The sequence below is a fragment of the Chionomys nivalis genome, chromosome 8 (assembly GCF_950005125.1).
Source record: "Chionomys nivalis chromosome 8, mChiNiv1.1, whole genome shotgun sequence".
Classification (NCBI taxonomy): domain Eukaryota; kingdom Metazoa; phylum Chordata; class Mammalia; order Rodentia; family Cricetidae; genus Chionomys; species Chionomys nivalis.
The window spans coordinates 23,811,625-23,955,803 of NC_080093.1; the positions used below are offsets into that span (position 1 = coordinate 23,811,625).

The following is a 144,179-nucleotide window of genomic DNA, read 5'->3' on the forward strand; positions in this document are numbered from 1 at the left end:
GACGAAGTTCAGGAGCTTGAACAGCACTGCACACAGAATCAGGGCTTTTATGGCCCATAGTCTTTAAGGGCTTTAAGGGATATTTACATAGCAGGGGCTCTCTGGCGTATGCTCTGTCTGTCTGCCACATATAGTTCTAAATATGACTTCATGCTTCCCCTGTTTCATTAGCCTCTTAAGTCTCCACCAAGTGGTGTACAATTTTGGTATTATACTGAGTCATATGTCACCTTCAGATACTCTGGGATGCCAGTGTTTACAAAGTCTATCCAAAAGTATCAGAACTATGAATATTTTCACTATGCTAGCATAGGCTAACACTACTGTGGTACCAATGCCAGAAAATTCCCCATAATAAAGAATGCTAAAGTGCAATATCTCCTTTGAATGTGGATGCGAAAATACTCAAGGAACGCCATAAACTTAAATGCTGCAGCATTTTAAAAGCATCATACAACCACGGTCAAGTGAGATTTACCTCAGGGATGAAAGGCTGGTTCAGCAGTGAAAATCCACAAATGTGGTATTCCACACCAGCAGAAATAACCAAAAAGATCATACAATCATCTCAATGCCAAAAAGCAAAATCTTAATTTTTTTCAGGGTATCCCTTCTAACTTTTTTAAAAAATAGGGGGCTGGAGAGATGGCTCAGAGGTTAAGAGAACTGGCTTCACTTCCAAAGGTCCTGAGTTCAATTCCCAGCAACCACATGGTGGCTCACAACCATCTGTAGTGAAATGTGCTGCCCTCTTCTGGCCTGCAGGGACATATGCAGGCAAAGTACTGTATACTTAATAAATAAATAAATCTTTAAAAAAACAAAGAAAAAAATAATATTTTCACTGTTTGGAGAATTTTTATCAAAACAAGAATTTTCTAACCCAATTACATTTCCTTGACCAGTATCGATTCTGTTACTCAGAACTGACATCGATCGCAAGCTGTTCCACAGTAAAGAAAGTTAAAGACAGAAACCCTCTGCCTAAGCCAGGCGGTGGTGGCACACGCCTTTAATCCCAGCACTCGGGAGGCAGAGGCAGGCGGATCTCTGGGAATTCGAGGCCAGCCTGGTCTACAAGAGCTAGTTCCGGGACAGGCACCAAAGCTACAGAGAAACCCTGTCTCGAAAAAGCAAAAAAATAAAAAAATAAAAAAAAAGAAAGAAAAAAAAGAAAAAAAGAAACCCTCTGCTTTTTGTTATCTGTTGAAAGCTCTTTTCCAAACTCTGTAAAACATTACTTTGTTTTTGTATTTTACTTGTGTGTATGTGTGTGTGTTCGCTGTTTTAAAATCAAGTAGTCTAGGATTGGAAAGATGACTCAGTGGTTGAGAGCACTGGCTGCTCTGAGTTCAATTACCAGCAACCACATGGTGGCTCACAACCATCCATAATGAGATCTGCTGGCCTCTTCTGGCCTGCAGGCATACATGCAGTCAGAACACTGCATACATAATAAATACTTTTTTTTTTTTTTAAAGAAAAATCAAGTAGTCTAGTACTAACATTGTTTGCTAGACCTGGCATTTGCTCCATAAGGTTTAGTTTTCTTCCTTAAATTGGGTTACAAAACATTGGGTTTGTATGTGGCTTTTTCATATACCCTTTGCTATGCTTAGCCCCTAACCTCACCCTGCATAAACCTTCCCATTTCATAAATCAATAATTTTTAGTGATAAAAATCATCTCACAAAGGCCGGGCGGTGGTGGCGCACGCCTTTAATCCCAGCACTCGGGAGGCAGAGGCAGGTGGATCTCTGTGAGTTCGAGACCAGCCTGGTCTACAAGAGCTAGTTTCCAGGACAAGGCTCCAAAACCACAGAGAAACCCTGTCTCGAAAAACCAAAAAAAAAAAAAAAAAAAAAAAAAAAAAAAAAAAAAATCCTCTCACAAAAATAAGAATAAAAAGGACATTATTGATCTGTGTCTTAGTTAGGATTACTATTGCTGGGATGAAAGACCATGAACTTGGGAAGGAAAGTGTTTATTTCACTCACAGTTCCATGTAACACTTCATTATCAAAAACAGTGAGGATAGGAACTCAAGCACGGAAGGAACTCAGAGGTAGGAGCTGATTCAGAGATCATGGTGGGTGCTGCTTACTGGTTTGTTCCTCATGGCTTGCTCATCCTGCTTTCTTATAGAACCTAGGACCACCAACCCAGGTGTGGCAGCACCCACAATGAGCTGAGTCCTCCCTCATTGATCACTAATTAAGAAAGTTCCTTAAAGCTGGATTTTATGGAGTCCCCCCCACCAAGGCTTCCTCCTCTCTGATGGCTCTAGCTTGTGTCAAGTTTCACAGAATTAACCAGTACAACCTGATAAAGGTCATCTATGAGAAACCAACAACTGGCATCATACTCAAATACAAACCACTGAAATATTACTCCTTGTTCTTCTCCCAGAATAAGTAACAAAATAAGGATGCAAATTTTTCCACTGCTATTTGATATTTCTCTGTAATATAAGACAAGAAAAAGGAATTAAAGCCATCTAGATTCTCAGATGATTTTTTAAATCCGATTTGTATGTAAAATGCTTATGAAATCACTCATAAAAGTTTCTTGCATTAGTAAGTGAGCAAAGCTCTGGTATATGAGATCAATATAAAAATTAGTTTTATTTCTATATACCTGCAACAGGAATCCAGAAATGAAAATAAGAAAAACAGCAAACATTAGTATCAAAAAAGTAAAATAATTAGGAATAAATTTAACCAAGGTATGCCAGGCTTTAATATTTAAAATTAGGGCAGTATTAGAACACAGTAAGTAAGATCTAAATAAATGGAAAGATATCTGTGAAATAGAGGGCTCGGTATCATTAAGATGTCTGTATTATCCAAATTTGTCTATATTTTTGTTATGGTTTGAATAGGAAGTGCTACCCAAAGACTCATGTTTTAACACATATTCCATGTCTGATAGTTCTGTTTCTAGCGGTTGTGGAACCGTTAAGAGATGAGACCTGGCTAGAAGAACTCAGTTTTGCGGAGTGGGTCATAGAAAGTAATAGCCTAGCCCTTAATTCTGACACAGCTTTCTATTTCTAGTACAAAGTCATGCTAATGAGACTCTCTCATGCACTCCTTCAACCATGCTTCTCGTGCTATGACGAACAAAGAAATCGCTCGAAAACCGTAAAGTGACCTAGTTAGATGACAGATTCTTTGACTGCTCATCTTTCTCTCCTCAAAATTGAACCCCCTTCCCAAACTTTCAATATGTCTCTTTTAAATAACAACTCACAGATCTCAGTGAGACAATCCCAGTATCTCCCACTTGCAAGAGCAAGATACCTTTGGGTCCCTACCCTCTCCCTTATCTTGGCACATAGACTAGATTAGACTACACAAAATCACACTGTTGGTAGATTTTACTGTCCTGCCTGTCAGCTCCCAAATAACCACACGGAGAGTTCTTACTAATTATGAAAACTTGGCCAATAGCTTGGGCTTGTTTTTTAGCTAGCTTTTATGACTTAAATTAACCCATTTCTGTTAATCTATGTGCTACCCTGAGGCTCATTTACCTCATCTACGTACTGCACATCATGCTTCCGTGCTTCCTCTGTGTCTCCTCACATTTCTGTCCTTTCCCACAGCGTCCTCTGTGCCTGGAAATCCTCCTAGCTGTTGGCCATTCACCTTTTTATTAAACCAACCAGAGTGACACTTCTTCACAGTGTACCAAAAGATTATTCCACAACATCCTACCATTCTTGAAAATTTATTAAAAAAAGAGAAAATTCCTTTGTTCATTTTTTTCTTTTAATCTTTAGGTCCTCTGTCATGCAATAAATACCTGGCAACCTTCTCTCCTAATGCAGCTCCCCTCTAGACCTGAATGCAGGTTCCCCAACACCTGGGCCTTATTTCACATAACTTAGCTTCTTTCTGAGTTTGGGAGGGAAGACTTTCTCTTTCTCTCAAAGACCCTGCCATTCTGTATCTAGTCTAATGCGCCTGTACTTCAAGGGCCACTCATGCCCTTCCTCCATGTTCACAAAGAATTCTCTCTCTCTCTCTCTCTCTCTCTCTCTCTCTCTCTCTCTCTCTCTCTCTCTCCATCCCTCTCTCCTTCCCCCTCTCTTGATAATGATCATTCTGAAAGGCAATTTCACGTAAGCTCCTTTTCAAAACCAACTAACTTTCTGTCCTTCTGTTACTAAAAAATTTGGGAGTCCCACGTGGGATGTCATATGTTACCCAGGAAATTGGGTCCTCTCTTGAAGTTTTTGTCTCATTAATAAAATAATTTAATTACAAACTCAGAAGTAAGCTTGGAGAGAGTTTTATTAGACATTAAAAGGAAAACCACAGGGTAGGCAAGCTGTCAATTTTGGTAATCGCCCAGAAGGAGACAGAGAAAAAGAAGAGAGAGCCATGCAATTTGTAAATAGGCACATGGCAGGGAGGAGAGCTTCAGAGAAACAGTGAAAGCATACTTAGGCTCTGGTCAGCACCCAGAAGCAAGACATTAAAAACAGAAATGAAAAGCCGTTCAGAAAAGTGGTCAGGGTTAAGTCAGCTGCATGGCTTTGGTTGCATAGTGACTGTGCTAGGGGCGGGCTTTCCAGTGTCTAAATATAACCTCTCAAGTATGGCTATCCATGGTCAATACTACCCAAGATTATCATAACAAGTTTTATATAGTTCATGCATTTGATTTTAAAGGACAGGAGATTAATGCTACTAGTTCCATAAATCTACCATTCTGTGAGATGAGGATTACGAATAAGGACTCTGACTCAGTGCACTGGCAGCAATGTAAGAGTGAGAAGCCTCAAGAGCTAATTAATATCTCCCAATGAGATGTCATTGACTGGAGTCTTCTTGGCTCCCCTCAAGGAAAATATTCTCACTCAGAGTTAAGATAGAAACAGTATAGTTTGAATGGAACTGTAGAAATCAGCGCTTCTGCTAACGAACCTATCGAATGGCATGGAGTTGGAATGCCAAGTCCCATCGTACAATTTGGCATTTTAATTCAAACTAACTTGTGGAAAATGGCAAGTGCCTTCTACCATCTTAAGGCTTGGGAAGGAAAGCTAAACATTAAGGATAGTAAGTTCACTCTGTCTTTTAGATTCAATCAAAGCTATTCTTTCATGGAGTGTGTACCACTGCCTGACTAACTACTGAAAAGACCTGTACAATGACACTCTAATAACTATAGCATCGCTAGTGAACACTGTACCATCCATACTGTGTTAATTCTAGTGTGTTTCTAAACCTGACCTTTGAAAGTTTATATATTCTTAGAGCAAGGGCAGCAATCTGGATACCAGTGAAGGTGTCAAGGCCATGGCAAGACTCTCTTGTGATGATTCTGATGAGCAGGTTGCTGGAAGAACAGTAAAAAGAACATGTCAGATGGTTGGATTGGTTATTGCAGTTATTATGGGAATCATTGCATTGAGGGCTATGGCGGCAACAGCTGGAGTGGGGCTTCATAAAGGAGTTCAAATGGCTGAGATCGTCAGAGACTGGCATAAACTTTTAAGAGAACTTCGGACTGGACAAAATAGCATTGATAATGAGATAGTGAACGCGTTAGCTGAGTTGAGGCAAGCTGTTATATTGTTAGGGGATCAGTTAGACATATTGAAGAGCAGATAAAATTAAAATGTGATTGGAATGCTTTTTCTTATTGGATTCTGTGTTACACCTTTAATGTTTAATGGAAGCAAGTATGATTGGGATAAGGCTAAGATGCATTTGATGGTGAAAGACCCGCCCAGAGTGGGGAGACTCTCACTCAAGTCTCAGGATAACATGACCCCCCCAGGAACTCACGAGAGACCGTCCTTGCTGCAATCACAAGAGGTTTATTGACAGGAGCCAGCCCTCTGGGGCCCGAGACACATATCCCATGCAGGGGAGGAGTTCAACCCCGAGTAGCTGGGAGAGGGAGTATTTAGGGGAAGAGACCACAACCCAAAGGGGGTAGAGAGGGTGTCATTGGAAAGTTCCGAAAATACCAGTGATCATTGAAAAATTCTGAAAATACCAGTGATAATCACGAGGGGGAAACTCCCCATTTCTCAAGATTATTCTCAAGATTATAATCTCACTTTATGGTCAGCTAGTTCCTGGAACAGAGTCACTGAACCGGCTAACCTAGATTTTTGATTCTTCTCCCCCTGCTTAGATTTTTGGCTCTATTTTTTCTGCTAGAGGGGTCTGGATTTATCCGGGTCTTTCAATGGGTCACCCTAATTCCTCTCAAATGGCTTATGATTTACAGAAACCATTAAGGAAACTTTTGCAAAGAACTTGTGTGATATGATAGGAATGGATATTATGGAAGGTCTTACAGATGGCACCGCATGATTCAAACCAATGAATCACTTTAATAGGTTTCTTATTCTAGCAGGTGTTGCTCTTGTTCTAGCCATAGTAACTTTATTGGCTTTAAAATGTGCTTTGATCTACTTACATAAGATTGTAAAACAGAAGGCTAGGGAAAGACTGTATGTACTGTGAGGTTACGTTATTAATTTCTGTGTAAAGGAAAGGGGGATCTGCGGGAGCATTTCCACTGGGCTATATTTGGTCTGGGCTCCAGAGTGCTAGCACCTAGCCCTAATCCATATTTTGTTTAACAGATCCCTTTTGTTTCTCTTGGTGCCCTATGTAAATCTTGTCTGAGAGTTTCCCAAAGATACAAAGCCTATGCAAAACTTAGAAAACAACCCAGAAAACTGTGGTATTTTCTTATCCAGAATTTGCACTTGGCATTGTTCCTTTGGAAGCTTGGTCAGGTTGTTTTGAAGACAAGGAAATCATCTTGCTAAAGTGTAAATGGGAGAACAATAAAAGAAGCCCTGACTGAAGGGAAGCAGTTCAGTCCTTAGGACAAGCAAGGATAAATCCATTCTTAAGGTGCCCCTGAGTTTTCTTCCAAGGACCCACATGAACGCTGTCAAGCTTGGAGGCCAGTATTTTTATATCCCTATGGTCCCTTGAAACAGATTTTAAAAAAATGATTTTAATTTAATTTTGTTTTTTGAGACAGGGTAGCTCTGGCTGTCCTGGAACTCACTCCACAGACCAGACTGGCCTTGAACTCACGGAGGTCACCTGTCTCTGCCTCCCAAGTGTTGGGATTAAAGGAGGGCACCGCTTTGCCCCACACTCTTGAAAGTTTTAAATGCAATCTCTATCCACACTGCCTTCTTGTTTTTGAAGAACGAGGCAAGTCAAGCTTAAAAATCATATTGCACTGCAAATAGAAAACCTTGAGGAAGCAGGAGGACACGTACTTTGAAGGACACGTACTTACTAAAAACAAAGCAGCGTGCCAACTGCGGAATGAAGAGTACAGGCGTCCAGCCACATATTCCTGGCCAGTGAGTTTTCACCCGGGTGCCAAAGCTATTTCCTAGGGAAAGAACCATCTTCTCAACCAGTGATGCTGACACACTGAGTTGCTCAGACAAACAAGAATGAGTTTCATTCTTTTTTTTTTTATATTTATTTATTTATTATGTATACAATATTCTGTCTGTGTGTATGCCTGAAGGCCAGAAGAGGGCGCCAGACCTCTTTACAGATGGTTGTGAGCCACCATGTGGTTGCTGGGAATTGAACTCAGGACCTTTGGAAGAGCAGGCAATGCTCTTAACCACTGAGCCATCTCTCCAGCCCGAGTTTCATTCTTATTATATATAAAAAGTAACTTGAAATGGATCAAACACCCAAACATAAAGTTATTAGAAAGAAACACTGGTGCAACTGTTCATAGAGTTGGGTTAGAAACTATTTAATTAAAAAAAAAAGATTATTAGTTTATTTTATGGGTATGAGTGTTTTACCTGCATGTATGTATGCTTACCACATGTGTTTCTGGTGTCTGAGGATAGAAGAAGGCATTGGACCCTCTGGAACTGGAGTGATAGATGGTTGTGGGACACCACATAGAAGCTTAGAACTGAGTATGTTCCTCATCAAGAACTACACATATTCTCTCTCATTTTTTCTTAATTTTTATTTCTTTTTAAAGGGCTCCTATTTATTATCTTTTGTGGGTGCCAACCATGATAAGCTAAGTATGGGCAGGTCACTCAAAGGAAGTTCTTTATATACAACCACTATCACCTGTCAGAGTAGGACTTGGCCATCAATAAATTTAAATGGAGGTCTGAGTCTCAGTAGTTTACCCTGAAGCAATACCTGGCTACAGGAAGAACCACAAACTGAGATTACCCAACCACCACCCCAAAACAGACCATCCAAAGGAAATGCCCAACATTCTAACCACTGTAGATAGGACCACCTGCCAGAACACACTCACCATGACACCCCTAGACAAATGTCAGCCACAGGGGTCCTAAAGCTCAGAAACCCCTCACCCCCACCTTTACTACTATAAAAACCCAATTCTAACTGAGTTCGGGGCTCTCTGCTTATTCCAATATGTTGGATATGCGGAGAGACTGAGTTTGCAGACTTGATTAAAATAAACGCTCTTTGCTTTTACATATGGGACTCCGTCTTCTTGTTGGCTTTTTGCGGGGACTTCACAGATTTGGGTATAACATTTTTATTTTGTTTTATTTTTAATAATATAGTTTAGTTACAACATTTCTCCTTTCTCTTCTCTCCCCCGAAATTCTTTCACTTACCCCTCCTTGCTCTTCTCCAAATTCATGGCCACGTTTTTCACTAATTGTCATTGCATACATATATGTATATGCATATATTTTACTAAATATAGCTAGTTAAGTCTGTATAATGTTACTCGTATGTATGTTTTCAAGGCTGACCATTTTGCAGTGGACAACAAATTGCTGTGCTCTTCCCCGGGGAAGGAAACTTCTCTTGCATCCAGCTTTCCTCAGTAAGAAGAACAAGTACTCAACGAATGAGCTGTCTTTCCCGGTACTGTACTTAAATTGGACATTGTAATCCTAAGGGGAAAAGGAAAAAAGTGACAGATTGATCCTGGTCAAAACTGCAGATTTTCTGGGATTAACAGGGTCTGTGTATCTTGGGATAGCCTGGAGTTCCTGACTTCTTCCCCAGCCTGCCAAGTGCCGGGATTAAAGCTGTGTATCATGATGCCAGGCTAGAAGCAGAAACTTTGTATTTTAAAGCACACTATTGGAAAAGTAAAAGTATTGCTCAAAGAATTGGAAAAACCATTTGGAAATCATATATCTGAGATGGGTCTTACATCCAGAATGTGTAAAGAGCTCTTACAGGTCAGCATCAAGACATTAACAACCTAGTTTTAAAAGCGTCAACGGACTTAACCTTAGAACTTTCTCCAAGTAGATGAGCAGTGGACCATACGTGCTGGAGAGGACACTTAACTACCACTGATCATTAAAGAACTTTCCATGAAGACAACAATGAGATGCTAATTCATACTTACTGGGATGTCTATAAGTAAACAAATCAAAGTCAAGAAATTAGCAAGAACTGGTGACGATACAACGCGCTGGACGCTTCATAGTTCCTTGTGAGAATGTAATTGGTTTAACTATGTTGGAAACATTTCAAAACATCTTAAACCTTCACACAAAGAGGTATCACATAATCCAACAGTTCTGCTCACAAGTTTGTGCGATAGCTAGAAAGACAAGTTCATTAAAAATATTACATAAAAGTTTTCACTATAGCATTTTCCTTAACGGTCAAGATATGGAACCAGTTTACATGTTCAATAACTGATGCACAGCGAAGCTGATTTAGGTTTCTTATTCATTGGGAAATGACTTAGGCACAGAACTATTATAAGACTCAACATGGGAATACATTGGAAACATTTTTCAGTGAGAAAGAAACTGGACACCAACGGGCGCACACTGCATCGTTCCGTTTATATGAAATGCCTCCAACAGAAAAATTCATAGAGACAGAAAGTGGATCAGTAACAAACTGCTAGGCACTTCAGCAAAGGAACAGGAGAGGGACCACTTAAACAGGCATGGGGATGAGGGTTACGTTAGCATGTTGAAGACTACACCTGATGATGGCATTTCTGATTGGTGACAGTTGCACAGCTTGATGAATGTACTGAAAATGACGAAATTGCACATTGTCAAGTAGATGATATCAGATTATGGGAATTTCGTGTTAAGGAAAAAATCATATGCTTACAGACTGTTAGGAGCATTTGGCAGGACCTGTGTGAAAGGGCCTTTCCAAAGATGAAATATTTAAAATCTCATTACAGGGCGTCATTAAGAAATGAACATGTCTAATTGCTTTGATGGTAGGGGATCACTAGTTTTGAACACCAATTAAGCAAAATGTTACCCCTCAGAATGAATGACACTCTTCTCAGTAGTAAATTTATATTACAAACAATTACCCTGTACTATTATACTTTGAATTTCAGTTAAAATTTGTGGAAACGTTTTCCCTCTAGCCGTTGAAATGCCAAACAGGTGTGATTTCTCATTTTGATCTGGAGAGTCTAAAATATTAGCTGTTTGGCTAGTAGTATGTACGAATATATCTGTAAAGGTATGTTTGCATCTATGTGTGTATATGTGTATATGGTATATATATGATTATAAAACTTGTTATATAAAAGACCTACTCACTTTGGAAGTATTTATATTTCCCCACAATTCTTTTTGGGTAAGAATATGAATCAAACTGAATATTACTTCCAGTTAGAGGATTCAATGCAGAATTCTATACTATACATAATAATACTAATTAATGATAACAAAATGAGAACACCTGTATGCTTCATTTCGTACTATGATTAAATAGTATGTTTTCCACTCTAAATCAAAGAAATACTGAACTACCTTTATAACTTAGCTAATATCTTATTTCTCACACTGTGCATTTTCAGTTTTAATGTAATCTATAGCACAGTTTTTTAACTTTTACATAAAAGACATCTGGGGCCAGTTAATCCTATTATAGCATTTGTCTTGAGTTTTTTCGCTGTTCTGTAGCTCCTCTCTCGGACGGATAGAATCAGATGCTCATAGCATCCCTCCAGTCCTGGCAATGGAAGATGTTTCTAGACACTGCTGAAAGTGTACCAGAGGACAGAATCCTTGACTAGTAACCAAACACTTGAGTGAAGCAACGATGGGCCAGTGTACTGGTGATTCTAAAGATACAGAGTTATTTCAGAAAGCCAGATGGGAAAGAAAAAGAATTATACCTCACTACAGGAAATGCAAGGTTAAAAAATAAAAAAGGCTTTCAGGAAAGTATGCAAACTTATAGGAAAGAAAGATGTTTTGTGCACCTAAGAAGACAGGGCCTTCACCTCCGGTATCCAGTCTAGACAAGACTTACACATTTCTGAAGTATAAAGGAACTGTTGTTTTGTGGGGCTACATGGTCCTAGACAATAATGTAGAACAAGTAGCTCTCTGGAATATTCTTTGAGCATAAGACTCTAGGTCCATTATGCAACCTGATGTCAGGGTAGACAGAGAGTACACTAGAGTCTAGAGTAGTTGGGATAATGTCAGTTAAGTAGGATGCTTAACAGGGTTACGATGGGACTCTCCTTACACAGAGTAAAACTCAAATTTACTTTGCATCTAAAGCAAGTTTCTCTATGATCTATCCGTTATAGTTCTCTATGGTCCACTCTTATAATTCCCAGTTCATTTCAATATACACAGATACGATGGATGTTTCATATGTTCACGGATGTTGTTGGCACCGCTTTCTCCTCTTCTCCAGTCCTTACATGGACAGTCTCCGAACCTTCTTTTTTGAGACAGAATGTTAGCTCAATGGACTCTTTCGTCTCTCCAAGGCAGTATTAATGCTACTTTCCTCTGAGCACATGTTTCTTTGGTTTGCACCAATATTAGTATACTTTTTATACTGGACCGTAATTATTTAGCTTGTCTTTCTATGAGACTAAATGTCTGCAAGCCAAGAACTTGCCCTATTTGTCTGGATACAGGCAAGGCTTCCTCCTTCTCTTCTTTCTCCTCCTTTTTCTCCTTCTCCCCCTCCTTTTTTCTCCCTCTCCCTTTTCCCTATTATTATGTGCTGAGGATAAAATCTACTACCTTGTACGTTGGAACTACATCCCATTGTGAATTAAAATCCCCTAAAAGAAGCTGTGTCTGACTGTGAATGTAAAATTCATGGAAGGAGTCTATGTCTGCAGAGACTGCAGGAGGAATCTCAGTACTGTGAAGAGACTGGAATTTTGCAGTGAGGCAAATTATCTTGTCTTGGGATAGCTTTAGCCTTCTATAATAGCAATTTCTTGTCCTATGCTGTATTGGAACTAAAATCTTTTGACAATAGATAAAAATCTTTTATTACCTATTGACTTAGCAGCATACTAGCTTCTGTAAATCAAAAAACAAAAAATGTCATCAAACAGCATTTTAGGGCTATATAATAACCCCCCCCCCCACTCACTGTACCTGCCTCTCTGGTATACCCACCAATGTATTTTAAATTTGTCTTGATTTATGACTTTTTTGTTTTGTGAGACTCTAAAAACCTCATAAAACTGCTTCTATGTTGGAACATAGAACTCGAGGTAACCTAAATCTGTGTTCCCAGGCCACGGGTCACTCAAAATGTCTCCAGAATAAACTCTTTTTTTTTCTTGAGATATGATTTCTCTGTGCAGCTTGGAGCCTGTCCTGGAACTCACTCTATAGACCAAGCTGGCCTCAAACTCACAGAGATCCACCTTCTTCTGTCTCTCAAGTACTGGAATTAAAGGCGTGCGCCATCACCACCTGGCCCAGAATAAACTCTTATTCCCTTTAAGATGAGAGCTGTGGCATTTGTATCAGCACCAGCTTGGCAATTTTCATTTCAGATATAATTTTTGAAGAATACGAGAGTCCCAACATGTTTAAAAAGCTTTGGAAAATATAGTTAGATGTATGCTATACCCCAATTCTTCAGTGAAAGCCCCTCTTTTTTATTTTCCTTTACCACACATTCCTGTAGCTTCTGCCTGAAGTGCAGAAGCAACCCCCACCCCCATTGCCACCTGCTACTGCTGCTTTTCCTGTTCCTCCGGCTCCACCGAGATTTCTTGAGTTTTCCTTCTTTGTGGTGGTTTGAGTGAGAATGACTCCCACAGGTTCACACATTTGAATACTTGGTGGAGTTGTTTGAGACAGGTTAGGAGGTGTCACCTCTTGAAGGAACTAGTTTTGTCACTAGGGGCGGACTTGAAGTTCCAAAGCACTCATATCATTCCCAGTCTCTCTCTCTCTCTCTCTCTCTCTCTCTCTCTCTCTCTCTCTCTCTCTCTCTCTCTCTCTCTCCCTCTTCTCTCTTCTCTTTTTCCTTTTCCACACACCTCTCTCTGACTCATGGTTGTAGATCAAGATATGAGCTCTCAGCTGTTTCTTGCTCTGCCACCATGGACTCCAATCTCTTGAAACTGTAAGCAAAGTTGAATGTTTTCTTTTATAAATTGCATTGGTCAGAGTGTTTTCTCATAGCAATAGAAAAGTAACTAAGACATTCTTCTTCGAAGCATAGTCTTTCTCGGGCTATCTCTGGACTATGTCTGTGTCCAGTCTTTGCTGGTCCTCCCTATATACTCCCCTGCTTCTCTCTACTCCTCTTATGATATTTTCCCTTGAACTTTTACCCGCTTACTTGACACCTGCCCTTGAATATCCAAGGTAATCTCAAGTTAAATTTGCCCTTTGCTACTCTCATTTATTGTTTTTAATTTCTCTTTTTGTTAGATGTGTCCTATGGAACCCGGTAAAACTCTTTGTCCGTGTTTTTCTTCCTTGGCTTTGTAGAATTTCCATTGTTGAATAGAATTCCCACTAGAGGGCGCACAAGTATCACTTTTATGTAAGGAACAATTAAAGTGCTTTTGAATATATCTGTTCTCCGACTTCCCTCCCTCCCTCCCTCCCTCCCTCCCTCCCTCCCTCCCTCCCTCCCTCCCTCCCTCCCTTCCCCCCTCCCTCCTTCCCTCCCTCTCTCCCTCCCTCTGTAGTCCCACATGGCCTGAAACTGACTGTGTAGGCCAGACTGCCCTAACATCCACTCGGCTCTGCATCTGAAGTGTTAATGTGTCGCCATGCTCACTTGTTTCTTGATTTTCCAGTCATCTTGATTGGAAGAGTTTATTTTTTATTTTAGGCAGGGACTAATGCAGCGCTGACTGGCCTGTAACTCAATATGTAGAGCAAGCTGGATTGGAACTCAAAGGGATATCAGAGGTATGTCTGTCTCTGCCTCCTCAGGGCTGGGATTAAAGGCCTGTACCATCATGTCCGTTAGAAGAAAAAAATTAAAGATTACAAATGTAAATTTTATTTGCATAGAGCATGATCAGTTAGTTCCTCAATGGAAGTAAGTATATTGTTTAGTATATTAAGATTTAAAGCAAATAAAAGTAACATGATTACATGCCTATGTCTTGTCTGGACTAAAATTCCGGTGACCTCTGTGGGTGCCAGGCATGCATGTGGTACATAAACATGCGTTGGAGTAAAGCACTCATACACATAAAAATAGAAGTAAATGGAAAGGTAAGATATAATGCAACAGAAAGTCCTATAACAAAGGCACAGGAAAAGTTCCCCAAGAGCCCAGGGAGGAGACAGGGATTGTCACAGGAGACATTTGTGTATTCTGGACTAACTGGCTTTCATCATAGAAAAGGCCGAGAATGTCTCTGGTGACAGCTTTGTGTCCTATTTCTAGAATGAATGTTCTGTTATCTGTTACTGCTGTAGAGTCTTTTTAGCGGCCTCAGGGCAGGCTTTAGATATTTACATACAGAAATCCTGGGGCAGGTTTAGCACTTCTAATACGGAAATCGGAAAACCAAAATGTTCCAAAATCTGAAAATTTCTGAGTGCCTGTATGGTAGGGAAACTCCACAGTTAAAAAGCAGCTACATAAAAATATTATACAGAATTACCACTAGGCTCTGGAGTTAGTGCAAAATATGAGGGAGTTTTATGTATCGGCTTGAGACCCATCCCCAAGATATCTGTATATGCCTAGAGAGATAATCAAAATCTGGAGGAATCTGAAAGGAACACTCCACCCTCTAGCATTTAGCACAGTGGCTACAAATAGGGAACAGGTACATAGTTATGGGAGGATTCAAAAGGTTTGTTGGGAATGGATTCTTACTATATATATATAGTGTCCTTTGGCCCCAAAAATAGATGAGAAAAGATTAAATGGACATAGTAGTATAAGTTGAGTATCTTTTATCTGAAATGGCTGAGACCCAAAACTTCCCATTTCCGATGTTTTTCTAGATTTTGCATTTTTGGGGCCAAAGGACACCCACCTTATTAGTTCATTTGAGTTAGGTAAGGGGCATTAAAGAGAAAGACCAAAAAATTTGGACAAGCAAAAGACTAGCCTTGCACCAAAGAAGTCTGCTGCCTTGGGCCTGGGACCCAATCATTGGAACACCAGCAGGCATTCTTGAATGAGCGGTGAGTTTCCTTGAGCCCTTTGGCATAGACGGCTTTAGTCTCTGTTTGCTGCTTGAGAAAGGATGGCTAGGTTGTCGGAATGTTCTGATTTATGGGAAAACAACTGTCCCAAGTGTATGTCCTGTGTACAGCCATGTGTGGGTCTGCATAGCTATGATGAAGGATGTGCATTTGGACAAGCCAGATGAATACCTAGAGGAAGGAAGGGCACATAGCAAAGATGAGCATTCATGCTTCACAGTGATGCTCTTCTGCACTCCCCCAGAGCAGTTTCCAGAGCAGGAGATGGCCGGCTGGAAACCCCAGAAAGCTGCATTCTCGGGCTCTCCCACATTGATGATTTCACAAGGATGACTTCACAGGCAATGAGACTGGTTGAAGATTGGTATGCTCTAAAGCTGTGGTTTTTCTTAATGAAAGAAATAAAGGGGATAAAAACTGAAGACATGATTTGATTTAGATGCCAACATTTCAGTTTTCTCCAGGATAAGTGACAGAGGGAGGAGGCAGGAGGCGTTGGGAAGGAAGCAACACTTTGATACACATGTTAAATAGGCAGGAGGCGAATGGGATGGACAGCGAAGTCACATGAGTGCCTCTGTATTTTGGAAATATTTTGCGGATCTATACCTTTAATTTTCCTTTGTAAGAAGAGCGTCGAGAAGCAGACACAAGATTTTAGCATTTTTATTAGGACACAATTATTGGTTCATGAAGGGCTGGAGGGGAACTGCAAGAATTCCAGATTGTTCTGTCAGAATTTCAGAATAATACAATGATAGACGAAACATAAAGTCAACACAAACAAGGTGATGCTGTGGAAGCCAAGAATCTCAATAACCACGTTTATGCATTGTGACAGCTTATAAATTAAAAATCTAGCAGATCCTCGGAAACAAACCCAGCCGCCACTAGGACTAATATAATAGAGGTGACTCCTCTATAAAAGGGGGAGTTTGGGCCATGTGCTATATTGACAATGAAAAGGAAAGACATTTTGAAAATCGTATTTCATGATTACTCGGAGTGTCCATATGTCACATAATTTAGAAGTTGTTACGGACGGGACAGATTGTTTTCTTATTAAATTCAATGTTGAAATCCTGCTGCCCGGTGTAGTGGCCTTAGAGGGATCCTCTGGGAGGCAATCAGGTCACATTATAAATTTCTATGTAAACTACCAACCTTCAAATCTTTGTATAAGTCCCCATTGTGAAATATTATTTAAAAGCACCAAGGCAGAATGCATAAGCTTAATAAATTGGGGGTGGTGGTGCACAAGAAGAAAGTGAAGTAGAAATGAGTTCAAATTCAAAGAAACAAAAGTGTCTTGAGTGATGATCCCCTTTAAGGGTTTTCAGAAGTCCGAGGACAGGTCTAAACCTCAAAAGTGAGTGCTGCGGCATTTTGATGTAGCCTCACAAACCTGGAGAAACAAACTTCCCAGTCTCTGTTTCGTCCTCTGTACATGGGTGGAGTGGAAGGTTGCAGAGTTGCCTTCCAGGCACAAATTATTATTTTTCGTTTGAGAGCAATACAGCAATAAGTGAAGATGAAGAAAAATCTTCTCCCATTGTCTTCAATGCTAGATAATCGTGTTTTGTGGCCTAGGCGTTATCCCATGCCACTTCTACCTCTCACTCGGTTGCATTGCTGTTTTCAGCAGAGGACAGTCCTAGACTGTAGATTCCAGCAAAGGTGCTCTGAACATCGCGCCACCGTTCAGGCCATCAATTTTTCTCTTTTATTTCTTTCAGTGTACAGGGGAAGATTATAGACCTGGTAATTAGCCAAGCCTGAGTTTGAAATACAGTAATTACTAAACCAGTGGACTGCAATAGTAACTCTTTCCTTATCTGCCAAAATAGGGCTATTTCCTTGAAAAATGAGAGTATTATCCAGCATCCAGATCAATATATTTGAGTTTTTTTCCTTCTTCTTTCTATTTTATAAGCCATTGGGGCCTAACTAGAAAAGAAAATATATTTGAATATTTTTGGAGCCCAAAGCTATAGAAATGGCTGTGACTTCCCATAAAACTTTCAAACAAATGGGATGAAGTGAAGTCTCATATCAATAGTAAAACGCAGCCACCCTGCCAGCGTGTGAATTCTGGAGGGGCTTTAAGGCAAGAGATAGTAAACCAACATTCACCTCCAGAATTACCTCTGCAGAACATTATAGCCTGTCGTTCTCTGCCTGTGTGTGCAAGGCTTCCTGAACGTTAAGGGAAATTCAAGCCGTTTCTCGGTGCTGTGTATTTGGAAGCCTTAATATGAAGGCGGCCAGGGTCTCTTTTCAAGCCAAGAGGCCTGTCTCTAGCCCTCAAGAAGGTTAGTCAGTGTTGAAGCCCCCAGAAGCCGGTGCCCAGTGCCAGCCTAGCTCCCCCCCCCCTTTTTTCTTTTTTCCTTTTTATCGGAGCTCCTGCACACACTCCATCTGTCTGCTTCTTCTTTTCCATCTTCGCTTTCTCTCATAAGTGGTCAAAATGAGAAACAGAAGTATCTATTTGTTGCTTGGTGCTCAAAAAGGCTTTTTTTTTTTTAAAAAAATTTATTTGCTTATTTATTTTTTATTAAAGGGTTTAAAAACAAAAATCTCCAACAAGGTTCTTCACCGGCTCATGCGCTGACCCCCCAAATCTTCTTGAAAAGCAAACCTCCCCCACTGGCTTGTCATTTGCTACGGTGCTGGGGGAGGAGGAGGGTCTGCGGCAGGGCGAGCCGGGGCTGGGAATTGGCATCGTGTGGCGCGGCGGGGCTGCCTAGCAGGGGAAGCCCGTCCCAGAGCGCGCGGGGAGCTGGCGGCGGCCGGAGGCGGCGGCTGGGACGCGGCGCGGCTGCCGCAGGGGAACGGCGGCGGCGGGCGCGAGGGGCGGGGCGCACTCCGCAACTTCGGCCGCGGTCGCCGGGCGGGCGCTCTCGGCCCCGGCGCGCGCCGCTGCGGGGCTGCGGTGCGGTCAGCCTGGCCCGGGCCGGTTCACCAACCCCGCGCCTCCTGCGCGCCCGTCGGGGACCGCTGGCGCCTCCCGCGGGGAGTCCTCGCCCACGCGTCACCCGCAGCGGCTGGGGGACCCTGGGACGTGCGGGGTCGCCAGGCCGAGCCGGGCGCCCCCCAGTGGCCAGCGCCGGCCCCCATGGCTGGGCCGCGCAGAGCCGAGCGGGCAAGGTGAATCAAGCCCCGGGGCCGGCAGCCGGAGCGCTTGGCTGGGGTGCCGGCTCCATGGGCAGCGGCGCTCGGCACGATGATGGACGTTAACAGCAGCGGCCGCCCCGACCTCTACGGCCACCTCCGCTCGCTTATCCTGCCGGAGGTGGGGCGCAGGCTGCAGGACCTCAGCCCCGACGGTGGCGCCCACTCAGTGGTGAGCTCCTGGATGCCGCACCTGCTGAGCGGCATCCCGGAGGTGACAGCTAGCCCCGTGCCCACCTGGGACGCGCCCCCGGACAATGTCTCCGGCTGCGGGGAGCAGATCAACTACGGCAGAGTCGAGAAAGTTGTGATCGGCTCCATCCTGACGCTCATCACGCTGCTAACGATCGCGGGCAACTGCCTGGTGGTGATCTCGGTGTGCTTTGTCAAGAAGCTCCGCCAGCCCTCCAACTACCTGATTGTGTCTCTGGCGCTGGCTGACCTCTCGGTGGCCGTGGCGGTCATGCCTTTCGTTAGCGTCACCGACCTCATCGGGGGCAAGTGGATCTTTGGCCACTTCTTCTGCAACGTCTTCATCGCCATGGACGTCATGTGCTGCACGGCCTCGATCATGACCCTGTGCGTGATCAGCATCGACAGGTAAGGGTCAGGCGGCCCGGTCCCAGGCTCCGCTGGGGATGTACTGGGCGCTGAGCCCGCGCCAGCCTTTCCTGGGAGGATCAAGCCAGACTTCACCGTGGGATGAAGGGCTGAGCTTAAAATACAACCCCACACCCATTCCCTTACACCAACCAGGCAACTTCAAGCACAGACTAAGCACACCTTTAAAAGAGACCTTGAACTGTTTCTGGTTTAAGTGTAGTGATGATTCTAAGACCAGAGTTTTTAAAGCACCAACAATTCCACCAGGGGGTCCCTTTGCTTTTTTTATTTTTTTAAATTTTTATTTATTTATTTTAAAAGAATTTGTTTTGATGCTCTCTAGCTTGACAAACCATTGCTGTGACCCACAAAATAATTTCTCTCTTTAAGAAATCAGTTAAGAGGGAAAAGGTACCATGCTTCCCAGACTCTGGAGGATGAAGAAAGGCCTTTGAACGGCTTTAGCATTGGGTTCTTAAACCCTGCGCTCTTACGAATGCTAATTCTGAATTTTGTTCTCGTGAAAGTCTGATTTCTGTCAGTTTCCTGCAAGCTTACCGACTGGAGCCTTACTCCTGTCTTAAAGGTTGGTTCTAGTCTTTCGTCATATTCCTTGGGAATCTAGGACTCTGATCTCGAGAACTCCCCCAGTGGAGCAATGAAGCAGAGGTTGACCATCTTTCCGGGATGATGGGGAAAGAAAAAAAACAAAAAACAAAAACGCTGCGTTGGGGGTGGAGTAGGACCATCCTTGGAGTTTCTTTAGACTCTGAGAATGTAGGATTTTGAGATGGAGCTGCTCTTTTGGCCTTAGACATATGCAAATGACAACCTGGAGTAAGTTTCAATACTCTCTGGCTACAGAACAATTCGGTTTCATTTGTAAGTGAAAAATATGAAACCTCAATACCCACAGTTGAATTCTGCTGGTGACTTCAACCCAGCACAGGACTATACCCTGTTGTGTTTAATGAAACAGAGAAATAGCTGCCTCTTTTCTTAGTGGACCCGCGGAACCTTCAAATGTGCAGCTCTTTCAGCCTGCAGAGAATAATTGGTCCTCTGCATCTGAGATGACAGTGCCTCGGAGGATGCACAGGCGTGTAGCTGAGGTTTCTTCCCCATTTTCTCCTTGAAAACACTGCTGTGCGTGGTTTGTTGTGTTTGAAATGTCTTTTACTTTGCTGCTTGACCAGCGTTTATTATTACTAAAATAAAGGTAACGATAGGAAAGGGAATGTTTGTCAAGAAAAACATCGTAGTTGTATTTAGGTAGTGATTTAGATTAAAAAAAAAAGATCCTGATATTTTTTGTCATGACAGGGGCTTCTGACAGCAAACAAGGAATTATTTTAAGTCTGGAGCATGAACTGCCGATGTGAGAATATTGTCACCAAACTTGGCAGCTGAAGTTCTGAATTACTGTAGTTAAAAATGACAAAAACATATGCATTTACAGTCTGGCTGTGGCAACAGGAGCTCAGAGTGTGCACTCGATATACATAATCAGTACATCCATGAGTGACATGCACAGACACTGACTGCTCAGCCAACCAGAAACAATTCTCCCATGACTGGAGTCCTTGTAAGTGGACCTTAGTGCCATAAAACAAATACCAATTCATGCTGCGAGTGATGGCGTTATAAGCCTTTCTTCATCTTCTAATTGGAAAATGATAAACAGCGCCTTGTGCTCACTTGTCCGCTGGTGCTTCTGTGGCTGTGGGCACATTCAGGTTCGGCTGAGCTCACCCTGTGATTCCTATACTTGGGCTAAAGGCATCCTTCACTCCGTATGCATATGCAATTTGGTACTATCAGGATATCCCGAAGACAACATACAGGTTAATTCTTCTTGGCAAGATCTCAGCTTGTCATTAACTATATCCTTGTGACTGTTACAAGTTATGGCAATGTAGGCTTTATTTTATCTTTTGTTCCTCCAAGAATTGACTCATTGGTGAATTCCCACCTAAATAGGATTTTAGATCTGCATATTATTTTTTTTTAGATAAAATGAAGAATTGATAAAATTGGCAGAAATACTGATTTTTTTTCTCCCAAGAATTTCCAACGCTAAATGTTAGAAGAATTAAAAATACATTTATAATGAAGGTGAATTATTTCAGAAAGAAGTAGTTCCTTCCGCTCTGCTGTGGGACATGCCAGATGACACAGAATGTACCTTCAAAACAATTTACTCTTCATCCATTCCCCGAGTAACTAAATGGTGGCATTGTACTTCACACGGGCAACCAAGGACGAGCAACACTATTCTTTTTAGCTCACACTATGCTATTATATAATTTTGGATATCTGTTGGAGGTATAACTGGCCAAAGTGAAACCTGAAAGTTTCCTTTACCTTGTCCTACCGTGTTGGACTAATTGCCCAGCGTAGGCAGAGACTACTCATTTGTTTCCCTGGCTGCTCAGACCCAAATAATCACACAGAAACTATATTAATTACAACATTGCTTGGTCAATAACTTAGGTTTCTTATTAACTAACTCTTACATCTTAAACTAACCCATTTCTATTAATTGTGTACTGCCACAAGGCTGTGGCTTACCCGGTAATGTTCCATTCTGGTGTCTTTCTCCTTCAACAGGTACATGGCATCTCCCTGACTCTGCCTACTCTCTGTCTTAACTCTGTTCGGGTTTCCCCACCTGGTTTTGCTCTGCTAAGCCATTGGCCAAAACAGCTTTATTTATTAACTAATGGTAATAAAACATATTCACAGCATACAGAGGGGAATCCCACATCTGCCCAGCTCTTTCTAATGTAAAACTATGTTATTCTCCATAGGCCTGGAAATTCCCATCCCGCAGCTCTTTCAGAGAATGACTCGTGTTCATTAAAAAAAGTAGTAACCATTAGATTAGAAAACTCTCTTTGCATCCTATCCCTTTGTAGTGTGAATTCTAATTGGTCTTAATAATAAAGACTCAGAGTCAGATATCGGGGTAAATGATGAAAGATAAGAGAGACAAAGGAGCAAGCCATAGGCACTTCTAACCTTGCCAGCTCCTCAGCCTGAAAAGGGGGTGAGACCCTGTCTTCTCCCCACTTATATTCCTCTCCCTGCCCAGCCATATCACTTCCTGTTTCCTCCTCTCAAGTACTGGGATCAAGGGCATGATATCCCAAGTGAAGGGATTAAAAGTGTGTGCATGGTGGGGCTGATCTAATGGGAGCTCACAAAGGCCAGCTGGACTGGGACTGAAAAAGCACGGGATCAAACTGGACTCTCTGAACGTGGCAGACAATGAGGGCTGACTGAGAAGCCAAGGACAATGGCACTGGGTTTTGATTCTACTGCATGGACTGGCTTTGTGGGAGCCTAGTCTGTTTGGATGCTCACCTTCCTAGACCTGAATGGAGGGGGGGGGGGAGGACCGTGGACTTCCCACAGGGAAGGGAACCCTGACTGCTCTTTGGACTGGAGAGGGAGGGGGAGGGGAGTGGGGGGGAGGGGGAGGGAAAATGGGAGACGGGGAGGAGGCGGACATTTTTAATAATAATAAAAAGTGTGTGCCACTACTGCCTGGCCTCTATGGTTAACTAGCGGCTAGCTCCACCCTCCGATCTTCAGGCAGGCTTTATTTGTCAGAGCACAAACAAAATATCACCATGTCCCTTCTCAAAGACGTAGCTTTTTATTAATGCTTATACTCTGGTCTGTTTTTGTCTTTTCTTCTCTACGAGGTCAACTTCAGTCTTAAATTCAACTTTCAGATGAATTTAAGAATTCATCATTTTTGTACTTACTTCCTTCTCTGATTTTTATGCCACTTCATGGTTAAGCTCAAAGAACTGTCAACAACTGTATTTCCTTCTTCGCTGTTCAGTGTGTGAGTTCAGTATTACCAGATCTGCTGCAATGTTTGAACTTGTCTCTCTAGTTTCATTTGCCCACCCCCATCCATTTCCTAAGAAAAATCTAGAATGATCTGTTATTATTATCATCATCATCAGGATGAACATAGATTTATTAATGAAAAGCACTAAAGAACTCCTGAGAGTGAGAGAGACTGCAGGGAAGGAACAAAAAAAAAATCATAGTTAAGATAAAGTTAGGTACAATAAAATATGCAAATTTTTCATTTTTTCTTTTGAAACAAAGGCTTATACATAGCTCAGGCTGAATTTGAATTCATAATCCTCTTGCCTCAGCTTTCCAAATGTTGGATTACAGCTATGAAATGGCAACTGGCTAATACATAAATCCTAAATGTCTACTACAACCCATGCGATCAACAGCCTAGAAAAGATACAGTTTCATCATCCTACAAAGCTCCCTTGTGCTTTTCTTAGCAAGTTTCTTTTATAAAGTCATATAGACAAGGGTGACCTCAAACTTGCTGTGGAATTCCAGAGTGGCCTTGGACTCTTCATCCCCCCTTGTTTCTGTTTCTAAGTGCTTGGATTGTAGATATGTGCCACCATACCTAGTTTCAAATTACCAAATATATAGAGTTTTAAAACACATGAAATAAACTTTGTTGTTTTTTGGAACTTCTATAAGAAATAGAAGCATAAACTAGTGCAGAGGCTTGATGGACATTCAGTTCAGGAGAGAGATTATCTCGGGTGGGTGCCATCGGGAATCAGCACACATCAACTGTATCAGGATTTTTTTTAATGTCTCATGTAGATGCAATCTTATTATTATTTGTATAGCTTCTCACACACCTGAAATGTTTGTTTATTTATTTATTTATTGGTTTTTTTGAGACAGGGTTTCTCTGTATCTTTGGAGCCTGTTCTGGAACTAGCTCTTGTAGACCAGGTTGGCCTCGAACTCACAGAGATCCGCTTGCCTCTGCCTCCCAAGTACTGTGATTAAAGGCATGTGCCACCATCGCCCGGCCTGAAATGTATTTTAAAACTTATATTTTGAAATACATACAGAACAGTGTACATTCTAAAGTGCAGAGCCTGCTAACTAACAGAATCTTATCTTTATAGTCAACAGTATTAAAAAACTAAATGTAACAGTGTCAACCGCACAGAGGTCTTGCCCTTCCCTTGTTCTTCACAATGTGCAATGCAACCTCTATTAGATGATCAAGAGAGAACGAATGAAGAGTAAATTGTTTTGTAATTTTCATAAGGAAGCCAATGTCCTGAATTTTAGCATTATAACATAGTTTTCCTTGACTTAGAACTTGTGAAAAGGTAGCACTGGAACTCTATAATATATGTTCTCTTCTGTTTGTGACAGGTATAATTATGTAGTCTGGCTGGCACAGTCCTCCTGCCTCAGCTTCTCTAGTGCTGGGATTGTAGGCATATGATACTATGTCTGTCATTAACACTCACTCCTTTGAATCCTCCTTCTTAGGCTCATCATAATGTCCATAAGATTCATCGATAGTTTTAACCTATTAATGATTCATTTATTTTTATTTATGAGTTGTATCTCATTGTACAATGATGTAATCATTTGTTTTGTGTATAATTTAAATTTCTAGTTTCTGCTATTATCTATAAAGCTGCTCTGAATGTTGATTGTTAATCAAGTCACTTAGTGAATCTTGTATTAGTGACTTTTCTATTGCTGTGGTAAAACACCATGACCAAGGGAACTTTAAGAAGGAAGACTTTATTTGGGCTTGTGGTTCCAGAGGGATTAGAAACCATTACCATCATGGCAAGGAAATATGGCAGTAGTCAGGCATGGTGGCTAGAACAGCAAACTGAGGTCTCATATCCTGAACCACAACAGGAAACAGAAACAGCAAACCTGGAGTGATGAGAGTCTTTAAATTCTCAAAGCCCACCTCCAGTGACACACTTCCTCCAGCAAAGCCACACCTCCTCCTAAGCCTCCCCAAACAGTGCCATCAGATGGGAATCAAACATTCAACTGCCTGAGACTACAGGGAGCATCTCATTGAAACAGATGCAAGGCAGACATATCGAGGAGGTGATTATTTTAATTCAGCTAAGGGATGAGCTCTGAATTATTTTTCTTATTATTGTGACAAAATATCCGATAAGCAACTTAAGGTAGAATAAGTTTGTTTTGGCTTATAGTTGGAGGGTGTGGTTCATCATAGTGGGAAAGGCATGGTGGACAGGACATAAAGCAACAGTTCACATGGGTTTCACAGTCAGGAAGAAGAGAAAGATGGATAATGGCCTTATTACTTTCTCCTTGTAATTCAGTCTAGGTCACTAGTTCATGATATAGTGTTGCCCAGATTAATGGCGGGTCTTCCCTTTTCAGTTAAAACTTTCCAAAAACATTCTTACAGATATGTCCAGAGGTGATACTAAATTCAATCAATTTGACAGTGAAGATAACCATCAAATTCATCTTTCTAATTCCAAATCCAAATATATCACTTAAATCATAATATTCCACTCCTGGCTCCTAAAGTCTAATTTTTATCTTAATGCAAAGTACATTTAATTAATTTGTAAATGTCTACATAGACTTAACAGTTTCAACACTGCTCAGGAGTCCAAAGTCTATTCTGAAACTCAGAGGAATGTCTTAACTACGATTGCCCAACAACAACAACAACAGCAACAACAAACACTGCCTATACCTTGAATATACAATGGAAGAGAGTAAACATTCACATGCCAAAATGGAGAACTAAGAGGATAGTAAGGAATAGTCAGTCAGATCAGAACAAGACTGAAACCATTAAGGGCAAACACTAAACCCTTTAGCTCCATATCTGCCATCTGGGACTCATGATGGAATCACCTGGGCTCCAACAGCCTTTGCTACAGATGTCACATACAGACTCTTTTATTGGTTAGGGGAGAGGCGATCAGTTCCACTCTGTGATTTTAGATTTTAGCTTTCCCTGCTGGATGTCCCATGTTCCTGGCATCTCTAAAATACTGGAGTCTCCACTTCAATTTAAGCTTCACCTTTCTAGTTTTATGAAATGGTCTCTTAGGCCTTCTTGGAGGAAATTCAACTTTGCTACACATTTCCTGGCCTCTTTTGCTTTCTGGAACCTCAGTGAAAGCCCTTGTGACCCATTCCCTCTTGTATCTTTTCATGCCCGAAAAACTGATACCCTGAACAGCCTCTTGAGATGTAGCCTTGGACCCTTGGACTGTAACTGTAGCAGCTCCTGCATGCCTTTGAGGTTGACCCTGGGAAAACACTTTCCTGGATGATCATTTTGGAACAGAAAGTTCCTTCACCAGCATTCTCTCTCCAATCACTGACCTTTTAAATGTATTTGTATTATTGTAGTCTGGAGCCTTCAATGGACGGGGTCTTACCCAGAGCACCTTCCTATTAGAGTAGTGTAGGGTAAGAGGTTTCCCTTTATGGCACCAATCACTTCAACAATTACAGCTTATTTCTTGGCACCCTCCTTCTTCACAGTTTTTGGCTCTTTCATGCTCCTTTCTTCACCAACTTGCATCTTTCATGTCTTTCTGCTTAACCTTTTTTTTCTCACTGTAGATCTGATAAGAGCAGTAACTGATAGCCATGCTTCAGTCTGTTTGTTGCTTTTTCTTTCTTGAAATTTTGTCTACCATACAAATTCATTGATTATTTTAAAATTCATCCTCATTCAATTTCTCAGGACAGGCAGAATGATGCCAGATTCTTTGCAGGCATATAACATGAATGGCCTCTATTCTAGGTCCTGATAGAATTCTTTTTTATTTTTATTTATTTATTTATTTATTTATTTATTTATTTATTTATTTATTTTTTTTCGAGACAGGGTTTCTCTGTGGTTTTGGAGCCTGTCCTGGAACTCCCTTTGTAGACTAGGCTGGTCTCGAACTCACAGAGATCCGCCTGCCTCTGCCTCCCGAGTGCTGGGATTAAAGGTGTGCGCCACCACCGCCCGGCCCTGATAGAATTCTTGTTTCACTCTGAAACCTCATGAACCAAAGTGTCAACTTTCCACAGTTCTCTTTGCATTCTGGTCCTCCAGCCTCTTCCTGGACTGACCCACTGAGATCTATTTACAGCTAGGGCTTCTTTAACTTGAAGTTTCAGGAGCTTCCATTCTCCCCTGCAGATTCGTTCTGAATACCTAGGAACTATGTTGTCAGATTTATTGCAACAATTGCGCTCCTGCTACCAACTTTCTTGATTAATTGTATTTCTTGTTGCTGTGGCCAAATACCTGAAGAAATGCAATTTAAAGGAGAGTTGTTTTATTTTGAGACAAGGTTTCTCATTAAACTTGGAGCTCACTAACTGCCTAGGCTGACTGGCCAGGCTTAGGGATTCAATGATCTCTGCTTCCTGAGCCATACCTGGCTTTTCTTTAACCTGGGTGCTAGGGGTCGAATTCAGCTCCTTGCACTGACAAACACTTTTCTGGCTGAGCCATTTCCCATGCCCCGAGAATGGGTTTAGTTTGAGGGGGCATAGTTTACTCTAGTGTGAAAACCATGCTCACAGCATCATGATACAGCTGGTCCCATTATGTTCTCAGTTAGGAAACAGAGAGATGAATCCTGGTCCTCAGCCTACCTGCTCCTTTTCTATTAAATCCAGTGTCCTAGACCATGAAATGTTGCTGACTCTATACAGGGGATCTTTCCTTTTCAGTTAAACTTTTCTTGAGACCCCCCCCCCCTTTTTTTGATGCAACCGGAAAATATTTCCATGGTGATTTAAAATCGAATGAAGTTGACAATAAAGGTGCACATGGCAAGCTGTCCCCCTAACTTGTGCTTTACTGGTGAAATGCTACCGCAGGCAGATACCCCTTTCTAGGATGTAGCCTTCCTTGAATTTCAGCTCAGAGACTTGGGTGTTCCTAGTCACTTATCCCTCTGACTTACTTATATTTTAGTCTCTTGAGAACTGTGAGACTGTCAAAACTCCCACTGGAAACTTTTGGTATGGAAGCTCTATCCTTCTTAGCCTCCTGCTCGCCTCTGTTCCAGAATTCAGCAAATGTCTTGAGTGGAAAGCCAGATTAGTGCCTGCATGGTTTTTTGTTCTCCTTTCTCACTGGGTTCTTGGCCTCTCAATTCTCTAATTTTTGTCTCTCTTGTTCCAGAAGATTGCCAAAAGCTCTTCTGGTGTTTTTGACTCTTAAAAGCAGTTCCTTGCACACTCCTGCATTGCTGGTGGGAGTGCAAGCTGGTACAGTCTCTTTGCATATCAGTGTGGCAATTTCTCAGAAAGTTAGGGAACAACCTTCCTCAAGACCCAGCAATACCACTTTTGGGTATATACCCAAAGGATGCTTAACCGTGCCACAAGGACATGTGCTCAACTATGTTCATAGCAGCATTGTTTGTCATAGCCAGAACCTGGAAACAACCTAAATGCCCCTTGACCAAAGAATGGATAAGGAAAATGGAGAATTATACAGTATTTACACAATGGAGTACTACACAGCAGAAAAAAATAACGATATCTTAAAATTTGCAGACAAATGGATGGAGTTAGAAAACATCATTTTGAGTGAGGAACCCAGACCCAGAAAAACAATTATCATATATACTTACTCATAAGTGGTTTTTAAGCATAAAGCAAGGAAAACCAGCTCACAAATCACAATCCCAGAGAACCTAGACAACAGTGAGGACCCTAAGAGAGACTTACATGGATATAATGTACATGGGAAGTAGAAAAAGACAAAATTTCCTGAGTAAATTGGGAGCATGGGGACCTTGGGACAGGGTTGAAGGGGAGGGGAGAGAATGGGAGGGGAGCAGAGAAAAATGTAGAGCTCAATAATAAAAAAAAAAAAGCAGTTCCCTGTTTAGGCTCTTCCCTGAATCCTCGGCCCTTTAAGCCTGACCCAGTTTTGGGTAATGACTCAAGGGAATTTTAGCCTACCTTCCTGTCTTCTACAGTGCTTTTAGTCTTGAAGTCTTACCGTTTCACAGCTCTGTGATACTTACAAGAAGGTGTGTGAGCACTTTGTGTTGTATCAGATTTTTTGCAGTTTTTTAAGTGGAAACATTGGTCTGAAACATCTGAAAACCTCATTACAGCTAAAAGTAAATGTGCTTGAAATAGTTTAAACATACAAATATAGAAACAGCATCATGTAAATTTCTTGTTTAAAACCCATCATTGGCTTTTCGTTTCACTCAGGATGAAATTAAAACACTCTAAGCATATCTACAAGGACCGTGATTTGTCTCCGCCTTGCTCCTCCACATCTTGTAGAATATTATGTTTTGCTCTCTACATTCTTGATTGTATATTGTTATATTGATTTTTTGTTATGTTTTGTTATTTTTCCAAGTTACTAAATGCTTTCTTGTATCAGCCCTATTCCAAGAAAAACCATTAAATAATATCCAGTCATATTCTGCATAAAAGCATGTAAAGTTGTTATGTTATGTGAATGGGTGTTCTGCCTACATGTGTGACTGTACACCATGTGTGTGTTGAATCACCTGGGACTGGAGTTACAGACAGTTGTGAACTGCCATATGGGTGTTTGGAATTGAACTTAGGTCTTCAGGAAGAGCAGCCAATGCCCTTAACCCTTGAGCCATCTCTCCAGCCCCTGTCACAACATTTCAATCAGTGATGCGCTGCATGTATAATTTTAGTCTCATAAAATTATATCACCTTGGGATGTTATAGCCTGTCTTAGAGTTTTCTTGCTGTGAAGAGACACCATGACCATGACAACTCTTATAAAGGAAAAACATTTAATTGGGGTGACTTACATTTGCAGAGGTTCAGTCCATCATCATCATGGTGGGGCATGGCAGGATGCAGACTGACATAGTGCTAGCTACCTCTTGATATGCAGGCAACAGGAAGTGGTCTGAGTAACTGAGTGGTATCTTGAGCATACATGAGACCTCAAAGCCTGCCTCTCCAGTGACATATTTCATCCAACAAGGCCACACCTCCTGATAGTGCCATTCTCTCTGGGGGTTATTTTCTTTCAAAGCACCACATTTCATTCTCTGGTCCTCCAAGGCTTGTAGCGTATCATAATGAAAAAATGAATTCAGTCCAACTTCAAAAGTCCCCATAGTCAATAAGTCTCTAGCTCATTTAAAAATTTAAAGTTCCAAGTTTCTTCTGAGATTTAAGCAATCTCTTTAACTGCAATCCCCTATAAAATCAAAATCAAAACCAGATCATAAAAGCACAGAATATACATTACTGTCCCACATGTCTGATGTCAAGACTCTTCAGATCTCCAGCTCCTTTCAGCTTTGTTGACTACAACACTCTTCTTTCTCTTGGGCTGGTTCTACTGCCTGTTAGCATTCTCTTCAGCAGGTATCCATTGCTCTGGCATCTCTAACATCTTGGGGTCCCAAGATGTCCAGGTTTCAACTTCACAGCTTCATGCAATGGCCTCTCTAGGCCTCCATTCAAAGACACCTCTAACACATGCCTGGCCTCAGCAGCTTTCCTTAGTCACAGAGAAATGTTCTATAACTCCTTTCTTCTATTCTTGCCTCTACAGCCAGTGGCTGAAGCTGCTAAGTTCTGCTGCTGGCTTGGGGAACATGACTGCCTTGTTCAACTATATCTTTCCTAGCTTTCTGTCTTTCATTGACCAAGTTTGGCTGTCCTGAAATTTGTTATGTAGACCAGGCAGGCCTCAAATTCAGAGATCCACCATCCTCTGCCTTCCAAGTATTGGTATTAAAGGAGTACAACACTATATCCTGCTGTAAGTTTTTCTTTAATTCCTTTTCACAAATTGGAAACTTAGGTGGTAGGATCTTGCCCTGAGGTCACAATTACCTTTATTTCATTTTGTAATCTGTTTATCTTCCTTAAAACAGAATTTAGCCCCATTCCACTCCCTGGTACTCATTTTCTCCTCAAATATTTTTCTTTGCTCAGCTTGCTTCTTTTTATTATATATTTTTATTGGAGTTAATGCTAGTAATCACAAAACAGAGTCTATACTAGGCTGTTTGGAGATTTCCTTTGCCAAGGGAATTAATTCAAAACCCTTCACGTTAGCATCAAGGAAACTTTTTGGACAAGGGCAAAAAAATCAGACACAATATTCATCAAATATCACAAGAATAATTTTTAGGCAATATAATAAAATTCTTATCTGAAACCTCTTGAACCAGTTCCTGGAAGTTCAAATTATTATCAGCACCTTTGTCTTCCAAGCTCCTACTAGTATTACCCATTAAGCAGTGCTTAAAGCAATCCTCTGCTCTCTTAACCCAAAGTACCAAAGTCCAAATTCCTCCAAACAAAAAGTATGGTCAGGCCTATCACTCCAATACCCTAGCCACTGGTACCAACTTCTATCTTAGTTAGGGTTTCTTTTGCTTTGAAGAGACACTATGACCTTGGTAACTCTTATAAAGAAAAGCATTCAATTCTGGTGGTTCATTTACATTTTCAGAGGTTCATTCCATTATCATCATGGTGGAATGATGTGGGATTTCCCTCTGTATGCTCTCAAAGGACTTGTAAAGGAATTCTAGACACAAAAACAGAGTTTAACACAGCTTCTTGCTGTTTGCTGGTGGCATGCTGCAGCTCCTTTAAAAAAGGTCTCCCTGATTCAGCAATAGCAGAAAAAAGCCATGCTGTTTTAAAAATGCCAGCTTTCTAAGCTGTGCTGTCAGTGTGACCTCTGGCTCTTTCAGGAGAGCATTTGAATGGGGTTTGTGAGCAATATGATACAGCTTGCTTGGTGGTAATATGGACGGGCTGTGTGCCTAGAGATGGAGTACTGTGCATGGCTCTCAGAGGTTGCGAACAGTTCTTCCATGTTGGACTGGGCAGGGCAAGCAGGCATTGCTCTATATACCCTAGTAATGCTGCAGATTAAGTTTTTAAGAAGTGCTTAGCATTTTAAGGAGTGCTTCTGGTCAGAAAAATAATTGCAGATATGCAATAAAGACAAATCCAGATGGAAAAGACCTCTGAATGGGTCACAATGTTAGATAAATGTACATAGGCTTGGTAGAGAGAAGAAAAAGAGTATAGAGAGTTGGAAAAGAAGTAAATGGTTAAAAAAAGGTAAAGTCTTTAAAGAGACAGTTCAGACAGTCATAGATCAAAGGAGTAAAAAAATAATAAGTCACATAAAGATAGAGAATACACAGAGTCTGGATTATGTATATTATTGTATTTTCTTTGATTTTTTTGACTGCAGAGAGACATTTGATTCTGGGGAATCCTAAGCTAAACTAATATATATATATATTATATATATATATATATATAATATATATATATTAAAGGTATCTTGAATTCAAAATATGGGTATAAGGATATGTTGCTTTGGAAAAGAGGTTCTTTTGTTTCCACAGATGATGAAAACCCATGGAATTCTTCCAGACTTACATGGTTTGATGGATCAAGATCTCCTAAAAGATTGCCTTGAGCACCCCTCCAAAAATTATTTTGCTCAATAACAGCAGGAAGCAGTTTGGAGAAGAACTATACCCAAATTCCGAAATAATGTTTATAAATGTTTGTTTACATTTAAAGGGGAATATGCTATAGGGATTTGCATTGGTATGAATCTTGTTCTATTGATACAAATTTAAGATCAATTTTGTTTTATATATATATATATATATATATATTTCTGCTTTTGATTAAGGTATTGTGTTTGTGTAGCTCACTTAAAAATGTAATATATAATTAAGAAATATAGGTTAATAGATAATCAACTATAATAGTCAAACTTGTAGTCATGTAAGGTTTTCTAGATATATAGACATATATTTCAGTTAGATAGGCATTCTTCAAACCTTTCAAAGACTACAGAATATGGCATTTAAAATGTTTAAGAACTTAGGACTTTTCATGACACATCTGCTCCTGGCAGCACCAATTACTTGAAGAGGAAGATGGGCATCAAAGAGGCTCCTTATAAAGTTGGTTACCATTGGGGCAAAAAGCTGCTCTTGCCTGGATTGCTTGATGAACTTGACATGTAGGACTCACAGAAAAATGACTGCTGAACTTGCCTTCAGGGTTCTTGCTACATGAAATAGTCAGCCAAACATTCTGCAGAACACAGAAGAAAGTGACTGACAAATTGCCAATATAGGTGGAAGTGTCTTTGAAATTTCCTGCTTTGTGGAAAAGTCTGCTGGATACTATGGGCCTGTAGGCTGAAGATGGATGTCTCAATGGTACAGAAGAACTTTGGGTGACTGTCTAGGCAGCGGGATTTCTCTGTCAATTCTAGAGTTTCAGGAGTTGCTTATAATGCACTTCCTGTTTACTTAGGTAATATTATATCCTTCTGGAGTCTTTGATGGAGTTGAAGTTATAGTTATAGTTTTAGTTATGGTTATAGTTTTTATAGTTATAGTTTTTCTTGGTTATGATAAAAGATAAAGTGGATATAAATATTCTAACTGTAGTTCTTGTTTGATACCTGTTTTATTATATGTAATTTTACTATGTTAAAATTAAAGCCTTCCTTTTTATTTAAACAGAAAAGGGAAGGTGATGTGGGATTCCCCTTTGTATGCTGTGAACACAATTGGTTAATAAAGAAACTGTCTTGGGCCTGAGCAGAGAATAGAGGTAGGCAGAGAAAACTACATGGCATGCTAGGAGAAAGGAGGTGGAGTCAGGGAGAAGCCATGTAACCCCGCCAAACACAAATGCTGGAACTTTACCCGGTAAGCCACTGCCATGTGGTGATACACAGATTAATAGAAGTGGGTTAAATAAGAAGCTAGAGCTAATAGGCCAAGAAGTTATTTCTCTGTGATTATTTTGGGGCTGAGCAGCCGGGAACCAACAAGTGGCCTCCCTACTACAGTGGGCATGGCTGTGTGCAGATAGACATGGTTCTGGTGCAGAAGCTGAGAGTCCTACATTTTGAGCAGGCTATACAAAGTGGTCTGAGTCACTGGGTAATATCTTGTACATATATGAGACCCCAAATCTCGCCTTCACAATGACACACTTCCTCCAAGAAGGCCACATCTACTTTAGTAAGAGCACACCACTTAATAGTGCCTCTTCATTTGGGGAGCATTTTCTTTGAAACTACTATATGATCATTTTAATTTGGGTAAATAATGTGTTTCCATAATGATGAAACTGACTGACAATGTACTCCTTGGAATGTATCTCTGGCCTCTGCTGCTAAGCAATGTTTGACTGTATTTGTGAAGCTGAGTTCATATTTGAAGTTCTGTTCATTAATGGGTGGGTTTTTTTTTTTTTTTGCTCTACTTATTTGTTTTTGAGACAGGATCTTGTAACACAGTCTAGTCTGCCACTGAACTGGCAATTTACATGCCTCAGCCTCCCAAGTGCTGAGATTACAGGCATGTACTACTATGTTACACAGCAGTTGACTTTGATCTTAAGTTAGAAAGCTTAAAAATGTCCACCCCTCCAGATGATTAATAAATGAAATGTCTGAAAAAATACTAAATGTTGGCAAAAATGAAGAATAAAGAGAGCTGTCCTTGTAGCAGTGGAACTGTAAGCTGATGAACGATTTAACATTTTTTACTGTTGTCATTTGTTACTGAGGGCACATATACAGTATAACGTTATTAATCTACTACAAGTATATATAAGAGAGACTTCTGTCTATTAACAGCATTCTATAAAAATGTTCATAGTACTCACCAATTTAAAATTCCTGAGCTTTAGATGAATAATACACATATGTATCAATGATAGAATTAGTAAATAAATTGTGGTATCTATAGATAGTTGAATAAATTGACTGTGAATCAGACCCACTTTGAGAACATACAAAACATTCAGCACTGATTAAATCAAATTTTACATGTCATATCATTTTAACAATGAATATTGCAGAGTCATATACATAATGTTGATCACAGGAACAAAGTACAAAAGAGTAAATGTATGTGATTCCATGCACAAGAAAAGTAATAACAATGCCATGTAGGGATGTGTGTTATTGGTGACTTAAATAAGGAGGTATGTAGCTAAGGAAGACAAGAATAATTGTCATTTCTACATGGGAAGAGATTGTAATCCAACTGACATGCTTCTGGGATACTGCAGTGTTTGCTTTCTGAACTGGAGTTGGAATTTGAGCTTAAAATTATTGTTAAAGCATTCATATACACTTAGGCATTTCTTAGCACAAACAGGTCATTTCGTAGCAAAAGAAGCAAAAGTCTTTATTTGATGACAACTTGTGACGTGCATTTGGCTGTCTTTGAGATGTGTGATTAATCTGAGCAGATGTAGTTATTGTCTAAGTACTGTCAGCAGCCCCTGGTGTTTAGCTCCCAGTATAGGGACAGGGGTCATCTTTAGGTTGTTCACAGTTACAGGAAGTCATCTGGTGCTTTTCCAAGAGCCACAGTGTTTAGTTCTGACTGGTGTCTGGCTGACGTCTTGCTTTCCTGCCAGGTTCTATGAGTCATTGCCTTCGATGATCTGAGTTTGGCTATTGGCGTTAGTTCTGCTGTGATCAGCAGTGCAGGGGTAGTCTGGCATCTCCAGATTGTCTTTCTCTTCGAAGGAAGTCATTCTTTTTCAACTCTATATTAATTTTCAGCTTGTACATACATTTTAAGAATTGTTGGAATCTTCTAGCTTTGCTAAGGAAAGATGAGAGAGAAGAATCAGAATCCCTTGTTCTTTTGGGAGGTAACACTTCCCACAAGCTACTTGAATTTCTTATGTTAACTAACAGGATTGCTTTTTCTGTTCATAGACTGCTTCCACACACCAAATCTCCTCTAATCCTCCTTGCAGCATTATGAAATGATTGTTCTTATCTCCATGTGCTGTTGGAGGAACCAAAGGTTCAGAGGGCACAGATGACTTGTCTAAAGATATATAGTTTATAGAGATGGAAATACATTCAAACCAATTTAATCATTATATATGCATATGTAACACTTATGTTTTATATGAATATAAATGTTTTATAAATTTATAAATAATTCTAAATATATATAAAACAGAAATAATATTTGCAGAAAATAACAGGAAAGGTATATTTGTGAAATATAATAGAAATTGAGATATGGTCCAATGGTAGGGGTAAATCTTTTCTTATATCACAATAGAAATGTGGCATTAGTTTGGTGAAAATACCAGAAAGTATCCCAGACAAATGGAAAGTGTATGAGTGAGTTCAGAGAAGAGCAGGGAGGCCTTCCAAGTGAGGGGATGTCAAGGAAGGAACCCAAGTCAATAAGCCTTTAACTCTTGTTGCTGATTCTGCAGTTGCTCGCCCTGGTCTCTATCCTCTCCTTCCTCTTTAGTTATGGAAATACTTCCCGACTCAGGCTAATGCTTCTTAGTATAAAGACTATTTCCTAGCTTCTCTTGCATCTAAGTGTGGTCATGTTATCCTATTTTGGTTCAAGAATTGTTAATGGAGCTTTTAATGTTTTAGATTTCTGATAGCATCCCACAAGACAGTTAGCATGAACCCCTCCTTTTTATTTTGTTCTTTCTCCCTTTTTGTTGCCCGGAATAGGAAGCTGGTGACTAGAGGTCTGGCCACTTTGGATGAGGACCATACTTCAGAAGAAGGAGGAATATGAAGGGTTATTTGGCTTCCAGATTAAGGCCTACTGGAGTCCTTAACTTCTTACTGATTAGCAGTTACTACTATGCTATCTTTTCTGTGGTTCAACTCAATCTGATCCATGAAATGATACTACCAATTTCTTCCCAACTTGATTTTCCTTCTTACAAATATTTTTACATTTCCTTGAAACTCAGTGTAGATGTGTCATTATAATATAAATATTGTAAATATTTTAGATATAATCTACCATTTGATGAGTGTTTCTTATGTTACTTAAGTTATAGACATATAACAGTAGCCTATTATATCTCATTGAATCTTCCTAGCATCCTTGCAAGTATGTTTATTGAGTATCTGACATTGAGTATCGCTTCTTATCAAAAGTGAACATGACATGTTCTTAAGACTATTCTGTAGGTGAGGATGCCGAGGAAACCTATGCACATTGCAAATAGCAAGAACTGTCTGAATCCATAGTTTATTTGGTTCTTTTACATCACTGTAGGCATTGCCTACTATGTGATGTGTTAAGAAGCATTCCTGGAATCCCCACACTTAAATAGTCTCAGATCACTCTGCACTTTTCCCTTCTTGCAGTTACTTCAATTTGTAATTAAAGCTGTGAGAAATTGACTGTAATAAATTCATAATTCATGGGCTCATCTGTACAGTCTACATGGCAGGAGCTGGGCTTGTCTAGCTAGAAATTGCCTTTCTAGTTCCCAGCAGAATATTTGGAAAGTAGTAAGTGTTCAGTTGTCTTTGTGGGTTGACTGGGGGAAAAAAGGGGACATTGGGAGGGAAGAAGGAAGGAATGATGTCTCAGATTCCCGAATCCACATTTCTGGGCCTAACTTCTTACTCTCCAATTTCTATAGAACATTCCTCTTGGTGAAAGGTGGAGTTTACTTGGGAAACCAAATTAAGATGAAAGAGATTGCATGGTGAGAACAGAAGCAAGGAGTAGGCAGCGATAATGCCAAGGAATGGTCCCCCCCAGGGCACTGTAAGCTGGTGAGTCACTTATGGCTCTCCTTACTTGTGGAACACAGACATTAGCAAGTCGCCATTATTGTGAAAGCCTTAGCGACTAAAAGCCGGGGATGGATTTTTACCATCGTTGTTGCTATAGTCCAGGATAAAATGCAAAAAAAATTAAATGAAAATTCCAAAACTTTTTCTTTCAGTGAATCAACAGATTTTCAATTAAGCTCATGAATCTCACAAAGAAAGTCATAGGTATTAAGTATGAAGGCAGTGCTTGCGTAGCACAGCTGGGCGTAGAAATACCACTTATTGAGTGTGTACTGTATACCAGGCCCAATGACAGATTTACATGATTCATTTTACTTAATTCCTTTAATGACTTTGATTAGTTTCAAACCCATCTAAGACGAGGAAGAAAAGTAAATTATTTAACCATGGTTGCTAAATATTTGTTTTCTAGGGATACACGGAAAGCAAGAAGCAGTTGCAAGGGGATGTATGTGTATGTGCTTTGACATTAGGTCTCTTGACCCTTCCTCAGGTCCTTTGTAATTGGCACTGTGACATGATCTGTTAACCCTGTCAACCAACAGAACATTTTCTCTTCCATTTCAGAGAAGAGTATGAGGATATTAATAACAACTGTAATTGTAATGTTAGCATAATTCCTTAATGTTATAGCTGAAATCCTTTGTGCTGGCTGGATGTATTTCAGAGTCCTGGGTTCTTGGAGTTTAGAAACGCAGCTCAGTGAATGTACATTATAAGGTCTCCGCGACAGTTAAATTGTGTATCATCTTAGTTATATTATGAGTCACCCATGTAAATGCTAAAACATTTTTTTTTCTGGGCACGTTTGCATTTCTTGGAGAAAACTAAAGACAAAAAATTAGCAATGTCAGTTGACATCATGTTTTACTGCCACATAAGCTTTTACTGCCAGCTTAGTAGGGAAAAATTGGCTTTTCTATGTACACCTGCGTCCAAATTCCTGGAACCTGAAAATGTAAGACCTGCATGGTAAAAGGGTTGGGGAGGTGAAGGTAGCAGGTGGAATCAAGGTTTCCAGACAGTTGACTTTAAGGTTGAGAACCTCTCCTGAATTGTCTGGTTGTCCCCAGTATAATCATAAGGTCTTCAAATGTCGTAGTGGAGGGCAAGAGAGTTAAAAATATAACGCCGTGGTGTGGCTGTTCTCAGGGAGGGGGACTCAAGCCACCACTGTTAAGCTTTGAAAGTGGAATGAAGATGCCAAGGGATGGGAGTAGCTTCTGGAAGTCAGAAAAGAGGAGGAGGAAATAGATTCTTCTTGATTCTGGAAAGGACTACAGGCTTCTAACATCAATATTAGCTAAGGAAGATGCATATCACATGTATGACCCAAATAACTATTAATTAATACATTCATGTTGTTGTTAGGGGCTAAGTTTGTGGCCATAGGAAATCTGATGGAACCAGTTTAAGGGGAAGATCTGATTTCAGAACTTTTTGGCTGCCAGGTTTATAAATGAGAATTGTGGGGTTGAAATTAGTTTTAACACGCAGTAGGCACTGCTGAATTGGCTTAATCCTTTCTAGAGCCCTACGCGAAGATGCCTTTATTGATTCCTTCTTAAGGTAGAGGAATCAAACTCAGGAGGTTATCAAACATTCCTAAGGTCACACAACTAACAGAGTGAATCCTGGGACTTGAAGCTATTGGTGTTTTGGTGGGTGGGTGGCGTCAATGCTAGGGATTTAATCTAGGTTTTTGTACTTGCTAGTCTGAACTATACCCCTGCCCTTCTGTGAGATACAAGATACTTATCTATAAAATTGGTGGTACCAAAACTTCACTTTGCAGATTTTGATAGACAGGATGGCAGGTGGATAGTTGCTTACCACAGGCCTGCTTCGTCCTGAGTGCTGATATGTTAACCATTGCGATTGTTAGTGTTATTGTGTTAAAGTATGCATTTCTGTTTAACAGGGAGTCTATTGCTGGGCACAGAAGAATTGGATCTCTAAGAAAATATTGAACAGTCCTAGTAAGTTGAAACTTGTAGGATAAAAATAAGGTAACCTGTGCCTCTGTCATCAAGACTCCTTTTTCTGGATGGCTTATACAGTGCTGGGTGCTCAGGATACTTGCATGTCAAAGTTTCTGCATACAAGCTGGAGAAAGTAGTGAGCCCCATTTATTCCAACAAGCTGAGAATCCTTCACTCGATTACCATGACAAGCTTCTGGGGCACGGTTAAGATGAAATCACTATGGGATACCAGACCCACTCCTTCACAGGTTTAAGGTACAATGTAAGTGAGGAGTTTTAGTAGGGATTGTGTGTGTGCATGTGTGTGTGTGTGTGTGTGAGAGAGAGAGAGAGAGAGAGAGAGACAGACAGACAGAGAGAGAGAGAGAGAGAGAGAGGAGACAGAGAGAGAGAGACAGAGATACAAGATATTTATCTATAAAACTGCCCTCTTGCATAGAGGGCAGGAAAGGAGAGTTAAAAGATCAAATGAGTAAGCTTGAAATTTATTTAATAAGCAATTTTTTCTTTTTTGCTTGCTATACATTTAAGTATTAAAGATGCAAAACTGAATAAAGACACAGTCAGACCCATCTTCCAGAGCTATCTAGCAGAGAGTATCAGGATTATTTTATTCACATATTAGACTTTGGAGCTTGAAAAAGTTCAGTTAAAGATATTGCATGACCATTAATTTCTGTGTGGTATGACCTTTCCTGAAGGAGCTATGAGTCATTTATCTTCTAGTTGCAAACAATTGGAATGTTTTTAGCTCTTCTATCAATAAAAACCAGGTACTCTGATTTGTTTTCAAACAGGCTTTCTGTGGCTGAAGAATTCTTAAGGACAACCATAAAATGATTGTCCTCTAGGCCAGACATGTGATAAGGGTCACTCTTCTGACTGTGGTGAAGCTAAGGATGCCAGTCTTAAGATGAGAAGCTGTGGACCTCTGGGGACATCTGTGGTGCTTCTCTTGGGGGGGGGGGGCATTCTTATTGTCCATCCATCCATTTGTATTTTAGTTTTCATCATGGCCTCTATTCCAACTCAAATTCTGGAGTGTTCTGTGTGCTGAACACTCTGATACTTTCCATTTTACAACAGAGAGCTGTCTTCTTTCCGAATGTTTCTCTCATCTGGAATATCATATCACAGAATCATATATTAAAGGAAGCCATCAATATTTAGTAAAAAATGGGAGATTTGCAGGGCATGCCCTAATCCAGCCGTGGTCAATATGGTCCAGATGTCTTTGTACTGCGGAATTTTATTTTGAGAAATGCATCTTTATATGTTTGGATTTAAAATGTCTCTGCTGTTCTCAGAAAAAGTCCTTAAAATTCTTTCTTGCTCATGAATGAATTTCTTGTGATTTCATTTTTGATAGTTTTCTAGGTGCTACAGGCTACTACAATGCTACTGGTTTCCAAAGGTTAAATAAAGTCTTTAAAAATATCTATTGAAACATTAAGACACCTATTTATTATAGGAGTTTGGGGAACTTATTTATTTACTTCTTCAAGATTTATTGATTTCCTAATCTGTGCCATTTACTCTTCCATATTTTAAGTAAGACAGGCACATTATACTCTAGGATCTTACATTTTAATAAAATGAAATGGGCAAGGAACAGTTTATACATAGAGAGACAAATACTTACGACTAAGTATGACATAGAAAGTTAAAATAGAGAAGCATGTTAGAGTGGGTGACCATGGAAGGTCTTTCTAAGGAGGTAATGTAACCAGAGATGGAAGGGTGGTGAAATGATTCAGCGGTTAAGGACACATTATCCCAAGCCTGGTGACGTGAATTCAGTCTCTTGAATCTACATAGTGGAAGGAGAAAACACCCTCCCACAAGCTGTCTTCTAACCTCTACATATGGAATCCCCCAGCGCGCGCGCGCACACACACACACACACACACACACTCATGCACGCATGTGTGAAAATCAAAACAAAAATCCACTGCTATATAAATGACATGAAGGGTCTGTGCATATAGTAAGAAGAATGTTCTAGTCAAAGCGAGACTTGTGAAGGAAGGCCCTGGGTCAGTGTGATTGGAGTGGAGAACCCAAAGTAAAACCTGGGAGGAGATGAGAGTATCAAAGTAGTCATATATTCTGTTAGGGATTCAGGGCAGGTAAAGAGTTTGAATTTTATTTTAAGTGTGGTAGAGCCATTGGAGCATGGGTTAGCAGGTTTGATTTCCATCCTAATAGTTCGTTGTGGCTGCATTTTGGGTAATAACAGAAGAACAAGACTGAAGACTGGGAGGTCCACTGAAAGACTTTGCAGTGGTTCAGGAAAGAGATGGTTGTAGTTCGAAATGGCTTTAGGATAGTGATAATGGGGACAAGAGGAGGTATACCAGATGTATCTTTGAGATGCGGTGTTAGGTCTTGCTTATGGACTGGATATGAGAGCTCATCGCTCTTGTGTTTTTGGCTCAAGAAATCCAAGAGACAGTGATGCTATTGACTGCCATGTGAGAGTAGTAGAGTTGGTGGTCAAAGGAAAGAGTTGTATTTTAAATGATAAATTTGGTATCAGCAGACATTTGGATATGAGAACCTAGAATTCCAGAAAGAAGTCAAGGCTAGAGATACAAATTTGGGTGTATGCTGGCTAGTTTTAAAATACCCCGCCATGGCCGGGCGGTGGTGGCGCATGCCTTTAATCCCAGCACTAGGGAGGCAGAGGCAGGTGGATCTCTGTGAGTTCGAGGCCAGCCTGATCTACAAAGGGGAGTTCCAGAACAGCCAGAGCTATAGAGAAACCCTGTCTCAAAAAACCAAAAAAAAAAAAAAAAAAAAAAAAATACCCTGCCAGACTGACTTGTGAGAAAACCTGTGGTTCAGTTTTTTGATTGATAACAGATGTTGGAGGGCCCAATTCACTGTGAATGATGCCATATATGGTGGTTTGAAAGGAAATGACACCCAAAGGGAGTAGCACTATTAGGAAGTAAGGCTTTGTTGGAGTATGTAAGGCCTTGTTGGAGGAAGTGTGTCACTGTAGGGGTGGGATTTGAGGTTTCATATATGTTCAAGTCACTCCCAGTGACTCAGATCACTTCCTGTTGCTGGTGGGATCAAGATGTAGCTCCTTCTCTACTCTCAGCTTCTTCTTCAGCACCATGTCTGCCTGCATGTCATTAAGTCCTTTCAAGATGATAATGGACTAAACCTCTGAAACTGTAAGCCACTCAATTAAATGTTTTCCTTTATAAGAGTTGCTATGGTCATGGTGTCTCTTCACAGCAATAGAAATCCTAAGAGACCACATATAGGCTGATCATTCTGGGTGCTATAAGAAGGCAGGTTGAGCAAGCCATGCATAGCAATTCAGCGAGCATCCCTCATCCATGGCCTTTGTACCAGTTCCTGTTCCTAGGTTCCTGCCTTGAGTTCCTGTCCTGACTTATCTGAATGATAGACTACAAGCTGTAAGATGAATTAAATCCTTTCCTCAAGTTGCTTGTGGTCATGGTGTTTTATCATAGAAATAGAAACCTAACTAAGACAAGTTTCTCTGTAATGATATAAAAAATAGTGGGAGAGAGAAGACAAGAAAATACTGGTGGTCATAATATCAAACCTTTGGGAGATAATGTGATTCAAAGTTAGGAGAAGAAAATGAGCCAGCAAAGTTTAGGAAGGAGTGGTCAGTGAGTTATCAGAAATGCTTGGGTTGTACTGTGGAAACTAAGGGGAGAGTGTTTGGTAAAGATGGAATTTAATCAATTTGTTGACCTGTTGGTCACTAGTGATTGTGACAAGGGTAGTCCCAGGGAGATGTTGGGAGGTGACTTTAAGTGGAGGAAGGAAGCAGAGCAACAATGGTGCTGGGGCATTTTAAGAAGCAGTAGAACTTCCAAGAAGTTTAGCTGTCAGGCATTCACCAGAGAATTCAAATTCCAGCCCTACATTTGCAGCAAATTGCTATGCACATGTTGTGAATTCCATTAGGATGGGCAAGAACTTTAAGTTCATTATTTGCTTCTACATCCCAAGCCTTACAGAGTTCTGGGCACACAGTAGGTATGTAGTCATTTTAGTTGAATGAACGGATGAGTGACTTTAGGAATACCCTAATGTAATAGAAGCATTTAGTCTTGAGACCATGTCTCATATCTTGAGTCTCACATATGCCAGCTGAGATGCAAATGTATTTCTGAATGAATAAATGAGTCTGATGAGTGTGGTTATAGACAGGGAAGTTTCAGGTAGAGGTTCCTGGAGCAATGGGTATGACTCAAGCCTGGTGTCTTAGGCCAAAGAGCTCTGTTAAGACAGAAAGGAGAGGGTAGGTTGCAGGTTCCTCTAAATGTGACTGATTTCACAACTGTAACTTTACATGTCACCCCTTAATTCCAAACCTCATTATGTGTAATTATAGATCTATCTCCATAAAAGTAGTGTGATGATTTAATGAGACTATATCAATAATAATGTTAGTCAAAGGTCTGGCTCTTATGAAGAAGCATCCACGAATGCTCAACATTGCCCTGGGACTTACGTTTTCCAGTCAGTCAGGATATCTGGGATTAGAGAGTTGTTTGGATGGGAGGACTCACTGATGCCCTTGACTCTCTTTCCATTCTAAAGGGGATGTGCAAATCAGATTAACTTTATGGAAAGCCTACATGTGTTTTTGATGAGGCTTCAACAAATTCCATCCTGTCCCTCAGCTATACAAGCTGCTTACTAATATTAGATATGGGGACCAAAATCTGTTCCATGGACAAGGTCAGATGTGCCTTGAGTCAAATCAGGAACTGATTTTGTTCCTGGAGAAGGAAGGTTTCATGGCGGATCATCATATTTTAGTTGACTCTTGCCTATTCTCTGTATACTTCCTGGGGGTGACCATGCCTTCCCTTACTTCCATGCCTCAGTACAAACTGTTTCCTCTTCCTGGAATGCCCTCCCAGTGGCTGCTGATTTCTGAAACATCCTTTGAGATTTGGTGGCTATTGGGACACTGTCCCTGGTTGCGTGTTCCTTCAAAGCTCTACTGTAGTTTGTACAGCAAGCATTATTTTCTACCGTCACCATACGATGCTTTATATTTATGTGCTCTTCCCTCTCTGTTAAGACTCTTAGTGGTTTTTTTTTTTCATGTCTGTTTTCTCCTAGTTCTTATTGACACTTAGAAGGTATTTGATACACATTTTTTGGATGGATAAATGAATTAATAAGTAAACCAATCAAAGAAATAGATAACGGCCATTTACTTTGATCTTGAACGTAAATCATGTAGCTCAGGCTGAATGAAAAGAGACATGGAAGCCACACTATTGACAACACAGTTTGGACTTGTCGGGCCTGTTTCTTTCCCTTCTCATAGGTTCCAGCAGCATTTGTCTGTGACTTTGAAAGCACAGTTCTGCTTCATATGATTTATGAAGTCACTGCTGATTTTATTCCCAGGATGCTGTCAGTAAGGCTTTCCTGCAAGGGCGGTCATTGTAATGGGGTTTCACCTGCGTGGCTCATTACATGAACATCCCAGAAGCCTTACTGGGTTAGTTTCTAAGCCTCAGAATCACAGCTTGACAGTGGGAATAATATGGTGGGAGCCACTATAGCACAGATATTTCCAATATACCTGCACAACATGGGAAATCAGAGGGTGAACTCTGATTCTATCTTCAGAACTTTCCTAAAAACATTGCTCACTGTTTATTGCCACACCTTGGCTGAACTTCAGACATTTTTATCTGTGTGCACTAGCTCCTGTCTTGATTCTTCTGTCAGAGAACAGCTTCTGCTTGACAGATTTCTTGGAGACTAGAATAATCTTCTCAGGTGTCTCACTTGTATATTGGCTGTATATAGCCTGTGAGAGTGGTCCTAAGTTCTTTCCATTCTGGTACATACAGCCATTCCTAGGAATCCACAAGGATGATCTCAGATAAGACCCTAAGCAATAGTGGAGAGGGTGCCTGAACTGGGCTTCCCCTGTAATGAGGTTGATGACTATCTTAATTGTTATCACGGAACCTTCATCCAGCAACAGATGGAAGGTGGTGCAGAGATCCACAGTGAAGCACTGGGCTAAGTTTCCAGAGTCCGTTTGAAGAGAGGGAGGAGCAATAATATGAGCAAAAGGTTCAAGACCATGATGGAGATACCCACTGAACAAATTACTTGAGCTAATGGGAACTACTGACTCCGGACTGACAGCTGGGGAACCTGCATAGGACCAAACTAGGTCCTCTGAATGTGGGTGACAGATGTGTGGCTGGGGAAGACTGTGGGGCCACTGGCAGTGGGACCAGGATTTATCCCTACTTCTTTTCTTTTTTCTTTTTAGTTTTTCAAGACAGGGTTTCTCTGTAGCTTTGGAGCCTGTCCTGGAACTAGCTCTTGTAGACCAGGCTGGCCTCGAACTCACAAAGATCCGCCTGCCTCTGCCTCCCGAGTGCTGGGATTAAAGGCGTGTGCCACCACCGCCCAGTTTTAGGCTTGTTTCTAACTAGTTCTTATAACTTAGTTTAGCATTCCCCCTTTTTAAGCCAATTCTCTCTGGAGGGACACCTTGCTTAGTTTAGATATAGTGGGGAGGGCCTTGGTTCTGACTCAAAGTGATGTGCTAGACTTTGTTGACTCTCCATGCAAAGCTTTACCTTCTCCGAGGAGTGGATAATGGATGGGGTGGAAAGAAAGTTGGAGGGAGCTGGAGGAGGGGAGAGAGTGGAACTGGGATTGGTATGTAAAATAAGAAAGATTTTTTTAAAAAATAAATTAAGTAATAAAAAAAGTACAGACTTTCTTGCCCTTCCGCATGGGCTCTAGGTTTGGCCCTATAAATTGCTTTGGGTAATAGGATTTTGACAAACATGATATGACTTGAAAAAGATGCCCATGTCTCCAGTTGCTGGTCTGGGGACCCTGTGATGCTAGCTACCTTGGGAAGAAGGCCAGGTTGGATAGGAGATGTATATCTTGTTTCCTTGGCTGCCTGTTGCCCATTACATGAATGAGGTTATCATAAATTATTCAGATAGTGGGAGATCTATCACTTGACCAAAGGCATGTAATAAAACCCAGATGAGATGAATCAGACCTGCTTGGACCAAAATGGTGAGTTGAATAAATAGCTGTTGTCGAAGCCACAGATTTTAGAATGGTTTGTTTCTCTGCAAGGGCTAATTAATGAATTTACTCTCTGTCTCCTGAATTCATGTTCCCATATTGATTTGTTCGTATTATGGCACAACGCCCATCACATTCTCCAATGGGTAAGTTTATGTATGAGTCTCCCTAGGAGAACTTGGATGCTCCAATGACAGGATCAGTGCCCTTAGAAGTGAAAAGATTCATCTATATAAGTCCAAGTCCAATGCCAGGCACAAACGGCCACTCTGGAAATGTGAATAAATATATGCAGATAAAACATGATAAATAGAAGCAGATCAATTAAGTATCCTTTAATCTTGGGTTCTTCATTGCCAGCAGCTCCTTTCTATATGTCCTCCCCACTCCCCATTTGATATTTAACTTATTATCATTGTTTTGTATTTTCACATTCTCTTTTGCAATTATGGTACCTTTTGGCCATCCTCATAACATCTCAGTGTACCCACAGATCAAAGAAAAGTCCCCCAAGTTTTAAAAAAATGGGATTATATAGCCATAAAAGACATGAGCCAAAAATAAAGCTCTTTGATAAAAGCCAAAGTTTCTTTCCTCTAAATTACATTTCTCACATAACATTATGTGATGATTGATATTTTATTTAGATATTTTCTTTTCAATGCAAAAGACTTGTACTTGCAAAATGAACAATTTCTCTCACTGAAAGCTATTAATTTCATCTTGTCTGAGGTGATAAATCTTCAAACAAATTCATTTAATGTGTTGCTTCAGTATAAATTGTGGATCGGTGTGTAACATTCTGGATAACCCCAGAAGTGAAGCGAAAAAGGCTTCTTCCAAAGTCAGAATGAAGGCAAAGGAAGGCAGCTCGGGTCAAAGTTATTAACAGACTTCCAAGAACTGTTAAATAAATGCCCAATGTGGGATTAATAATAAACATTAGCATTTACTAGCCAAATCCTGTGCTGCACGATGAACATCTTATTTAATCTTTGTAACAGCCCCTCACAGTAGGTTCTAATGTTCCCATTTTAGATGAGGAAAGGCTTAGGGAGTCCAATCTGGTACCCAGGATAACATGGGCACTGGAACCAAGTACTGTTGTGTCTTATTTAGAAAATTAGTGTCTATTTTAGACCTGATATATTAATTAATCCTTGGGTTTCATAGAGAGGGTAATGAAAAAAGTATCTACTCATGATGAATCATGTATCTTAACATTGCAAATAAAATTACTAATCTAGCCATGGAGACTTACTTAAAAGCATGAAGTCCTTGGCTGGCAGAAACATTTTATATGTCTCCTTTTGAATCATTTTGATGTTGAGAGGGTAGGAGGTGACCTTGGTGTATATGAAGGCCCGCAGCTATTCCTAATTGCCTACAAGTTCTAGGTTTGCCTACATTAGGTCAAGGTGACCCCATGAACTCTCAACTATTAGAGCATGTAAAACGGGAAAGGCTGCTCTAATTCGTATCTCCACATCTAGCATCTAGTCGCCACTCTTCTCCAGCCATTTTTCTTCTGAAAACTCACCCATAGTCTAGCTTCTGGTAGATGCTGCAACAGAGGTCCTAGCGAGAACTTTCCAGAGGTGAAGGGAGGGTGTCTCTATAGGGCCAACTTGTACATGCTGTGTTTCTTCTTGAAATGTTTTTATTTTGTATTTCTTATTTTCCCTCATTTTTATTAGCTCTTTGAGAATTTTGTTCAATTCATTTTGATCATATTCGCCCCTCCTCCATCCCTCCCAGGTTCATCCTACTTCCCTTACACATCCAACTGCATATTCCCTTTCTCTCTCTTTGTTGTCTTGTTTCTTAAATATATTAGGTACAGTTTATACTGCTCATATACTCTTGGATGTGTGGCCTTCAGTGGAGGGTGGTCTGTGCACTAGGATTTTCACTCTTAAAGAAAACGGATTCCCCTTCCGCTAGCAGCTGTCAGTTTCCAGCAGTTCCTTAGGTAGGGCTTCACGCCCAGCTTCCCTCCCCCATGCTGTAATTTTGTTTGGCCCGAGCCTGTGCTGATCTTGTGCATACCATTACAGCTGTTCACATGTGCAACTGCCCTGCTGCCTTTGGAAAACAGTGCATCATAGTCTTCATGTACCACCTGTGACTCTAGATGCTCCACCCCTTCTTCTACCATGATCCCTGACCCTCAGGTAGAGGGGATGAAATATAGATGTCCCATTTAAGACTGAACATTCTAAAGTCTCTTATTCTCTACACCTGTAACTGTTGTGGGTCTCTGTGTTGATCTTTATCTACTTCAAAGAGAAGCTTTTCTGATGATTATCAAGAGCTGCCCTAATCTACGGGTGTAACAGTAAGTGCTTAGGAGTTTGTTTAACACTATGTCCATCTAGCAGAGTATTTTATTTTAATAGGTCCTCCCCTAAGGCCTGTGACCCGCCTAGCTTATAGGATTTTGCCCCAATAATGGTGCTAGATATGGGTTTCAACTTTTAGAGTGGGCGTTAAATTCCATCAGAAAGTTACTGGGTACTCTCATGATATTCTTGCCACTATTGTACCAGTGGGCATGTCTCACCAGCTCATTTGCTATTGTAGTTCACAGTTGGGTAAGAATGATGATTTTTTTTTTCCTCTGATATCATGCACAATTCTCTCTAGCACCGTGAAAACTAGCCAGTAGGGATAAGCCTTCCCAATGAACACCACCTTAATTTCTTCATGTTCTATGACTCAAGAATGCAGTGTCTTTCTTAATAGGGTCCTAACCATCAGGTTCTGGAGTATAATCAAGAATATTGGCAATATCTTGTAATGTTTTGGTTTCTGTGAATCCTCATTTGCTATCAATGCTAAAAGCAGTAACCTATTCCTGACATTGTGCCTTTAATTGGTTAGTCTGTGGTGTTTACTAGGGTCATTGTTGAACATTATAGAAATGTTTCTCAGCCATTCATGTTTCCCCCTTTGAGAATTCTGTTTAGTTTTATGTTCCATTTTAAATAAAGTCATTTGTTTTCTTGATGTTTAATCTTTTGAGTTGTTTGTATATTCTAGATACTAACCCTCTGACAGATATATATCTGGTAAATATTTTCTCATTCTGTAGGCATTTTCACTCAAATGTTGGTATCTTTTGCTGTAGGGAAGCTTTTTGTTTCATGAGATTCCATTTATTAGTTATTGATCTTAATCCTTGCCCTAAATTTGTCCTGTTCTGAAGTACTTTCCTGCCAATAAGTTCAAGACTACCCCCTACTTTTTCTTCAACCACATTCAAACTACCAGTTCTTACATTGAAATCTTTGATTCGTTTGGAGTTGAATTTTGTCAGAATAAGTAATAAGGATCGAGTTTCATTCTTCTATACATAGCTATCTAGTTTTATCAGAACAATTCGTAGAAGATTTTCTCCTATGTGTATTGCTGGCCTCATGGTTAAAAATCAGTACATATAGACTTGAATCTCCTGATACAGCTGCTCCTGGATGTCTGTCCTGGATCAGATCTTGAACAGTGACACTGGTGATAATCACTAAGTGTCTTTCCTCTGACTTCACTCAGATGGTCCCTTTCCAGCCCTCACAGACATCTGCTACCTTCTGGGTGAGAGCAAATTCCACCTCCTGAGAACACTGAGAACTTGAGGACAACCGGGTTCACAGCAGAGTTTCTGTGTCAAAAAAGATGTATAAGAAATGGGAGGATGGGAGGAGGTGGAAATTTTTAATAAATAAATAAATTAAAAAAAGAAAAAAAATCAGTAGGCTCGAAGAGCGTGAACTTAGTTATGGGTTCTCAGCTCTTCTCCACTGACCAGTTTCTCTGTTTTATGATGTTTTTATTATGTAATTTTATTACTATGTTATAAAGCTTATTTTAAAATCTGGGTTTGTAATATATCCAACCATTCTTTATTGTTCAGGGTTGTTTTTGTTATCCAGTATTTTCATATTAAATTCAATAATTTTTCAATTTCTCTGAAGATATGCATTTGGATTTTAGGAGGACTATATTGAATCTGTAAATTGCTTCTGATGGAATGGCAATTTTACAATGTTAAACCTAGAGCATGGGAGATATTTCTATCTTCTGGTACCTTCTACAATTTCCTTTTCAGACTTAAGTTTTCACTGTTCAAGTCTTTCACTTCCTTTGTTAGAGTTATTCAAAGATTTTTTTTTTTTTTTTTGAGGCTATGGACTTGCTTGCCTGGTGTCTTTCCCAGTGTACTTGTCATTTGTATATAGGAAGGCTACTGATTTGTGTGTGTTAATTTTCTAGCCTGTTATTTCATTGAATGTGTTTATCAGCTGCAGGGGATGTCTAGTGAAGTCATTAGGATCTTTTATGTATAGAATTGTATTATCTGCAAATAAGGGTACTTGAACTTCATTCTTTCCTATTTGTATTCCCTTTATTTCCTTCATTTATCTTATAGTCTCAGAAATACAGAGATGGTTCAGCATATGTAAGTCAATAAACATAATCTACCATATAAATAGACTCAAGGAAACAAAACAAACGGTCATCTCATTAGATGAAGAAAGAGTTTGACAAAAGCTAATGTCCCTTCATGATGAAAGTCCTAAAAGCAATCTAGGACTACAGGGAATCCATCTCAGCATAATAAACATCTTTCTAAGCAAAGAAAAGTCAAAGTCCACTACAATCAGAAACAAGACAAGGATGTCCACTCCCCACCCCCACCCCACCTTGCATTCAATTCAGCACTGGAAGTCTCACTGTACTTCTAGACTGATCATCCTCTCCAGCCTGCCTTGCTAACTAACCACTACCCCCTGGTACCCCCAGCCTTGTTCCCCTTCCTTCCTCCAGGTGAGCCCAGGATAGCGATTGTTCTCCTGCTGTCACCCTCTCTTCTGTGGTTTCCTGTCCAAGCCCACAGCCCTGAAACATTCTCCTGGAATTACCCTGCGTGTGCACTCTCTTTCTCGCTGGGACCCTGACTGAGAAGAGAGTTTCAGAGGTTGTACACTCCCCACTTCACATTCCACGAAAATGAAAAAAAAAAAAACAAAAAACAAAGCGCAGAGAAGTTAGCATGTGCTGTGCCAACTGTTGAGGGGTACAGCCAAGTGTGGAAGGCTCATAGACCTGCTTTCTTTGTTCAGTGATATTCTGCATAAGGAGAAACCAGTGAGGGTAGACACCCTCTTTATGTCCTTGTAGGCGAGCCCAAACTCTTGACATTGTGGTGCCACATTGTCGTCTACAAAGGTGATGCTTGAGAACCACACAGACATTTTATTTTAAAGAAACAAATCATAGACATTTTAAGTTTGTTTGCAGTTTTGTTTGGGCTGCATTCATAGCCGTCCTGGGGTGCACACATTCTTGTGCTGCAGCCTTCCCATGATGACTTTTAAGCCAGATCATAGTTCATCGGAATTCGGATAGTTTCTCTTGCAGCCTTTGCCTTATCCTCTATATTCTGGAATGAAAAAAATGCCACAAAGGGACTTCTATGTGTATCTGGTAACAGATTTAAAAGTCATGTAGGCAGATGATTTGTGTGTATAGTTCATACCCTGCAGAGTAATCTGCTTTTGTTCTTTAGGAAATGTAAAGTGTTTATCCATTTCATAACACCCACAAACCAAAATGGCCACAAGTCAAAATCTTTTCATGGGGGAGATTTTCATCACAGTTAAATTGAGTCTGTTTAAGCTTGGGTTACTGATATCAGGCTGCTGCAAGGTACCGACACAATCTAAATTGTCAATAAATATTGTTGTATGGGTGACTAAATGTTTATGCTATCGAGGGTCTTTGGTAGTTTAAAGTTAGTGGCGGTGTGCCAGCTGCAGGAAACTGTTTCACGTCTCTGACTTCCGAGGTGTTGTCTCTGGCTGACAAAGTCTCATGAAGTTAACTAGAATGTTGCTGATGTCTTCATTATGTTTTAGTCTGTTTTTTGCCCCTGTATAAAGCAAAAGCAATACCATGGAGCCTGAGAGCCTTGAGCTTAGATATTCCCATGAGGCTTCCTTGTTTGATGTGATGGTGACCCATACTGTAGAACTGGATTGATAGCACTTTAAAATAAAATGTGTGCGCAGGAGTGTGTTTTGTAAGCTGTCAAGAGGTAATTGCTTTACTCTAGTGTTTAAGTCTCACAATTAGCCATTGAACTGGAGACCAAGTGGGACTGTCCTGCGGGAATTAGGTTGAAGTGTACTAGTTCAGCTGCTTGGGATCTTGTAATGTCCCCAAAGCTCATTCTTGTGGTTGTCTGAAGGTAGGCAATAAAAGAATGGCATCAGAGACCATCTTTTCTTATAGCAGCTATCTCTTCCTGGTAGCCAGGATGTCTGCCAACCTCCAGACCTGGGTACCAAGCAGCAGTGGTGGTCTGGACTCACGTTTAGCAACTCTACCAATCAAAATTTTACTCCCGCAAAATCTCTCTGTAGATTTGGGTCTTTCTTTTCCTTCTTTCCTCCCCTCCTTCCTTTCTCCCTTTCTTCCTCTCTCCCTCCTTCACTTCCCCTCCCTCCCTTCCTTCCCAGCAATAATGAAAAAATGTAGAAACCAAACAAAGACTCACTACTCTCTTAAACTTCTAGGGAACAACTTAAAAGATCTTTTATTACAATATTTCCTTATGTGGAATTTCTTCAGCCTGGAAACTCACCCCCTTGTTATCATACTAACCCAGAACCTTCTACTTCAAAGTCAAGGGACTGTGTCATTCCAAACAAATGAAGGATTTACTTTGAAGCAAATCCTGCATTTTTTTTTAGAATACTGAAGTATCTTTCAAATATTTCTTCCTGCTTTGAATAGCAGATTTTTGTATTTGATAAATGCCAACATAGTTATGATGAATAAAATGCCAATTTACAGAACATTTAAGCTATCATAGTAGGGTTTTGTTATTCTGTGCTTTTTCAATCAACTAATATTAAAGTATAATTACTACTTTGTGTGGGTTTGAAAATGTTTAAAATTTTTCAATGTTTTGAGAAGAGTGGAAATTTTTCCTGAGATACTGCCTTAACTCCACCCACCTCAGAGCTAACAGGAAGCTAAATTGTGTCAGTTTGAATGGAGTTCTTGGTCTGGGTTCTGGACTAATATTTGGGGTTTTTGTGTCTGCGTTATGTTTTGAGGAAGGACTGAACTAAAACCAGAGACAGGGTAAAAATGAGCAAAAGGAACCAAGAGATATAGGAGTGGTTGGTGCCAAAAGAGGGAATGGATTCTTAAAGGGAGGCGAGTTGGGCTTCTAACACTACTCACAAATCCGTAAATATTTAGGAGAATTTAAGAGAGAATGGTGTGCTCATCCAAAGTAAAGGTCCAATCTCAGCAGATTCCTGTAGACTTGAGTTGCAGCTAAAGAGGCAAGAGAAGTGATAGAATAAGGAATGGGAATGAAAACAATATTTCTACAGTTTTCATCTTTTTTTGTTGCTTAACAGCTTTAGTAAGATATAATCTGTATGGCACAAATTTACTCATTGTAAGTACGCTGAAAGCATATAGATTCCTGCTGTTTTTGAGTGAGAGTGTTGTGTGTCCATCTATACAATGTTTGATATTTCCAGAATTCCTCAAGGTTTCCACTATATACCTACACCTACTCTTGCTCTCTGGTCTCAACCATGCATCTGATTTCTGTTTCGTAGATTTGCCTTTTCTGGAAATTTCATGTAAATAGAACAATACAACATATAATGTGTATGTTTGCCCTCTTTCACTTGGCATTACATTTCTTAGGTTCATCAATATTGCAGTTTGTATCAATAGTCCTCTTTCTACTGAACAGAATCTATTATATTAGCATACCCTTTGGGGGTTATTCAGTCAATGGCTGGAAGACATTTGAAGACATTCTACTTTTAGCTGTTGTAAATATAGGTAAATTGTCTTAATCCAAAAATCAAAGTCCAGAATACTCCCCAATCCAACCATTCTTTGAGCTATCATATATTGATAGGCAAGCAAGTCCATATGCTATCTTATATGACAGTTAAACACTGCAGTAAATACACCTTATAAAATTACCTTTTATGTAAAATATATCAGATATAAACACATTTTCTGTTTAGGGTTGGAGCCATTCTCTAACATATATCATTATGTGTAACTAAATATGTTAAATATGAGAAAACTATCTGAAATCTAAGTGTTCATCTGGTTCCACAGATAAGAACAACTTAGTCTATCATTCTTTCATGAAGATTCATGCAGAGGTCTTTGAGGGGACGGTGGCTTTATTTCTCTTAGGCTGAGCCCTATGAGTAGAATTACTATTATAAACGTTTAGTTTTTCCCAAGAGAGTTGTGTATTTCCACCACCAGTCTTTTATATTTTTAGCCTTTCATATTCGCACCGTGATGGATAATAGGATAATAGCAGAATCTAGAGTCACCTAAGAGACAAATGTCTGGGCAAGAGTTTCTAGACTAGGTTTATGGATGCTGGAAGACAAAACCTAACTCTGGTTGGCATGATTCCATGGTTTGCAGGATGGCTCAACAGGTAAAAACACTTGGTGGCTTGCCACACCAGCCTGAGGATCCGAGTTTAATCCCCAGAATTCATATACACTAGCTAGCACTAGTTAGCTTATTTTTTGTTTTGTCAACTTTACACAAGCTAGGGTCATCTTGAAAGAGGAAATCTCAATGGGGACAATTTCCCCATCAGATAAGCTGAAGGTAGTAAGCCTGTGGAAGGACCCTCCCTGGACAAGTGCCCTTGAATGTATAACGGAGGAGGCCAAGCAAGCCACAGAGAGTAATTCATTAAGGAGTATTCCTCCATGGCCTGCGCTTCAGTTCCTGCCTCCAGGAATTCCTGCCCTGCCTTCCCTTCACGATGGACTGTGACTGGGATGTGTAAAATGAAACAAACTCTTTCCTCCTCATGTTGTTTTCAGCTGCTGTGTTTATCACAACAGTAGAGAACCTAGCTAAGACACTTAAAGGTGAAAGGAGAGAATGAGCTGCACAGAGTTGTCTTCTGACCACGCATGAAGGCTGTGGCACATGTGACCCCGTCAGGGATGAGTTGAGCATCGACATCCATCTTCCTGCCTTCTTACTGTGAATGCAGTGAGACTAATTGTCTCCATCTCTTAACACTGTGACTTCCCTGGGATGAAGAACGTACCTGTCAAACTGTGAAACAAAATAAATCCTTTAATTTGCTTTCAGGAGGTATTTTGTCAAAATAACAAGAAATGACAGTAACTAATAAAAGTTGGTATGAAAAGTAGATCCATGACTGTGATAAACTTGGCCGTTTGGAATTATTGGGTCTTGGATCTTTGAAACTGTTTAGGGGAAGAGTTTGAAACTTGCAGCTAGAAGACCCTAGAATTCTGTAAGCACATCTTAATGGGACATGGTTAGCCTAGAGGGTACACAGAGGCTGATGCAACCGTGGTCCAAGGGGGCAGGGAATATATCAGGTTAATAAGAGAACTTGGAAATGTAGTATGTGTCAAACTAGTCTCCCAGGCATGATGGATGTATGACTGAGAGAGTAATAGAGGCTTGTCCCAAGGTCCCAGAAGGCCACTGAAACCAAGCCATGTGTGACGGGGTTAGATTCCCTGCAAGGAAGCTCTGAGAATTCAGTGTGTGAAGCTGTAAAGATGAAGGCCAAGTTTCTATGGAGACCCTGGGATGTTAGAGATGCCAGGATCACAGGATGTCTGCCCAAGAAAGCTGCACATACAGAGTGGAAGGATGCAAAGGGAGGTGTGTGTGTGTGTGTGTGTGTGTGAGGGCTGGAGTAGAATGGGACTGGATGATCTGGAGCAAGATTACTCTGTTATGAGCCTCCGATGCTGGACATGAAGCTGCAGGGTTTGTGTTTGCCCTTGTGGGTGTCAGTCTTGTTTTGTCCCTATCTTTACTTTCTATGCCACAAATCTTTTTATTTTCTGGAATAGGAGTGTCTGCACTGTGCCATTTTATGTTGGAAGTATCTAGCTTTTTAACAATGTTATTAAGGCTCACAGTTAAGAGATTGCCTCAGTTTCATAGAGACTCTGCATTTAACCTTTTGAACACCATGGAAACTGTGAAGACCAAGGGGACATTTGAAGTTAGACTGAACACATTTTGTGTCTTGAGATGGACAAGGAATAGGAAGTTATGGCTTAAGAGGGATTATGTTTGGGTATGAAGTTGATACCACTGTCAACAGGATCTATATTCAAGCAGGAGAAAAAAAAATCTTAGGGCAACTCCATAAGAAATTGTCTAGGTGGGGTTAATTGGTGGTGGGAAGACCAAAGCCTAACTGCGGGGGGGGGGGCACCATTTCATAGAGTCCAGGACTGAGTGAAAAGGTGTAAGTGAATTGTTCATCAGCATTCAGATTTCTCCTTTCTGATTATGGGTTCTAGCTCCTGGACCACGAATTTGCCACCACTATGCTTGACTTTGCTCTTGAACTTTTAGCCAAAGTAAACCCTCACGCAATAGATTTTGTCATAGCAGTGAGAAAAGTAACCAACGCAGTCACCAACCCTTGCCCTTGCAGCACTGTTTGATACTAGCCACTACTGGCAGGGCATTAAAGCCTTTTGATTAGGCAGGTTAGTGAAAGTGAAGTAAAACGTCATTGTTTAAGGTTCTCCCTACTTGGTAATATTAAGAATCCTAGTCAATTGGGTACCTACATTTGTGAAATGAACATTTGAAATTTATCACCACCTTTCATTGGATTATGTAAGCCCTTTACCAGATAATTCTTTGTATGGTTTTTCAGAAGTTCTAAGCTATTTTCACCCTTTAAATGTAGGTGCTGTAGGGGTAAAGTCTCTAATCACGAGGCTAGGAATAACATGAAAAATATTCAACTACTCTGAATGACCAATTTGAGTCATAAAGGGTCTTGATAGGACCCCTCATAGAGCTTAACTAACAGCTTTTTTTTTTTCTGGCAAATATGGGAATATTATCACATTTTCCACAACTAGTACCACTATTCTAGTATGTGAATTTGGTACAAGAGTTCCATTAGGCACTGCCAAATACTTCGAGAGAATCAGGAAGTGAGGAAGGAGGAGTCCCAAAGATGTCAGTGTGGAAACAAAAGAAAACAGCCTGGAGTTTCCCCAATGGACAGTGGGGGCTTCTAGGTGTTGTACGCATTTATATATATGTGTATCTGTGTGCAGGTGTGCTTAACCATGTGGGCTTGTGTGATGGCCAGAGGTTGAAGTCAGGATGTCTTTTTAAATTGCTTCTCCTCTGCCTTTGTGTGTGTATGTGTGTGTGTGTGTTTCCTACTTAGCCTCTGAAGCCAGCCCTTTTGGTTGGAATGACTGGTCAAGTGTGACCCTGTGATCGACCTTGTCTTTGTTCCCCAGTTCTGGGGTTATTGTCAGGCACTGCCATGCCCTGATTTGTCTATGTGAGTTTTGGGGATCTGATCTAAGATCTTCATAACTGTGCAATAAGCATTTGACCCACTGAGCCATCTCTCCGGTTTCTGTTAGGAGTTTGAATCTATGCAGACAGATATGGAGGATCACTTTGGATTTGAGGATTTCTCTGAGACATTGCAGGGTGAGCCTTCCCCAACAGGAAGACTGGAAAAGATCCTTCTAAGTCAGCACAGTGTATGGACCCAGAGAACATTGAAACGCTTACTCCCAATTCTTCAGATAGTTCCTCACTGAGATACAGTTACTTTTGGTATGATCTTGGTTGCTTATCTGGCTTCTCGGTTGTCAGGTTAGAAAGAAAAGAGAGACAAGCGGCTCACAGCAGGCATATTACTACATTAAACCACCAGAGTTAGAGCCTTCTTATCTCTGTGGAGAAAGGGACATGGCTTCCTCCTCTGAAAAGCTAGTGGGCTGAGCCAGTTAATCTCCACACGGTCCCTTACAGCTCTAAAATTCATGTGTTCAAGAGAAAAGCTATAAAAAGCTGGAGAAAACCATTCAAGAATGAAAAACCAAGAAATCCGGCCTGGTTTGGGGGAAATGTTCCTAGCCTCACTCTTGAGGGTGGGGTTGAGGCGCACACAGTGTGGTACCTGACTATTGTGTGCATGATGCTGCATCGTTAGCTGGGTTTGTTTTATGGATGCCTTTTCAGAAGGTAAGAAAACACACAAGTTACTTTAGAAAGATTACGCTTAAAAATACTCACCAAAATTTTGCAGTTTAAACATCCACTGCTTGTAAAAAAAAAAAAAATCCTTTGAAGGACCAGTTCCCTGATACAATTTTATTTTTTCTTCCTTTACTCTTCAACAAGTCTTTGTATTGCTTTATGTTAACTCAAAGCTCAGATTGCACTTTTTACTTTTGGTAAGATTTCTGGTCCTTCTTACTGTGTGTCCTGTTGAACTTGAACCCAGACTTTTAAAATAGTCTTCCTACATGGTTTTATGGTCACAGATAAGAGATTTCTGGTTCCTTGGGGACAAGGACTGAGTTGCCTTTTGCTTGATTTCCATTAAACGTTCCTAAATAAATGGATCTTAGATAAATACTTGAGTTAAGGAATCAGTGAATGAATTAACTGCAAAAAATAAGTAATTATAAAAAGAGATCTCCTTTGCCATGTTCTAAGCCCTGAAGATTTGTCTCTTTCATATCAGTACTTGTGACTTCTTCTCCATTCCCATCACCTTAAACCTGTCTCTAACCCCTAGACTTAAGCATGCTTTTCTAATATTAAACTGCCTTCATCTTCCTTGGATTAACCTCCTTCAGGGTTGTTACTAACTATTCCTTTAGTTTATTTTAAAATTCTATAAGTTTCGTCACAGATTTTTCACATTTCAACTTAGTTGACTTTCTTTGACCTTAGCATGATACCCGAGACAGTCAGTTTAGAAAGAGTAAGGTTTTTTTTTTTTTTTTTTTTGTAACTGTTCTGGGGGTTTCCGTTGATAGTTGGTTAAATGCATTGTCTTTGGTTTCCTGCATCTTTGGGAGAAGGAGATCAGAGAAAGCCCTCACCCTGCAGGTGCAAGCTAAAGAGAGAGGAAGGGGAGGAACCCACATATAGCTTTTAAGAGCACACCCTCAATAACTTAAGATGTCCCACTAGACTCTACCTCCAGAAGGTTCTGCCTTCCTATAACAACACCATATGCTGGGAACCAACCATTTAAGACATGTGTCTTTTGGGTTCAAAATTACAAGCATAATAGTACCTATTATAACTACGTTTTAAATGGTTAAAATATAAATCCCATGATGACAGAGCATATAATCTTTTTTTTTCTGTGTTAGCATAGTGCTTGGATAACAGTATGCTCTGTGTAAACATCAGTGGAAATGAGAGATTATGGACGTGACCTGTAGGTAATTTTGATGACTGGGCCCTGTCTAGAGCTTGATATTAGGGTATAATAACATAAAATGATTGTATAGCTTTTTATCTACTTGTTTAATCTATGCTTTGAGAAAGAAACCTTTAACTTCATTTTTAATTGTGGTAAAAACACGCGGTGTAAAATTTACCATTTTGAATCTTTTAAGCATCTAATTTATCAGTGTTGGTTGCATTTAAATTGCAGAGTGGATCTTTAGAACTTTTCCAACTTAAGAACCTGGAGCTCTGCACTTATAAGTGGCATGTCACTTCACCTTTCCCTTTCCAGGCTCCTGGCAGCCTCTTCCTTGATTTGGATTGCTTGAGGTACTTCATAAATATAAACACATACATTATTTGTCTTTTTGTTTGTTGGAGGATTACATCACTTAATGTATTATACTCAAAGGCCATCTATGCCACAACATTTGGCAGGACCTAGTTCCTTCAGGACGTAAATGAGTGTTACATTGTAGATATGCTTACACTTTCTTTAACCATTTGTAAGCATTTCTCAGTGGAGGAACATTGGGATAACTCTCACCTCTTGGCTGTTGTAAGTAATGCTGAAATTAAAACATGTCAATTAGTTTGCTCAAATATATATATATATATATATATATATATATATATATATATATATATAAAGTTACAAGAGTTCTTTATGTATTTTGGGTATTAGGTACTTATCAAGTGGATAAGTAATCACAAATTCGTTTTATTTATTCCTTCTATTCCATCAATGGCCATTTCATCCTCTTGATTGTTTTATTTGAGGCATAGTCATAAAGTGATATGTTGCCCCATTTCTCCATCTTACTTCTGTTGCCTGTGCTTTTGGTGTCATAAATTGTGATATTTTGTTTGTGCTCTAACAAATAAAGCTTGCCTGAAGATCAGAGGGCAGCAGTAGCCACTAGTTAACCACAGAGGTTTGGCGGTCTGTATAGAAAGACAGTAAGTGGTATGGCTGGGTGAATAGAGGGATATAAGGTGGGAGGAGACAGGAGCATGCTCCTTTTCTCAGCTAAGGAGTTAGCAAGGTAAGAATTGGCTTTGTGTCTCTGATCTTTGAACATTTACCCCGATGTCTGGATATGTTTTTTTTTTTTTTTTTTTTTTTTAATCAAGACCAAATAGAACTCGCACAACAATAAATGAAAACATTGCCAAACCCACTGTGATGAAGCTTTCCTCCCATGTTTTTCTAAGACTTTTACAGTCTTAGGTTTTGAGACCGTTTTGAATTGATTTTTGCACATGATATAACAAAAGGATCCATCCGTCTTTGTTATATTGCATATAGATATTCAGTTTTTTTAGTGTTGGTTGTTGACAAGACTATCCTTTTGCTGGCAGTTGCGAAAAAAATCATTTGGCTGCTCGTTAGTACACAGAGCTTGTTTATAGACTCTGCAGTTGCTTCTTTTGGTCTGTAAGCCTGTCTTTCTGCCAGTGATATATTATTTTGACTATAGCATCTTTGTAGCTATTTTTGAAACAAGGAAATATGGAAGCATCATGCTTTGTTCCTTTTCAATATTAATTTGTGTATTTGATATGCACACTAAGACTTGACATGAATGCATTTTTCTGTATCCGCAAAGTGCATCAATGAGATTTTGACAGATGTTGCATATAACATGATTATTGCCTTTACAGTATAATTTTAGCAAGATTAGCTTTTCCGGTACATGTATATATGGGATGTTCTTTTTTATTTATTTATGTCATTTTTAATTTGTTTCAGTAGTGTTTTGTGATCTGAAGTGTACAAGCCTTTTGGCTCCTTGACTAGATTTATTTCAGATTATTTCATTAGTTTTTATTGTCAGTGTAAACAGAGCAGGTTTTGAAAGGTACTCCCAGATTGTTCATAAATAGTATATAAAAATGGAAATGATTTTTACATGTTGATTTTGTATTCTGAGACTCTTTTGAATTTATTATCTGTAATAGGATTTTATTAAGAAGCAAACTTTCAAGAGCTTCTGGATATAAGATTATGTTGTCTCTGAACAGAAAGAGTTAGACTTTCTTTTCCAACTTGCAATGCTATTTATTTGTTTAGTCTAATTTCTCTGTACAGGACAAATGGAACATCCTGTGTTGAGTAGAAGTGGCCAGACAAGGTATTCTTTCCTTGTTTCTAATCATAGGGAGAAAATAACTCGCAGTCTTTCAATATTAACCATCGTTATGATGTGACTGTAAATGTCCTTATAGACTCCTGTGTTGAAGATGTTGGCCCAGATGTTTATTCCATTGAGAGGTGATTGGATCTTGAGGGTGCTAATTTTATCACTGGATTAATCCCTTGATAAATCATAGCAAAATGGGTTATTAGGAGGTAGGGCCTAGCTGGAGGAAGTTACTGGGGTGTATATGTGCTTTTAAAGGTCTTGTCCCTGGACTCTCTCTTTCGAAATCAGTCAATCAGCCAACCTCTCTTTCTTTCCACCTCTCTCTCCTTCCTCACCCACAATCTCTTTTTTATGGCTTCCATGATGTCAGCAACTTGTTCTTGTATGCTCTTCCCCCATGATGCTCTGTCTCATCGTGACTCAGAAACAAGAGATGGCTCTTGATGGACTGAAACTATTAACTCAAATAAATCTTTATTTCATTTTATTGTCTTGGACATTTTATTTTAGCAGCAGACAATTGTCTGAAATATAGTAATGTTTGTGACCTCTTCATATACGACTGAAGACATAAGTCACAAAACAATCCCACACCAGTTTGGAATTATGATTAATAAAAGGGTTATTTATTTAAGGGGAAAAAACTTACAGATCACTGTCCCAGACAACATCCCTCTGCATGATCAGGAACGAAGTCTAACAGCAGGAAGCCGGAAGCAAGAGAGAGAGGGTGTGGGCTACCACTGCTTTTTAAAGCAAAAGAGACCACGCCCAAGTGGGCTGATATCTTAAAGGCTATTGGCTGAAGGATTGGAAGGAGCTCCCGGCAGCATATGACCTTTATTATATTGTGAGGGTGTTTTTCTACTTCTACTTTTGAGTGTGTGTGTTTATGTGTGTGTTTTTGTATGTGTATGATCATAAAAAGTTGTTGGATCTATTAAAAAGCCTTTTCTGCACTAAGTAAGAAGATTTGTGGTGGCTTGGGCCTTTCATGTTATTAATGTGCTGTGTTACACTGATTGATTTTCATAACTTGAACCATCCTTGCTTTCCAGGAATGAATATTACAGTGCTATTACTATGTTAATTGAATCTAGTTTGTTAGTAATTTGTTGAGATCATCCCATCATTATTCATGAAGGACATAGCTTAAGTATTTTTTCACTTAGTATGTTTTGACAATATGTAAAGATATATCAATGAAACGATCTTGTTCCTGAACTTTGAAAAATATTTTCAGTTTATTTCCGTTTTACTCATCTACCTACACAGTATACTGATTTGGGGAAATTAATATTTATACATTGCAATTCGGCTGAATTTTACATTCTCCATCACCTGACATAAATATGGTGACTATCAGTGTTTGCCCAGTGAGTGTTCTTTGACTTTTTAATGGGATGTGTTTTACTTTAGATACCTATGAGCAACACACAAGAAAACAACTTCAAGTAGGGAAGCTATCCTCCCAGTTTCAGAGAATTCAGTCCATGGCGATTTGGGCACTGGTACTTGGGCAGAACATCATGTCAGTGGGAATATGGTTGGAAGGTTCTTCACTTTATGCTGTACTGGAGACAGAGAGCAAGGAGAGGGGTAGATTAGGGGCCAGGTATAACCTTCAAAGTTATGTCCCCAGGAACCTACTTCCTCCAAGGAGGCCCCACCTACTAAAGTTTCCAGAACTTCCCATAGGCTGGGGACTCCTTGCTCAGCACAGGAGACTGTGGTTGACACTTTGCCTTCAAAGCACAGCGGGAAAGATGCGTGCTAAGATTTGAATTCGAGGTTTAGAGGATGCCGAGCAAGCACCTATCAACCCTTTAATTTCATACCCCTGGCACAGTCTTTAACTTTTTATGATTTTATATTTGTGTTTATTTCAGTTTGCGCCACTGAATATTTAAGAAGACACCCTGAGAGTATTTGTTGGTGGTAGGCTGTTTACTTATGTGATGCTATCAGTGCTCCAGGTTTAATCTTCTCTGTTGTGGAGAGCGCTACTGGAAGGTTAGCTAGGTGCCATGTTGTGACATTTTCTCACATTGAACTTAACCTTTTTGTTTGAATTATTTTTCTTAAATTTAGTTGACCTTTTCCATCTCTTGATTTTCCCCCAGATGTTGCTTTGATCAATGGTTTCTCCACTGAAAGTTCTTTACTGTCCCTCTTTCTCTCAGAATAAACTTTAGTGGCTTTTGGAGTTTTCTACCTCTATCTATGCACTCTGTTGTTTCTCATGAAACCCTGACACAAATTAAATATTCAAGTGGAATTATTTTCTTACACTCCTTGTCTATTTCCAAACATTCTTTGTGGCATGTATTTATTTTGAAACAAATTTCTAATGCTTTGGCCCATGCTGTTCTTGAACTCCCCCGGGGGCCTAACTGATATTGAACTGATAGCTTCCTATCTTAACTTTCTCATTTCTGGGATTATATCGTGATAGAACATGCCTATAATCCAGACTCTCTTGCTTTTTATCTTTTTGTGTTTGAAATTTGTTTAAATTTTTATTTACATAAAACTATTATTTTCCATATAACAAAATTATACCAATTATCCTTGGCTCAAATTGACCAACTCTTTGGGTCATTCCTTTTTTGTTGTTGTTGTGAATTCGATGATTTTCAACTCTTGTGTTACAAAAGATTTATTTACTTTTATGTTATGGTAGTTAGAATGTAATTGGCCCCAATAAACTCATAGGGAATATTATTAGGAGGTGTGGCTTTGTTGAAGTAGGTGTGGTCCTGTTGTACAAAGTGTGTCACTGCAGAGGTGGGCTTTGAGGGTTCATATATGCTCAAGCCATGCCCAGTGACTCAGACCACTTCCTGTTGCCTTCTGATCAAGATGTAACCAACACCATGGCTTGCCTACATGCTGTCATGCTCCCTGACATGATAATAATGTACTGAACCTCTGAAACTGTAAGCCACCACAATTAAATGTTTTCCTTTATAAAAGTTGCCGTGGTCATGGTGTCTCTTCACAGCAATAGAAACCCTAAGACAATTTATTTTTATTATGTGTATGAGTGTTTTGGCTGCATGTCCATGTACATATGTGCACTGTGTACATACTTAGTATCCAAAGAAGGCCAGAAGAGGGAGTTGATTCTCTGGAAACTAGAGTTACAGATAGTTGTCAGCTGTCATCTGTGTGCTGGGAACTGAACCTGGACCTTCTGAAAGGACCAGTACCTGCTCTTAACCAAGGAGCCATCTTTCCATCCCTGACTCATACCTTATAATTGCAAGAGGTAGTTTTTCTCCTGTGTGAGAGAAGGGCAGGGAGAGGCTGATGCACCAGGGCAAACACAGCTGTAGTTTTGTTTTAGGGACGACTGATTGATTCATGGCGTTTGTTTCAGTATTTTGAAATATAAAGTAAGTAAAAATGTATAAGTAAAATATGGACCTGTGCTGGCAGTGTTTTAAATCAAGAATTCTAATCAGTTCATTCTTGTGCTATTGCAGAGAAACCAAGTCACAAAAGCCCCCATATAAAACAACAAACGAACTCCCAAACAAAACCAGCAACCTGTTTCCATCTTCTCAGGTAGACATCAATGTCTCCAGAGCCAGAGGCTTGATGTTGTCTTATTTTTATTTCTCCACCATTCCTTGTATTGTACTAGAAGCCAAGAAATTTGAGATTTTGAAGAATGGAATTATGATTATGTTCCAGTCAGTTATGGGATGAATCTGTGCTGTACTGGCTGGTTTTGTGTGTCAACCTGACACAAGCTAGAGTCACCAGAGAGGAAGGAGCTTAGTTGAGGAAATGCCTCCATGAGATTCAGCTGTAAGGCATTTTCTCAATTAGCAATCAATGTGGGAGGGCCCAGCCCCAGCCCATTGTGGGTGGTTCAATCTCTGGTTCTATAAGAAGGCTGAATGAGCAATCTATGAGTAGCAAGTCAGTAAGCAGCCGCCACACCGTGGCCTCTGCATCAGCCCCTGCCTCCAGGTCCCTGCTTGAGTTCCTATGCTGACTTCCTTCAGTGAACAGCAATGTGGAAGTGTGAGCTGAATAACCCTTTCTTCCCCAACTTGCCTCATGGTCGTGGTGTTTCGTCACAGCCATCGAAACCCCGACTAAGACGCATGCAGACAGAATTTTGTTTCTTCTCTTTAATTTCATCCTTTTAACAGTTACCTGATTTTTTCTGAGAGACGGAGACTTCTGAAAATGAGAAGTTTGAGCTGCACGACTTCTCTTTTCAAAGTCCTTTCGTGTCATATGTCTTTATATGTTATGCTGAAAACAGTCTTAGATTTCCCAGGTAAGCACTAAATAACTACAGGGAACAGCTGCGACAGGATAATTCAGAGCCCAGGACTCGAAACTCCTAATAATGGAATAAGTTTCATGTTTATTAGATACTGCTGAGAGATCAGAAATTGCAGTATTTTCTTGAAGGAATGAAATAAAATTAAAAGGGTCCAGGCATGGTGGTACAAACTTTTAATTCCAGCACTTGGGAGGCAGAGGGAGGTGAATCTGCAGAGGAAGTTCCAGGACAGCCAGGGCTACACAGAGAAACCCAAAATAAGAAGGAAAGAAAGTTGAAAGGGAGAACCAAGTCAATTAGAAGAAAATGTTAGTCCTTGGGCTCATAGGCTGATGGGATCAAAACATCATGTGCAGTTTTAAGTTAAGGTCTGATGCACACACACATACACACACACATGCACACACACACGCATGCACACACACACGCATGCACATACACACTCACACGCATGCACACACACGCTCGCACATTTATGTTAGCCTTACATCTTCTTGTACTTCTGTCTTAATTTAGGATCTTTAAGATAGGGAGCACTCATCCTAATAACCCTTGAAGTTATTAGGAGAGACATAAGATGAAAATACTTTCTTACTTACAGGCCAGCAAGAACATATGATATATGATATGGACACCTGCAGGACGCACGTGGTGGCCAGGGAGTAGCGAGAGAGGGATGTGGGACGTGTGGGCTAATACATTTAATGGATCCAAAGAGACTGTTTTTATAGAGGTTCTGTGATGGGAACCCTTTTCTGCAGTGGATTTATAAAGGTTCCGCTATGCAAGCTGTAACTGTTACGTAGGGAAGTGGCTACTGGGAAGCAGTTATATGAGGCAGATATCTGGATTGGTCGCCTTGAGGAACTGGGAATGGTGTAGTCAAGGGCCCCTGGCTTCTGTTACGAGAAAGTCCAGCGTGTTTGGAGTGGTTGACAGGGCAATAGAAAGTTATAAGAATTTTCTACAAGGTTCTTCTCCTTTCGGTACACATGAGCAAAAGCATTCCGACACATCCAGACCTCTCATCTGTCTTGAGCACCCTCTGAGTCATCTCTGGATCATTCTTTGGTGTTTTTCACTTCTCCCTGAGTTTTATTAAATGTTCAGTGTGCTGCTTAAACAATAAACTGTCCACATAACCTTCCTTTAACATCTAGGTTAGAATCTGTCATTCTCAAATCCATATCCTCTTCATCCCTTTAGTCATTGTGTGTGTGTATGTGTTATGTGTGTGTGCGTACATATATTATAGATGCTCATGAAAGAGAAGGAGTTGACATAAACCCTTCTGAGGCTCTGTTTGAAGTGCTGTATCAGACAGGAAAGATAAAGTGCAAATGCATGGAATGATTAGGGGGCTTATTCCATCAGTGCAGACTTGTGCGAAAATTTGTGTTGTTTTATTTGTATAGTAATCAAGAGAAGGAGCCAAAGCTGGTTTAAGAAACTTCAGAGGCAATCTGTGTGTAAGACATTTGCAGCCACATCCAGCTCTGTCCAGCTTGATCTTCTCTTTCCATCACTACGCCAGTTCCTCAGCGGCATCTATCCCCCTCTTTGCCTGGCATCAAGAAAGCTACACAGACGAATAGTTGAAAATGGCAGCCTTTTAAAACGTGCTTACTTAATTTAGCTGTTACAGTATGTTTTAATAGCTTGTCCCCTAACTGATACAGTAGCTCAGAGAGTAGGAAATGTTTGCTTAAAATTAAAATCATGGCAAGTAAGAGTGCATGCGGTTACTGTTAAGCACTCAGCTGAAAGAGTCACTTAATGGGCTCCTCAGTCAGTTTAATTTGTCACCATTTGGCAGAAGATACCACACAAATGTATCTTGCCACTTAATTGAGCGGAACACACAAATGTCACAGGATTGGATTTGGTTGCACAATTTTATTCAAATAGACATGTGCAGGCGTGAGTTTTTTGAAAGTGGAAGAAAAAAATAAAGCAAGACCTGCATTTTTTCTAATCAGTGTCATCTTCCAGGAAGTTCTAATATGTTTCCAGTAAAACATGTTGAAAGGTCCCAGAGAAAAAGCACAGTTAATAGACCCTGCAGACGAGTCACTTGGGACCTCTGTGTCGAGATGAGGGCGGAGGACAGTGAGTGTGATGCTCTTTTAAGTCAGTTAGAAAAGGAGTCATGCAATTTAACAATGCAATTGGGATCTAATGATTGCAGAAGCCTGGCAGTAGTTTAAATACCACCTGACCGGCATGGCAGAGGCTGGCCTGGGAAAGGGGTCCACGGTGTCTTACTCTTTCCTTTTTCCAGGTGTGAAATTGTATGTGTAAGTCTCTAGCATGATATCCATGTGTACTGCTAAGTCCTTATTATTGAAGAAATTAATGGATGAACAAGTTAGAAAGGAAGATAACAACTGCAAATCTTCCCTGAATGACTGCTTCCGATGTACTAAAGACAAAGGTGCTCAGAACAAAACCAGGATTTGAATATTGTTCTTCCTATATGATGGAGAAGACAATGGAGCCTTTGGGAGATTATGTTCAAGGTTGCTCAGCATACAAGTACATCAGAACCTGGATTTGAATGTGCATGTGCGTGTGTGGAAATGTTTGAAGACAACCTTGAGTGTCCTTTCTCAGATGCCACCCGCATTTCTTTTGTATTTAAAAGTTTTTATAAAATATTTTTTGATTTTGTCTTTCCCCGACAACAACACCCAAATTCTACCCAACTTCCTACCCTCCTAACTTAATGGTTCTCTCTCCTTTCAAAACAGAAACAAAACAAAACAAAAACCAAAAATAAAGACATACAGGCAAAAAAAAAAAAAAAAAAGAGAGAGAGAGAGAGAGAAAAGGCAAAACAAAACAAAAAGCCCACAATGAAACAAAGTAAGACAAGATACAGAGTTCCTTTTGCGTTGGCTAACTATTCTTGGACATCGGGCCAGCCCCGGAGTAAGGCTGATATATACACAGTTACACTATTGGAAAAAAACAGATTTTCCCCTTCACCAGCAGGTGTCACTTGCAAATAGCTTCTTGGTTAGGGGCGAGACCTCGTGTCCACTAACCCTTCTCTGTCCGGGGATTTTGTCAAGTTTGAATCTTTACTAGTTCTATGCTGTGCCGTCACAGCCTCTGTGCGGTCACATGTGTGCAGTCCTGTTGTGTCTGGAAGATGCTGCTGTCTTGGAGTCACCCACCACCTCTGGCTCTTACCGTCTTTCTGCCTCCTCTTCTGCAGAGGTTTCTGTGAGTTGATGGGAGGATGTGATGAAGACATCCCATTTAGGTCTGAGTGCTTGCTGCAAAATCTCTCACCCTTTGCATCTTGTGTTAGTCTCTATGCTAATTATCATCCATCTTTAACGAGAAGTTTCTGTGATGTGGGCTGAACAAGGCACAGATGTGAGGGCCAGCCTAGTGTGGTCACCAGGGGTTCCTGGTAGAGAGTGGTTCTCCCAGGTCAGATGGGCTAGAAAGAAAGACTGAAAGGGGCGGAGGGAAAAATTCACTTTGCTATTTTTTGAAGCAGGATGTCTCCTTGGCCTAGAGTTCATCAACTGGTTGTCCATTAATCCAACTATCTTTACTTTCCTTGTGCTGGGATTACAAGTCTATACCTCCGTGCCTGGCTGTCACAAGAAATTCTAATTGTTCTTAATAAGAAAAACCTGGCGTCAGATATAGAGATTAATGCTGAAAGATTAGAGAAGCAGTGCAGACAGCTACTAGAGAGACCTTTAACTTCTATAGAATCCTCAGATGGAAGGGGAGATCCTGTCTCTACGAGTCCTCAGACTGCATGCTCAGACTGAATCCTCAGACTTCATGGGAGCTCCTGTCTCTCCCGCCTTATAATCCTCTCTCTGCCCAGCTCCATCACTCCTGTCTCCACTTCTCTAGTGCTGGGATTAAAGGTGTGGGTTCCCAAGTGCTGGGATCACCTTGTGTGAGCTCTGTTTCTCTTTTAGACAGATTCAATCTTGTGTGGCCAGTGTGGCCTTGGACTCACAGAGATCCTTCTGCCTCTGTCTCCCAAGTGCTGGGATTAAAGGTGTGTGATACCACTGCCTGGCTTCTGTGGCTAACTAGTGGCTTAGCTCTGCACTCTGATCTTCAGGCAAGCTTTATTTGTTAGATCTTAAACAAAATATCAATACACCTGGTTTTTAACTTTTTCTTTATGTGGTTTCTGGGGAGTGAATTCTGGTCCTCATGCTTCTATAAAAGCATTTTACCAAGTCCAGTACCATTTCTGGCTCTTTATCCTCCCCAGATCCAAATTCTGAACCTCTAGAGTATACCAACAAAATGCATTTAGCAAGACAGTGTCTTCTCTGCTGATTTATTTATTTATTTTTTTGTTTAGCAGTGGCTGATTTTAGGCAATCATGTCAAGCTGATCTTTCTGTTTCGATTCTCATTTCCATGGAAATGTGATGATTCTTAATCGTCTCTTAACCTTCAGCACTACATTTGCCATCGGGAACTGAAGAACCAGACCCTGGCTCGGGGCTTGGATTGATGTAGAATCTGATCTTGCCAGTGAGCATCCCACAGTCCTTGCCTTTCAGGCAGATGTGTTGATGTGCATGTAGCCTCCCTCCTGACAGTTTTATCTCTGGCAAAAGAGAAGAGAATAGCATTCAAAACCAAAGCCCCGGCTATTTTTCTTTCTGCTTTACATTTCAATGACTGTTGATTTTGTGGCTTGGGCAGACTGTGTTTAAAGAGGATACAGGAGAAAAAAATCATGAAAGAAGAGCGAACGCACAGGCCGGGAGGATTGCTGGGTCTCTGTGCCGCCTTCCAGATTTTTCTACATTTTGTTGTAGAACAATGCAAAGCATAGTTTAGGAAAGAGGAATTGGTATTTGTTTCAGAGATCCTTATTTACCTCTGGTCTCAGTAATCACTTAGCAGACAGATGTGCTGGGAAATTCGAGAGAGGAGAGGGACGAGTCAGCCCACACACTGGCACTGTCGGGCTATTTGGTGATACTGTAGAGAGCTACGTCCTGGGAGGACCTGGCAGGAGGTGGGGGTGCAGGTTGGAAGAACTGCACACTGGAGGGGACTCTTGAGCAAGGTCTTGAAGGTCGAGTCAGAGTTTTCCAGATGATACAAGAGCAGCAGACTCTGTGATGACCCCCCCCCCCACGCCTTTGCTTTTGTGTTTCTTGTATTTTCATGTGTCTTCTCTTTTCTTTCTTTTTTCCTTTTATATAAAAGAGAAAAGACATCAGAAGATTAAAGCTTCAATAAAATGTCCCCTTATCATTGCGATTTTTTTATTCTCTGCTCTTTGAAAATTCCATATAGGAATACAGTATATCTTGGTTGGATAGACTCCCATGGTCTTCTTCCAGCTCCCACAAAGTCTTAACAGTGCAAATGCAACCGTGTTTTGTTTTGTTTTACTCTGAGTGGAGCACAGACATAGCTTTGTTTAATTTTACAACAGCGTGTTAGTATCACAACCTGTAAATATTTAGTAAAAAAGAGTTTTGTTCCTCGCAGGAAAGAGATGAAGTTTTTGGTTTTTCTTCAGGTTTTGTATCTGGATGCCATCTGAATCCTGGTCTTTAAATTATTTGCTTAATTTGCTTTTCAAGTTAAGTGTCACCGCATAATGCTGTGGGATATTAGTTTAAAATGTCTTACATTCGTTTATGCATGAAATATTTGTTTAATGATGCAAAGATTTATCGTATTCTTTTATGTTTTATTTGTTTAACTCTGTAAAGCTGTGTTACTTTGCCTGCTTAAAACACCTGATTGGTCTAATAAAGAGCTGAAGGGTCAATAGCAAGTCAGGAGAAGGGGCCAGAGAGAGAGAGAATAAATAGTAGAAGAGATGGGGAGAAGTGAGGAAGAGGAGGAGAGGATGGCAGGGGCCAGCCACCTAGCAATACAGCCAGACATGGAGTAAGAAGTAAAGAACGATAATAAAGGAAGGTATGTTGTAATATGAGCGGCGGGGCTGCATCCCCGGCACCCAGCCGCCCGCATGGCTAGCTTATGCCCCGAAATAATTACACGGAAACTGTATTCTTTTAATCACTGCCTGGCCCATTAGCTCTAGCCTCTTATTGGCTAGCTCTTACATATTGATCTAACCCATTTCTAATATTCTGTGTAGTACCATGAGCTGGCTTACCAGGAAAGATCTTAACCTGCGTCTGTGTCTGGTGGGCGAATCATGGCGACTCCTGACTCGGCTTCTTTCTCCCAGCCTTCTCTTCTGTTTACTCCACCCACCTAAGGTTTGGCCTATCAAATGGGCTAAGGCAGTTTTCTTTATTAGTTAACCAATGAAAGCAACAGATAAAATACAAGAACCACCTCCATCAAAGGTAAAAGTCCAGAAGCAAAAGGTAGATGTGATAATTTAAGAAAAGCTGATTAGAAACAAGCCAAGCTAAGACCAGGCATTCAATAAGTAAGAATAAGTCTCCGTGTATTTATATGGGAGCTGGGTGCTGGGTTCCTTAAGATCACAGAGTAAAAAAACCAACCACAGCGTACAGCATCACACCTGGCTGTCTTTCCTGTGAGACCCTTACGGGTTTCCTCACAGAGCTCCATTATAAACTCTCTGCTTTGCTAGTGATTTAAAACTCTCAGCGCGTGATCTGTTTGGGGTTTGAGATATTGTTTATACATAAGGAACCAGGTGTTAACCTCTACAGAGTCTCTGAAATTGAGCCTACCCAGGAATGTCAGCCTTTGATTTTGGCTGGTGAGATGGCTCAGCAGGTACATGTATTTGCCATGCAACTCTAACAACCTGAGTTTGGTTCCCAGAACCCACACAAAGGTGGAAAGAGAAATGACTCCTGAGAGTGGTTCTGTCCCCTGACTTCCAGACGTGTGCCTGGCACACTTATACCGCCCCCCACCCAGTAATATACATTTTAAAAAGAATGCAACTTCGGGTATGAGTGAAGGAGTTGTGAAAGTGACTGCCAGAGGTCTCTACAGCGGTGGCAGAGATCCCTGTGACACCTCGGCTGTGATGTTACCCTCTCGAGGGTCTTTTTGCCTGTGTCAGGTGCTGTCCACTAGATGGGGCTAATTCTTGCCCTTGTAGCTCCAGCCCCAGGTAAACCGATTTCGATAGAAAACAATTTGTGGAGCCACTGGCAGTGAGGCCAGGATTTATCCCTACTGCTTGAACTGTTTTATCTATCTATCTATCTATCTATCTATCTATCTATCTATCTATCTATCTATCTATCTATCATCTATCTATCTATTATCTATCTATCTATCTATCTATCTATCTATCTATCTATCTATCATCTATCTATCTATCTATTTATTTTTATCTATTTATTTTTTGAGCCCATTCTCTTTGGAGGGACACCTTGATCAGCCTAGATATAGTGAGGAGGGCCTTTGTGGTCCTGCCTAAAGTGATGTGGTAGACTTTGTTGACTCTCCCATGGGAAGCCTTACCTTCTCTGAGGAGCAGATGGGGGGTGGGGGAAGGTAAAGGGGAGCGGGAGGAGGGGAGGGAGTGGGGACTGGATTGCTATGTAAAATGAAAAAAGATTTTTTTTTAAAAGAACAAAATATACAAACAACCCCCCCCCCAAAAAAAACTCAGCTAATCAAATGTTTAGAGACCACCCATGGACCACACCTCATGGGAATAAGCCAGGAGGGAGCCTTTGGTGAGCAAGGGAGGGCAGAGAACCTCTCTGTGCATCTGAGCCTGTGACATGTGGAAGCTTGGCCTTAATGGTCACCCAGAAACTTTCTAGCGTACTCAGTCTTCTAGACTTCTAAACGTCCTTGTCATTCCAAAGAGATATCTTTGTCATTAAACAATACCCCTTTTGTGAGAAGTCTTCTTGAGAAAATTCAGTAATGCAGGGGACAGCTTCTCTATGGATCCTGTTAGCTGGGCAGGTGTCCAGTAAGGCCTTTCACAGGGATGTCTTCCCTGGGCTGGCTCTTGGGTTGCTGTCTCCGCTTTTCTTGTGTGTCTCCCTCTGGTGCTTTTTATGTACATCGAACAAACATCTTGAAGGCAAATGTCAAGACTAGGAATAAGAAAGGCTCAATTTGTCACATGGAGTACAGCTGTGTGTGGCATTGCAATTTGCATTTTAATGTCCCGCTTATTCCAGAAAAGTGGCGTTTTATAGATTTCCTGTATTATTCATGAATTTCAGTGCTTTGTAGTTTAAAAATAAAGGTTCAGGTAATCACCAAGCAGAAGGGAAGTTAAACTCTGACAAGTTTGCTCATTCCTTCCAGTTCTTCTCACCCCTTCGTCTGTTGAGGTCTTGCATAACCCATCCCTGTGTTCTGTTTTCAGATGTCAGGAAACACATACTTACAGAGAAGTTAAGTGATGCACCACATCTGCTTCCCCATTGACTTCAAATTTACAAGAAATTCTACTTGGTTAAAAAAAGTTACTGAACTGCATAGAGAAATATGGGCAGATCTGCTGCAACAGGGAAGTGCTGGTTAGAAAAGTGGACATAGCCTCCTGGATAGAGGCCTGCCTGAGGCCTACTGGGGTCTACAGTGTGTTAAAGGCTTCTGCCCGTTATTCTGATTGTTAGGGTGTGTTAAATTGATCAAGCTGAGTGAAGACCAGGTATTAATCTGCCTCTATTCCAATTTATGTGAATATAGAATGGAGAAGCCTGGGTCTATGTGTTGAGGAGGTTCCCTCTGCAGAAATGTCTGGGATGAGCAGTGTTTAAGATGGGAGCCATGCGATGTGAAGGATCTTACAGAAAGGCCACCTCCCTATCCTCACATGAATTTCAGGGCCAAGTGTGCCCTGCCCAGGGCTGCTTGGCAGGTAGCTCAGTGCTTTCTTTCTAGTTGAACTTGCTTTGAGATACAGTCTGGGCTCAGTTTCTAGTAGATGTATGATGTAGTCTGAGGAGTAGTAAGAAAAGGAAAAATCAAGATCGTTTCAAGGACCATGTTAAAAAAAAATGAACCATGGAATACTGAAAACTGATTACAAAATGGCAATAAAGACGAATTATGGAGATACTGAAAATTGATCACAAAACGGAGGTTGGAGGAGGTCCTCATGAGTCTTCTGCTGTTCTTAGACTGGAATGCTTTCACATGGCTCATCGTGGAAGTGCAGGGTGCCATTCATACAACATTTGTTTAGTGCTAGGTACTGAGTCTTGTCTTGTATGGAGGTCTTGTGTGTGTGTATGTGTATGTGTGTGTGTGCACGTGTGTGTGTTGGATGGGGGTGGGACCAACAGACTGACAGATTGGGGGTTTAAAAGTAACAACTGAAGTTATATCTAGGATTTTCAAAGTTCCAAAACTCCGTTGACTTTTTCCTGAGAAGACAGAGTTCAAATTGTCATCTTTTTTCTTTTTCAAACAAGGTCTCTCTATGCATGTGGATTTGGCTGAGATGTCCCCCATAGGCTCAGGTGCTTGAATACTTGGTGTCCAGTTGGTGGCGCTGTTTGTCAAAGTTTTGGCAGCACACCCATGCTGGAGAACTATTTTACTGGGGGCTGATTCTGAGGTTTCAAAAGCTACATACCATTCCCTATTTATTTGCTCTGTTTCTTGCTTGGGTTGGAGATGTGAGTGCTGCTCCGGTCCAGTCACCTTGTCTGCTACCTGCTGTCACATTTTCCTGTCATGATGCTCTCTTCTCCTCTGTAAGCCCATATAAGCTTCTCCTTCTGTAAGAGTGCCCTGGTCATGATGTTTAATTAGAGCAGCACAACAGGAACTAATACACTATGTGTATCTCTTGGCTGGCCTGGAACTCCTTAAGTAGACCAGGAAGGTCTCAGATCTGCTATGATCCCCCTGATCCTTGCTTTCCAGTGCTCAGATCACAGGTGCACTAGGCCCCTCTGTCACTATTTTGATTATGTAAATTCAATATTTGCATCTGTTGGAGTGATCAAACATATTTTGTTTTTGATTGCCTCCAAGGGATGTTTATGGGTCAAAGAAGTCTTTGCTATAATTCTGTGTATTTAATTAAATAGGTAATTAATTAATTAATTAATAGATGTAACTAGTATTCATTTAATTCCTCTGTCATGCCAGCCATTGTAGTAGGATGTGGATTTTGTGCTGAGCAAGGGAAAGCATGGTTTCCATTTTAATGCATCTTACCTTACTCTAGATCCAGATAAATATGTAAGTTCCGGTAACACAGTACACTCAATGAGAAGATGTCCTTGGAGTGCAGAAAGGTCAGTCATGGAGAGTAGAGTGTCTTTTTGGAGAGAGCCAGAATCCAAGGTGAGATCCTGAAAGGGTAGATCTTAGTCAGAAGAGTACCATGCAATGCTCCAGGCAGAGGAACTGTCTGTGCAGTGGTGGGAGCCAGCATCTTTTCCAGACTGGTTGGCAGAGTGCATGCTGATGAATGGACTGGGAAATGATGTGGTGTTGGTGCTGTAATGTCAAGTCATGCGTGCAGCTGCCACATGGTGTTCTAGATCAAGGCGAAGACTCAGTGGCCTTGTTTATGACCGAGTCTCTCAAGAAAAGAAAATGGCCAAGATTAACACTCATTAATCTTTGTTCCTAACACCTATTGGCTTCCTGATCCTCCAGTTATTGTGACTTAGTTGTAGATCATTTACTAAGTACACAGGATACCCTTTGTAGTGAGGTTGGGTGCATGCTTTTAAAAATTTGGTATCAGCTGGGCGTTGGTGGCGCACACCTTTAATTCCAGCACTTGGGAGGCAGAGGCAGGTGGATCTCTGTGAGTTTGAGGCCAGCCTGGTCTACAAGAGCTAGTTCCAGGACAGGCTCCAAGGCCACAGAGAAACCCTGTCTTGAAAAACAAAAACAAACAAACAACAAAAACAAAAACAAAATTTGGTATCAATATAATTCTTTATTATAGTTGCCACTCATTGTGTATAAACTCCATACCAAGCTCTGTACCAAGCTTTTTAAAAACACTATTATTTAAGTTCTGACGTAGTCCCATAAGGAAGGCTCTAATACTCTGATTGTGTAGGTGAAGACTAGAGGCTCTGAGATATGAAGAAATCTGCTTTTGGCTTTCAGTAGTGTTGGGATTCATGGCCAGGCTATTTGTTCCAGAAGCAGGTCATCGACTTCAAAAAGTCTGAGGTTCAAAGAAAAAATAACATATAGGTATTGACCATGCAATAAAAGAATTATTCATGAGGTATTTCAGATTAATTTTATTATTAATTTTAATATAATAAAGATAGATAAATGTTGTCTATTGGATTGGCTGGCATCATGATCAGATAGTGATGCATATATTTAAAATGTTTTAGATTTATTTTTATGTATATGAGTGTTTCAGCTACAACACTCATATATGTGTTATGTGGTACTCATGGAGGTCAGAAGAGAGGATTGGAGTTAGAGATGGTTATGAATCTTATGCATGCTGGGAACCTAACCTGGGTCCTCTGTAAGAGCAACAAGTGCTTTTGACTACAGAGCCATTTCTTCAGGATGCATATATGGTGTATTTTATGATAAAGATAACTTATAAAATGGAATACATGTATTTCACAACATCTAGTCAATATGACTTGTTTTTAGAAAGAATATAATTAATCCTACTCTTTCCTTGTATAATTTTACCTGTCAAGGATTAAATTTTCTAGAACATTTGCTTGAAGCCACTAAGTACAAATAGTAATTATATAGTAACCTTTCTCCTAGGGGCAGACCAGACTAGAATAAATCACAGTAAATAAGTGTATTATAATAGAGTAGAAAAGTCCTGTATAGGAGATTATTTTGGGTGATGGCTTTAAAGTGTGGCACCACAGTAACTGAAGCAGATGACAAGGAGAGGCAATAGTAAGCCACTCTAGTAACCAAATACATGAAATACTGGCTGCATTTTACTGTTAAGATCTCATGACCAGGATGTGAAAGAGAAAGAGGAAGAGGTTACAGTCCCACATCTTCTTTGAGGGCTTGCTATAAGTGACTGAAAACTTCCCAGCAGGTTCCACCTTTTACCATCACCTTCCAAGAGCATGAAGGGCTGAGGCCCAAACCTTTGATACATGGGTCCTTGGGGCAACATTATAAATTCAAACTATAGCAGCAATTATTCCCCTTTATACCTTTTAAACATATACTGTGTTCCATGAGCACATAATAAGGAGTTGCTTTATTGTATAACTGTGTTATATAAGTTCCATTATTAACCCATGCTAAAATGAGGCAATGAAGGCTTACAGAAATTAAATGGCTCTCAATAGCTTAGGAATTAAAGTCAGGTCTGAACTCTGACTTGACTTCTAAACTCATAATCCTGTGCTTTATTGCTTCTGGAAACTTCTCAGTGCCCTTTTTGAGAAGCAGAGCCAACCGTGTGGTATCCAGAGGATGGCAGGACAAACCAAAGGGGTGTCTGCATACCTATGTTTACTGTATCACTATTCACAATAGTGGAGACAGAGAATCAACTTAGATGCCCCCAATGGATGAAGGGATAAAGAAAATGGATACACTCACAAGGAATATTTTTCAACACTAATAAATAATTAAACCTTGCAGGCATTATTTTGAGTGAGATAACCCAAACACAGAAAAATGAAGGATACATGTTTTCTCTGCTTTGTGGAATTTAAAAACAGTAAAAGTTGACTTGAAAGTAGAATAAAGACTGCTAAAGGTCTGGAATAGGATTTGATTTGCTTGGTGCGTGCCATCATATCACACAGAAGCCATTAGTATGTATAACTAATACAGGATAATTTAGAATGAGAAAATGATCTGAATTACCTTTTAATTTTCAAAATAGTTCTACAAATACTATGTATTTTTCTGCCTCCTTTGGTCAATCAAGGCTGTAGAGGATGGGTTATCCAACAGCATGTGAGGGGAAATGAGAGGCTATCTTTTGGGAAGATGCTTCACTGTGGGTGGAGCCTCTAAAGCACTCTTTCCCTCACACAGAGACACATGGGCTCTCCCAGTCCTGGGCTCAGAGGAGAGGAGGCAAGTGTTAAAATTATGCAATGATTTGGTAATTGTACATACTGCACCAATAGAGTATTTGGGAAATAAAATGTAGGTAGAGGCAAGTCGTGTCTTGCAGTAAGGTGGGAGCAAACACAGGGACCAGACCAGGGTGGGCCTTGTCTGTTGCTGTTTCCTCTATAAAACGAAAGATTGAATATTCCTCATTACAGATGGGCTGAGTTTGAAGGACAGAGTTTCATTTTGTCATTCCTGATGTTAGTCCCTTATCTTCTGTTTATCCCAACTCCCTTCTTCATTGTTTTATCCTCCAAAGGAAGAAAAAGTTGAAAATTCTTTTGAAAGACCAGGAAGTGATAGCTGTTTCCCCAGGAAGTGCTTCTGGGATTGCATAGGAAAACAGAACCATGTAGCATGAGGTCCCACATCCTTCCTCTCTCTGGGTACCTCCCCAGTATTCCCAGCGAGTCAAGGCAGCCGTTCTCTCTCTTCAGTGTTGTTGACTCCTCCATTCTAGTACACACTGTAGAAATTAAGGGTGCCTGGTCTTCCCTGTTCTTAGTGGAGATTAAACACAAGCTCAGAGATCACAGGGAACAAGGCAAAAGTCAGGGTGATTGTGATTCTTTAAATGATAAATGTCCAGCCGGGCGGTGGTGGCACACGCCTTTAATCCCAGCACTTGGGAGGCAGAGGCAGGCGGATCTCTGGGAGTTCGAGGCCAGCCTGGTCTACAAGAGCTAGTTCCGGGAGAGGCACCAAAACTACAGAGAACCCTGTCTCAAAAAACCAAAAAAAAAAAAAAGAAAAAAAAAGAAAAAAAATGATAAATGTCCTTCATAGTCTCAGACATCTGAATATTCGGTCCACAGTTGGTGGCACAGTGGGAGGTTGGGGGTGTGTGACCTTGTTGAAGTAAGTATGACCCCATAATTGAGCTCTGAGGGTTTGAAGACTAGAACCATTTCCAGCTCAGTCTCCCTGAGGTTCAAGATGTGAGCCCTCAGCATGCTGTCCCAGCTACCATGCCTGCGTGCTGACATACTTTCCTTGTATGACAAAATAATATCCTTTTGGAACTGTAAGCCAAATAAACCTTTCATTCTATAAGTTGCCTTGGTCATGTTGTTTTGCAAAAGAAAAATAATTAATATAATGCTCAAGGCTGGATGGAGAATGTTTTAAAGTTGTGTCTGGAGGGGTGTAGAATCAAAGTTGAAGGATGAATTCGAGGCTACATTGGGAGAAGCAGGTGGAAGAGAGCTGCATGAGAAAAGTATCTGGTTATGTGGAGATGGTGTATGAGGCAGGAAAGCCTGGTGTGAGAAACAGTAAGCATAAGTGAGAGGAAGGTTGGATTCACTGCAGAGGCAGAGGATGAGTGCCCAGTGCGTGTTTCTAAGGAAACACTAGTTTGTTAAAGGAGCTACATTTGAGCAGTCAAAGCAAAAGGGGCGGGGGGGGGGAGGAGTTCCTTCAGTTCATTATAGGGTCTACATTGTAAAGTAACCAAGAGTTTGTATGTAAGGGTCTCTTCTGCTAGACTGCAACGGCCGAGGTGAAGAGGTTCCCATCATCCCTCTGTTTCTTGGGAGTGAGAGATCAGCTGATAGAAACCAACTTTGTGGGGAATGGAAGAGGAAGAACGGCTGGAAATTTGTCTTTACAAATGTGCAAGAGGAATTTTTCAACACTGGATGAGGAGGAAGAAATAAAAGGCACGTATGAGTCGGAAGCTGAGTGGGGAGTGACACTGTGATTGCTTGAAATAAATTGTGTTCTCTTACTGGCTCCACATGTTTCTAGCTTCCCACCATCTTTCACAAGACACAGGAACCCAGGATTGTTTCCGTCAGCTGAGCAGTCACTGTCTTGGTATTCAATTCCTGGACACCTTTTCTAAGTTCCCCCTCTCCATCAGCCGCCCCCCCCTAGTTTTTAGTAAAATCCTAGTTTTGTTCAGGATGGCAATGTTTTTCAGTTTAAATATTTCATAGGACTGGCTATTGGAAACGTCCTTAAAATTAGACTTGGTTGTCTTTTTTTCTTGCTTTGGCCTAACTTCTTGACTGGAACACAGATGCTGTGGACACTTTCTGCAGAAGCTGTGTTAAGGCTACAAAATATGTCTGATTAAGATGAGTCTTGGGACTTTTTAAGACTAAGAAGGGTCTTGGGTTCCCAATGGTCTTGTAGATTCACAGAACCTGTCTCCGCCAGCTGTTTCCAGCTTGAAGCATCCTGTATGTTTATTGTTATGCCCCCAAGAACTCTGTAGAAGACCTGCTTTAATATTCCATGGCAGCACAAATTTTTAACTGACCTCAGCTAAGTAAGACTTTTAATTAATTAGATTTGCTTTCCTTTATTCCTCTGCTCATGGATGGTTATTAGAGATTAGTGCTGCTGAGATTGTGTAACTCCTGAAATCATCAAAGCAATTCTACGAGAGTCAGGAGGATTTTCCTATTTACGTAGGAACATGCATAATACAGCTTAGAAAGATTCTTAGAACATGGACCAAAACTATAGCCTCAGAATTCAGTTAATAAGACTAATGTCCCCAAGTGTTCTGGTTAGTCAGTGGTTTCGCATCTGCTACTGTGAGTAAATATTTATTTTGTAAGATAAGCTCTCACTATGCAGCACAGGCTAGGCCTGAACTCCAAACCATCCTATTTCTGCCTCTAGAAGGCTGTGCTACTACACTCAGCCTAGTTCTATATATTTCTCACTTTTTTTTTTTTTTTTTTTTTTTTTTTGACACAGGGTCTCTCCATGTAGCCGTGGCTGTCCTGGAACTTTCTATGTAGACCAAGCTGACTTCCAACTTGAAGAGATCCCCATGCCTCTGCCTCCTGAGTGCTGGATTAAAGGGATACCTTTAAAGTACCTCCATACTTGACTCCACATTGTGTTTTTATGTTTTAACTTTTTATTCTTTGTGGATTTTGCATCATGCATTCTGATCCCACTCATCTCCCTGTCCCTTTGCTTCTGTCCTCCGCCCCTTGCAACCTTCCAACCCCCCCAAATTTAAAAGTAAAACCCCCAAACCAGAAACCAAACTGAAACAGAAAACTAAACAAACAAACAAATAAAAATCTCGGCATGGAAACTGTAGTGTGGCCCAGTGAGTCACACAGTATACCTTTAGTCCAAACAGCTTTATTCGTAAGTGTTCAAACCAGTGAGTCACTGGTTTGTTTTGAGGCCTCTGGTTTCTGGTGTACCCTTAATACCGGGCACCCACTGGGACTCCTCTTGGACATCCTAGTGTCAGAGAAATCCTGTAACTTGATCTGCGAGTCTGTTTGCTTCACATCTTTACATGCCCCAGTCGTTCATAGGTTCGGTGGACGTTGGGGTGGCTATCTTATAGCACTGGTTTTGGGCGTGGGTGGGTGGGTTTGTCAGCCTGTCAGTTTTCCCTCATTGCCCCCACCCAGGTTAACTCTGCAGCAACACACCCCCCCTCCCAGCTCTCAAATGTAGCAGACAGCAAGGAGTGGGGCCCTTTCTTCTGTTCTCAGGCCCTCACGTCCAGCTCACCCATACTAACACCACCAGAACCATCTCTGCTGTTCTGCTCAGGTGATGTGCTGGACCTGCTCTCCAGATTGCTGCCCTTTGGTGAGAGGCAGGCCCAGCCCTCCTGTTCTCATGCCCCTGAGGTCATCTCTCCCATCTGTCACAGGTGGCAAGGGGTGGGGGACATATTGCCCTTACCCTTGTCATCCTATGGCATGTAAGGGAGGGGTAGGGACCGCTCTCCTGCTCTCATGTCCACAAGCCTGGCTCGCCTGCATCCCTACTCTAGCGTGCTGTCCGGGCCAAGTGCCATGCCTGCTCTCCTGTGTGTTGCAGCTGGTGAGGGCCAGGGTAGCTCTCTTGCTCTTGTGGACCCGGGGGCCAGTTCTTTTACCTGCCGCAGTTGGTAAGGGGTGAGGGGACGTAGGGCATTTTCTTCCTCACCCATGCCAACACTTGGCAGATTAGGAAATATGGGGTCAGTCCTCCTGCTCTTATGCCCCCTCTCCCAATAGGGTCAGCTCTATTGTGCTGCCCAGAAGAGGTGGAAGGCCTGCTCTCCCCAGCACTGGCTGCTGACTGTGTGGACAGTGCCAGTTCTCCCTCTCTCATGACCCCAGGGCGAGCTCTCCTATCTGCCGCAGGTGGTGAAGAGTGGGGGAGGGAGAGGTCATCTCTCCTTGCCCATCTCACCATATGGCACAAGAAGGGTGAGGCCAGATAAACCATAAGCATTTGCTGCACAGGATCACCTGAGTCTCAACCAACAGGGTCAGCTCTACTATGCTGCCCTGGCTAGGTACAGGACTCACTCTCCTGAGCGCTGCTGCTGAAGAGGGGTAGGATCAGCTCTCCCACTCTTGTGACCCCAGGACAAGCTTTTCTTGCCTGCAGTAGGTGGTGAGGGGTGAGGGAGGAGGACAAGCATTGTATCTCTCTTTCACCCACGCCACTGTGTGACAGACCATGGGGCTAGATCTCCTACTCATATCTTCAGGTTGGTTTATCTGATCCCCACCCCTTACTCTGCCATCACCCAACAGGGACATCTCTACTGTCTGGCCCTGTGGAGGTGTAGAGCCAGCTCCCAGAGTGGTGCAGTTGGTGAGGGGTGGGACCAGTTCTTCCTAGTGCTGCAGCCAGTGAGGGCAGGTCCAACTCTACACAGCCCATCTTCACTGCTTTTGGTGTTAACAAGAGCCACGGACATCAACAGACTGCGGCTACTATGGCAGGGCTACGAGTCCAGATATGGCCCCTGGCAGCAGCCCAGGCTCAAACAACACCAAGGCCCTGGGTGTCAGCACGGTCTACTCAGATCTGCATGGTCTCAGTAGCGGCTCAACCCTCGAACTCTAACCTGGCCCTAGGTGGTGACAGAATGATAGAGACAGTCTTCACCCGAGAGATCTGAGCTCTGCTGGGCATTGGAATAGCCATCCCTTTGACAATTAAAATAGTTAATTAAGTGAAGCAGCAAGTACCACAGTCATGAAATAGCACCAAGAATGCGTTAGAAAGAACAAGAAAATTGCCTTCTCAAACAGCACGTCCAATATAGTAATCAAGAGCTGTCCATGGTGCAAACGGAGTTTGTGAGAATTAGGGTAAGCTGTCAAAATGCAAGCGGCGTTTCAAAGACTTCATGCAGAGAACATGCCCCACTCACTTTTATATTGATTATATGTACAAGTTATATTTAGGATATACTGAGTTGAATAAAGTGCTACTAAAACAAGCGTGTGTATGTGTGTGTGTGAATGTGTAGGTGCACGTGTGTGAGCATGCACTTAGAAGTGTAAGTACAGCCAAGGATGTAGTTCCTCAGTATCCACCCACCTTGCCTCTAGAGGTCTTCTTCATTTCTTAAAGCTCAGTAACTTTACCAGGGTAGATATCATAGGTAATTATTCTGTATACTTTTTGCTGGTTGTGCTATTCATTCTTTGATCTTACAATTTATTGTGTTTTTCATTGGTAAACACATCTGTCCACGCGACTTCTGTTTACCTGCATACTTTTTGCTGCATTTTCTTGGGTCCATTCTTTCGTCAGTTATTATTATCTGCGATTATCGTCCTCTTGTTGTCCTTGTGCTCTCTCCTTAGCTGCCGTCTTTGCTCTGATTGTTTGAATAAATTCTCCGCTCGTGTCCATGATTGCCTCAAGCCTTTACTTCACACAAATGGTCTGCTTTTAGCACTGTCTGTTCTATCGTGGCTCCTTCTAACTCACCATTAGATCTACACTTGTGGTGTTTTGGCCTCAATTTATTTCCCAGACTCAATAACTTCTTTTCCCATCTCATTCTGCTCTTTCAGAATCTTTATGCCTCTGCTCCAGTGATTGCAGGTACTTGCTAATGTTCCTTACAGTGGAAAAAATTTCTGTTCCAAAGTGTGTTTTATTTTCGAGTCCATCCTTCTGGAGCCTTACACATACTCTTTACCGGTTCCTTTTCTTGTTGTAATTATTGTACCAGGTTGTACTGTGACTCGCACAGAAGCCTTTGCTGTAAGAATTCTTTTGGATATTTTGCTCATTCCTTAGCTATTATTTTTACTTACTGTTTGTTCCCACACAGAGTGATTGAATGCTTCCAGATACTCTTCCTTGTTTAATATCATTTATTTCTGTTTGTTGCATTCAGTACTTATTGTATGTGCTTTCTGAAGCCTGAGTAGGGTTGGGAGAAGGGAGGGGAATTCACTGCAAGTGAGCTTTTATTCTGTACTTTTATTAACTGTCCTGGCCCAGCACATATTCCACTAGGCAGAAGATGTGTCTGTTTCCTGGAACTTGGCATATCTTTCTGTGCAGTCCTGAGAGATGACAAATGCTAGTGGCTGTCCTCAATTCTGCTGAGATATATTAGGACTTCTGTTTTTCAATGGTTGTCATTTACTTTCTATTTGCTGACTTCTTGTGCCTCAGTCTGATTCTCTGTAGACACTCTTTAAACACTTTAACAAATTTTAGACACACATATGGAAAGAGAGAGGAGAGGGGAGGGAGGGAGAGAGAATATGAGATTGTCACAGTGTGAGTGGAGGCCAGAGGAAAACTTTGCAGAGTGGGTGTCCTCCAGCTTTCATGTGGGTCTGGAGGTTAATTCCAGGTCACTAGGCTTGTGTAGTAAGTACCTTTATCTACTGAGCCACCTTGCCACCTTGCTGTCCCTATTAACCAAATTTTAAAGAATCTATTCTCTTACCTTCTTTTAACAGTACTGTCTCTATGGATAAGGTGGGGTTAGGAGCCATACTATCATAACCCAGAATTGTTTTCTTCTTCCCTAACATTTTTCCTAAAACATTTAAGCAAAGTTCCTGACACTCATCTGTTTTGTTATTTGTTGTAAATGTTTTGACTTTCCAATTATGTTTTCTCTGAGGAATAAAAGGCCACATTTTGGAGGTGGGAAAATTCAGTTTAATGTAAGTAATAACCCAATTAAAATGATTAACATAATACAGGGGTGGCTGTTAATCTTCTATACTACTCTTCATTCTCATGACTTTCTTCAGTGGCCTAAAATTCTTTTGAAAGCTTTCATATACATAAATAGAAATATAAAATTGAATAAAAAGTACAGCAAAAGTAACTTTCTCACATAAAGTACAGTAAAAATACCTGTCTCTTATTGAGTAGGTGGCAAGTAGCTTTTGGTTTAAGTCTGTCAATAGAAAACCGTGTCCTTAGCTTCCACTATTGTACAGGATAGAAGTTCAAGCTGGCTTCAATTTTCTCCTTCTACAGCCCACATTCTTGGTCCAGTTCCTTCTCCTTGAATGTTTGTGGACATGATCTACCCAGATGAGCTCCATTTCCAGGGAGATCTGAAGGTCAAGGAGATTCAGAGTTCTCATGTAGCCTTGGAGATGTGTATTCCATGAGTTCTACAAGCTGCAAGGAGGTGAACTGTCAGCAATTATAGGTACTTGGTGGAGGACGCTGAACCTTGTGGTCCTGGTCAGCATGTTTGAGCCTGATGAGACCTGGGATAAAGCTCAGCTCACCTGTGCCCAGAGCCTTTCAGGACTGTCGGATGCTCTGGCAGTGTTTAAGTCACCAAACAGTAGTAATGTGTTATATAGCAACAATAAACTAATGCCATATATAAATCTAAAAGTGTTTGTGGAATTAAGTGATTTGGTTTGTTTTAACTTGGCCTGAGTATCTCCATAAGGAGAAGCTCTTATTTTTTATTCTATAATAGTTTATTTTCTCAGACAGGAGGGTTTTGCTATTCTATTTCCACACTTGGTTGTTGAAGGAGTGGCGGGCCTGCTTTTCGTCTCGCCCGACTCCCGCACGGCTAGCTTTATACCCAAAATAACAACACACAAACTGTATTCATTTAAACACTGCCTGGCCCATTAGCCCTAGTCTCTTACTGGCTAACTCTCATATCTTGCTTTAACCCATATCTAATAATCTGTGTAGCACCACGAGGTGGTGTCTTACCAGGAAGATTCTAGTGTACGTTCATCTTGGGCTGGAGCTTCATCGCGTCTGGCTCAGAGAGGAGAGGCATGGCAATTGCCTCACTTCCTCTCAGCATTCTGTTCTGTTTACTCTGCCTTCCTAATTTTCTGACCTATCAGACCAAGCAGTTTTCTTTATTGATTAACCAATGAAACAACATATTGACAAATGACCTTCCCACATCACTTGGTTGGATTTTTCACTTTTTTTTTTCTTTTCTTCTGCCTGCTTCTCTTCTTCAATATTGGTGCTTGAGGAAGAAATTTAGAATGTTTGCTGCTCTAAATCATAATCCCAACTTGGAAATGGGGTAGAATGGCATTACAGAATAGTGGGATACCATTCCATAATGGTTTTATAGAACAGATCTCCATGTAGGTTAAAGTCAAATGGTAGGGTTAATGTATTTTTAAAAATCATTTTAAATATAAGATTATTTTCATGCATTGAGAGTATTGCACACATCACAGCTGAATAGCCTGTTTAATTTTTAAAAAGTGAACAGATGTATTTGCTAGTCCTAGATAAAGGGATATGACTTTCCAGACTGCTGTTTTTTTTTTTTATCTAATTCTTCCCCATTCATAAATCCCTTTACCCCAGCTAGTCTCTATTATGTTTATGTCTCCTTAGACTAGCTTTGTCTGGTCTTAAAGTGTGGGTTTTCTTTTGTTTTGGGCTGCTATAGCTCAGCACTGTTTGTGGGAAGCAGACATTGATGGCCAGGCTGTAGATGGTTCACCCTCATCGTTTCATAGACTCCCACCCTGTCAGCATGATGCATCTGTAGCTCCACTGTATTCATGGGACCGTGCTCATTTCAATTGTATAGAATATGATGTTTTCATTTGAGGCCATAACCAATGTGTTTCTGTGAACAGTCTTGTACCTGTGTTTGTTAATTTGGATTAGTGTCATTCCTTATCCAGAAGAATTGCTGGATCATAGAATGTATATTATTAACTTTTGTAGGTGGCATAATCAGAAAAAGTCCTTCAACAGTTTTGCAAAGGTACTGTATTTTGGCCTCCTACCAGTGGTTTATGGAAACTGTAGCTGCTTCATAACAGAACATTATGAATTTTAATCATCATAGTCATTATCTTTAATTCTTTTTATGTGTATTTCCATCCTGATGTGTGATGGTGAACATCTTTCCATATATTTATCGAACACTATTACTTTTTCAAATTTTTGCCCTTTCAATATTGGCTTATGAGATCAATATTGGCCATTAAGATCAGCATTTGAGAGCTGAGGATATAGCTCAGTGGTGGAGCACTTGCTCTCATGTGCAAGACTCTTGATTGATCCCAATCATTGCAAATAGAAGGAAAAGAATCAGCATTTAAAATGCCCTAAACAGGGGTTGAGGAATGTTGTAGTTGGTAAAGACTGGTGTGTAGACACGAGGACTGATCTCCAGCATCCAGGTAACAAAGTCAGGCAAGATTGCAAGTGCTGAGGAGGCCCAGAGAGGCAGATTCCTGGAGTTTTACTGGCAGCTCATCTAGCCATTTGGTGAATGCTGGGTCCAGTGAGAGAGCCTGCCTCAAAAAGATAAGGTGGAGAACTGAAGTCAGCCTGTGGCTTCCACATGTGCATGAGCACACGTGCACACAGACACACCACACAGACACACACAGACATACACCACACAGAGACTCAGACACACCCACAGACACAGACACATACCTACAAACAGACACCCCCTTTCACAGTCAAATCGACTTAGAGATACACACTCACATACACACACACATACACTCACATAGACACACAGATACACACCCTTACACAGAGACTCACACCCACACACAGACTCAGACACACACCACACACAAAGACTCAGACACACCCACATACAGACACACACATACACTCATATAGACACACAGATACACACCTCTACAGTCACACCCACACAGAGACTAACACACATAGAGACTCACACACACAAACAGCCACACACTAAAAAGTCTGAAACAGAATAAAATGAAACAGAAGCTAGAAGAGAGTAATTATAATAGAAGATATTTTTTGGAGGATTTTATTTTGATTTCGCATGTGCATATAAGCATAATAATTTTAATTTATATGCATAAATGTGTTGACTGATGTTTCTGTCCCACCAGGTCCCACAGCTGTTTAGTCCCAAATAAACACACAGAGGTCTACATTAATTATAAACTGATTGGCCTAGTATCTCAGGCTTCTTATTAACTCTTATAACTTATATTAACCCATAATTCTTGTCTGTGTTAGACACATGGCTTGGCACCTTTTTCGGCGAGGCAGTCACATCTTGCTTGCTCTGTGTCTGACTTCCTCCCCGTCTGGGTGATGACTGCAGACTGACTTTTTCTCTTCCCAGAATTCTCTTGTTCTCCTTACTCTGCCTCTGCTTCCTGCCTGGTAGCCCAGGCTATACTTCCTGCCTGGCTACTGGCCAATCAGTGTTTATTTAAAACCCAAGTGACAGGGTACAGACGATTGTCCCACAGCATGTATCTGTTTTATCTCTTGATGTGAATGGTGGCAGGATGGTTTCTAAAACCTTGTTGGGTATTACATACTCAAAACCTCTCTAATTTGAGTAAGACATAAAATCTAAGACTATCTCAGTTAGCTCAGTCCTCGGACAGAGCTAAAACATGAGACAAGAAACGTGTTTCATTGTGGCTTCCTCAGGCCACACTGGCAGCTAAGACAGAACATAGGAAATAGAGGTAAAAACTGACAGATGGAGACACCAGGCAGTGTCTGCAGTGAAGACACCATGTAGTCAACCTCGTGTACACAGACGTTCCTGGGCCCCCAAACCTTCTGCGAAGAGAAAGGCAGTTTTAGAATCCCATGTTTCAGAAGCTGCTTTTGCTGCTGACCATTTTGGGGGACCTCTCCCGTGGCTGGAGTTTTCTTCCCATAAGGGAGCAAGTCTGTGGAAGAGGCTTTCTGAGTGTGTGAAAGTCCTTCTTTCAGCTGTGCGTGCTTAAGAATCACTGTCCTTGAGAATAGTTCCACCCATTTCTTTTACCCTTGGTATGATTCCTCAGCAGTGAAATGCGGGAAAAACCATTTAATTAAGGGCCATTATCTACATTTCTATACAGCTAGAACAGGAGGCCTGCAGCAGAGTTCGCTTGTTTCCAATCCCTCTCTAGGTGGATTATAGCTCCTTAATCCTCTTTCCTTCAATCTCCTACTTCAGTCAGACCCCTATCGTGAGCTTACATTCCTCAATTATGTATTACTTTGGCATCTTTGTCTCTGAGATGTACTGTATTTTAACATTTGTATGTATTTTAAAGTTCATTTCTAAAGACTTCATGAGGACCTTGATTTCTAATTAAATGTTAGTGTGATAAATATTAACTGTACAGAATTGAGGAATATTCAAAATTAATCTATGATTTTCCCCCCCTTTTTTTTCATTCTCCACGTTGAAGGTAAATTTTATCCTATACAAGGTTTGGGGAGAATGAATGTATAATTTGAATAAATACTTCCCTGAATAGCAATATTACTTTATATAGTTAATTATAGGACTTTAAATACTCTTGAGTTCCATTGTGCAAATCTGTGAATGTAATAAAACACTTTTGACATGCTAATCAAATAAAACAATATAAGATTTAATTATCCACTTTTAAAGGATTTTATGTGCTATATTGTCTCTGTTAGAATACTTCAGGCAATTTAGGAATGTTAGAATGCTCTTAAATATCCTATTTTGTTCTTAAAGTGAAAAACAACATTTTCATATGATCACTTTAAAAAAATCTTCAAGGGTGAACACTGTAAATAAAAATTTAAAACCACTGAAGTCTGTACATCTCAGATAAAATTTCTATTGACATTTTGCTGTGCAATTCTGTGAACATATCATTATAAATGCATGTAAATAAACATATACCTAAATATACATGAAAAGCTAAGGTGTAATATAATAATCCATTGCTTTTCTCTGAGGGCTGGATGCTATTTTCTATCCACTCTTCTTTTGTGTTTCTATGTCATTCAATACAGGTGAGCACAATGCCTTTGGACCACTGAGGACATCACATCCTAGAGTATGTGATTTGTCTATCTCTTGTCAAAGTGTTAAATGGCAGCTTTCCCCCTCTGTCTTTGTTAACAGCTTTATAAATTGATCATTTTGATTTTGCACAACTTTCTCAAGACACATTCTCCAAGTCTGATTTCTGAGCCAAAATGATGCATGTCAATTGGCAAACTGTCCTCCACCCTTCCATCTCTGTCCCTTCTTGTAGCAGAGTAATGGAGTTCCTGCTTCCCTGCTTTCTCAGATGGATTTTGTCTTACACCTTGTGAATGGTCAGAGTATATGCAGTATGTCTATTTGATTTGTATATTGGGCCACTAGTGTTTTCTTCTTTGGTCAGTTACTTCAATGATTTCATTGGGACGATTGTCTTTTTGTTCTAAGAATATTTCCATTTGAATCTCACTTTTATTTGACTGTTATTATTTTTAAAACGGTTTTTATTTCTGTGAGAATTTCACACTGTGTTGAATTTATTCACCCTCAGCTCCTCCCCTTAACTCCTCCCATATTGATCCTTGTGGTAGTTTGAAAGTAATTGACCTCCAATAATCTCACAGGGGGAGTGCTACCAGGAGGTGTGGCATTGTTGGAGCGGATATGGCCTTGTTGGAGGAAATGTGTCACTGTGGGGGTGGGCTTTGTGGTTTCCTATGCAACTGAGTGTCTCTGTTGACTTCTTGTTGCCTACAAAATGTAGGACTCTCAGATGTCTGTCCAGTACTGTGTTCCCTGTGTTCCCCCATGCTCCCTGCCACGATGATAATGGGATGAACCTCTGAAACTGTAAACGAGCCACCTCAATGAAATGTTTTCTTTTAAGAGTTGCCGTGGTCCTGGTGTCTCTTCACGGCAATGAAAATCCCCATCCCCCTATCTTCAAACTTCCTGTTCACTTGGAAAGTATTTAGTAACCCATCAACTCCAATCTGTGGTCTTCATATTCTTCTGAGTGTAGGACCATCATCCACGGGAGCATGTTCTACATACCAGGACCTATATCCTCAGAGAAAACTGGCTTTTTCTTCCTCAGAAACCATTAGCTGCTCAGAGCTCTTTAGTTAGGGGTGGAGGCTCATGAACCCCTTCCTGCTCTATGCTTGAGTGTTGTCTGGCTTAATCTTGTTTAGGTCTTGTGCAGGCAACAAGAGCTGCTGTGATCTCACAAGCAGTGGTACTGACATGTCCAGAATGTACTGGTTTGTTCTAGTCCTTTCTGACTTCTGGCTCTTACAATCTATCCACCTTCTTTTCCATAATGGTTCTTTAGCTTTGGGGAGGGTGTGATACAGATGTCCCATTTGTGGCTATAAATCTCCAGTCATTTATTTCTGTATCTTGACCAGTTCTGTATGAACTGCTGTCCACTACACAAAGAAACTCCTTTGGTGAGGTCTGAGAGCTGCCTTAACCCTGGTGCAGGACTAGTCTGTCCCCTGGGTCTGTAGCCAGTGCTGGAGCTGCTGGGAGATGTTTGTAATTTGAGTTTTAATTGTTCATGTAGTGTTTTTAAAATTTAAATAAATGCCATTTGTTAATTTTTCAAGGTTTATTTTTATTTGTGTGATGTATGTATTGTGATGTGTGTATTGCACATGTATATACAGATGCCCATGGAGGCCAGAAGAGGGCATGATATCCCCTGTAGGTGGGTTATAGGTAGTTGTGAGCCACCTGATCTAAGTGCTAGGAACCAAATTTGGGTCCTGTGCAAGAGCAGCAAGTGCTCTTAGTTTCTGAGTCATCTCTCCAGTCAGCACCATCATTATTATTCTTATTAATTTAAATAAAAATAAAAAATTATAAATGTATTAATTTTTTGACATGATAATATTTGGCCCATCTGGGATTTATATTTAAGAAGGTAAAAGTGTTGTTTTAACCGTGCTGACTAGTAAGTTGACAGAATGCAAAGCTCTTGAACCTTTTCTTACTGATTTAAAGTGGCCCATTTAGCGTTACCCCCCCCCCCCCATATAGTTGAACCAATTTATGAGACAGCACACCTCCTCTTAGTCACAAAGTCCGAGAAGTCGTGACTAATAGTATCTACTGTGTTGTAGATTTTGGTTTCTGTGGTGTTGGGAACTGAGCTCAGGGCCTTGCGGACTAAACAAGAGCTCCATCGTCGAGCTACAGCTCAGCACCTCGCCTGTGCTCATTTTCATATGAACAGTTTATTTCTGTGACTTCTCTACTGACTTCAGTGAGATAACCATCACGTCGCATTCCTTTTCAGAGTACGTGTCCATTTTTACACATTGACTTAAGCTGTGACGTCATCTGGCCAACCTAACAGAAGTCCTGGAATGTTATCCAGCTGGGCCTGTATGATATTTTAAGGATTATAGATATTAAAGGAAAATTGGCATAGTACTAGGTATTCTTCTTAAAGACAAAAATCATTTTTCTTCATGGATTTAAGTGTTCTTTTATGTATTTAAATAATATTTTAAGTTTCTTTATGTAGGTCCTGATTACTTTTAAAGCTTTTAAAGTAATATTTAAAGTCCTTTGTTGTTGAAGAGCTTAATCTTTATAATATTTATATTTAAATTATCTAAAAATACACTATTGGCTTTATTTATTTTATATCTAGACACTTTAGGGAACACTTGGGGGTGTGTATGTTATCTTTCAGTTGATTTTAACTTTCTGAAGTCTTACAGAATGGAATATGGCCTGGGGACCTCTTTTTTGTAGGGTGTGACAAGGATACAGTCAAAGCATGACAGTGTTTATGGAACATAATTTGTATACTGTAGCTAGCCTTTCTTTGTTCCATTAGCCAGCTCCCAAATCATAACACAAAGATGTATTATGAAAGCTTGGCCAATAGCTTAGGCTTGTTTCTTTCTTTCTTTCTTTCTTTCTTTCTTTCTTTCTTTCTTTCTTTCTTTCTTTCTTTCTTTCTTCCTTCCTTCCTTCCTTCCTTCCTTCCTTCCTTCCTTCCTTCCTTTTTTTTTTTTTTATCTTTGAGACAGGGTTTCTCCGTAGCTTTTCGTGCCTGTCCTGGAACTAGCTCTTGTAGACCAGGCTGGCCTCGAACTCACAGAGATCCGCCTGCCTCTGCCTCCCGAGTGCTGGGATTAAAGGCGTGTGCCACCACCGCCCGGCTTTAGGCTTGTTTCTAACTAACTCTTAACTTAGTTTACTTAGTTTAACACTCCCCCTTTTTAAAATCAGTGTCTTTTAATGTGGTGTGGTCACCTTTACTTTGTAACGCCCATGCTGCTGCTCTGTGTCCTCTGGTGTCTCCCCTTCTTCTTCTCAGCATTCTTTCTACCCCCCAAATCCTGTCTAGTTATTGGCTATTCAGCTTTTATTAAAGCAATACAAATGGCACACATTCCCAGTGTACAAAAAGATTATTCCACAATAGTACGCCGAGGGCATTCTAACTATGTTCTGGCTCCCACTCCTGAAATGTTAGTTAAATGTGCTAACATGTATGGGCAGGCACTCCTATGAGAATGTCTGGTATTCTGAGATATTATTTAGTACATCATTGGTTAATCTCTGATGACAAATATTTGTAAATTTTGTATTATTTATGTAGGCAGCAGAAAGGCTGAATTTTTGATTGAGCTTGAAGCATCCTTGTTCTGGCAAGGGGCTTGTGAAGAAAACAGAGGTACACTTGCCTTTAAATAGATGCTTACTTTTTGCTTTGAAGTCATCCAAATAAAATGTAACTTACTGCCTTGAGCAATTGTACTGGCTCCTTGGAATCTGTACCTGTTTTATCCCCCAACTCAAACCCCTCGCCCCGTAAGTAGGTGTAAGGTGGTGTGTCAGTGCCACCTGGTGGTCACCTGGGGAACCACGTGAACCCTTCTCAGTTCTCTAGATCTCTCTAGACCTTGGCTTTATGGTTGTACTGGTTGGTCAAGTTAAAGCCAGGGCTATAGACACAGCGCAGCAACTGCATTCAGCATTAAGGCAAAATCAGCTTAATCATGAGGCTCCTAACAATTCCAATGTCTTTTATTTTTTGCGTGTGTGGGGTTTACTATTATTTAAAATTTTTACAGATATTTATTTCTGTAGCTTGTAGCTGACATAATTCTACATAAAACAAATAAATCTTAATGTTTCTTTTTCCTTTATATTTTCCTTTGCCCTGATTCTTTCTTCCTGGCTCATTTTCCTTTCTCCTTTTTCTCTACATTTACTCGTCTAGTATTTTCCCCAAGAGTGAAGTATTTTATTACAGCTCTTTATTTTCCTCTACAAATATTGTATAGTTCTTGTAATCTAATTGCAGAAACAAACTAGAACCAGAAACATTTTCTACAGAGACTATCTGGTAGGTAAGTACACATGTATATAACTACACAAAGAACAATGGGAATAAGAATGTATGAAATAGATTTTCATAAAAATATCCCTTTCCCATAAAACTGCTCAGTTACTGTTTGGTAACTACATTATTTATTAATTTTATTATTATTATTATTGGTAACTACATTCTTAAAGTGTTAAATTAGACAGTATGTACCAGCAAGAAGCAACAAGACAATCAGCTATGGCATGGTGTGTCTGCCATTCATGTTTGACCATCAGGGAAGAGAAGAGACAATACACAGGAGACTCACTTAAAGTTGACTGTCACATAAACATTGTTACAGTTTGGATATGAAATGTCCCCCATAGGCTCATGTGTTGGGTGCTTATTTCCCAGGTGGTGTAAAAGGAGACTACTCATATGTTTCCTGGCCGGCTGCCCAGACTCAAATAATCACACAGAAACTATATTAATTACAACACTATTTGACCTATTAACTCAAGCTTCTTATTAAGTAACTATTCCATCTTCAGTTAGCCCATTTCTTTTATTCCGTGTATTTCCACGAGGCTGTGGCTTACCCAGTAAGGTTCCAGCATCTGGCTCCTACGGCAGCTACATGGTGTCTCCCTGACTCTGCCTTCTCTCTATATATATCCCTTCCAGCACGGCTATATTCTTCTCTGCTATAGGCCAAATCAGCTTTATTCATTAACAAATAAAAACAACACATCTACAGAAGGGCCTCCCACATCAAGATGGTGGCAGTATTTCAAGAAGTTCTTGAAACTTTGCGAGGTGGGACCTTGTTGGAGGAACTAGATCACTGGGCCATTGCTTTCGAAGGTTGTCCCTAGTTTCCTGTCATTTTCCCTTGCTCTTCTTTGCTCTTGTGAAGGGAATAGCCCATGCTTCTGATGTACATATCTTTTAAAATTAGTTCTTTAAGAATTTCATACAACATATTTTCATCATGTTCATCCCTTACCCAACTCCTTCCAGATCTACCCATTTCCCACCTACTCAACATGTTATGTTTAACCCATGGAGTCCAAATTGTCCTGCCTGTATTTTCTTGTATATGTGGCCTTCCTCTCTGTCATAGTTTATCTATTAGGTAGATATACTTAGAAAACCGACTCTTCCTCTCTCAACGGCTGCCAATTGCCAATAGCTCTTCAGCTAGGGGTGGGGCTATGTAAACACTACCCCCCCATCTTCAGTGAGAATTTGCTTGGCTGAAGCTTACACAGATGCACTTATCTTGTGCATCCTGTCAATGGCTGCTGTGAACCCATATGTGCAACACCCTTCCTGTTCCAGAAGACACACCTTCCCTGTGTTATCTACTACAAATGGCTCTTCAAATCTTTCTGCTCCCTCTTCCATAATGGTCCCTGATCCTTGAGAAGAAAGCTTGTGAACTAGATGTTCCATTTGCAGTTGAGCGTCCAGTCTTTTGTTCCCTGCACCCTGACTGAGGGTGGGCCTCTGTGTCAATCATCATCTATTGCAGAAAGAAGCTGCTGTGGTGAGGGCTGAGAAATGCACCAATTCATGGGTATAAGGATAAATCATTAAATTTCTACTATCTCATTTAGCAGAGTAATAGTAATAGACACTCTGCTAAGGTCAATGATGTGTCTAGCCACATGTTCCTCACCCTAATAATTGTGCCAGGAATGGGTGTTAACTTGTGGAGCTGGCACTGAATACAGTCAGAAGGCAATTGGTCACTCCAATGACATTCATGCTACCATATGTTTTTCCAGGCTGGGCATTAGTATAGCTTTTTAAAGTGCACAGGTGGGTATGGCTGATGATTATTCCCCTCTACCCGCCCCCCCCATAGTGTGCACAATGCTTTCCAGCACTGTGTCAGCTCGCCAGTAGGGATGAGGCTTTCAGACAAGCACCTGCTTGATTGGATAGCCACATGGTCGTGATTCTTGAATTCTTAGGAAAGCATCCTTGGTCTTTTTTATCCTGTTGGGATCCAAAAAGTGGTTCTAACTTCAGATGATAAGCCTGTGGTTATGGACAATTCTTGCCAAGAACTAGGAAGGTAAAACTTATGAAATGAAGAAACTATGTAACAACCACCTAAGTAGAAAGCACGGAAAAATGCCTGTTTACTAACTGTGCTACAGCTCTTCCCTCTTCTCTTCATAATTTCACTTGGTGCTGCTTTCAAAAGATTTTATCTCTTTGATTTATTGCTGTATACTCAACATTTTAGACAGTGTGTGGCATATAGAAACAGTTTCATTAATATGGTCAAACCTTTGTGTTGTGATTTCTTAATCAGTAGATGCAGTCAACCACAGATTACATGCCAAGTGGTTAGGCCTATGATAATTGTATCTGTCCTGAATATGTACAGACTCACCTTCTTCTTGCCAGGATTCCCAATACTCTATGGCAACTATCTACATAGTGTTTATATCTGACTAGGTGTTATATATCATCTAGACATGGTTTGAGTCAAAGACTGTGTGTGTGTGTGTGTGTGTAAGTACATTATGCAATATTCACATAAGGGATTTGAACAACTTTGGGATCTCGGGACCTTAGAGCCAATTCCAGAAACACTCAAACTTGCTGAAGGAATGAAGGAGAGAATATCTATTCATGGTGAATAAGCAAATCTGACTTGTTCATTTTTACTGTACCTCTGTTTTGTAAATGATGTAGACATGCTAATTTTCATCAAAAAGAAGCATGATTTTGACCTTCTGTGGGATAACTTAAGCATCAGGGATGTTATCAGGTTTTTCCTTTCTTCTACCATTTGAAAGCTTGCAGAAAAAGAGCTGCTGGTTGGTAACTGGAGCCTTGCTTTATGTGCTTTAATAGTGGATCTTCCACGTGCATGAGGGGGGCAAAACCCCAGCAGAATCATAAGCTTTTCTCAATACCATTAAATACACAGAGAGAAATTCCAAACGTTTACAAACATTGAGCCTTTAGTCAAACATTTCACAGTGTATGTTTTTGTCTGTCTGCCTTGTCCCTTTGGCATTGTAAATCTCTGATAAAAGAAATGCAGACCTATTCGTTCTCTAGATGCTCACAGAGGGATGACGGTGCATTTGCCTATTCTTTATGAGGGCTGTCCCCTTTCTGTGGACCATCTCAGAACTGCAGCACAAGGCAGGCTGCTTTTAATGTCAAAGAATGTTCCTTTGATGTTACTGTTTTGTGAGAATTTTATGGCAATAAAAAATAATCACTTCCTACTCCTGTTTCCATTTCCAAATCCTGAGAGTCCTCAAATAGCTCACAATTCAGTGATCTTACAGGCTCTACTGCCAAGGGGACATTGGACGGAATTAAAGCTGGCCAGAATTAGGATTGTGTAGATGAGGGAGACATATGACATCAGCGTGACAGACCTTTACTAAGCTGTGAAGATGTCTGCACACAAGGAGTGATGTCTTAACCCTGGTTTGAATGGTGGTGGTCACGGGAGGATGCAGGCCTTTCACCTTTACCTCCTTGGCTGCCTTGGTTGTCAGAATCTACAAGGTGTAAGTAAAACATGGCTAACTTTACCAAAGGGCATGACCTACGGAATAGAGAGGTAAAGTGGGAGAGCCCCAGTTTACCTTCCTGCAAAATGGAAGCAGTGGTCCTACTGTTATGAGAATTGCTACCAGAGCCTGGCCGGTAGCATTTCATGGGTGTCCAGTGATGACTGTATTCAGCTCTTATCTTTCCATCTCTCTGCTAGGTATCTTGGGATCACGAGACCCCTCACATACCCTGTGAGGCAGAACGGGAGGTGCATGGCCAAAATGATTCTGTCGGTCTGGCTTCTCTCGGCCTCCATCACCTTACCTCCGCTCTTCGGATGGGCTCAGAATGTGAACGATGACAAAGTGTGCTTGATTAGCCAGGATTTTGGCTACACGATCTACTCCACCGCCGTGGCGTTTTATATCCCTATGTCGGTCATGCTGTTCATGTACTATCAGATTTACAAGGCCGCCAGGAAGAGCGCGGCCAAACACAAGTTCCCAGGCTTCCCGCGCGTGCAACCGGAGAGCGTCATCTCTCTGAATGGTGTGGTGAAGCTCCAGAAGGAGGTTGAAGAGTGTGCAAATCTTTCAAGACTGCTCAAACACGAAAGGAAAAACATCTCCATCTTCAAGAGGGAACAGAAAGCAGCCACCACCTTGGGGATCATCGTGGGAGCCTTCACAGTGTGCTGGCTGCCGTTTTTCCTCTTGTCCACAGCAAGGCCCTTTATCTGTGGCACCGCCTGCAGCTGCATTCCGCTGTGGGTGGAGAGGACATGTCTGTGGCTGGGCTATGCAAACTCTCTCATTAACCCTTTTATATATGCCTTCTTCAACCGGGACCTGAGGACCACCTACCGCAGCCTCCTCCAGTGCCAATACCGGAATATCAATCGGAAGCTCTCTGCGGCAGGCATGCACGAGGCCCTGAAACTTGCTGAGAGGCCCGGGAGAGTCGAGTTTGTGCTGTAAGGTTACTTATCATTATCACCCTTTTATGCCTCACCCCCTTTCATGCAGCTTCTTTAATGTTGGGAAGAGCTCCCTGAACCAGTGGCTAACCTATGTTCTACCAGATATCAGGTGTGAGTTCAGAATACTTTCACTCACTTGTATTGAGGTTAAAAACTCACTCATAGGTGGTTTTTAAACATAAAGCAAAGAAAACCAGCCTACAAACCACAATCCCAGAGACCTCTGAGAACAATGAGGACACTAAGAGAGACTTACATAGATCTAATCTACGTGGGAAGTGGGAAGTAGAAAGTAGAAAAAGACAAGATCTCCTGAGTAAACTGGGAGCATGGGGACCTTGGGGGAAGTTTGAAGGGGGGAGAGGGAGAGTCAGGGAGGGGAGCAGAGAAAAATGTAGAGCTCAATAAAAAATTCAATAAAAAAGAAAAAAAAAACAGAAAACAAAACAACAAAACCTAGGATATTTAGGTATTTGAAAGGGAAGAAGAGACTGGTTTTTTGATGAATTTCAGTTCATGTGACTGGTGGCATGGAAAGTGATAGTCTCCATTTCTTTCATCATAAATAACATCTTAGTTATGTCTGTCCCTGTATCTGAATTCCTATGACATTGCCATTTTCATTGCTTTTGTTACTTCCTTGTCTCAAACCTTTCTTGTTGATCTCATAGTTCCTAGAGAAATGCCTCTTTTGAGGAAGAAGTGCCTTTTTATTTTTTACTTTATTTATTGTTTTTATTTTTCGGGTATGGAACTTCATCCATCTAGGAGATGGCATGCTGGGACAAGGCCCTTGCCACTGAGCCGTCAAGAAGTGCTTCCTGTCTTGGCGTCCAGGACCTGATTCCTACCGGAACTGTCAAGGTTTTGGGACTCTCTGGGAGACATTCCTGATAGTCTAGGGACCAATGGGAGTTGAGATCTGAAAACGTGCTACAAAGAGCTGATGTTAGTAAGGACTTGAGAGTTTCTCAAGTAACTCACCTATTAACAAATTTGGTATTGTTACAGAGGTGAGAGGCAAGATGGTAGTGTGGTCATCAGGTAGAATGAAGACTTTTTTATATAAAAGAAAGTTATATAGAGGAGATTTGACCATTGAGAGAGGAAAGAAACTTGGGATGAAACCGTAAAAGGTTCTGGTGGAGAATATATTCCTGTGTTATGAGGAATGGGAATAGAAAAGAACTGAGCAGAGAAGTTTGAGGGCTTTAGTTCAGAGGGACCTTCCCTGTTAGTTTGCCTGGGCAAGTGACATGTCTCACAATTAGGTCTCAGCTAAGTCTAGATCCCACATAACCTCCATACTAGGCCTGCAAGTCTTCTAAATACTAGAGTGCATTTGTCTTAGAATGGGAAGTTGTTAGAGTATATCTATTCTGGTTCTTAAGCTGGGGCTAACATCACATTGTTCATTTCTACTTATATTGTGTATACACTGTTGTTCACATGAAATCATTCACAACACAGAAGGCAATACTTAAAAATTTAGCCTGTGATGTCAGGTTCTAGAAGACTCATTATAAGCAACCTCCGAGGACCTTTCAAATCTAGATGATCCCACGAAATGAGCATTTGCCCTCCAGACTTGGAAATTCTCAGGGAAGAAGCTATGCTTTATATTTCTGTTTATGTAATCTATGCCAGTGATTGACAGCTGCAGAATACCATTGGCAGTAGCTACCATGCTACTGTTCTCAGGGGATTAACTTGTGGCTCAGGGTAATTGATATAGGATAATTGACTTATGATCAGATAGATGTGGAATGAATCATCCCAGTGCCTGTGCCCTTAATCGTCACGTAATTCTACTTGTCAGATAAATTTAGTCTGAGGTAGCGAAGAGCTACTGAATGCTAGAGCTAGAAAAAGTGGACACCCGCTTGCTAGGAAGGCAGCTAGGCTGCTGTGCTTCCTCTAAGTGAGCTGTGCTTGTTAGACAAGCTCTGTGGGAGGGTCCCATCTGGACAGAATCCTAGTCATTTCTCAAATACAGGAAATAAACTCAGGCCATTGATAAGAGTTCTAGAGCTTGGACCGGGGGTGTTAAGGTGAGCTGATGACAGCTATAGATTACTTGATCAAATAGCCTCGCATTCGTTATCAGGGGAAAGGAAGGGAGTTGATGAGTAACCCATTTTAGTTGGTGTGCTTCCGTATCCCCTGGAAAGAGTTATTTCTTGGTACAAATAGTTAGGCTATTTTGCCTGGCACCGGGATTGTTAGGCCAGAAGGAGGAATGTGTGTTGGTTTTATTTTTTAGGAGTAACACAATTTGGAATGTGTTTGAGGAAAGTCTTTGGAAATGGTGTGGAAGGCAGACAGCGTGAGGCGGGTGGCAGGAGGCGCCGTTCGGCAGCCAGTGTGTGAACTGGGAGAGGGGAGATGATGTCCTAATCGTCTCTCTATTTTCAGGCCTCTGGCAACTCAAGGATAATTTCACTGATTAGTTTATCTAATACATTCACAGATAATTCAGGTATAAGAATAGCAATTTTAAAAACGTGACACAAACATGTTTCCCTGTTTGAAAGAATAGCTCACAGTGATTGCAGATTCATCCCCAGCCACTATGCTGAGAACTCTGTGGGAATAATACCACTGAAACTTCAAAACTTTATGATGGGCTACTTTTTTTTTTTCATTTTGAATATGATAAAACAAGAGCTTGGCGAGATCAAGTCATTTCCCCACGGTCCTTCAGATTAGATTGATAGAGTTGGATTTCAGCCCAGGAAGCCTGTGTTCAGAGTGCTTTTAGTTTCACGCTACTGTACCCTTTGTAAAAATAAATCAGCTCAAATAAAACACAAGCATGCTTGCTCGTCTGTCCTTAGCTAGTGCAGAGGCTTGGGTGTGGTTTCCTGTTAGGTCCCAGACAAGGGTCAGCAGACTTATATCGTGAGGACCCATATAAGTAGTGTTTTAAGTTTTTGAAAACCATACGGTTCTGTTGAAACTCCTCATCTTTGCCACTGTCACCCACTTAAGTAAACAAGAGGACGTGGGTACATACCAACGAAACTTGATTTATAGAAGAGATGACCAGCTTGATTTGGCTCACAGGCAATAGTCTGTTGTCCCTTGATTTAAGAGAGAATTACTGTGCCTGATTACATCTCTCTCAGTTTGAATTTATAAATATGCAAATCGGTTAAGATGATTGGCTTAAAAATATCCATCAACGTTTGGACGCATTTACTGTTCGAACTATTGTATAGAGTTCATATGGCAGCCGTTTTTGAACGTTGTACCAGGAGGTTTTGTTGTCGGCACCAATGTTAGAATATTCATTTTCAGTTTCTTTTTGTTATGACTGGTGCACACTGGTGTATATAGAGGATACATAAAGTGTGACATCACTTTTGCTGTTGTTCATGTATTTCTCCATATTTGAAGTCCAGAAACATATACTTTGGTGATCATATAGAAACAGAGAAACATACTTTTGTGCTCCCCCTAAATTTGTATGTTGAAATACAGGTTCTAATATAGCAATATCAAAAGGTGGGGATCCTGTGAGGTGACTGGGTCAGGAGGGCCCTTATAAAAGAGGAACAGAGGGAACTGGCTTATGAAGGAGACAGAAAGCCTCACAGATACCAAATTCACTACCTCATCAATTACGGACTTCCTAGTCTCTAGAGATGAAGAGCAGTCTCATAAACTGCCACTTTATAATATTTTGTTATAATGGCCTGAATCCAGCATAGTACAGGCACACTCAACTTTGTTTCATAATGATGAGAGTCACAGGCAGAAACCCGTGTCAGTCAACGGAGAAGAAAATGACTTAGCTGGTCCTTCCATGCTATCAGAGGAGACTTCCTGAAAGGTTCATCTTTGAGGCTAGTCAAAGCATTTATCATTAACAGCGAACCGAGAAGCATTCCAGGTAAAAAGGGACATTCGTGTAGAACCACCATGGTAGGAGCTAATGCAAAGGGAGGACCAGCTGGAGCTGATCTAGATTAGTTTCTAGAGTGAGGAAACAGCTGGAGATCGGAGTAGAAACGACATAGATAGTGCTACGAATGATCCATGCAGCCCCAAGAATTTGAACTTTAAGTGTAGGCCACTGTTTCTCAATTCAGAGGAATTGTTGCCTCTTCTCCTGGAGATGGTTGGCAATGTCTGAAGATACTTTTGATTGTCATTACTGGAGTGTGCGTGGATGTTAAATGCCATCTACAGGGTGTAGGTCAGAGAGGTGGCCAGCTGTCCTACAATGCACACAAAGGCCCGCCCCCCCCCCCCGCCCCGCAGAAAAGACTCAACCTGTAAGGAAAGAGGTTTGGAAACTCTGGTGTAGATGGTGATAAGTCATCCATGTCTTCTGTATCTAGTGGATGGAGCCATCAACGTAGGGGCACTGGTTTCATGGCAGTATACAGAAGACTCCAAAGATGGAGGCTGGATGTAGAGTCCTTTTACGGATATTACTAGAAACACCAGATGGCTTTCTGGGCATGAGCTACAGCACCAGGCACGACAGGGGTAGAAAGAGGATTGCACAACAGTCTTTATCTCTGGGAGTTCACACTCCTGTGGGTTTAGTGCTTTTGAGGTTAGTGACACTTGATCATAATTTTCAGCCGGAGTTAGAGCCTGTGTGTGGTCCACACTGCACAGCTATGTTCAAGCAAACACTAATTGGAAAGCTGCTAATCAATTTGACCTGACACATGTTGCTTTTAAGTCTCATGTTTTGCTAACTTGTTCTTTGATATTATAAGCTTGGGTGACATTTGGGGTTATACTCTACGAGTCTAAATGATAATGCAAGCAGTCACTGTGGTCTCTAGAAGAGTGACCAAAGGCATGTACTCCACAGCTCTAACAGAACAAAGGAGAAATCTTAGACTCCTCCTACTTTTCCTCACACATCTGGAGGCCACCCTAAGGACTCTGGGAAAGTCCCCATTACTTCTGCCTTTTTCTTCCTCTCTGGCTGTTTGGGATTGGGTCTGTGTTATTTTGCTTCTTGCTTGGCCTTCTTGACTCCATTATTTTTCCCCCTACACCTCAACCTGCTTTCTCTGTGTGAACAGTCTAGACTGTGTGTTGTCACTTCCAAATATTTACCCATTTCTTCCCATTTTCTTAATCAGCATAACCAGAGTCACAGGAGCCCAGCAGGCACTCGAGGACTTTCCTTGGGGTAAAGGAATGAATGCAGGGAAAAAAGTCCTGAATACTGTTGCACTGGTAATTTTGATTCACTACTATCAATTTTAATCTTTTCACTATTTCACAAGTGTGTGAATAAAGGCAATGACAAAATGTAACACTGTGACATGAGCAAGGATCCTGTCTTTCTCTTTAATCGGGCGATCTTTTTCAAGGACTTGAACTGCCACAAATTGCTTTTAGGTGTCGTGTCACCAGGACTTGTTGTTTGGAATCCTTTATGAGCAGTTCTGAAGAGCAGTTTCTCAAATACTTTGCTATAGAAGAGGATAATGGAATTGTTTTGAAGGAGCTCTTCCTTTCCGTCTCCCCTCTTCTCCTTGGTGACTGTATTGTCTTTCTCTTCAAAGAACCTCTTAGTATCCCCGTCAGCTGCAGTGGTACTTAGCAGTGACTCATCGCAGAATAACTTTGCATTTCTGCCATGAATTCTGTCAATTTTTTGCACCAAGCTTTAGGCTGCAGCTTTGGAATTCGACCTGACTGCATGCTTTCTTTGTGGAAAGGGGTAGTTTAAAAGAAATGAAGTAAAGTTCATCCCGGGGAAACTGGGAAGAAATATCAAGGCCCCTTGCGATCCTGGGTGTCTGTGATGAGCCCCTACCTCGGTGACAGGAGCCAAAAGAAGAGTTTGCTATTCCCTGGACGTGTATCTCTCAGTAACATTTTCTTTACTAATATGTCCCTCACAGTGATATGTTCTTCATCACTAATTGCCCGAAGTTCAAGTTCAGTGCTTGGCCTTTATTAAATAATCAACTAGTAATGACAAAAGGTTCTTCGCTCCATGCTTTGCAGTTACCCAGAGTTTAAGTCTCTTAAAGTAGGGAGGCTAATGCTATCTAAGTAGTCTGGGACCTGGAACCCTTAAATCGTCACTGTGGCTAGCAGGTGGGTGGTAAGGAAAGGTGGGCTCTGGAGATGGGGCTGACTGGAGCCTGCAGGAATTCAGTAGAGTTTAGGAGCCGGTGTGAGCAAAGCTGAGTTAGAGGCTGCTAGGTGTGTTCCTTCCCTTTGAGGGGAAGAGTCAATCGTCCTAGGCTAGAATTGTCTCTGGAGTTCCTTAGTTGAGGACACAACTTATTTCCTGTCTTCACTCGAGTCTGTGGAACTGAGACTTGGTTGAAATACAGCAGTTATTCTCAGGCACTATTGTGTGAGGTTGAGGGTTGAAGCCAGAGATTGTGTCTTATGGAGAAGAATATTCTATCACCTGGGAAATTCAGTTGTTAAGGACTGGGCTGAGAAGGGAACTTCAGGTAAATGGATTCAGATACAGGGACAGTGTGAGTGAGGCAGGGAGCCTAACCTGGAAACCTGGTCCTGAGCCTGTGACTTCCTAGACCAGCTCCTAAACATAGTGCTCGTGTGGTAAGTCAAGGCCTGTGAAAATGTGGCATTGTGAGGGTGTGGTTCTATACAAGTTGAATGGATACTTTCTCAGCTGTTGGCTTAAACTTTACTGTGGCCCAAGGCTTGTACTTCTGTGAGTCTAGAAGACAGACCTGGAGGGAAGCCAGACTCTAGTTTCTGTGTAGGTGAGTTACAGTGGGTGATGATTCTCAGTGGAAGTAATACAATTTGTGTGTGTGTGTGTGTGTGTGTGTGAGAGAGAGAGAGAGAGAGAGAGGAGAAAATAAGAATATACATATACTCTCCTTCATCATCTAGCCCTTATTCCCTTATTCTTTCTTATCTCTCTTTGGCCAAATGCATTATTCTTTTCAGGTCCTCCATCCACCCACTTTCATGTTTATTTTGTGTGAGAGACCCACTGCATTTGATTAGTTATTGAGCATTGGTGAGAGGTTATTTACTTTAAGAAAGGGTAACTCCCCCACTGCCCCCGCAACCATGAAGCCTCATGAGTCCCTCTTCACTCCTGATGGGACATTAATGGACCCGGACTTGTGCAGGTGACTACCTGTGAGTTTATGAATCCAATAGTCATGCCATGTCCAGAGGATGTGTTCCATCACCCTTTCCCCATTTCATCTTCCTGCTCTTATATTCCTTCTTTCCCCTCTTCTTCCCTGTTCTCTGACCTTGGCAAGAGTGATGTAGGTGTGCCACTTAAGGCCGAGCATTCAGTGATCAGTTATTCCCAGCACTTTGACTGATTGAGTCTCTGCATTAACCATGGTCCACTGACAAAGTGTCTTCTGGCAGTGTGAAAGCTAGCCATCAGAGAGGAATTTTTCAGGTCAGTTCCTGTTTGATTTCAACCAAAGTGTGTGATGTCTTCAGCATGGTCTTATCACCTAGCCTTGGAAAGCAGCTGTGAAAATGGCGGTAGTTTGTATTGCTTTGGTGCCTCCCAAGCTTCCCCCCAAAAAACTTCACAGGAATGTACCCTACCCTGGCACTAGGATGTTCATTTAATAACTTACACCTTCTTGGAGCAGCAATCCACACCCTTGCAGAATACCTTTATTTAAACTCTTTTTTAAATTGTATTTTGATTAGCTTACCAATTAGATTTTTTGTATGGCTTTCAATCCATCTTTAGTTTGGGTTTAGCCTCCCTATATCCCTTCCTCTCTCCCCCTGCTCCTCATACTTCTTAAATCTTTCCAACCCTGATATTGCCCCCTCTATTTTTCAGACTGTCATTATTCTTTTAACAGTTATTATTTTCAAGTAGGGGAAAGGTTATACTATTTTGTAAAAATTTTAAGTACTTTTGAAAGCAAAGCCAATTTTGGACACATCTATATGATAAAAGATTTCTATGTGGGTTATTTGGGTCTCGTTCTCAAGTATATTACTACGGGCTTGGTAATTTACAGAACCTTTGGCATTTATGAAAAGAGCCATATTACATTTTCTTCTCCATTAGAGATGCTCGTGAAACCTTATACGTCACCAGTGATTGAAATCACTGACTGCCATAAAAAAAAGAAATAATCCATCTACCACAAAGTGAAAACCCAAACTTATGGTCTGGCTAATTTTCTTGTCTTTCTCTCTTTTATAGACAAAACTCTGACCACTGTAAAAAAAAAGGTCATGATACATGATCCAGAGTGGATTACTGAAGGCGAATACTGCAAAGCAGGTGGAAACTACGAAATCATTGGCTGAGACTTCAAAACGGAACGTGGCTTCTGTCTTCTTGGCATGGCTGGAATGTAACCGGGAGGGTGATCTGTTGTACAAAGTATTTTGGGGGGGAGACGGCGACCTCTCCCTTTCTTTTCCCTGTGGATCAGTGATATTGTGTTTCAATGAAAATAGCTGTCAATGTCAGACAGCCATCTCAGCAGTAAGCACACTAACAGAGCTGGGTTCTGGGAGGGAAGCAGTTTCTGGTGCTTTCCACAAGTCCACATCCATGTGAGTGGGGGGAAATCCTAACGCACAACTCCCATGCTTCCAGGCTAGGCTTCATGGTAGCTCTCCAGGAATCATCCATGAGACAGAGTACATACACTCCGTGGTCGGATGGAAGGGGTCTTTCCAAGCAAACTACAGTGAGCGTAGTGTTGAATGTGTTGCATGTCCATGTTAGAAAACAGAAACCCGTCATCAGCTGATACAAATGATTCCCCAGAGCAGTGTCTGTCCGAAGCTTTTGTCAAATACTTTGGCTTTTCTGCAGGGTCCTTGTGACTTCCCACAAGTGTACGTCCACTGTTAAACCCCTTATCATTGTGGTGTAACTCAGGAACAGATCTCAGGACGGAGAGAGGCAGAAAACCCGAATAAAGCTTTTCCTTGCCCTCGCACTCCTGAAGGCTCTGAGAGAGGACGGTAACTGGAGAAGAGTGAGTGCCACCTAACTGCATTGTATATTAACATGATTCTCGGCATGTTGTTTTCTCTCATCTTCTACGGGGGTGCAAGGAGCCCACAGGCTGCTCTAGAACTGTGTGTCGTGAGGAAGGAGTGTGGCGATGGAATATCCATGAATGGTTGCGGCGCTTCTGGAGACCGCATAAACATGTTCATTCAGCTGGACTGTGGGAAATGGAGGTCGTGTGGACCCCTGTTGTGAATACTCTAGAACGCCATCCTGTTTCATGTAGAGAATGTGTCTCTGTGTTCGTTCACTGTATCTTAAATCAAATGTGTGCCCGATGAATTCTGTCCTCTAAGCCCTCTCCCCAATAAAAATGGTCAGCATTCAGGACAGGTAAGGAGACAGAAAGGGTCCCTTAAATGGTACTATATAGCAGTGTGGGTGAAGGAGATGGAAGGGCAGAGATCAGAAGAAAACCCATGTCCACACGGGGAAAATGAATGCAAACTGTAATTTGATAAAGGAGAACTGAAAGAGATGTTATTTTCCTACAATGACGGAAGCTGTCCTCTCACCGGATAAAACAGGTTCCAACATGGATTATGGACTTCTTCCAGCTGTCACTGACATTGCTTATTATGAGACACAGGGAAGGGCCCCTTCTTATGGAGGGGAAGTAGGCACTGTCCTTCCAAAGTGTGTACAAATTCCTGAGCCGCAGACTTGCTAGAGTGACCGTATATACTTATATTCATAATTTAAATACCAATTATGTCAGATACATGTTGTTAAATTTGAAAATGTTTTATTACATTACATCAAATAAAGGTTATTTGTAACTGTAATAAAACAACCTAAGTAATTGTTTTGATAAAAGGTCTCGTGTCATCCATGTTACTCTACAAAGGATGGTAGTCGCCTCCTCTGTGCTTGTGTCTGCTAAAACCCTAGCAGGTATCTGGGAGTGGTGGTGCATGCCTATCATCTTAACACCCAGAAGGCAGAGGCAGGAGGATCTCTGGTTTGAATACAGTCTGAGTTTAGATCTGAAGATGCTGTCTAAAAACAACAACAGCAACAAAACCTAACGAATAATCGACAGTTTTGTAGAACTGCCCTCCAATGTAGGGATTTATCCACTTAGTATCTCTAAAATTTTAAATCAAACGGTGTTTGCTTCTTGATTTGATAAACCCTGGGCTCTTGCTTTGGTCAGGATTGGCAGTGCTGAGAGGGCAAAGACAGGAGCAGTGTAGCCCTTGCTTTTGAGGAATTTGCCATCAGGATCCTAGCAGCTGTGTATCAGGTCATCAATGCAGAAGAGAACACTGTAGCAGGTTGCCGAGAGGGACGGTTTTCTTTCTTACAGCACAAGGTAGGATGTTATGGCTCGTTACTGGGATTAATTTAGATTTCGTATTTGTTTATTTTATTTTTTATTATGACCTTCACTATTCAAACCATCTTCGTATCCTGCCTGATCTGCCAGAGTGTTGCACTCTGCCTCATTGTAGCTACAGGGGCTGGATCCCATGTGTGCAATGCACTTTAGATGCATGGCAGGCAAATGGAAGGAAAAGGTAGCAACTGAAAGGGAGAAAATGTCCAGTCATTAATATTTCCTGCATGACGTAACTTATCTCTGCCGATGGTGCAGTTTTGTTTTAACTAAGAGCTGAGAGAAATCACTGAGGTAAAATATTCCATAGAGTATATGACTGTTTGAGTGTTGACTAATCTCTTTTCTTACTTTTGGGGATCAGCTGTCGACTTCTGGCAAGGCTGAGCACTGGGAAGCCATTGAGCATTGGAAAGCCATGTTTGCGAAGGGAAGTACTTGTAAGAGATACAGAGTCACTGTTGCCTCTGTGTTTAGCTTTATGAGTAAATATCAAGCATGACACTCAGATTTTCCTGGGTTTTTAAGGAAGTTGGATCACGCATAAGTCTCCAAGCACTTACATGGTGTCTTGTCCATGAGATACCCATATATGCATTTGATAGTCATATTTTTATATAGTTTTATGAGACTGATTGTGGGCATGACCACATCAATCTGAGTTAAAAGTTTGCATCATCTTTTTAAAATAGTTTTTTTGCAAATATAGTAATTGTTTGAATTCCCACCTGGAGATGGGAGAGCTCTCCTTTCAGCATTTTGACTATCAAGTAAGTTCTCAGTGGAAAACATACAAATGTTGGCAAGCCTTGATTTATTTTAAACTTCTGATTTTATGTCTCAGAACTTTTATGCTTTCCCTCCCCCTCTGCTCAGGGTGTTCTTTCTAGTTTCCATTATTCACTTGTTGTGTGTCTTCACCTTTGTTTTTATCATCAGTGTGGTGGTTCGAATGAAAATGGCCCCCATAAGCTTATAGGGAGTGATACCATTAGGAAGTGTGGCCTTGTTGGGGGAGGTGTGACCTTGTTGGAGAAATAGTGTCACTGAGGGATAGGCCTTGAGGTCTCATTTGCTCAAAACATGCCCAGTGTCTCTCTTTTTGATCCCTGCTGATCTGGCTGTGGAACTCTCAACTCCTTTCCAGTACCATATTTGCCTGGGTGCTGCAATGCTTTCTGTTCATGACGATAATGGACTAAATCTCTGAATTGTAAGCCGGTCCCAATCAAATATTTTCCTTTATAAGAGTTGCTGTGGTTGTGGTGTCTTTTCACAGCAATAGAACACTGACTAAGACAACCAATATGCCCCTTTTATTGTGCAATGTGGTGGGAGCATGTATATGGTAGGCATGAAATACATATTTCTTAATGGGAAGGAAGGAGAGAAGAAAGGAGAACAGGAGGAAGAGGGAAGGAAAGATAAGCAGACTAGAGTCGATTTGGCACTTTTAAATAGTTTTACAAGAAGAAATGAGGAGATTTTCAATGTTGTGGCCTGACTAGTGAGGAGCAGGGAAGGAACTGCCCTTCAGCCTCTGTGTGCATCTCACAGCAGGCCTCCGCTGCCCAGTGCTGCTTGCTTTTCATGACTTACTCATATCAAGAGAGTGACCTTTTCTCAATTTTCTGCACTGGTGGAGCAGAGCTGTGTATGTGCTGTGGTCTGTATGTTGAAACTTGTTTATTCACAGCCAGCCAGATGGTCTTTAGCGGTATGTATAGAAGCCATTTGGAAACTTCCAGTGAGTCAGCACATTCTGAAAACACCCCAGTAATGCATAACATGATTTGCTACTTGCTCTAAACTTAACGTGAGAAATTCCTTGTTCAACATTATGTGTAAACATTCAGCCTTTGAGAGTTAGCTCAGGGCATCGAGTTTCCATAAACTGGAGTTTCTGTGGCTGCTGCCTCTTTAAATTGCAATTGTCTACACGTTGGGGAGAAAAGAGTTGGCTTGTTTGCTTGTTCCTTTCCTTTGCTCATTCTTTCCTGTGGTTCTGGGGATTGAATTCAGTACCTTTTACATCGTAGAAAAGCATGAACCTTTCTCTAAACGTTCACCCCTTAAAACAATTTCTGGGGTGGGAGAGAGAGCTTAGTGTCTGAGTTTACTGCTCTTGGGGAGGACCCAGATTCCATTTCCTGCACCTTCATGACAGCTGACAGCATTCTTTAAGTACAGTTCTAGTGCCCTCTTCTGACCTCTGAAGGCACTGCATGAATATGACGCCATACATAATACACACATACACACATGCACACATGCATACATGCATACATGCAAGAACTCACACATGCACATCAAATCAAAAAGCAAATCTTCAGATAGAATCAATCCACAAATAGCATGGGAAAACTTGGATAAAGTTCCAGTTGGGTTACAAATTTTAAAACATGCTGTGTAGCATCTGCTAAGATGTGAAGTGATCATCTGTAAAAACATGAATGAAACGAGTAGTCGTATGTCTGGAAGGAGAGAGAGGTCGGCAGGTGTCAGAAGGAGGTTATGCTGTGAAGGAATCACACCTGCACTATGCAGGCAAACAGCGGGTGGTAAGAAAGTATCTTTGATGTGTGTTATGGAATCCTTTTGGTACCTAATTTTCCTTCTTAATTATATCTTGATTAAGCTATTATTGAAATACCCTTTATTCCACCAACCTGCACAGTTTCACAGTAGGAGAGGAAGCCAGCTGTACATCTATATGTTTTGGATTATTCACCAAAGTGAATTATACACCTGTAGAAAAACTAGATGCTACAAGAGCCCTAGAGAATCACAGAGCTGAAGACTCTGCTGGTTGGTCCAATCCCACTTGTACTGTGTTGTAGGTGAGAGATCACTCTCCAAGAGCTGTGCTCTGTCTGAGTTTGTTAAAGGAGAATGGTTTATACCATCACTTTGCAAACCGTCTTTGATGAAGTGTCGCATAGCTTTTTGGTTGAAGAATAAAACTGAATTCTAGGAAAACTGAAGTAAAAAAATAGAATATAAACATTTGATGTTTAAATTAGGTTCAACAGACAAAAACACAGTTCAGCAGATTTGGTCAAAACAAACATTATGTAGAGAGAAAGAAAGGAATCACAAAAATTGACCATTGTTTTCACTGTAAGCGAGCAGTGGCTGGATTGGGATAGCCGAGCAGGTTCCCCTGTGCAGAGATTACTGTAGTGTAGTCATAGCTTGTACAGGATACTAACTTTGTAAGGCATTCTACTAGGAGACCATATTAACAGGAAGGGCTCAACTCAGCAGTATGGACAGAGAAACTGCTTATTCCAACCATATTGGAAGCATTCTTGAGTCAGCCTGTCAACAACTGTAATCTTCCTGTATGTTGTTGTTGTTTTTTTTAATATTTTATTTTTATTTTTACTTACCCACAGTTAAGTTGAATCCACAATGTTGCTGGAGAAACACTGAGAAGTATTTAATTTTTAGAATGAATACGTTAGCTAAATTACTCCCCCAAAAAAGAAAGTACATTTTGAATATCACCAGGAGATTTTTAAAGGTACAAGTTCATATTAGAAAGGTGACCATGGTACTTTATATCTCAAACTCAAATTTTTCAAACTTTACTCTCAATAAGAGCAATCTAGGGACTTTTGCACTGTGGTTCTGGGGGTTGAATGCAGCCCTTTATGCATTAGACCTGCCTCCATAACAAGAGAGCTTGCTGACATAAAGATTTCTTCAACACTGATGGCTTTGGGAAAGGGAAAATCAGTTTTCTTGAAGAGTGTGGTCCCAAACAGATTCACCATGCTTTAGTGTATGGTCCCACACCTGTGAGTATTTGGGTGGCACAGATTGAAATCCATGTCCTATAAAGTAAGAAAAGAGGAGAGGAATTTGGGAGAGGAGGGTCTGAGAAGAGTAGGGAAATGAGGCTGGGGTGAATATGATCTGAATGTATTGTAGGAATGAATGAAAATCCCGAAGCAATAACAAAGTATTATATTAATTTCTTAAAATATGACTATTTCTGGGGCCCATTTCAAGATTCTGATACGTTGTGTTCTGGATTAGATGTGGCATGAAGAGAGCCTGTAACTAGACTGCGGGGTGATTCTGATGAAGGTTTTCTGAATTCTCTAAACACTGAAAGTTAGCATTCCCACGCATGCTGGCTGATTGAATTATCTAGCTAATTGTGTAAACCAGTAATCAAATCATTTGTGAACAGTTATAGAATCTTTAGCAGAGAGTTTCACAAGCTTCCAAATATCCTTTCGTTCTCAGGGATACCGAAACCTCACAAGCTTGTAGAAGGAAACAGTCCACAAAGTAACTGAGATAACTGTCTTAGTTACTTTTCTATTGCTTAATTATAAGCATTTATTGGGACTTACAGTTCAGAGGGTAAAAGTCCATGACCATCATGGTAGGGAGAATAAGCAAGCAGGCAATCATAGCTGAGAGCTCACACCTTGAGACAACAACCATGAGGCAGAGGGGGTGAGAGGAGACCACAAGAGAGTGTGAGAGCGAGCACTAACTAGGAATGGCCTTCACTTTTGAAACCTCAAAGCCTGTCTCTAGTGACACACCTTCTCTCACAAGGCCACACCTACTGATCCTTTCCAGACAGTTCCAATTGGGCACAGTATTCAAATATATGAGGCTGGGGGGCATTCTGATTCTAACCACCACAATAATTCACAAACACTGAACTTAAAGACATGCAGATGATTAAGTTTTAGTGATTCCTATTACAGTCTTCTTCTAACTTAACCTTGAAGTCTTTCTGTCAGGTGTGTCTCTCTGAGAGTTTGACTATGGGAAAGTTAGGTTCAGATGTTTCTGTCAGGTAAGACACAATGAAGAAGTGAAAACAGGTTGTTGCTTACAGTTACCAGAGAGGCCAGGATGCTGATGTGGGGCTATTGGGAAGCCTGGAAGGGACATTGGGGTTAGCCAGTGGGTGGGGAGCTAGACAGAGAGACTCCAAATGACTATGTTGTAATTGAGATCCATGGACATTATTTTGTAGACTTCCCCCGCAGACTGTCATGGATTAGCTGGTTTAATGAATGCCTGTGATTATTGAAATGCCACTAGTGTGGACTGTTAAATCTTCTGTGACCAGCAAATGTGGGATGTGGTGTTGGGTTTTGGGTCAGAGAGATGAAGAACAGGTGATTTGACACTAAGAAAGGGAACCACATAGGGAAGGGAAACTTTAGTTAAAGCAAGGGGCTATATTTGAATACCAGGGTCACAACTTTCTTAAACTCACAACAGGAAGAGATGGTAAATTCCCACATCATTGAGTGATTACTTGCATCAAATACTGAATATTAACATTAGCTGTGGAGTCAGTTAAAAGATAGATGTGTCACATTTCTGTTTCCATAGCAAAGCAACTGACCAATGTCTGTCATTGAAACGATCAGTTCTTTGTGAAACAGGCAACGGATATTACCATGGAATATGGAATGAGGACATTGTGTAAGGTAAACACTTTCAGTTTCGTGTGTATTGTTTATTTCATGACAATGATTAACGGCAGCTTTGGGTTCAGTGTTTATTACTCATCAGTTATTCTAATAATCCTCAAAAGAATTCTAAGAAATTATCGTTGTCTGCGTATCAGGGATGAGATAACTGAGACTAAGAGAGCACAGGGATATTACTTTATATTTAGAAACACTGATCTCTCAGCTGGGGGGTATTTTTCATTATGACTTCTCTTCTATGACTAACTGCATTTTGGTTACTGCCTGTTTGCTGGACTTCAGTTGCTGTGGTAAATATCTGAAACAACCCAACAGGAGGGAAAATGTGTTTGCCTCATGCTTGCGTGGAATTCAATCTGTGGCCTATGTGTACCACTATTTAAGGCCCAAGGTGATGCTGAGCAGGAGGACATGAAAAGGCATAGATGCCTTGTGACTGCCAGGAGAATGAGCGCGTGCATGAGAGAGACAGAGACAGAGAGACAGAGAATGAGAGAGTGCGTGAGAGAGACAGAGACAGAGAGACAGAATGAGAGCAAGAGACAGAGACAGCCTGTGCAATTATCAGCCATCTTCCTTATTCCCTTTTTTTCCATCTGGACCTCCAGTATATTGGACATTTTACATAGTAGTAAAATCTACATTCCTGGCAGCTATTCGTAAAAATTCACCTTTCCTTTAGTAGTCTCTGTTAGAAGGCCTCGCTGGCTGCTGAGAGGTTGCCGATATCATGGCCTGACAGCTTTTTCCAAAAGCTTGCCGACAGGGAGACTCCCTTCCCAGGGAAACTTCCTGCTCCCTGCCCTTATCTGGAGAATGTCCCTGGGCCTGGAGGACTGACTTTATCTGAAAGCTGTCTCTAAGCCAGAGGCCTGAACTATCTTTAGCTTGATCCTGGATGCAGATTCCTGTTAGAAGCCTCCCTTACTGCGCAAGTGTTAACTAAGATGTGTGCTAGGAATCTTATGATAGTACTGTGCCACTTAATGCAAATTAGGGTTTGTCCCCAGGCTCCCCAATCCTATATATTCCTTATACTCTGGAACAAAGTTGAGCTGATTCACCGAAGTCTGTCTCCCAGGTGGCTCTCTCCATTATACCCACAGCTGCAGAGCCTTATTCCTGGCTTCTGCTCCCTCCACCCTCATGGACCAATGCAATCGATGCTCCCGAGGAAGAAGCAGAACCACAGATCTAGGTTTCTTCTAATCCAACCAGATGGACAGTTACCCTGATTTTGTGAGCCTGAAACTTGGCAGGTGAGCTTTGACAGAACTCACTTTTGAACCTCCAAATACCTCTCACCATGTGAAGCGCTATTGCACGCCCCAGCTCAGTTTCTAATCATGGATCACTCTAAAGGAGCGAAGGTTCTGTTGTTGCTTCTTCTTCCCAGCCTTCAATGTCTCTGTTTCCGGCACCTGGTGCCCTAATGTTTTCTCTTGGATAAATCTCTACTGCAGCGTGCGTGAGATACTTAATTTTAAGTGTCACTCTGGACAATCTGGCCATAGATGTTTGTTTTGGAGTCTGATTGTGATGGTCTTCTCAAGGCTGGTATGTGAAAGGTGCTCTGCATATAAGTGGACTCCAGCCAAGTACTAACTAACCAGAGAAGGAAAGGAAAAGAGATTTTCTGTCTTCCTGAATTTACCGCTGCTTCAGGCCTTTAGACTCCTAGTGAACTATACTACTAGCTTGTATGGCTCTGCATGTTGCAGACAGATCATGGGACTTCCCACTCTCTATATCACATGGGTAAATTCTTCATCATAAATCTCTCAACTACCCGCCCCTCTCCCATCCTTCTCCATAGATCTGCCTCCCTATTGGCTCTGCTCCCTAGAAGGATATTAGTTGTGGTTGCTATAGTAGGTAACTTTCTCTGTTTTTGTCATTAAAACTGACCTGTCGAGTGTCCCATTCTCTCACCTCCAGCTGATCCTCTCTTCTTATAGTTACCATGTGCTAAAGCCATTTCCCGCATCAATACTAGAACCTGAAAACCTTTGATGGATATTTCAGATAGTGTGAAAGCAGGCTGTTGAGTAGGGATCTGTAAACCTTACGGTTGTTTGCCCTCAGATTCTACCAGAGATTCCCAAAGCTCAAAGTGAATTCTTGTCCAAATCATCTATGTGACTCGAGCCAGGTCCCTTTTTTGATATCATTAGGGCAGAGAACCGAGGGAATCCCCCAGCTTGTTAGAACAGAAATGAATGAGGGTAATTAGGTAATAGCTGAGACTTGTCAAGGCCATTTGGCCGGCTGCCCTCAGCTCCTTGTCTTTGGGGAGTTCAGTGAGTCTGTGAGGCAGCTTGGGCTGTGCTGCTGGCTCAAGACAGCAGCCCTAGTGAAGAAAGCTCAAACCCATCTCATTATTCCATAAACTTCCTTGTGGATGGTTTTGTTTGAAATGTTTGACTGTATTTTGGAACTGGAGATAAAATTAACACCTGAGACTATTTCTAGGTGTGTGAATCAGAGATTCCTCTTCACACTGCTCATTCTCTTGGCTCCTAAAAATTAAGTTGCAGCAAGCTTTAAGTATTGGCAAAAAGAACAGATTTACTCAATTGAACCAGTTTTAGAAAAATTTGGCCCAATTCCCATTCATCCATTTGAATCATTTAAAGCACAGAGTTTTGGATGGAATAGTTCAAAAATTATTATCATGCGGGTTCTATCGGGTTTTAAGAAAATTTTGCCTAGTAGAAATAGAGATATGCTTTTATTCCTATTTCACTATGGAAAATGTATACATATGTTGCCTATTGTTGATGAAGACAAGTGGGGAACCCAGGTTTCCTTAAATGGAGGTCATAACCAGAATTTCAGAGCGGTATTATTAGACAAATTTGAACTTTTAAAAAGCGTGGAGCAGAACTTTTAAATTTGACATTTTAAACAAATGGAAAAGGATACTCTGTAATAAAACCCACTCATTTGTTGCGACATCATTTTGTCTCATTAACTTTTTTCTTTTTTAATAAAAGAGAGGGTTAAAAGTCAAGGACCTTTTTCTATGGTCTTTGTTAGAGATGGGTGGCTTGGGAAAGTTGCCTCTTCTCTTTGATCTTTAATTGCTTTATTTGCAAAGGGAGACAAAGTTGAGCGCTCCTCACTGCCCTCACAGGGATGCGGAGTGGAGTGCATGAGTACACATGTTAAGGTCTGAGAACAGAGCCTCCTACACTGATACTCACTTGGTGTCTGCTATCTGTGTGCTTATTCTCCTCTTCATCTCATTTTCCTTCTTCCTTCTCTTAGGAGCTGGCATGTTCCTGAACATTCTTTGTAATTACCACTTAGAGATTTTTACTATAAAATATTTGTGTCTTAAAAATTTGCACAAGCATATATTTTTAAAATTTTATTGATATATATTGAGCTCTACATTTTTCTCTGCTCCTCTCCATGCCTCTCCCCTTTCCTTCAGCCCTCCCCCAAGGTCCCCATGCTCCCAATTTACTCAGGAGATCTTGTCTTTTTCTACTTCCCATGTAGATTAGATCTATGTATGTCTCTCTTAGTGTCCTAATTGTTGTCTGAGTTTCTGGGATTGCGGTTTGTAGGCTGGTTTTCTTTGCTTTATGTTTAAAAACCATTTATAAGTGAGTACATGTGATAATTGTCTTTCTGGGTCTAGGTTACAGCACTCAAAATGATGTTTTCTAGCTCCATCCATTTTCCTGCAAAATTCAAGATGTCGTTAATTTTTTCTGCTGTGTGGTACTCCATTGTGTAGATGTATCACATTTTCTTTATCCATTCTTCGGTTGAGGGGCTTTTAGGTTGTTTCTAGGTTCTGGCTATGACAAATAATGCTGCTATGAACATAGTTGAGCACATGTCCTTGTGGCACGATTGAGCATCCTTTGGATATATACCCAAATGTTGTATTACTGGGTCTTGAGGAAGGTTGTTTTCTAATTTTCTGAGAAATTTCTACACTGACATTCAAAGGGGCTGCATCAGATTGCATTCCCACCAGCAATGCAGAAGTGTTCCCTTTTCCCCACAACCTCTCCAGCATAAGTTGTCATCAGCGTTTTTGATCTTGGCCATTCTTACAGGTGTAAGATAGAATCTCAGAGTTGTTTTGATTTCAAGCATACATTTTATACATACTACTATATTGTGTGCATTCATCTACAACATGCCTTTTGCTTTCTTTGTAATTTTGGTGTGTGTGGGTATTTTGCCTGCATATATGTCTGGGCACCATATGTGTCTCAGGTACCTTCAGAGGCTAGAAGTGGGTATCAGATAACCTGGAACTAAAGTTACAGAACGTTGTGAACCACCATGATGGTGCTTGGAATAAAATCAGGTCCTCTGGAAGAGGAGCCAGTGTGTTAGTTTGTTTATATTGAGCTGCTTGCATTACTTATATTTTAGACAAAAGGCCTTACCATTGTTTCTTTTTTATTTTTATTTCTTCTTTCATATACTATATCCTAACTACAGTCTATACTCCCTCCACTCCTCCTAGTATATTTCTTCTACCTCCTCTCTCTTCCATATTTTCCTTTCCTCCATTTTCCTTTAGAAAAAAGTAGGCCTCCCAGGGATGTCAACCAAACACACCACAAGTTACAGCAAGACTAAATATATACCTTCATATCAAGACTGGATGAAGCAACTTAGTAGGAGGAAAAGGGTCCCAAAAGTAGGCACAAGAGTCAGAGACAGTCTATGCTTCCATTGTTAGGAACCTCACAAGAAGACCAAACTACACAACTGCAATATATGTTTAGAAGACATAAACAGACACATACAGGGTTTATGTTTGCTGCTTCAGTTTTTGAGAGGCCCTATGAGCCCTTCTTAGTTGATTCTGTGGGCTGCATTCTTGTGGTGTCTTTGACCCCTCTGGCTCCTATAATCCTTTCTTGCCCTCTTCCACAGAATTCCTGAGCTCTGCCTAATCTTTTATTGTGGGTCTCTAAATCTGCTCCCTTCAGTTGCTGAATAAAACCTCTCTGATGGTGATAGGGTTAGGCTCTGGTCTATGAATATAGCAGAATATCATTATGAATCATTTCCTTGACTTTTTTTCTTCCAGTTGTGTTTCATTCTGTACCAGGTCTCTGAGCTGTCCAGCCTCTGATTCTTAGCTAACTAGGCAGTGTCAGATGTGGGCTCCCAACTTGTGTGTGCCTTAAGTTGGATCAGTAATTGGTTGTCCACTCCCACAAGTTCTGCACCACTGTTACCCCAGCACATCTTTTAGGCTGAGTCATCTCATCAGCCCAAACATACTTTTTTTTTCATAGCTATGTTTCTGAGATCTCTTTATATTGGGAGACATAGGTCAAGTTCATCCATTTTAATTCCACTATAATATTTGCCTAATTGAATACATTGCAGTTTTGCCTTTGCTCTCATGGATATTTCATTTACTGCAAGGTTCTTGTCATATAAAGAATACTGCTGTAAGCATTTATGGATGTGCCTCTCCATGTATATTAATGTGAGAGTTACTTCCATAAAGGACTTGCCAATGATTTTCATTTGATTTACCAGCCTCTCCCATATCACTCAGCCCTTGATGTGGCTGCCCTAAAGGCTGAAGAAGTCAATATATTTATCCACTTTGTGCAGACCTGCTGGGAAGGTCTGCTGCAGGGCTTTGAACTTCAAATGAGAAGAAATGCAGTTAGCCCTTCTTGCATTATTTACATGCACATGCACACATGAACACTTACCTACTACACATGTGCACATACACACCCAGGCATGAAGTGTTTGAAAGTGAGTGATTTAAAGTAATCACCTCCCAAATTCTAAGACTGATATTCCGAGAATCACATGTATCTTTGAAGTAGAATATGTTGGAAAAGACCAATTATTAGACATTGATTTATTGACTTATTTAATGATTTACTTAAAGCACTGCTTTTACTGCTTATTGCCAAGCATGACATCATCTTGCTACCTGGAACAGAATGACCTGGAGAAACTGCTAAAACAATAGGTCGTTGCCCTTAGCAACCTGACCACAAAAGCTTACACCTGTCAACTGTCACATCATATGCCTTTGAAAAGCAGAAAGCTAAATGTCACATAAGATTCCGAGAAGTCCCACTTACTTGTCTGCTCTCCCCCACCTGTGGTTTTAGAGTATAAAATGATGCAAACTGGATTCAAGACTGAAGCCTTTCAGTAGCTATCCAGGCTTCAGTTCACAGGTGACATCTCCTCCCCCCCCCCGCTTTCATTAGTGTGAGAGTGTTTAGTTCAGACAGATTCCTTCTCCTCACTTCCTCACTATCTTCTATACCTATAACCCCAAAGTATTTGTTACTAGGCAAAATAGTTCACTATTGTAATTTCAGCCCTTGAAAGAATAAAGGCAGAGAATTGCAATTTGAGGACAGTTGGGCTTCATAGCAAGACCTCATTTCAAAAACAAAAACAAATAGCACAAATGTATTGAGTTTTTGGTGAAAATTGAATTTGGCTCTCACTCTCTGCCACTGGTATATGGGTATGAAAATGCGTGCATGAGCGCACGCGCGTGCGCACACACACACACACACACTCACTCACTAAATCTGGTGATCCTAATAGAATTTGAAGTGGCATGTTGACTCATGAATGATTTAAATTCACATATTTTGTAGAATGAATAGCATGACTTTTTTTTTTTTTAGTGATCTATTTTAGCTCCATTTGTCAAAGAACATAACACTTTTGAGTCCTGTGAGAGATAAACACTCAAGAAGCATGAAGCAGCTTTGGAGGGTACCAGCATCATATTCCATCTAAGCAAGAAAGTCATAACGATGTCTTGGTCTTTACTCATTGAAGAAGGTTTTGTAAGAAAATACAATGGAAAATGCCTGACATTGCAGAATAGAAGCCCACTCTCATTGACTAGATTCTTATCTTGCCTTGCTTGTGTTATTTTCAGTTTTGTATAGAGAAACAGATGGAGACATCTATGTTTACTTCCTACAGATCGACATTATATATTGAATAAGAGAAATATATATTGGAAGTAAACTTTTGTTCAGTTTTCTCTTGAACATTTATTCCGGTTTATAAAGAAAACATTTTTGTTACATTGAGAAAAGATTATTGGATACTATAAATTCATATACTTTTTATTTGGACTCAGGTCTGTTTGTGGTTATTTATCAATCCTTTTTGGGTTCATTTGTTCATGATCACTATGTACTTATTTGATTTATGTAAACAGGTGTGTATGGTAGATTTTTCTATTTAAAAATATTAATATACTATGGATAAGGCTTTCATACTAGCTACCTTCCCTTTATCTGTTGCTAACTTGTAGTGAACTCTGTTTTATTTCAGAAGAAAAAAACATTAATTATCACTGAGTCTATAAGCTTAATAGAAACACCAGCTGATTTACTTTTTACTAAAATATTAATTTCTGACAAAATTATGCATTTAATAATTACTTATTAAAGTTTGTAATGCATTTAACTTCTGATAAATAGTAATTTAGTGATCAGGATCAGTGACATTTTATTTGCCACTTTAAAAATGAATAACATTTTAAATAGAGAAAATCAATCTTGACAATTTCAGTTACAAGAAAACAAAATTTTATAAATTTTAGTATGTGCAGATTTTTATAACAGAGATGTAATAAAATAATAAATAAGAGACATTCAAATATAAATATGTAAAGTGCAACATTGAAAAGATGATTTGAGTTTTTAAAAATAAATGGTAAATGGTCATTCCTGAAAACACATACAAGCAGCTTTATATGGACTGAGAAGACACCATTTAGAAATCGTTCTCTCTCTCTCTCTCCCTCTCCCCCCTCACATGCCTGTAGCAATAAGCCACAAAAGAAGAGGCCATGAATTTGAAAGAGAACCAAAAGGAGAGATGTGTGGGAGGGCTTGGAGAGAGGAAATGGAAGAGTAAATGCTTATATTAAAATATTGGAAATAAAAAAAATAGATACAGTTTATTTTTGAAGGGAAAATAGATGGCAATAGTTCCCGGATAAAATTTTGAGTAATTTTTTTAAATAAAAAATGAATACAGTGCAGAGATGTAAATGAATACAGTGTAGAGGTGTAAATGAATACAGTGCAGAGATGTAAATGAATGCAGTGCAGAGATGTAAATGAATACAGTGCAGGGATGTAAATGAATACAGTGCAGAGATGTAAATGAATACAGTGCAGGGATGTAAATGAATACAGTGCAGAGATGTAAATGAATACAGTGTAGAGGTGTAAATGAATACAGTGCAGAGATGTAAATGAATGCAGTGCAGGGATGTAAATGAATACAGTGCAGAGATGTAAATGAATACAGTGTAGAGGTGTAAATGAATACAGTGCAGAGATGTAAATGAATGCAGTGCAGGGATGTAAATGAATACAGTGCAGAGATGTAAATGAATACAGTGCAGGGATGTAAATGAATACAGTGCAGAGGTGTAAATGAATACAGTGTAGAGGTGTAAATGAATACAGTGCAGAGATGTAAATGAATGCAGTGCAGAGATGTAAATGAATACAGTGCAGAGATGTAAATGAATACAGTGCAGAGATGTAAATGAATACAGTGCAGAGATGTAAATAAATACAGTGTAGAGATGTTAGTTCTCCTTCCACAATTGATATTTCAGTTCCCGATTCCCTCTCCACATAGCCATACCTACCTATTCTGCTTCCTCTTTTAAGGGCAATCTATCTATCCCTCCTAGTTCCTTACCCCTAACCTCTGTGGTTCTACATATTGTATCTTGCTTATCATCGGTTTATCACCTAATATCTACATGTAAGCAAACACATACAACATTTGCTTTTCTGGGTCTGGGTTACCTCACTCAGGATAATTTTTTTTTCTAGTTCAATCCAATTACCTGAAAATTTAATGATTTTACCTTTCTAATGGTTGAGTAATGTTCCATTGTGTAAATGTAACACACTTTCTTTATCTGTTCATCTGTTGAGGTACTGGGTTGTTTCCTATTTCTGTCTATTATGAATAGAGAAGCAATGAACATGGTTGAGCAAGTACCTTTGTGATAGGATGAAGCATAATTTGGGTATATGCCCAAGAGTGGTATAGCTGAATCTTGAGGTAGATTGATTCCCATCTTCCTGAGGAAATAACACAGTGATTTATATCATGGCTGTACAAATTTTTACTTCCTCTGGAAATGGATCAGTGGTCTCCTTACTCTACAGACTCATCATAATGAGCTGTCATTTGTTTTATTGATCTTAGCAGTTCTGACTAGTGTAAAAAAAATTTCAAATTAGTTTTGATTTGTATTCCTCTGATAACTAAGAATGTTGAACTATAGTCTTAATGTCCTTGGTTTATGGCTAGAGTCCACTAATGAGTGAGTACATACCATATTCATCTTTTTGGGTCTAGCTTATCTCACTCAAGATAGTGTTTTCTATTTCCATCCAACTGCATGCAAAATTTAAGATGTCATTTTTTTTTTTTCTGCTGAGTAGTACTCTAATGCATATATATTTCACACTTTATCCATTCTTCTATTGAGGGGCATCTAGGTTGTTTCCAGATTCTGGCTATTACAAATAATGCTGCTATGAACATAGTTGAACAAATGCTTTTGTAGTATGATTGGGCATCTCTTGGGTATATTCCCAAGAGTGGTATTGCTGGATTCTGGGGGTAGGTTGATTCCCAATTTCCCGAGAAACCGCCACACTGATTTCCAAAGTGGTTTCAGCAATGGATGAGTGTTCCCCTTACTCCACATCCTCTTCAGCATAGGCTATCATTGGTGTTTTTGACTTTAGCCATTCTGACAGGTGTAAGATGGTATCTCAAAGTTGTTTTGATTTGCATTTCCCTGATTGCTAAGGAGGTTGAACATGATGTTAAGTGTCTTTTGGCCATTTGAACTTCTTCTGTTGAGAATTCTCTGTTCAGTTCAGTACCCCATTTTTTTTAATTGTGTTAATTAGAATTTTAAAGTCTAGTTTCTTGAGTTCTTTATATATTTTGGAGATCAGATCTTTGTCTGATGCAGGGTTGGTGAAGATCTTTTCCCATTCAGTAGGATGCCTTTTTGTCTTAATGAGGATTGGGAGGAGGAGAGGAAGTGTAAATTTCTGAATGGAAAAATAAAAAATAAAAAAAGAATGTTGAACATTTTTCAGCTATTTGAGTTCCCTCTTTTGAGAATTCTCTGTATAGGTCTGTACCCCATTTTTAATTAGGTTATTTGTTTTCTTGATATCTAGTTTCTTGGGTTCTTTATATATTTTATATATTAGCCCTCTATTGGGCATGAAATTGGTAAAAATCTTTTCCCATTATGTAGGCTGTTACTTTATCTGAATGATGGATCCTTTGCTGTGCAAAAGCTTTTCAGTTTCATGAGGTTCCACTTATTATTTATCTTAGTGCCCGTGTTAAAGGTATTCTGGTCAGAAAGTCTTCTCCTGTGCCAATGAGTTCAACACTATTTTGTACTTTCTTTTCTATCAGGTTCAGTGTATCTGATTTTATGTCAAGGTCTTTTATCCATTAAACACCGAGTTTTGTACAGGGTGATAAAAATGGATCTATTTGAATTCTTCTATATGCAGCCATCCAGTTTGACTATATCCATTTGTTGAAGATGCTGTCTTTTTTTCAAGGATGTATTTCTAACTTCTTTATAAAAAAATCAGGTGCCTATTGCTGTGTGGATTTTTGTTTGGGTCTTCAGTTCAGTTTCACTGACAAATGTGTTTGTTTTTGTTCCAATACCCTGCTGTTGTTATTACTCTCCCTCCCTTCCTCTCTCCCTCCCTTCCTTTCTTTCTCTCTTTCGTGTGTGTATGTGTTTCCATATGAAGCTGAAAATTGTACTTTCAAGATCTGTGAAGAATAAAATTTTGATGAAGATTGATGACTCTGTAGATTGCTTTTGGTAGGTTGATTGGTCATTTTTACTATATTAATCCTACTGATCCATGAACTGGGAGATCTATCCATCTTCTGACATCTTCGATGTCTTTCTTGAGTGTCTTAAGTTCTTATACAAGTCTTTCATTCACTTGGTTAGAGTTATCCAGATATTTTATATTATTTGAGGCTCTTGTGAAAAGTGTTGTTTCCTTGATTTTTTTCTTAGCCTGTGTGTCATTTGTATGTAGGAGAGTTACTGATTTTTGTGAGTTAATTTTGAACCTTGCTATTGTGATGATGTGTTTTTTAGCTGTAGGAGTCTCCTTGTGGATTTTTTGGGGTCACTTATATATACTTTCATTATCTGTGACTGAAGATACTTTGATTTCTTCATTTCCAATTTGTATCCTCTTGGTTTCCTTAAGTTGTCTTATTGCTCTAAGACTTCAAACACTGTATTGAATCGGTAGGGAGAGTGTGGACAATCTTCTCTTGTTCCTGAATTTAGTAGAATTGGTTTGAATATTTCACCATTTAAATTGATGTTAGTGATGGGTTTACTATAAACTGCCTTTAGTATGCTGAGGTATGCCCCTTGTATCTCTGATGCCTCCAAGACTTTCATCATGAAGGATGTTAAATTTTGTCAAAGGTCTTTTCTCCATTTAATAAAATAGTCATGTGGTCTCATAAAACAAATTGGGCAATGCTCTTTCTGTTTCTATTTTGTGGGATAATTTGAGGAGTATTGGCATTTACTTTCTTTAAAGCCTGCTAGAATTCTGTGCTAAAACCATCTTGCTCTGACTTTTTTTGGTTGGTAGCCATTTTTTAATTTTCAAAATTATTTATATAATTTTAAAGAATCAAATATTACATTAATTATAAATAAAATTATATATAATATTTATTCATCTATTATCCAATCTATCTGTCTATTCTAAAGGTCATTTGCATGTATATTATTGCTCCAGTTTAGTGGTTTTTGTGGGTTTCTGAGTGTACAAACGGGTGAGTCTCTGTGTCTATATCTGTTTATTTTGCCTTTTTCAGCTCTTTTACTTCTGTTTATTTTGTCCTATTCTACTGTGTTAGTTTCTGCTTAATCTTCTGATAGTTTATTTTATTATTATCCCACAGAAACCTGTTTGTTTTGTAATGAGAGGCTAAAAGAAATTGAATCTGGATAGCAGGGATGTGGAGAAGACCTGGCAGGAGTAGAGGTAGGGGAAATCATAATCAAGATATGAGAAAAAAATTTCAAGAAAGAATAAAAAACAAACTAGCAACAACAATAAAAAGCATAAGTTACATAAAGGAGACAACATGCATGTGTGTATAATGCCTATTTCTGAAGCTCAAAATTACATTTTATTATATTTTTAAATATTATTTTTACATTTTTACTTCATAAAGTTAATTAGCATTTTCTGACTTTTCTATTTTATGACACTTAATAGTTATATATGATAAGGTATATTAATTTTAGCAGTTTTTATTGTTATGATTAGTTGTTGGATTAACCCTCGTATATGTGTGGAGTCATATGACAACCAATGTAATCATGACTCTATGGCTATAACAAGGGAGCCATTGTTCCACAAGATTAGGAAAAAGGTCAATTATTTCTGAATTTGTAGCTAACTCATGGGATAAAGCAGTTAGTTTCTGAAGATCATTTGCAACTGTCTCATTGGGACTTTTATTGGAAATAAAATTGTAACATTATTTACTTGACATCAAAATGAATAAAATAAAAGGTGTGAGTTTTCACACATCTCTTGTATACACAGCCATATGCTCTAGATGCACTAAAAGTCAGGTTTTAGGGAAACTCTTCCTCCTGCTTGCACAGATATGATTTGAGTGCCACTGTTTGTTCAGAAGATAGTCTTATTAGGTGGCATTTAAAAATTAAATGTTTCAGGTAGCTTTTGTTTTGATTTTTTAGTGGAGTACTCTTTGTAGTCGGTAAAGTACATGCATCTTATGGAAAGCCTAAAGTTTTACATGTGAGCATGTCCATATAAAAGTCCCTGCATTATTGAACATTTCCAGCATCCCAACAGATCTCTTATATTTTCACACTCAATAAACCCCTCCTTAAGTTACCAACATTCGTGTCTCTATTCACATAGATTAGGATTGCCTACTTTAAAACCCCACATAGGTGGAATCACATAGTATGCTCTTTTTAACTATCTGGCTTCTTCACTTAGTATTTGTTCGAGATTTACCCATGCTGTGCCATGTATCACTAGGTTCACTTTCTCAAAATTGTGTGTATTCCAATGTGCAGATAAACCATAGTCTATCCATTTGAGGACTGTGACTCCATATACACACTTTTTTTGTGAACATAAGCCATCAGTTCTTGTGGGAGTGCCCCTAGGAGCAGAATTGCTGGACCACAAACTAACATGAATATTTAGCTTTAGAAAATCTCACCCAATAGATCAATTATATTCCAATGAGCAATGCATTAGTGTCTTCCTCAAATCTTTTCTTTGTCTTCAAAATTAGGCCATGTGATACTGCTAATTTTATGTTAATGAGTTTCTCTTTAACTTCTCTGAATAACAAATACTGTGGAATATGAAGCTTTCATGGTGATTCTTGCAGAAGTTGAAGATGTGAGCTGCTTGTGGAGAGCGAATTCAGGAGTTGAAAGAACTCCAATATCTAAGATGACTGTGGAGCTCACAGGCTGCTTCCCGCAGATGTCTTCCAGTAAATTTCACATGTTTGTTTAAGTTAGCACAAGGTGGATTTTTGAGAGTAACCACTAAAGTAATTCTGCCTTAACAAGATCCTATGCTGGAAGGAACATTTGAGAAGCAAGCTCTCCCGGGTTTCCTGTTTCTAATGTTCCAAAGTTCACAATTGTAAGAGTGAATATTTTGCTTCGTCCACCACATTGTATAACACTTTCCACTTCTCTACCTTCTAATTATGACATGGAGTGTTTTGTGTGCCTCATACGTTGCACAGGTGAGAAATCGGAATTCCTGGGAACTTTGCCACAGTTGTTGCTAAAGTTGGGTTTTCTATTTTTTTAAATCAAAACTTTTATTGATCAGTATTATTAATGTGTGTGCATTCCTGTGTGTGTGTGTGTGTGTGTGTGTGTGTGTATGCCTGTGTGTACAATATGGGTGCATATGTGTAGAGGACATAGAACAGCTTTCGAGAGTTGGTTCTGTGCTGTGGGATAATGCTCTTGTGCCCTCTAAAGATTTGTCACTCATATTGGTTTAATAAAACACTGATTGTCCAGTAGCCAGGCAGGAAATATAGACAGGGCAACCAGACTAGGAGAATTCTGGGAAGAGGAAAGGCACAGTCTGCAGTCGTCACTCAGATGCAGAGGAAGCAAGATGAAAATGTTGCACTGAGAAAAGGTACCAAGCCATGTGGCTAAACATAGACAAGAATTATGGGTTAAGTTGTAAGAGATAGTGAATAATAAGCCTGAGCTAATAGGCCAAACAGTTTATAATTAATATAAGCCTCTGTGTGTTTCTTTGGGACTGAATGGCTGTGGGACCAGGCAGGAGAGAAACTTCTGTCTACAGTTCTGTCCTCCAAAGGATCCAACTGATGTTGTTAGGCTTGTATGACTAGTACCTTTACCCACTAAGTCACTTCTTTGGCCATTGTTAGGGTTTTCTAGACCTGCCTGGAATCCTATGTCTAAAACCTTGACTAACCATTATTCCAGAGAAACTCATATGAAAGGAAGGTGAACGTTTTCGGCAGTGTGGATATTTATATGAAACGAGACAAGTAACAGTTACTAGTGTGGAGTCACAGAGTCCACTTGGAGAATTCCTTACGATTTGCAGCAGAAGGGGGAAGGATCCAGATGAAGGGTGTGAAAACTCTCCCAGAATGGGATTGTATGTTGCAAAAATCATTTTAAATCTGTTTCTCCTGGACATATCCCAATAACCAGGATTATTATAATTAATATAATTGAGTTTATTCAAATTAACTTGGCAATCATTCCTCAATTTGATTTTAAACAAATAACTGAATTTCTGTACAGCTGTTTCCCACAGCGAATCACATTCTACATGTTCTTTTTCCAGCTCCTTGCAAAAAGATAAAAAAATCAGTCATTCATTAGAAAAAAAACAAGGAAAGTTTCTCTCTACTTTTTGTTGCCTGCACAGGCTGTTCTTGGTTTTCAATCCCACACATGTCTGATCTTACTAGTTGTATGGCAATCACCACAACTATCAAACCTTCCTCAAGATCCAGCAATACCATTTTTGGCTATATACCCAAAGGATCCTCAATGTACTACATGGCCATGTGTTCAACTATGTTCATAACAGCATTGTTTGTCATAGCCGGAACCTGGAAACAACCTAAATGTCCCTAGACTGAAGAATGGATAAGGAATATGTGGCACATTTACACAATGGAGTACTACACAGCAGAAAAAAATGACGTCTTGAAATTTGCAGGCAAATGAATTGATCTAGAAAACATCATATTGAGTGAGGTAACCGAGACCCAGAAAGACAATTATCATGTGTAGTCACGTATAAGTAACTTTTAGACATAAAGCAAAGAAAATCAGCCTGCAAATCACAATCCCAGAGAATTTAGACAACAATGAGGCCCCTAAGAGAGACATACATGGATCTAATCTACATGGGAAGCAGAAAAAGACAAGATCTCCTGAGTAAATTAGGAGTGTGGGGACCATGAGAGAAGGTTGAAGGGGAGGAGAGAGGAAGGAAAGGGAGCAGAGAAAAATGTAGAGCTCAATAAAATCAATAATAATAAAAAGACTGCAAGATGACTGGCACTTCTGGTTTTCCTCCCAAAATTAAAATGCGCAATGCAGCTAATGTTGAGCTAGTCACAAAGGTGTTAAATAAGTAATTCACCTCTGTAAGTTTAAAATGGTCTAAAACCCAGGTTTTCCGTGTTCGGGAGTCCTCCTTTAGCTTTGACGCTGAGCCTTGAGAGGCTGAATCCTGATTATTTTTATTCTATCCTTTCCAGGTTTCTGAGATACCACTATGAAATCATTTCTATCCATTCTTCATTCCACTTGATAGCATCTCAGCTGACGCTTTCTGTATCTATATCATCTCCCTTTGCAGGTCCTCATTGATGAATGGTAACTGGTTTCCTCTTCTGACTGCCCCTCTAGTTTTGCCGCATAATAGGGATGGATCTGGAACAAATATCTTCAAATCAAGCGTGGTGCTGAGCCAACATCATTGAAGTTGTGTTTGGAGCACAAGTGAAGTATAAATAGCAAATTACAGTGATTCCCTGTCCCCCAGGGTCAAGTGACCTCGTAAACATCAAGCGTTTGTTTATAAAGGTAGAACAGACCCATAGGGGAACATGAGGGGGCAGGGGGAGGGGGAACCAGCCTGGGCAGCTGTCAACATCTGACCTCAGAAGAACTCAGGGAGGGACATGTTATAGACACCTGGGAGGAGGAGAGTTGCCTGTTGCCTGAGCCAGGCAGACTCACACAGAGGAAGGAGGGGAATTAATGTTCCAAACTCCTCTTTCTTCGATGGGCCCGCAGGTCTGCTCACCACACCAGCTCATCCTGAAATCAGAGGGCACAGGAGAGTGCCCACACCGTGGAGGTCAGCCCCTCTAGGAGAGTGGGCACGGAAAAGGCGAGTGAAGACATCTCTTCTATAGTCACTAAGAAGGGAAAACATTCCGCTGATGAAACTGGAGGTGATGTTTCTTTATCACTGAGAATTTTTATTTTGAATGTATTGAAAGAGTATTGTTAAACAGATAAGAATTCAATTATTTTTCTTATCAGATAGTACCTTCCTGGATTAAAAGTGGCTTTACATTTTAGTGCTAAACAGTGGTGTAATCTTTTATAAAACAGTTTGTGTGAGATTTTCCTACACTCCTGCTAGCAAAAAAAAAATGGAATGAAGCTTCTAGAACCTTACTCCTCATTAAGACTGGAAGCCTAATTTCTTCCCACACTGCACTTCAGTGTGTTTGGGGTTTGTCTGTAAGCAGAAGTCAGCAGGAAGGTGCTGCATGGCCAGAAGACAAATCTGAGAAGATGATGCGGCTGGTGACTGACTTGCTGGAAAGTACGACAGAGCCCTGAGACTCTATGGTAACGCTTTGAGTCCTCCCGCCTTCCAGTGCCCCTGTGACCATATGCTGTGAAGAAACCAGGCTAGCTGGACTCCCAGAGAGTCACATGGAAAAGTCCTGAGACAATGTGGAAGCCCGTGTTTCCTCATTCTGTTCAGGAGCTGTGGACAAGAGCCATTCTTCCCCTTTGGTCATGTTCAGGTTTTGCCATTATGTGATGAGTTTTGTGATTTGAAAAGATTTCCTTTTTCATTGCTTGTGTTTGCTTCTCAGCAAGTGATGAAACTGAACCTCTTTGTACTTTTGTCCATTTTATGAATTGACTCTTGATTGTCCCTGGCCATTTTTCTTTTCACAAGCAGTTTGTGGGAGCACTTTGTGTAATAGTTGTAATTCTTTATGAATTGTCTTGCTATTTTTTTCCTGCCTTTCAAACATTATCATTGTGGAATTTTGGTTTTGTTGCCCAGAAATTCTACGTAAATTGATTTTACTCTGTAGTTTCTGGCTTTGACAACAAAAAATTCTTGTTCCAATTTGTTGTGTTAAAAGCATTTACTCAAATCTATATTCATATTTTACAGCATTAATTTTAATATACTTGTAGTTTATAAAATGTAACTTCTGTAATGAGGACAGTTGCCTCATATAATTTGGTGAATAATCACTTTTTTCTCCAGTTATTGGAAATGATACATTTATCATGTACTAAATTCTCCTTATGTATGCATCTGTGTTTGAGATTCTTTGCAAAACTGTTTCTGTTTTATTCTCCATGGTAACACAATCGATGCCATTGTTTCTATGACTTCAAAAATAGGAGTTGTTCTCTAAAAATGAAAGTGCATGCTCCTCCCTCCTTTTTCTTGAATGATTTTTGTTACGTTCTTTGTAGACGAATTTTAAAGTAATTGTTAAATTCTGAAGTAGAGAAGGTGGTGTAGTGAGTAGGAATCACCCTGTGTAAGCATGAGTACCCAAATTTGGATCCCCAGAACTCAAGTAAAAAGTAGTTACACTGGTGTCTGTAACCCCAGTGCTGCAGTGGTAGAGGCAGAAGCATTGATGGGACTTGCTGACTGACATCCTAGCCTCAAGTTCAGTGAGAGACCCTGTCTCAAAGGAATAAGCTGGAGTGTGATGGAACTGGGCATTGGATGTTCCTCTCTGGTGTCTGTGCACATACAAATACCACACACACATAATCACACATATACACATACATACATATTTCACACAAACATTCATACAAATCAAAAAATGCTCAATTTTGCCCCAAGGACATGTGCTCAACTATGTTCATAGCAGCTTTGTTTGTCATAGCCAGAACCTGGAAACAACCTAAATGCCTCTCCACTGAAGAATGGATGGGGAAAATGTGGTACATTTACACAATGAAGTACCACACAGCAGAAAAAAGTAACAACATCTTGAATTTTGCAGGCAAATGGATGGGGCTAGAAAACATCATTTTGAATGAGGTAACTCAGACCCAGAAAGACAATTATCACATGTACTCACTCATAGGTGGGTTTTAAACATAAAGCAAAGAAAACCAGCCTACAAACCACAATCCCAGAAACTCAGACAACAATGAGGACACTAAGAGAGACGTACATAGATCTAATTTACATGGAAAGTAGAAAATAGAAATAGAGAAGATCTCCTGAGTAAATTGAGAACATGGGGACCTTGGGGGAGGCTTGAAGGGGGTGGAGAGCCAGGGAGGGGAGCAGAGAAAAATGTAGAGCTCAATAAATACCAATTAAAAAATATTAATACTGTGGTAATTTTGTTTGGGATTTATTGTCTATGTTTGAGAGAACTGCCTCCTTTACAGGGTCATCTTTTCATTTAGCCAATTAATATTTATTTCTCTGGATACTTTTTAATAATTTCTAGTGATACAAATTTTCTTTTTTTTTTTTTTTGTCATTTTTGTTACCTGTTGCAATTGTGAAGGCTGTAGTTCTATGTAGTTGTTTTTCTTTCTTTTTGTTACTCTTTGCTCCTGGGGGTTCCCAGTTTCCAAATAAATACATGGAGATTTTTTTTTTTTTTGAAGGCCCGGCCTTGGCTTGGCTTATTTCTAGCCAGCTTTTCTTAACTTAAATTACTCCGTCTACCTTTGCTTCTGGGCTGTTATCTTTCTCTATTTTATATACCTTCCTTTACTGTGTAGCTGGGTGACTGACCCCTGCTGTCCTCCCTCTTTTTCTTTCTCTCACAACTCATCTTTTCTTCTCAGATTTCTTCTCCTATTTATTCTCTCTGCCTGAATTTCATGTCTATCCTTTCTCTTGTCTAGCTATTGGTTGTTCAGCTTTTTACTAGACCAACCAGGTTTTTTAGAAAGGCAAGTAACACAGCTTCACAGAGTTAAAAGATACAACATTCAACACATTTTTGCATCATTAAGCAAATGTTCCACAGCGTAAACTAATGTGACACATCTTCAACTAATATTCCACAACAGCTCTCTCTCTGATTTTAACTGATACCTGGAGAGAGTAATTGGGGTTTTGTGTTCTTACTTTGAAACTTGTTGCCTTATTGATTTTCCTTTTCTTTTCTTCTTCTCCTCTCTCTCTTTTCTTCCTTTCTTTTCTTTTTGAGACAGGTTTCTCTAATGTGCCACCGGCTGTCCTGAAACTCACTCTGTAGACCAGGCTGGTCTCAAACTCACAGAGATCCATCTGCTTTTGCGTCCTGAGTGCTGGGAATAAAGGTATGCAGCAACACTGTCTGGCTAATTATTTTCTTAATAGTTCCAAAACTTTTTCATTTTTCCTCTGGGAGTTTTCAGGAAATTATAAATTAGAAAAGTTATACAGTTTTTTTTACTTTAATACTGATATTTTTGCACTCACCCACAGCTATGTATAGCTCATTTAATTTTCTTAATTGATTGCATTGGCTTGAATGTTCAGAACAGTGTTAGATGATTGCAATTGTCTTCTTTTGACTTTATTGGAAATATTTTCATTATTTCCCCACTAAGTGTCATGCTGGACTTAGATTTGCAAAGAATTTTACAACAGTATTCAATCACCATCAAAATTTATGTTACAGTTTGCTTTTGAAAAGCAGAACAGATGTGGAATAAAATAAACATTGGGCAGCTAAGAAAGTATATCGTATCACTGTATTTACTAATATTGAATTATTCTTAAAGAATAAAATGGCATTAATGTACTATCTTACATACTCTGGAGATATTTAATTCTATTTTCTAATATTCCGTTTAGGTTTTTTTTGGTGAAATTGGCCAGCTGTTTTTTTGTTTGTTTGTTTGATATGTTTGCAATAGTTTCATATTGTTTATAATATGCATTTGGAATATTTCCTCTTTCTCTAGAAACTTTCCCAGGTCTTAGTGAAGAAGTTTATTCAGGTAAATGAATAGTATTTACTTATAAATAAAATGAGTTGGCCAGTTGTTGTCTTTTGCTTTTTTTGTGTTATGGCAAGCGACTTTAAAAAAGCTTGTTTATTTCCTTACAGATTTGGTGCCATAGCAAAAGGCTTTCCACATCATGTTTTACTTAGAGTTTACCCAACAAGATGCTGTAGCTCATACCTGCAATATCAGCACTTGGAATGCAGGGGAAGGAGGATTGCTGTGATTTTGATTCGAACGTGGGCTACATACCAAGAACTCAAAACAGCAAAAATTTCCCAGAGGTGTCTCCTCACGCTTTTGTATTATTCATTGAAGCTTTCCTCCTCTGAATAACACTGTGCATATGTTCTTTTAATTACACAGCCATTTCCGGGTTCTCACAAGGGACTGCTTGGTACCAAATGCAGATGCTCAAGTCCCTTTAGTAACATGACACAGTTTTTGCATGTAGCCTGTGCACATCTGCTTGTATATTTTAGATAATTCCTGGATTACCTACAAAGCCTAATACAATGGAAATTCCGTGTGGACAGGCATTTTCTGTGCCATGCTTTGCTGTTGGGGTGGAAAACAAGTCAATACGCGTTCAGTACTGGTACGACATAATTCCCAGGATATTTGCAACTTGAAATATGGAACTCCCAGAAGATATCTGACTGTATATTCTACTTTAGTTTTAAGTATTAATTGTAATGGTAATATTTTCAGTAAAAAAAAGTAGTTTTATTTTTTTCAAACAGTAAAATAAACTAAACATCAGCAAAGAGACACTTGGCAGTGTTGGCCGTCTTTGGCAAAGTGTAAAAGATGGCAGCAACTTCAATTGAGTAGCTGAGACACTACTGTGGAGAATCACAGAGGCACACGGGCTAATGAGAACTTCCAGTAGCCCTACCATTTCTTTCTTTTCCGTAGCCATGAAGATGAAAATGAGCAAATCATTTCCAAAAGAAGTGTCACTATGTGACAGAAAGATCCACAGGTAATATCATAAAGTCCTGACTGACTATTAATGTCTTGGTCATTTACAAAGCTCAGAGACAGTGTGGTGTCAAGAAGAGACCAGCATAGGAGGGGTGGCAGGCTAGGGAGGTGGCCTCTGATGAAACTCAGATCTGAGTTGAAACCAAAGAGCAGAAGCTGCAGCAACAATTCCTTGCTCTTTTCTCCTCCTGAGGCTGAGGGCAGCCATGTCTGGAGGGTTCACAGTAAGAAGGGATTTGTTCATGGATGACTGGATTCATCTACCTTAATTTAACAATTTAACATTAATCCTAGGACAGGATTAATGATTTCTTCTGTTGGCTACGCACAGCGGGGTAAATTTTATTTTCTGAAGCTAAAGAGAAATGCTTATCATATGAAGAGATTTTGTGCTGGTGTTTAAATAGCTAAAATGCATAATTACTATAACGTTGTCTTAAAAGATAAATTTGATCTACACATATTATCTAAGAAATGAGCAAAGAACCAGCATAGATGTTTATGTACAGATCAATTTATCTTAATATATTTGTGTAAACCATCTCCATAAGTGGTGCTGTGAGCAGAGAGATACAGACTAATTACAGTAAAAATCAAACATAAGTTCAACATAATTTATCTTCTGCATTAAACTGGGACTTTTGGCAATAAAGAGAAAAACAATTGTGTGACTAATGTAAGCTAAAAGAATGTGGGTGCTTCATGAGCATGGCAAAAAACTGAATAATTCTTGTGAAGGATGTGCTCAGATTATGTGAATAAGTGGAGAACTTCTATAGGGCATGGCTATCAGGGTAAATTAACTCCAATTCTGGCCTTCTGTCAGATACTTTAGTTAAATTCAAAATTCGTTCACCTGGAGTGATATTGCAAAGTAGTTTTATCTGGGCCCTATGTTTGCTATTTACTCCAATAAAAAATACCATATAATCACTAGAATAGTGAATGACTGCAGAAGCTGGCTGTTTTGGGGCCAGCCGCAATGAACCATGTATTTGATTTCCCTTCCAGCTAGGTATGTAAACTGTGATGCAGTTCTGGGCAGCAGAATGGAGCAAAAGGGATGTTTACTACTTTGGGTATGGGTGTGTGCGGTGTGTGTCTTTACAACTGCAGAAACCATCCCTGACTTTTCATCTCTAGAGAGTGCTGGCTTCAGAGACACTGTGCCTGTTGTAAAATCAGTTCTACTACAGTACGTGGACACAAGGTGAGATACAAACTTTAATGATTTGAAGTCATTGAGATCTAGGGCTTCTTTATTTCAGAAGTTAAGCTGCCTCATTGCATAAGGATCTATATTGGTAGATACCTCTCCCACCAAGCTTGATGCAAAAATCATCAATAAAATACTTGCAAACTAAATCCAAGAACACATTACAGAGATCAGCCACCCTAATCAACTAGACTTTATCCTAGAGATACAGGGTTGGCTCAATATATGTAAATTAATAAGTGTAATCCACCACATAAATAAACTGAAAGACAAGAATCACATGATCATCAAATTAGCTGAAGAAAAGGTCACAGACAAAAATCTAACACCCCTTCATAATAAAAGTCATGGAGACATTAGGGATACAAGGGACATACCTCAACATAATAAAGGTAATTTAAGCAAGCCTAAAGCCAACATCAATTTAAAGAGAGAGAAACTCAAACCATTTCAACTAAATTCAGGAACAAGACAAGGTTGTCTATTCTCTCCATACCTATTCAACATAGTACTTGAAGTCTCAGCTAGAGCAATTGTAGTGGCATTTTAAATGTGTCTTAATAAATAAAGACCACCTGAAGATCTGAGAGTAAAGCAGTCCCACTGGTCATCCTTACAGCCCAGGTTATGGTAGCACACACCTTTGATCTCAGGAGCCATGACACAGACCTTTAATCCTAGTAGCCACACTAGTTGCCATAGAAATTAGGTGGTCCATGCCTTTAATCCCAGTGGTGCACGCCTTTGATCCCAGCCCTAGAGAGGAATATAAGACTGGGCGAGACAGCTCTCAGATGCAGTCTCCCTCTGAGATTCCAGGAGGTAGGATCATCATTTCAGACTGAGGTAGAAGTAAGAGCCAGTAGCTGGCTGTTTTGCTTTTAGGATTTTCAGGTTAACTCCCAATTTCTGACCCTGAGTTTTTATTAATTGTGCTTCAAGCAATAAGACAACTGAAGGAGATCAAGGGGTTGCAAATTGGAAAGGAAGACGTCAAAGTGTCTTCATCTGCAGATGATATGACAGTTTACATATCTGACCCTAAAATTACACCAGGAAACTCCTCCAGCTGATAAACACTTCCATCAAAATAGCAAGGTACAAAATTAACTCACAAAAATCAGTGGCTCTCCTACATACAAATGACAAACAGACTGAGAAAGAAATCAGGGAAACAACACCTTTCACAAGAGCTCAAATAATATAAAATATCTTGGGGGTAACTCTAGGAAGACTTGTATAATAAGAACTTTAAGACACTGAAGAGAGATATTGAAGATATCAGAAGATGGAAAGATCTCCAATGCTCATGGGTCACTAGGATTAATTTTGTACCAATGACCAAGATATCAAAAGCAATCTACATATTCATTGGAATCCCCATCAAAATTCCAACAGAACTCTTCACAGATCTTGAGAGAACAACTTTTTCAGCCTCATGTGGAAACACAAAAAACCCAGGGTAGCTAAAACGGTCCTAATAATAAAAGAACTGCTGGAGACATCACCATTATATACCCCAAATAAACTGCAGAGCTATAGTGATAAAAACAGCATGGTATTGTCACAAAAACAAACACCTTGATAACAACGGTATCTGGATGAAGCATTTTTAACTTAGTGAAGGGGTCGCATATACAATGTTTTCATCCTGTCTTATTCTCTCACACAGCTACTTTCACAGTGCATCCTCTGAAGTTTTCAGGACCCCCCTCCTCTGTCCCAGCTCACTCACCTCTTCTGCTTGAGCTTCTTCTTTCTTTCTTTGTCTGCATTACAAAATTTCAAAAAATTAGCAGGCAAAATAGAACTTTTCCAGAGAGTGGGAGAAAGACAGAAGCTCAACAAGTATCAGAGGAAGGGAAAAGTCTGGAAAAATTCATACTTTTGATAGTGATAATATAATATTTGTGGCAGTTGAAAGACACTTGAAAATGAAACAATAGAAAACTGGTTAGATTTTCATGGTTGTTGCTGGGCACGTGCCCAAGACTGATGTAATCTCTATGATCCTGGAGCATATAGCCTAAAAGGAGAAATATTTTATAGTCATCAATAAAAATGTTACAGAAATACAGTAAATAACACAAAAAGAAAAATGATACCATAGTTTTGTCTCTTGGATGTGAGCCTCAACATTTAACAGCTGAGCTGTCTCTCCGATACACATGCAACAGTTATTATTATTGGGGAACTTAGCTATAAGTAAGCATAGTGTGGTGGGGATCTGAGAATGGGAGTAGAGAGGACCATCTGAGCCTCACACGCATCTCCTCTCTGCTCTCTTTGCTTAGCTCTCATGGCCTGTCCACTCCATCCATTATCCCACCGGCCACGGCTCAGAACACCTTCCACCATGGCCACCTCAGCAAGTTCCCACTTGAACAAAGGCATTAAGCAAATGCATATGTTCCTGCCCCAGGGTGAGAAAGTCCAGGCCATGTATATCTGAGTTGATGGTACCCGGAGAAGGACTGCGCTGCATGATCTGCACCCTGGAACGTGAGCCCAAGTGTGTAGAAGTTTGATAGTCTAGTTATGTTTCAGTCTGAAGGCTCCAACAGTGACATGTATCTCAGCCCTGTTGCCATGTTTCTGGACCCCTTCTGCAAAGAGCCCAACAAGTTGTTTTTCTGTGGAGTTTTCAAATATAACCAGAAGCCTGCAGAGACCAATTTAAGGCACATCTATAAACGGATAATGGACATGGTGAGCAGCCAGCACCCCTGGTTTGGAATGGAACAGGAATATGCTCTCATGGGAATAGATGGACACCCTTTTGGGCCTTCCAATGGCTTCACTGGGCCCTAAGGTCTTTATTACTGTGGCGTGGGAGCAGGCAAAGCATATGGCAGGAATATTTTGGAGGCTCACTACCAGGCCTGCTTGTATGCTGCAGTCAAGATTACAGAATAAATGCTGAAGTCATGCCTGCCCAGTGGAAATTCCAAACAGGACCTTGTGAAGGAATCCACATGGAAGATCATCTCTGGGTGGCCCATTTCATCTTGCATCGTGTATGTGAAGATTTTGGGTGATAACAACCTTTGCTCACAAGCCCATTCCTGGGAACTGGAATGGTGCAGGCTGCCATACTAACTTTAGCACCAAGGCCATGCGGGAGGAGAATGGTCTGAAGTACATTGGGGAGGCCACTGAGAAACGAAGCAAGCAACATCAGCACATAAGCCCCTTTGTTCAACTTTATACAGTAACTCTGCCTTCCTGTTCAACTATCTATAATAAACACACTGAGCGAGTCCAGACCATTTCCAGATCTTCTCTGTAAACTGTATCTGTCATTTCTCCATTGCCTTCACTGCCCTAGTGAGGCCAATGCCTGGAGTCATTAAAGATATGGCATATTCTCTTTCCTTATTATTTTTACACTTTATAGATGTCATTGATGACTGATGAGAGAAACGGACCGGCTTCTTCACAGTATTTGCTGTCACCATGTGTTGAGAGTCCATCTTGGGAGCAACTTCCTTACTTGGTCTATCTCTGTCTCATACAGTCCTATGGAGCTGAATTTATTTCTAATTAAGTGCCTACCCAATATGCTTGCTTTTTTGTACATTTCAGTGATTACGTAATGTTCACACACACTAATGTCAATTTTATCTCAGCCTGCTTAGTCCTACAGTGCAGTTCACCTAGGCTTATTTTGGCTGTGTTAGCACAGGATCTGGTGACAAGGAGCCATCCTGTTTTTGGCAACAGAAGTAGTGAGGTTCCTATCTGATGACACTGAACTGTGCTCACGTGCTCAATCATGGAGATGATTACTCTTTGGTGATTTTGTTAAAGTTTATTTAATAAATTTGGCGTACTATTTTGTTAATCAATAAATCTGTAGAATATTAAAATGCATTTTATGTTGCCTTAAAGATATTTTTGATTGGGTCAGGCAGTGGTGGTGCACGCCTTTAATCCCAGCACTTGGGAGGCAGAGGCAGGCAGAACTCTGTGAGTTCAAGGCCAGCCTGGGCTACAAGAGCTAGTTCCAGGACAGGCTCCAAAACTATAGAGAAACTCAGCCTCAAAAGAGCAAAAAGAAAGGAAAGATATTTTTGATTAATATAATACAAAGCAATTAAAAACTAACTTTATGTCACGTCCTCCTCATGAAATACCAATAAAAGAAGTGAGTGAATTTATCATAAGTGAATAGAAGTCAGAGCTAATTAAACTTTAAAATTGAAGTATTTATTATATAATGGTTAAAAAGTACAGGAAAGTACTTCAGCTGATTGGATAATTATGAATAAATAAATAGGGAAGGATTATAACTTAGAAAATTTACTTAAATTATTTTAATGATTGCTATATGGAAGAAATTAGGAAATTTTAATTAACATGATATTGTATCAAACTTACAAGATAGAAGCTTTGAAGATGAATAATTTCATGATGTATATGTTGCCATGAATATAGACTTCTGTCTTAATTATTTTTAAAATATCATTTAAAGATACAACTGTGAAAATTCAATAGAAAATGTGACAATTTGAGTGTTATTGGCAACATTTTCTTAGGTGAATTTTTAGAGATAGTTCCTAGTAAAGGTGTCATTAGGTGCCTATATCAGTGCATATTCTGGGTCTATTATAAGATGACAGATCAAGATAGTTTTTTAAAGAAAATAATTTTATTTAGCTCTTCATTTCAGTTCAATGCATGAGGCTAGATTCAGTTCAGGTTGGCTGCAGACTCCAGGACTAGTGACATCACACATAGGGAAGCATGAGTGGTAGAAAAAGATCATATTTATGTGGCATGATTAATAAAAACTCAGAGACAGAAATTGGGGTTAAGCCTAATGTTCAGAAAAGCAAAACAGCCTGCCACTACCTCTTACCTCTACCTCAATCCGAAATGGCCATTCTGCCTTCAGGAATCTCAGAATAAAATTGTTTCTGAGAGCTGTCTCCTTCTGTCTTATATTCCTTCCTAGTTCTGGAATTAAAGGCATGCATCACCACTGCCTGGTCTCTATGGCAAATTAGTGTGGCTACTGGGATTAAAGGTGTGTATCACTACTGCCTGGTCTATAAGGTTGATCCATGTTTTAATTCTCTGAACTTTAGACAAACTTTATTTATTAAAATACAAATGAAATATTACTGCACATCTCCAGAAAGGAAGTCAGAGAAAAGTCATAGCTCTTCCCTCTGTGGCAACTCTCTTAAGAGCTAACCAAGGGCCCACAAGAGCTACCTGAATTCCTTCTAAGGTTAGCACCATCAGGCAAGGGGAGATGGTCCAATAGGTTCCACCACTGAAAAGCTCCACACCACTTCCAAACATTGCCACACTAAAGACCAAGTCTCCAAAATGAACTTTTGAGGGCGCATTCAAACCATACCTAATCTGCAACAGCACTCTGAATGACCTCAGGAGGGAACAGATCATATTCATTTTGGTTCACTTAATCGCTGCTTGTTTCTCCCCCCTTACAGAGGGGAACTGTCAGCTTAATT

At 40.4% G+C, this 144,179-nt stretch overlaps 1 protein-coding gene and 1 pseudogene across 2 annotated transcripts; both read left to right on the forward strand.

Moving 5' to 3' along the window:
* The first annotated feature begins 18,305 nt into the window (after positions 1-18,305).
* On the forward strand, positions 18,306-110,005 carry Htr7 (5-hydroxytryptamine receptor 7). Of its 2 annotated transcripts, XM_057778489.1 has the most exons (4): positions 19,183-19,195; positions 39,583-39,640; positions 99,541-100,296; positions 108,470-110,005. In XM_057778489.1, exons 3-4 carry the CDS (start codon positions 99,596-99,598, stop codon positions 108,510-108,512), a joined length of 744 nt encoding a protein of 247 aa, XP_057634472.1. In that variant the 5' UTR covers positions 19,183-19,195; positions 39,583-39,640; positions 99,541-99,595; the 3' UTR covers positions 108,513-110,005. The 2 variants fall into 2 exon arrangements, with proteins under 2 accessions (XP_057634471.1, XP_057634472.1); XM_057778488.1 differs by lacking the exon at positions 39,583-39,640 and having other exon boundaries at positions 18,306-19,195.
* Positions 110,006-138,593: 28,588 nt separating this feature from the next.
* LOC130879278 (glutamine synthetase-like) lies at positions 138,594-141,985 on the forward strand (annotated as a pseudogene).
* Positions 141,986-144,179: the final 2,194 nt, after the last annotated feature.

Excerpts from the sequence above, each read along its gene's own strand:
- Htr7 (XM_057778488.1), top strand. The coding sequence starts at position 18,648 with ATGATGGACGTTAACAGCAGCGGCCGCCCCGACCTCTACGGCCACCTC. Across the intron at positions 19,196-99,540 it reads TGCGTGATCAGCATCGACAG|GTATCTTGGGATCACGAGAC; the intron begins GTAAGGGTCAGG and ends TCTCTCTGCTAG. Across the intron at positions 100,297-108,469 it reads GGGAGAGTCGAGTTTGTGCT|ACAAAACTCTGACCACTGTA; the intron begins GTAAGGTTACTT and ends TCTCTTTTATAG.